The sequence below is a fragment of the Rutidosis leptorrhynchoides genome, chromosome 10 (genome assembly GCF_046630445.1).
Source record: "Rutidosis leptorrhynchoides isolate AG116_Rl617_1_P2 chromosome 10, CSIRO_AGI_Rlap_v1, whole genome shotgun sequence".
Classification (NCBI taxonomy): Eukaryota; Viridiplantae; Streptophyta; class Magnoliopsida; order Asterales; family Asteraceae; genus Rutidosis; species Rutidosis leptorrhynchoides.
The window spans coordinates 319,944,039-320,088,217 of record NC_092342.1 but is presented as its reverse complement, the minus strand read 5'-3'; the positions used below and the strand labels follow the sequence as shown (position 1 = coordinate 320,088,217).

The 144,179-nt window shown below is 34.1% G+C and overlaps 1 non-coding gene across 1 annotated transcript; it reads left to right on the top strand.

Annotated features, from left to right (window-relative positions):
* Positions 1-59,246: 59,246 nt before the first annotated feature.
* LOC139873884 (small nucleolar RNA R71) lies at positions 59,247-59,353 on the top strand. Its single transcript, XR_011767596.1, has one exon. It is a non-coding gene; the product is annotated as a small nucleolar RNA R71 (small nucleolar RNA).
* Positions 59,354-144,179: the final 84,826 nt, after the last annotated feature.

Here is a 144,179-nt window from a genome sequence, read left to right as displayed (position 1 = left end):
GTGCGAAATTCTAAAAGATCACCCTAAAATGGCCGCACGAGGAAGACTCTCTGAAATAGTCTTGCCATTCGAGGTCGTCTAGAAGCTGAAAATGATAATTTTACTAATTTTAATGTTCTTTTCAAAAGTTTTGAATTTGTATCATATTATTATTTTTCTGTACGCATGATTTAGCATGGTATATATAGTTTTAAGGCATATTAATTCACTCACGTTGTAATTATTTATAACACTTTTTTTTTGCCGGAGGTCCTCATGGAAGCAATCTCTCTATCCGTCGAACATAGAGAGGGAAGACTTTCTCTATCCTTGGAGTGTTTCACTCGGGAGGAGAAATGACTTCTCTTTATTCTAGGGTAGAGGAAGGATTGTTTACGTCTCACCTCCTCCATACCCTACACATGTGGGATTGAGTTTTGTTGTTGTTGTTGTTGTTGTTGTATATTTGCCGCCAAATGAAGTTGCATTTAGCGGCGAGTAATTTTTGGTTTCCGATTACGCTAAAAATTCTCAAGGTCACCCTAAAATGGCCCAACGAGCAAGACTTTCTTAAAGTCTCTTGCAATTCAAGGTCGTCTAGATGTCGAAAATGATATTTTACTCATTTTATTGTTCTTTTCGAAAGTTTTGAATTAGTATCATATTATTAGTTTTGTGTACACATGACTTAGCATGGTATATAGAGTTTTAAGGCCTATTATTTTGTTCACATTGTAATTATGTATAACGCTTATAATCGTGAATCTAATGTCATTTCACTAAACACACAATATAACTCAAAGATATGCGCCGCTAAATGGAGTAGCATTTGGTGGCGAGTAACTTTCGATTTCACATAAGGGTGAATTATCAAGATCACCCTAAAATGGCGCAACGAACAAGACTCTCTAAAAGTGTCTTGCCATTCAAGGTCGTCTAGATGCCAATAATGATATATTTTGCTCAATTTAATGTACTTTTCGAAAGTTTTGAAATTGTATCATATTATTAGTTCTATGTACGCATGACTTAGCATGGTATATATAGTTTTAAGGCCTATTATTTCACTCACATTGTGATTATTTATAACACATATAATTTTGAATCTAAAGTTACTTAACTAAACACACAATTTAACTCATAGATATGCGCCACCAAATGGAGTAGCATTTGGCGGCGAGTCATTTTCGGTTTCAGATGTGGCTGAAGTTCTTACGATCACCCTAAAAGGCGCAACGAGGAAGACTCTCTGAAAGCGTCTTTCCATTCAAGGTCGTCTAGATGCTAAAAATGATATTTTATTCATTTTAATGTTCTTTTCGAAAGTTTTGAATTTATATCATATTATTATTATTTTGTGCGCAAGACTTAGCATGGTATATAGAGTTTTAAGTCCTATTATTTCGCACACGTTGTAATTATGTATAACACATATAATTTTGAATCTAATGTCAATTCACTAAACACACAATTTAACTCATAGATATGCGACGCCACATGGAGTAGCATTTTCCGGCGAGTAATTTTTCGTTTTCGATTGGTCTGAAAATCTCGATATCACCTTAAAATGGCCTAACGAGCAACACTCTCTGAATATGTCTTTTCATTCGAGGTCGTATAGATGCCGAAAATGATATTTTAACTCATTTTAATGTTCTTTTCGAAAGTTTTGAATTTATATCATATTATTATTTTTTTGTACGCATGAGTTAACATGGTATATATAGTTTTAAGGCCTATTATTTCACTCAAGTTGTAATTATTTATGACAAATATAATTTTGAATCTAATGTCACTTCACTAAACACACAATTTAACGCATAGATATGCGCTGCCAAATGAAGTAACATTTGGCGACGAGTAATTTTCAATTTCAGATTTGACTGAAATTCTCAAGATCGCCCTAAAATGGCCCAACGATCAAGAGTTTCTGAAAGTGTCTTGCCATTCAAGGTCGTCTAGATGTTGTAAATAATATTTTACTCATTTTAATGTTCTTTTCGAAAGTTTTGAATTTGTATCGTATTATTATTTTTGCGTACGCATGACTTTGCATATTGTATAGAGTTTTAAAGCCGATTATTTCGTTTACATTGTAATTATGTATAACGCATGTGATTTGAACCTAATGTCATTTCACTAACACACAATATAACTCATAGATATGTGCCGCGAAATTGAGTAGCATTTGGTGGCGAGTAATTTTCGATTTCAGATGGGGCTGCAATTCTCAAGATTACCATAAAACGACCCGACGAGCAAGACTCTCTAATGATGTCTTGCTATTCGAGGTCGTCTAGATGCCGAAAATGATATATTTTAAATTAAGTAAAACACCATTTTCGCAATCTAGACGACCTCGAATGGCACGATACCTTTAGGGAATCTTACTTGTTGGTCTCTTTTAGGTTGATACTAGGAATTTCAGTACAATCTGAAACCGAAATTTTTGCTCCGCCAAATGTTACTCCATTTGGCGGCGCATATTAATGAGTTAAAATTCGTATTTAGTGAAGTGATATTAGCTTCAAAATTATACGCGTTATACATAATTACAATGTGAGTGTAATAATAGGTTTTACTATTTATACAATGCTAAGTCATGCTTAAATAAAAATAATAATATGATAGAAATTCAAAATGTTTAAAAAGTACATTAAAATGAGTAAAATACCATTTTCGACATCTATACGACCTTGACTGGAAAGACACTTTCAGGAAGTCGTCTCCTTATTCTATTTTAGGGTGATCTTAGGAATTTCAGCACAACTTGAAAATGAAAATTATGCAGCGCATATTAATGAGTTAAAATTTGTATTTAATGAAATGTTATTAGTGTTAAAATTATATGTATTATGCATAATTACAATGTGAGTGAAATAATAGGCATTAAATCTATTTATACCATGTTAAGTCAAGCTTAAACAAAAATAATAATATAATAGAAATTCAAAACGTTTAAAAAACCATTAAAATGAGTAAAATACCATTTTCGTCATCTAGACGACCACGAATGGCAAGACAACTTCACGAAGTCTTGCTCCTTGGTTTCTTTTAGGGTGATCCTATGAATATTAGCATAATCTGAAATCAAAAACTATGCGCCACGAAATGTTACTCCAATTGGTGATGCATATTAATTGGTTAAAATTTGTATTTAGTGAAGTGATATTAGGTTCAAAATTTTATGTGTTATACATAATTACAATGTGAGTAAAATAATAGGCCATAAAACTATTTATACCATGCTAGTTCATGCGTAATCAATATAATAATATGATAGAAATTCAAAACGTTTAAAAAGAACACTAAAAAGACTAAAATACCATATTCGTCATCTTGACGACCTTGAATGGTAAGACGCATTCTGGGAGTGTTGCTCCTTGTTCGCTTTTAGGATGATTTAAGGAATTTTACCAAAATTTGAAACTAAAAATTATGCTCTGCCAAATGATATTCCATTTGGCGGTGCATATTAATGAGTTAAAATTTGTATTTAGTGAAGTGATATGAGTTTTAAAACTATATGCGTTATACGTAGTTACAATTTAAGTGAAATAATAGGCCTTCAAACTATTTATACCATGATTAGTCATATTTAAACAAAAATAATAATATGATAGAATACAAAACGTCTAAAAATAACATTAAAATGAGTAAAATACAATTTCGTCATCTAGACGACCTTGAATGGCAAGACACCTTCAAGGAGTCTTGCTCCTTAGTCTCTTTTAGGGTGATCCAAGGAATTTCAGCACAATCTGAAACATAACATTTCGCACCACGAAATGTTACTCCATTTGGCAGCGCATATTAATGAGTTAAAATTTGTATTTATTGATATGATATTAGTTTCAAAACTATATGCATTAAATATAATTACAATATGAGTGAACTAATATGCCTTAAAACTATTTATTCCATGTTTAGTCATGCTTAAACAAAAATAATAATATGATAGAAATTCAAAACGTTAAAAAAGAACATTAAAATTAGTAAAATATCATTTCGTCATCTAGACGACATCGAATGGCAAGACACCTTCATGAAGTCTTGCTCCTTGGTTTCTTTTAGGGTGAACCTAGGAATATTAGCAGAATCTGAAACCAAAAACTATGGCCGCGAAATGTTACTCCATTTAGCGACACATATTTAGTGAGTTAAAATTTGTTAGTGAAATGATATTAGTTTCAAAACTATATGCGTTAAACATAATTATAATGTGAGTGTAATAATAGGCCTTTTAAACTATTTATACGATGCTAAGTCATGCTTAAGCAAAAATAATAATATAATAGAAATTTAAAACGTTTAAAAAGAACATTAAAATGAGTAAAATATCATTTTCGTCGTCTAGACGACCTCGACTGGCAAGACATCTTAAGGGAGTTTTGCTCCTTGTTCTCTTTTAGGGTGATCTTCGGAATTTCAGCACAATTTGAAATCAAAAAATATGCGCAGCCAAATATTACTCAATTTGGCGGCGCATATTAATGAATTAAAATTTGTATCTAGTGAAGTGATATTAGTTTCAAAATTATACGCGTTATACATAATTAAAATATGAGTGAAATAATAGGCTTTAAAACTATTTATTCCAATGCTAAGTCATGCTTAAACAAAAATAATAATATTAAAGAAATTCAAATCGTTTAAAAAGAACATCAAAATGAGTAAAATACCATTTTCGTCATCGAGACGACCTCGAATGGCAAGACAACTTCACTGAGTCTTGCTTCTTGGTATCTTTTAGGGTGAACTTAGGAATTTTAGCACAATCTGAAACCGAAAATTATGCACCGCCAAATGTTATCTACTTGGCGTCGCCTATTAATGAGTTAAAATATGTATATAGCGAAGTAATATTAGTTTCAAAACTATATGCTATATACATAATTAAACTGTGAGTTAAATAATAGGACTAAAAACTATTTATACCATGCTAAGTAATGTTTAAAGAAAAATAATAATATGATACAAATTCAAAACGTTTAAAAAGAACATTAAAAAGATTAAAATACCATTTTCGTCGTCTAGACGACCTTGACTGGCAAAAGACCTTCAGGGAATCTTGCTCCTTGTTCTCTTTTAGGGTGATCTAGGAATTTCAGCACAATCTTAAACCGAAAATTATGCGCCGCCAAATGTTACTCCATTTGACGGCTCATATTAATGAGTTAAAATTTGTATTTAGTGAAGTAATATAGTGTCAAAATTATATGCGTTATACATAATTACAATGTGAGTGAAATAATAGGCTATAAAACTATATATACCATGCTAAGTTATGTTTAAACAAAAATAATAATATGAAAGAAATTCAAAACGTGTAAAAGGAACATTAAAATGAGTAAAATATCATTTTTGTCGTCTGGACGACATCGAATGGCAAAGAACCTTAAGGGCGTCTTGCTCCTTGTTCTCTTTAGGGTGATTTTTGGAATTTCAGCACAATCTGAAATCGAAAATTTTGCGCCGCTAAATGTTGCTTCATTTGGCGGCGCATCTTAATGAGTTTTAATTTGTATTTTGTGAAGTGATATTAGAGTCACAATTATATGCGTTATACATAATTACAATGCGAGTCATGCTTAAACAAAAAAAAAATGAAAGAAATTCAAATATTTAAAAAGAACATTAGAAATGAGTAAAATACCATTTCCATCATCTATACGACCTCGAATGACAAGAGACTTTCAGGGAGTGTTACTCCATGTTCTCTTTTAGGGTGATCTTTGAAATTTCAGCACAATCTGAAACCGAAAATTATGCTCCGCCAAATATTACTCCATTTGGCGGCGCATATTAATGACTTAAAATTTGTATTTAATGAAGTGATATTATTTTTAAAATTATACGTGTTATACTTAATTACAATGTGAGTGAAATAATAGGCCCTAAAACTATTTATACCATGCTAAGTCATGTTTAAACAAAATAATAATATGATAGAAATTCAAAACGTTTAAAAAGAATATTAAAATGAGTAAAAAACCATTTTCGTCATCTAGACGACCTTGAATGGCAAGACACCTTCAGGGAATCTTGCTCCTTGGTCTCATTTAAGGTGATCTTAGAAAATTCAGCACAATCTGAAACCTAAAACTATGCGTCGCAAAATGTTACTCCATTTAGTGGCGCATATTAATGAGTCCAAATTTGTGTTTAGTGAAGTGATATTAGTTTCAAAAGTATATGCGCTACACATAATTACAATGTGAGTGAAATAATAGGCCTTTAGATTATTTATACCATGCTAAGTGATGCTTAAACAAAATAATAATATGATAGAAATTCAAAACATTTAAAAAGAAAATTAAAAGGAGTAAAATACTATTTTCGTCATTTTGACGACCTCAACTGGAAAGACACCTTTAGGGAGTCTTGCTTCTTCTTCTCTTTTAGGATGATCTTAGGAATTTCAGCACAATCTAAAACAAAAAATTATGCACGGTCAAATGTTACTCCATTTGGTGAAGCATATTAATGAGTTAAAATTTGTATTTAGCGAAGTGATATGAGTTTGAAAATTATATGCATTATATATAATTACAATATGAGTGAAATAATTGGTCTTAAAATTATTTGTACCATGCTAAATCAAGCTTAAAAAAATAATAATACGAAAGAAATTCAAATCGTTTAAAAAGAACATTAAAATGAGTAAAATACCATTTTCGTCATCCAGGCGACCTCGAATGGCAAGACACCTTCAGGAAGTCTTGCTCCTTGGTCTCTTTTAGGGTGATCTTAGGAATTTCAGCACATTCTGAAAATTATGCTCCGCCAAATGTTACTCCATTTGGCGGCGCATTAAAATTATACGTGTTATACTTAATTACAATGTGAGTGAAATAATAGGCCCTAAAACTATTTATACCATGCTAAGTCATGTTTAAACAAAATAATAATATGATAGAAATTCAAAACGTTTAAAAAGAATATTAAAATGAGTAAAAAACCATTTTCGTCATCTAGACGACCTTGAATGGCAAGACACCTTCAGGGAATCTTGCTCCTTGGTCTCATTTAAGGTGATCTTAGAAAATTCAGCACAATCTGAAACCTAAAACTATGCGTCGCAAAATGTTACTCCATTTAGTGGCGCATATTAATGAGTCCAAATTTGTGTTTAGTGAAGTGATATTAGTTTCAAAAGTATATGCGCTACACATAATTACAATGTGAGTGAAATAATAGGCCTTTAGATTATTTATACCATGCTAAGTGATGCTTAAACAAAATAATAATATGATAGAAATTCAAAACATTTAAAAAGAAAATTAAAAGGAGTAAAATACTATTTTCGTCATTTTGACGACCTCAACTGGAAAGACACCTTTAGGGAGTCTTGCTTCTTCTTCTCTTTTAGGATGATCTTAGGAATTTCAGCACAATCTAAAACAAAAAATTATGCACGGTCAAATGTTACTCCATTTGGTGAAGCATATTAATGAGTTAAAATTTGTATTTAGCGAAGTGATATGAGTTTGAAAATTATATGCATTATATATAATTACAATATGAGTGAAATAATTGGTCTTAAAATTATTTGTACCATGCTAAATCAAGCTTAAAAAAATAATAATACGAAAGAAATTCAAATCGTTTAAAAAGAACATTAAAATGAGTAAAATACCATTTTCGTCATCCAGGCGACCTCGAATGGCAAGACACCTTCAGGAAGTCTTGCTCCTTGGTCTCTTTTAGGGTGATCTTAGGAATTTCAGCACATTCTGAATACGAAAACTATGCGCCGCAAAATGTTACTCCATTTGGCGGCGCATATTAATGAGTTCAAATTTGTATTTAGTGAAGTGATATTAGTTTCAAAAGTATATGTGTTATAGATAATTACAATGTGAGTGAAATAGTAGTCTTAAAGCTATTTATACCGTGATAAGTCATGCTTAAACAAAAAAGTAATATGGTTGAAATCCAAAATGTTTAAAATAACATTAAAAAGAGTAAAATACCATTTTCGTCGTCTGGACGACCTCGACTGGCAAAGCACCTTCTTGGAGTCTTCCTCCTTCTTCTCTTTTAGGTTGATCTTAGAAATTTCAGCATAATCTGAAACCGAAAATTATGCGCCGCCAAATGATACTACATTTTGCGGCGCATATTTTTTACTTAATGAAGTGATATTATTTTCAAAATTATATGCGTTATACATAATTACAATGTGAGAGAAATATTTGGCGTTAAAACTATTTATACCATTCTAAGTCATGCTTAAACAAAAATAATAATATGATAGAAATTTAAAACGTTTAAATAGAACATTAAAATGAATAAAATATCATTTCTGTCATCTAGAAGAACTCTAATGGTGAGACACCTTCATGGAGTCTTGCTCATTGTTTTCTTTTAGGGTGATCTTGAGAATTTCAGCACAATCTAAAGCCGAAAATTATGCGCCGCCAAATGTTAATCAATTTGGTGGCGCATATTAGTGAGTTAAAATTTTTATTTAGTGAAGTGATATTAGTTTCCAAATTATATGCGTTATACATAATTACAATGTGAGAGGAATAATAGGCCTTAAAACTATTTATACCATGCTGAGTAATGCTTTAAGAAAAGTAATAATATGATAAAAATTCAAATCGTTTAAAAAGAACATTAAAATGAATAAAATATCATTTTCGTTATCTACACAAACTCTAATGGCAAGACACCTTCATGGAGTCTAGTTCCTTGTTTTCTTTTAGGGTGATCTTAAGAATTTCAGCACAATCAGAAACAAAAATTAATGCGCTGCCAAATAATACTAAATTTGGCGGCGCATATAAATGAAATAAAATTTGTACTTATTGAAGTGATATTAGTTTCAAAATTATTTGCGTTATACATAATTACAATGTGAGAGAAATTATAGGTCTTAAAACTATTTATACGATGTTAAGTCATGATTTAACGATAATAATAATATGATAGAAATTCAAAACGTTTAAATAGAATATTAAAATAAATAAAATATTTTTTTCATCATCTAGACGAACTCCAATTGAAAGACACCTTCAGGGAATAATGCTCCTTGTTCTCTTTTAGGGTGATCTTAGAAATTTAGGCTCAATATGAAACCGAAAATTATGCGCCAGCAAATGTTATAACATTTGGCGGTGCATATTAATGAGTTAAAGTTTGTACTTAGAGAAGTAATATTAGTTTTAAAATTATATGTGTCATACATAATTACAATGTGAGAAATAATAAGCCTTAAAACTATTTATACCATGCTAAGTCATGGTTTAACAAAAATAAGAATATGATAGAAATTCAAAGCGTTTAAAAAGAACATTAAAATGAATAAAATATTATTTTCGTCATCAAGATGAACTCTAATGGCAATACACCTTCAAGGAGTCTTTATCCTTGTTCTCTTTTAGGGTGATCTTAGAAATTTCAGCACAATCTGAAATCAAAAATTATGCGCCTCCAAATGATACTACATTTGGCGGCGCATATTAATGAGTTAAAATTTGTACTTAGTGAAGTGATATTAGTTTCAAAATTATATACGTTATACATAATTTTAATGTGAGAGAAATAATAGGCATTAAAACTATTTGTACCATACTAAGTCATGCTTTAACAAAAATAATAATATATTAAAAATTTAAAACATTTTAAAATAACATTAACATGAATAAAAAACATTTTCGTCATCTAGACGAACTCAAATGGCAAGACACCATCAGGAAGTCTTGCTCCTCTTTCTCTTTTAGGGTTATCTTAGGAATTTCAGCATAATCTGAAACCGAAAATTAGGCGTCGCCAAATGACTATACATTTGGCGGCGCATATTAATGAGTTAAAATTTATACTTAGTGAAGTGATATTAATTTCAAAATTATATGCATGATACCTATTTACAACGTGAGAGAAATAATAGGCCTTAAAACTATTTGTACCATACTAAGTCATGCTCGAACAAAAATAATAATAAATTAAAAATTTAAAACGTTTTAAAATAACATTAAAATGAATAAAAATCATTTTCGTCATCTAGACGAACTCAAATGGCAGGGCACCATCAGGGAGTCTTGCTCCTTGTTCTCTTTTAGGGTTATCTTAGGAATTTCTGCATAATCTGAAATCAAAAATTAGGCGTCGCCAAATAACAATAAATTTGGCGGCGCATATTAATTAGTTAAAATTTGTACTTAGTGAAGTGATATTAGTTACAAAATTATATGTGTTATACATAATTACAATGTGAGAGAAATAATAGGCCTTAAAACTATTTATACCATGCTAAGTCATGCTTAACAAAAATAATAATATGATAGAAATTCAAAACGTTTTTAAAAATATTAAAATGAATAAAATATCATTTTCGTCATCTAGACAAACTCTAATGGCAAGACACCTTCAAGGAGTCTTTCTCCATGTTCTCTTTTAGGGTGATCTTAGGAATTTTAACACAATCTGAAACAAAAAAATTATGTGCCGCCAAATGATATTACATTTGGCGGCGCATATTAATAATTTAAAATTTGTAATTAGTGAAAAAATATTTGTTCAAAATTATACGTGTTATACATAATTACAATGTGAGAGAAATAATAGGCTTTGAAACTATTTGTACCATTTTAAGTCATGCTTTAACAAAAATAATAATATTTTAAAAATTCAAAACGTTTAAAAAAGAACATTAAAATAAATTAAATATCATTTTCGTTATATAGATGAATTCTAATGGCAAGATACCTTCAGTGAGTCTCGCTCCTTGTTCCTTTTTAGGGTGATCTTAGGAATTTCAGTACAATCAAAAATCGAAAATTAGGCGCCGCGAAATAATACTACATTTAGCCGCGCATATTAATGGGTTAAAATTTGTACTTAGTGAAATGATATTTGTTTCGAAATTATATGTGTTATACATAATTACAATGTGAGAGAAATAATAAGCCTAAAAACTATTTGTACCATTCTAAGTCATGCTTTATAAAAAATAATAATATATTAAAAATTTAAAACGTTTAAAAAGAACATTAAAATAAATAAAATATCATTTTCGTCGTCTAGACGAACTCTAATGGCAAGACATCATCAGGGATTCTCGCTCCTTGTTCTCTTTTAGGGTGATCTTAGGAATTTCAGCACAATCTGAAACAGAAACTTATGCGCCGACAAATGACAATACATTTGGCGGCGCATATTAATGAGTTAAAATTTGTACTTACTGAAGTGATATTAGTTTCAAAATTATATGCGTTATAGATAACTACAATGTGAAAGAAATAATAAGCCTTAAAATTATTTGTACCATACTAAGTCCTGCTTTAACAAAAATAATAATATGATAGAAATTCAAAACTTTTAAAAAGGATATTAAAATAAATAAAATATCATTTTCGTCATCTAGACGAACTCTAATGGCAAGACACCTTCAATGAGTCTCGCTCCTTGTTCTCTTTTAGGGTGATTTTAGGAATTTGATCACAATCTAAAAACCGAAAATATTGCGCCGCCAAATGATACTACATTTGGCGGCGCATATTAATGACTTAAAAATTTGTACTTAGTGAAGTGATATTAGTTTGAAAATTAAATCCGTTATACATAATTACAATGTGAGAGAAATAAAAGGCCTTAAAATTATTTATACCATGCTAAGTCATGCTTTAACAAAAATAATAATATGATAGAAATTCAAAACATTTAAAAGAACATTAAAATGAATAAAATATAATTTTTGTCATCTATACGAACTCTAATGGCAAGACAGCTTCGGTGAGTCTCGCTCCTTGTTCTTTTTAGGGCGATCTTTGGAATTTCAGCACAATCTGAAACCGAAAATAATGCGCCGCCAAATGATACTAGATTTGGCGGCGCGTATTAATGAGTTAAAATTTGTACTTAGTGAAGTGATATTAGTTTCAAAATTATATACATTATACATTATTACAATGTGAGAGAAATAATATGCCTTAAAACTATTTATACCATGCTAAGCCATGCTTTAACAAAAATAATAATATGAAAGAAATTCAAAACGTTTAAAAATAAAAAGCATAAAATATCATTTTCGTTATCTAGATGAACTCTAATGGCAAGACACCATCAGGAAGTTTCACTCGTTGTTCTATTTTAGGGTGATCTTAGGAATTTCAGTACAATCTGAAACCGAAAATTTTGCGCCACCAAATGATACTACATTTGGCGGCGCATATTAATGAGTTAAGATTTGTACTTAGTGAAGTGGTATTAGTTTCAAATTTTTATGCGTTATACATAATTACAATCTGAGAGAAATAATAGGCCTTAAAACTATTTATACCAAGCTAAATCGTGCTTTAACAAAAATAATAATATGATAAAAATTCAAAACGTTTAAAAAGAACATTAAAATGAATAAAATATCATTTTCGTCATATAAATGAACTCTAATGGCAAGACACCTTCAGTGAGTCTCGCTCCTTGTTCTCTTTTAGGATGATTTTTGGAAGTTCAGCACAATCTGAAACCGAAAATTATGCTCCGCCAAATGATACAACATTTGGCGCCGTATATTAATGAGTTAAAATTAGTACTTAGTAAAGTGATATTAGTTTCAAAATTGTAGGTGTTATAAATAATTACAATGTGAGAGAAATATTAAGCCTTAAAACTATTTATTGCATGCTCAGTCATGTTTAAACAAAAATAATTAATATGAAACAAATTCAAAATGTTTAAAAAGAATTTCAAAATGAATAAAATATCATTTTCGTCATCTAGATGAGTTCTAATGGCAAGACACCTTCAGTGAGTCTCGCTCCTTGTTCTCTTTTATGGCAAGACACCTTCAGTGAGTCTCGCTCCTTGTTCTCTTTTAGGGTGATCTTAGAAATTTCAGCACAATATGATACCAAAAATTATGCGCCGCCAAATAATACTACATTAGGCGCCGCATATTATTAAGTTAAAATTAGTACTTAGTGAAGTGATATTAGTTTCAAAATTATATGCGTTATACATAATTACAATGTGAGAGAAATAATAGGTCTTAAAACTATTTATACCATGTTCAGTCATGCTTTAACAAAAATAATAATATGAAACAAATTCAAAACGTTTAAAAAGAACATTAAAATAAATAAAATATCATTTTCGTCATCTAGATGAACTCCAATGGGAAGACACCTTCAGTGAGTCTCGCTCCTTGTTCTCTATTAGAATGATTGATGTGTGCGAGGTGTAGTACGAAATAAATTATATTTTACTACGAAATACTATTAAATACGATATAATTTTACACAAGTTATTTATTTATTTACTGAATGCATATACCTAAACCTTGCTACAACACTTATAGGCAGTGTACCTATACCACCCCGCCAAATTTCCATCTGACGGCGCGTTAATCCAGGTCCCACAGTTAACAGTTACGCCCTCTATATGAGACGTTTAAAGCAATCACATTTAATTTTATTAAAAATTAACTTTCAAAAGCATAAGTCAATAATCCCAAAATAGAAACACTGTTGTGATCGTAACCACAAGCCAACAGTATTTAAACAGTATAAAAGTTTTAAATGCGAACGTAAATAATGTTCTTTAAAATCAAATGCTGACTCCACGGTCAGTCATGCAGCAAACACAGCGGAAGCCTACCTCTTAAGGACATGAGAATAAAAACACGCAAAAACAGGTCAACAAATAATGTTGGTGAATCTACAGGTATAAAAGTATAACAGTATCTGAAATGCAGTTATCAGAAAAATAGTTTAATTTCCTTGGCCACGAGATTTTACAAGTACAACCAAAGTTGTAAAACGTTTGCATAATATGAGCACCTGAATACCAGCAATGACCCGAGTATAGAAGCCACTATACCCTCCTTACCTCGTAAAATGTTATACACTTGTTCAAATGTATTTAATGTTCAAAGTAAATGCACCACAGTTTTTATAGTGGGTGAGGTTGTCAACCTAACGGATCCGTCCATCTAAATTGTGCTTACACCGATGGTATTAAAAGTATTCAAGCTAGAGGCTTTTTGAACAAACTCAATATGCATATATAGTACTCATTTCAATACAAAAGCATTTGAAAAAGTAAGTATAACAGCGTGTATTCTCATCCCTGAAAACATGTAAAAAGCGGGACTGTAGACTCACCTTTGAATAAAGCTCGGATTGAAAAGTGGACAATTAACTTGTACGGTTTATAGCCGAGTAATGCAACCTAAGTATACGTATTTAGGTTGGTAAATATATGTATCTTAAATAAGTGTGGTTTCATAGTGTACGTTGTCTTATTGCTCGACTCGATGCGTTTCAAAGTAAAAGTCAACTATATCATGCAAGTCAAACAAAGTCAACCGAAGTCAAACCAAAAGTCAAACTTGGTCAATGTGGTCAAATAAAGGCAACATCAGTAGGTTCATGTCAAATATTGGTCAACATGTCAAACCTAAGTCAAACAATACGTTTTAGGTCATGAATGATCATTTTCACAATTTCAGTTTATCGTTATGCACAAAGTTCATGAACACGTAGCATACTTAGCACATTATCTCATAGTACAAAATTCAAGTAAACATGACAAACTCCAGATCATAAATATACTTGAAATTGATTCCAAAAAGTCTAGCCAGGGACTCATACGACAATTAAAAGTCAGGAATCAGAAGGGATACATTTGGGGTTTGCCAAGTCAGTTTCTGACCACGCACTGATTTCATTTTGGCTATAACCAGAGTTAGGAACATGAAATTGATACAAGACCAGTGGCCATAGTTCAAGGACAAGTCAAAGTAACAGATATAAAAAATCTAGAAACTTTTGTTTAGCCAATTTGTACAGTTTATTCGTGCAAATTGATCACTCAGTTTCCAGCTCAAATCAGAATTTACATAAAGTATGGCTCTATTGTGCCAAATGCATAAGGTTTCAGAGATTGACATAAACTAAAAATAAGTCACATATCATGTTAAGTTTCATTTTCCAGAAGCATACATGCTCATGCAATACACACAATCCACAGAGTACAAAACCGTGAGCAAGTTACAGATTCGATTCTCATTTAGTTAGTCACATTCGCACGCGATTATCCGAAGATCTAGATACAATTAGCCTATGATATCCACATGAAAAGTGAAGTACATTTTGTTTACATTTTAAATATGCAAAGCTTTAATCACAGAAGTTAACACATAATATTATACAAGGTTATTTTCATGCAAGTGCTGTATAAAACTACGTTTACACTAATTCAAGCATATCTCGGGCTATACATAAGCAAACGACATGATATCCTAGTCTAAATTGAGTGTTTTTAAATTAACTTTCCAGTGGTATAAGTTTCACATGCCAATTAGTTGTATATCAATACCAGATTTCTGATCAAGCAACAAAAACACAACGATAATTCAAATTGACATAACTTAATCATACGGAAACGAAATCGAGTGAATCCAAAGCCTAAACTCAATAGTTTTTCGGAAGGAATCTGATTATAACATAATAATTAACATTTGAAAAACTTAATTTTTCTGATCATGCAAAAACAAATTCGTTTTTAAACCCTAGCGCATCAAACAATCAAAATAACGATAACAATTAACACGTACGCGTATAGACTTGAGCAATTGGCAACATAACTATGAAACTCTCATAAAAATCAGATTTTTAAGAATTAGGGTTCATGTAAATATACCTTAGATCACAAAATTGTTTATACCAATGGATAGAGAACGAGGAGATGAACGCGATTCGTGTAGAACACTTTTGCTAATTTTGAAAGATGAAGGTGTGGTGGTGATGGTGATGGTCGACGATCAAGAGGGAGGGAGAAGAGATCGAATGCAGTTTTTTTCTTGTGAGGGTTATGCCAAATTTAGGTTTACCTTCTAATTTATATCAAGCCCTAAATTCACAATTAACACATAAGTCCCTAAAGTTACAAAAATTAAAATAAAAGGGGTGAGGGGAGTGGGGTCGGCCGAACATGGCCCATGGGGTATTCCCGGGCTCGTGTTTTGCAATTCCGTGTAATCGTGGTCCGTTTTAAGTGTCGTTTAGTCGTACCGAAGGCCCGGAACGCTAACCCGATCGTTAAACGCAATCAATCGCTTAATTTATTAAAAACCCAATAAATTAAATATTTTAAAAAGTTAATAATTAATAAAATTAATTATTAAAATAAAACCGAGCGTTTCGTTGCTCTAAAAGCTATTATCAAAATCGTATCATTTTTATCGTATTTCATTATCCGAAATATTTATTTGAATTAATATCAACCCATATTAATTATTGTAACCTTACGAAGATCAAGTATGCATTTATTACACATAAACACATAAAAGTTAAATAATCGCCGTTAAATAAACTAACGGAAGGTTAAATGAAGTAACGGAAAAATCAGGGTTGTTACATTACCCACATGTTATTGAAAATTTTGTTCCAAAATTTTAGTGATCGTCCGCTGAAGTTGTTTCCTCGGGAAACAATTGCGGATATTTCAGCCTCATCTGGTCTTCACGCTCCCATGTGAACTCTGGTCCTCTTCTCGCATTCCACTAAACTTTAACGATAGGAATTCTGCTTTGTTTCAACTGTTTGACCTCACGGCCCAAGATTTCAATAGGTTCCTCAATGAAATGAAGTTTGTCATCGATACGTAGTTCCTCTAAAGGAATAATCAAATTATCATCGGCTAGGCACTTCTTTAGATTGGATACATGGAAAACGTCATGAATACCGCTGAGTGCTTGTGGCAATTCCAATCTGTATGCTACTGGTCCAACTTTTTCAGTTATATCAAATGGTCCAACATATCTAGGACTCAGTTTACCTCGTTTCCCAAATCGTACAACACCCTTCCAAGGTGATACCTTAAGCATAACCGTGTCACCAACTTGGAACTCTATGTCCTTCCGTCTAACATCGACGTAACTCTTTTGACGACTTCGAGCCATTCTCAGTCATTCCTGAATCTGTAGGACTTTCTCAGTTGTCTCTGAAATAATCTCAGGACCTGTCAATTGACTATATCCCAATTCGCTCCAACAAACGGGAGATCTACACTTCCTTCCATACAACGCTTCGAAAGGTGCAGCTTTAATGCTCGCATGGTAGCTGTTATTGTATGAGAACTCAGCCAGTGGTAAATACTTATCCCATCCGTTTCCAAAATCAATGACACACTCCCTCAACATGTCCTCAAAAGTCTGAATAGTTCCTTCGCTCTGGCCATCCGTCTGGGGGTGATATGCTGTACTCATATCTAGACGGGTCCCCATTGCTTTCTGTAATGATTGCCAAAACCTGGAAGTAAATCTGCTGTCGTGGTCGGATATAATAGATATAGGCGCTCCATGCCTAGAGACGACTTCCTTAATGTAGATCTGAGCCAACTTCTCCATTTTACTAGTTTCCCTTATCAGTAAGAAGTGTGCGGAATTAGTGAGACGATCCATGATAACCCAAATAGTATCGTGACCTCCCGCCGTTCTTGGTAGTTTCGTAATGAAGTCCATGGAAATACCTTCCCACTTCCACTGAGGAATCTCTGGTTGAGTTAATAATCCTGATGGCTTCTGATGTTCAGCCTTGATTTTAGCGCAAGTCAAGCACTTCCCGACATAGGTAGCAATGTCAGCTTTTAAATTTGGCCACCAATAAAACGCCTTCAAATCTTGGTACATTTTATCTGATCCCGGATGAATTGAGTATCTCAACTTGTGTGCTTCCTCCAACACTAGTTCTCTCAATCCACCAAACTTTGGTACCCAAATTCGGTTAGAAAAGTACCGTGTTCTGTCCTCCTTGATGTCAAACTTCTTATCCATTCCTCTGAGAAATTCAACATCGACATTTTCGTGTTTCATGGCTTCTTGTTGTGCTTCGCGGATTTGTTATGTGAGATTCGTACGGACAACTATGTTAAGCTCTTTAACCCTAAGAGGTTTCTCTCGATCCTTAATGCTTAAGGCATCCGCCACAACATTCGCCTTGCCCGGATGGTATTGAAGTTTGCAGTTATAATCGTTAAGTAGTTCCATCCAACGTCCTTGTCTCATGTTGAGCTGTTTCTGATCGAATATGTGCTGTAAACTCTTATAGTCAGTGAAGATAGTGAACTTGGTTCTAAACAGGTAGTGTCTCCACATTTTAAGTGCAAAGACAACAGCTCATAACTCAAGGTCGTGCGTAGTGTAGTTCTGCTCGTGAATCTTTAACTGACGCGATCCATAAGCAATAACCTTGTTTCATTGCATAAGCACGCAACCCATTCCTTAACGTGAGGCATCACAATAAACAAAAAAATCTTCACTTCCCTCGGGTAGAGACAATACTGGTGCAGTTGTTAACTTCTCCTTCAACAACTGAAATGCAGTCTCTTGCGGTTCTGACCACTCAAACTTCTTGCCCTTATGAGTCAACGCGGTTAATAGTCGGGCGATCTTAGAGAATCCTTCAATGAATCTCCTGTAGTAACCAGCTAGACCCAAAAATTGCCTAATCTGCATTGGCGTCTTTGGAGTTTCCCAATTCTTAACCGACTCAATCTTTGCTGGGTCGACCTGTATTCCATTGGCCCCTACAACATGGCCAAAAAATTGTACTTCTGGTAACAAAAAGTTACACTTAGAGAACTTTGCATATAACTGCTCTTCTCTAAGCATAGTCAATATCGAACGTAGATGCTGCTCGTGCTCTTCTCTGTTCTTAGAGTACACCAATATATCATCAATAAACACAATGACGAATTTATCTAGGTATGGCTTACACACATGGTTCATGAGGTCCATGAACACTGCCGATACGTTCGTCAAACCAAACGACATCACTGTAAACTCATAATGTTCATAACGTGTTCTAAACGTTGTCTTCGGGACATCAGCTTCTTTGACTCTCAATTGGTGATACCCGGATCTCAAATCAATCTTCGAATAACAACTGGATCCCTGTAGCTGATCAAATAAGTCATCAATCCTCGGTAGCGGATACCGATTCTTGATTGTCAACTTGTTCAATTCTCTGTAGTCGATACACAATCTCATCGACCCATCCTTCTTCTTAACCAACAGGACCAGAGCTCCCCAAGGCAAAGAACTTGGTCGAATAAATCCCTTGTCTAATAACTCTTGCAATTGACTAGATAACTCTTGAAGCTCTGGAGGTGCGAGTCTGTACGGTGCGCGAGCCACTGGTACCGCTCCTGGCACTAAGTCTATCTGAAACTCAATTTCTCCATGCGGTGGGAGACCAGGTAATTCCTCCGGAAAAACTTCAAGAAATTCCTTAACTATAGGAACGTCTTCGGGTCTCTTTTCTTCTGGTAAAATTTGGCTTACATGAGCCAAGAACGCGATACATCCCTTTCTCACATACTTCTGGACTTTCAAGCAGTTAATGAGATGTAATTGTGAACCATTCTTTTCACCATAAATCATCATAGGTTCACCGTCAGCAATAGGAATACGAATAGCCTTTTAGTCACAGACCACCTCGGCTTTGTTATCAGCTAACCAGTCCATTCCAACCACGAGGTCAAAACTTCCCAGTTTAATAGGTATCACATCAATGCTAAAAGGCTTACCCTCTAACATCAAGGTACAATCACGATAAATCTTATCAGCTCTCATCAAGTTACCATTTCCTAGTTCTATGGAATACACGTTATCTAAGGAAGAAACATGATTCTTAACATTGTGACAAATATCCTTAGATATAAAACTTCTATCGGCGCCAGTATCAAACAAAAATGTAAATATTAAGATAGCTGGGCGAAAAACATACCTTTAACTGAGTTAATGCCATTGCATGTCCCACCGGGGTGATGGGTGGTTGCAGTTCCTTGAGTGGATCCATCTTTCCTCTTTCTCGGGCAGTCCTTCGCGTAATGGCCTGCTTCGCCACACATAAAACACCTATTTTTATTAGTGTTGACCTTACAATCTAGGGGCAGGTGACCCTTCTTTTGACACTTGATGCAAACCAGCATTTTGCATCCCCTACGGTGGTGCTTTCCACATTTTTCGCACAATGGTAGTTTTCCCTTGTAATTCGTGTTGGATGAAGATCCTTTCTCGAAGTTACGGGGCATCTCTTGCTTCTCACCTCGGTTCTGTGCGAGACTTCCAGCATAATTCTCACATCGTTTCCTTTTCCCATTAACTTCATTTCCTGTAACAGGCATCTCTTTTCCTTCCAACCGGCTAACTTGCTTCATCCTATTAATCACCATGTTGATGACTCCGAGTATTGTCTTTGGTTGATGGGAAAGGACAAAACCAAACACTTCCATCGGCAATCCCGACATGTACCTCTCGATTGCTGTTTCTGCTGATGGGACCAAATGTGGGCAAAGCAACGATAGCTCCCGAAACTGGTTCGTGTAACTAGCAACATCAGTTCCAATGACCCTTAAGTTTAGAAGTTCATTTTCCCACCTTATCCTCTCTCATCCGGGACAGTATTTCTCAATCGTGCAATCAAAACCTGCAGCTATAAGAGCTTCCGTCACACGTTGGTTAACGAGTTCTTCAACTTGAGCCTCGAGCATTTTTGAAGTAAACATGGTCTCCTTCTACACAAACGATACATCGAAGTAAGATCAATGAAAAACAGAGTTATTAAAAATATACTAGAAACGAGTGTTGAAGACTAGTAAATAATAGTACGAAAAGATTCGCTAGTAGTGAGAAGTAGTGTAAGTAGTGATAGTAGTGATAGTAGTGTTAGTAGTAACACTAGTGGTAGTAGTAGTGGTATTAGTGTTATGTAGTGATAGTATTGGTAGTAGCACTAAGTAGTAACATTAATGGCAATAGTAGTAGTGTAACGTAACACAAGTATTATGGTCATACAAATTTACTAAATATAGAATATTACCGCATGCAATAAAAGATAATAGTTACTAATAGCATAAACCACCATTATTATAAATAAAATCCAAGAGTGATAAACCAACATCCAAAAGTAGTAACCCAAACAATAAACATAATGTGCTAGTAGCCCGGTATATAACACCCGGTAAGTCTTATATAATCAATTAAAGAAAGTATGGCGGATGAAAAAGGAAAAGAAGCTCATGGTCAACGACCCTTCACTTCCTCTTCTGTTGGGTACGGGAGGCAGGTCCATCATTCGTCGGCCTATTACGTTCCGCCTCCAACGCAGCAACCCTGGCAGTCAAGGCTGCTATCAATCCCGTCATCTCAACGAACCTCGCTTCAGCCTCGTACGTATAAGTATTTATACCTATGACCCTTTCGTCCAACCTATCAAGATCATCGGGGTGCGGATATGTCCTAGCAATATCGCTCAATGCGTTAACACGATCAACAATATCCCTGTTACGGTTAGTATGAACCAAATCCAATGCATAAAGGTGCACGGGATGGTTAGGTATCTGATGCGAAGCAGGTGCTGGTGCTGGGGCAGGAACATTCACCTCAGCCACACTGGAGTTGCTGTCACTGTTTCCTGAATCCTGTAACATCTAACTCAAAGTACAAGAACACATACGAAACAAATTAGTCAAGTAAATAACGTTAGTCACAAAGTACTCATGTAATGACTAAGTTCCGGTCATAGTCTAGACTCATCAAGGTGTCCTAATGACCAAATCAGACACACTAATGCAAGTCCTAGTTTCCCTACGAACCGTTAGCTCTGATACCAACTATAACACCCCGTCAAATTTCCATCTGACGGCGCGTTAATCCAGGTCCCACAGTTAACAGTTACGCCCTCTATATGAGACGTTTAAAGCAATCGCATTTAATTTTATTAAAAATTAACTTTCAAAAGCATAAGTCAATAATCCCAAAATAGAAACACTGTTATGATCGTATCCACAAGCCAACAGTATTTAAATAGTATAAAAGTTTTAAATGCGAAAGTAAATAATGTTCTTTAAAATCAAATGCTGACTCCACGGCCAGTCATGCAGCAAACACAGCGGAAGCCTACCTCTTAAGGACCTGAGAATAAAAACACGCAAAAACAGGTCAACAAATAATGTTGGTGAATCTACAGGTTTAAAAGTATAACAGTATCTGAAAAGCAGTTATCAGAAAAATAGTTTAATTTCCTTGACCACGAGATTTTACAAGTACAACACAAAGTCGTAAAACATTTGCATAATATGAGCACCTGAATACTAGCAATGACCCGAGTATAGAAGCCACTATACCCGCCTTACCTAGTAAAATGTTATACACTTGTTCAAATGTATTTAATGTTCAAAGTAAATGCACCACAGTTTTTATAGTGGGTGAGGTTGGCAACCTAACGGATCCGTCCATCTAAATTGTGCTTACACCGATGGTATTAAAAGTATTCAAGCTAGAGGCTTTTTGAACAAACTCAATATGCATATATAGTACTCATGTCAATACAAAAGCATTTGAAAATGTAAGTATAACAGCGTGTATTCTCATCCCTGAAAACATTTAAAAAGCGGGACTGTAGACTCACATTTGAATAAAGCTCGGATTGAAAAGTGGACAATTAACTTGTACGGTTTATAGCCGAGTAATGCAACCTAAGTATACGTATTTAGGTTGGTCAATATACGTATCTTAAATAAGTGTGGTTTCATAGTGTACGTTGTCTTATTGCTCGACTCGACGCGTTTCAAAGTAAAAGTCAACTATATCATGCAAGTCAAACAAAGTCAACCGAAGTCAAACCGAAAGTCAAACTTGGTCAATGTGGTCAACTAAAGGCAACATCAGTAGGTTAATGTCAAATATTGGTCAACATGTCAAATCTAAGTCAAACAATATGTTTTAGGTCATGAATGATCATTTTCACAATTTCAGTTTATCGTTATGCACAAAGTTCATGAACACGTAGCATACTTAGCACATTATCTCATAGTACAAAATTCAAGTAAACATGAAAAACTCCAGATCATAAATATACTTAAAATCGATTCCAAAAAGTCCAACCAGGGACTCATACGACAATTAAAAGTTAGGAATCAGAAGGGATACATTTGGGGTTTGCCAAGTCAGTTTCTGACCATGCACTGATTTCATTTTGGCTATAACTGGAGTTAGGAACATGCAATTGATACAAGACTAGTGGCCATAGTTCAAGGACAAGTCAAGGTAACACTTATCAAAAATCTAGCAACTTTTGTTTAGCCAATTTGTACAGTTTATTCGTGCAATTTGATCATTCAGTTTCCAGCTCAAATCAGAATTTATATAAAGTATGGCTCTATTGTGCCCAATGCATAAGGTTTCAGAGATTGACATAAACTAAAAATAAGTCACATATCATGTTAAGTTTCATTTTCCAGAAGAATACATGCTCATACAATACACACAATCCACAGAGTACAAAACCGTGAGCAAGTTACAGATTAAATTCTCATTTAGTTAGTCACATTCGCACGCGATTATCCGAAGATCTAGATACAATTAGCCTATGATATCCATATGAAAAGTGAATTAATTTTTGTGTAAATTTCAAATATGCAAATCTTTAATCACAGAAGTTAACACATTTTATCATACAAGGTTATTTTCATGCAAGTGCTGTATAAAACTACTTTTACACTAATTCAAGCATATCTCGGGCTATACATAAGCAAACGACATGATATCCTAGTCTAAATTGAATGTTTTTAAATTATATTTCCAGTGGTATAATTTTCACATGCCAATTAGGTGTCTATAAATACCAGATTTCTGATCAAGCAACAAAAACACAACGATAATTCAAATTGACATAACTTAATCATATGGAAACGAAATCGAGCGAATCCAAAGCCTAAACTCAATAGTTTTTTGGAAGGAATCTGATTATAAAATAATAATTAACATTTGAAAAACTTAATTTTTCTGATAATGCAAAAACAAATTCGTTTTTAAACCCTAGCGCATCAAACAATCAAAATAACGATAACGATTAACACGTACGCGTATAGACTTGAGCAATTGACAACATAACTATGAAACTCTCATAAAAATCAGATTTTTAAGAATTAGGGTTCATGTAAACATACCTTAGATCACAAAATTGTTTATACCAATGGATAGAGAACGAGGAGATGAACGCGATTCGTGTAGAACACTTTTACTAATTTTGAAAGATGAAGTTGTGGTGGTGATGGTGATGGTCAACGATCAAGAGGGAGGGAGAAGAGATCGACTGCAGTTTTTTTCTTGTGAGGATTATGCCAAAATTAGGTTTACCTTCTAATTTATATCAAGCCCTAAATCCACAATCAACACATAAGTCCCTAAAGTTACAAAAATTAAAATAAAAGGGGTGAGGGGAGTGGGGTCAGCCGAACATGACCCATGGGGTATTCCCGGGCTCGTGTTTTGCAATTCCGTGTAATCGTGGTCCGTTTTAAGTGTCGTTTAGTCGTACCGAAGGCCCGGAACGCTAACCCGATCGTTAAACGCAACCAATTGCTTAATTTATTAAAAACCCAATAAATTAAATATTTTAAAAAGTTAATAATTAATAAAATTAATTATTAAAATAAACTCGAGCGTTTCGTTGCTCAAAAAGCTGTTATTAAAATCGTATCATTTTTATCGTATTTCATTATCCGAAATATTTATTTGAATTAATATCAACACATATTAATTATTGTTGTAGTGACCCGAACTTTTCCATGTTTATATATATTAATTGAGATTGATATTTACATGATTAAATGTTTCCAACATGTTAAGCAATCAAACTTGTTAAGACTTGATTAATTGAAATATGTTTCATATAGACAATTGACCACCCAAGTTGACCGGCGATTCACGAACGTTAAAACTTGTAAAAACGACATGATGATATATATATAGATATACATATGGTTAACATGAGATTATGATAAGTAAGTATCTCCATAAGTATATTAACAATTTGTTATATACATATAAACAAGACTACTAACTTAAGGATTTCGAAACGAGACATATATGTAACGATTATCGTTGTAACGACATTTAAATGTATATATATCATATTAAGATATATTAATATATCATAATATCATGATAATATAATAATTTAACATCTCATTAGATATAATAAACAATGGGTTAACAACATTAATTGAGATCGTTAACTTAAAGGTTTCAAAACAACACTTACATGTAACGACTAACGATGACTTAACGACTCAGTTAAAATGTATATACAAGTAGTGTATTTAGATGTATTAAAATACTTTTGGAAGACTTCAAGACATATATCAAAACACTCATACTTAACGAAAATGGTTACAGTTACTTTTCCATTCTTTTCTTTCATCAAGAATTCTAGTCGTATTCTTACCCGTATTATACACAGCTTCAAAACGTACTTACTATGAGTATATACCAATAGGAACTAGTATGGGATTCCACTCTTGATTATGTCATGTATGACTAATCAATTTTAACTTCTACCATGAGCTAGTCAACTAACTAGAACTCCTTTTAACCCCAGTCACCACTCACCAATTACCACTCATCATTCACTCCATTTCACATCCAATTCTCTTTCTAATTCTCTCTCAACACACACACACACACACTATTATGAATGTATTTTTCCAGTAGTTAATCATCATCTTCATCAAAAATCACTTCAAGAATCAAGCTATAATCATCATAGGAAGAACACTTCAAGAACACTTCAAAAATCCCTTCAAGTTTACTAATTTACTTCCAAGCTTTCTAATCCATTCCAAGTAATCATCTAAGATCAAGAAACCTTTGTTATATACAGAGGTTATCTTTCTTATTCAAGGTAATATTCATATTCAAACTTTGATTCAATTTCTATAACTATAAACTATCTTAATTCGAGTAAAAATCTTACTTGAACTTGTTTTTGTGTCATGATCCTACTTCAAGAACTTTCAAGCCATCCAAGATCCTTTGAAGCTAGATCATTTCTTGTCACTTCCAGTAGGTTTACCTACTAAACTTGAGGTAGTAATGATGTTCATAACATCATTCGATTCATATATATAAAACTATCTTATTCGAAGGTTTAAACTCGTAATCACTAGAACATAGTTTAGTTAATTCTAAACTTGTTCGCAAACAAAAGTTAATCCTTCTAACTTGACTTTTAAAATTAACTAAACACATGTTCTATATCTATATGATATGCTAACTTAATGATTTAAAACCTGGAAACATGAAAAACACCGTGAAACCGGATTTACGCCGTCGTAGTAACACCGCGGGCTGTTTTGGGTTAGTTAATTAAAAACTATGATAAAATTTGATTTAAAAGTTGTTATTCTGAGAAAATGATTTTTATTATGAACATGAAACTATATCCAAAAATTATGGTTAAACTCAAAGTGGAAGTATGTTTTCTAAAATGGTCATCTAGACGTCGTTCTTTCGACTGAAATGACTACCTTTACAAAAATGACTTGTAACTTATTTTTCCGACTATAAACCTATATTTTTTCTGTTTAGATTCATAAAATAGAATCAATATGAAACCATAGCAATTTGATTCACTCAAAACGGATTTAAAATGAAGAAGTTATGGGTAAAACAAGATTGGATAATTTTTCTCATTTTAGCTACGTGAAAATTGGTAACAAATCTATTCCAACCATAACTTAATCAACTTGTATTGTATATTATGTAATCTTGAGATACCATAGACACGTATACAATGTTTCGACCTATCATGTCGACACATCTATATATATTTCGGAACAACCATAGACACTCTATATGTGAATGTTGGAGTTAGCTATACAGGGTTGAGGTTGATTCCAAAATATGTATAGTTTGAGTTGTGATCAATACTGAGATACGTATACACTGGGTCGTGGATTGATTCAAGATAATATTTATCGATTTATTTCTGTATATCTAACTGTGGACAACTAGTTGTAGGTTACTAACGAGGACAGCTGACTTAATAAACTTAAAACATCAAAATATATTAAAAGTGTTGTAAATATATTTTGAACATACTTTGATATATATGTATATATTGTTATAGGTTCGTGAATCAACCAGTGGCCAAGTCTTACTTCCCGACGAAGTAAAAATCTGTGAAAGTGAGTTATAGTCCCACTTTTAAAATCTAATATTTTTGGGATGAGAATACATGCAGGTTTTATAAATGATTTACAAAATAGACACAAGTACGTGAAACTACATTCTATGGTTGAATTATCGAAATCGAATATGCCCCTTTTTATTAAGTCTGGTAATCTAAGAATTAGGGAACAGACACCCTAATTGACGCGAATCCTAAAGATAGATCTATTGGGCCTAAAAAACCCCATCCAAAGTACCGGATGCTTTAGTACTTCGAAATTTATATCATATCCGAAGGGTGTCCCGGAATGATGGGGATATTCTTATATATGCATCTTGTTAATGTCGGTTACCAGGTGTTCACCATATGAATGATTTTTATCTCTATGTATGGGATGTGTATTGAAATATGAAATCTTGTGGTCTATTGTTACGATTTGATATATATAGGTTAAACCTATAACTCACCAACATTTTTGTTGACGTTTAAAGCATGTTTATTCTCAGGTGAATATTAAGAGCTTCCGCTGTTGCATACTAAAATAAGGACAAGATTTGGAGTCCATGTTTGTATGATATTGTGTAAAAACTGCATTCAAGAAACTGATTTCGATGTAACATATTTGTATTGTAAACCATTATGTAATGGTCGTGTGTAAACAGGATATTTTAGATTATCATTATTTGATAATCTACGTAAAGCTTTTTAAACCTTTATTTATGAAATAAAGGTTATGGTTTGTTTTAAAAATGAATGCAGTCTTTGAAAAACGTCTCATATAGAGGTCAAAACCTCGCAACGAAATCAATTAATATGGAACGTTTTTAATTAATAAGAACGGGACATTTCAGTTGGTATCAGAGCGTTGGTCTTAGAGAACCAGAATTTTGCATTAGTGTGTCTTATCGAGTTTGTTAGGATGCATTAGTGAGTCTGGACTTCGACCGTGTTTACTTGAAAAATGATTGCTTAACAAATTTTGTTGGAAACTATATATTTTTAACATGTGAATATTATGTGATATATTAATCTCTTAATGCGTTTGATATTATGTGATAGATGTCTACCTCTAGAACAAGTCCCATTGACTCACCTAATAATAATGAAGAGTCAAATGTAAATTGGAATGATTCGTGGACTGATTCACAAGTTCCCGAAGAGGAACCTGAAGAAGAGTCGGGACCAGAAGAAGAATCGGAACCGGAAGAAGAATCGGAACCGGATGAAGAAATAGAACCGGTGGGGGAAATAATAAAACGGTTAAGTAAAAGAAAATACTCAACCAACCGACCAAGGTTAATTATGGTCAATGGTGTTTCCGCTAAGGAAGCAAAATATTGGGAGGATTACCAATTCTCCGATGAATCGGATTCTGACGAGAATTTCGATGATGTTATAGAAATTACCCCAACTGAATTTAAAAAGGCAAAAGAAAATAATAAGGGAAAGGGCATAAAAATAGAGAAATCTAATTCCAACCCCGATGAACTTTATATGTATCGTCAACCCCCGAAGTCCTTAAGTTGTAACAATGACCCGGGAACCTCTAAACCACCAGGTTTTTCTAAACCAATGTGGATAACGACGGCTCGTATTAGGGGAACATCATATATCCCTAGAAACTTGGCAAAACGAACCAAAACCGAAGAAGAAGAAACAAGCGAGTTGGAATAAGATAGTTGTATTCGTGTGGTGTAATATAAGTAATATAGTGTGCTTATGCTTTATGATATATGTAAAAATTGCTTGTATTAATAAGTATTTTTTTTATGAATCTAACTCTCGTCTATTTTACAGTATAAAAACACAAAATGGATAGACAACCCAATATTTTAAGAGACCTACCCGGAGACATGATTGATGAAATCTTGTCTAGAGTCGGTCAGAATTCTTCGGCACAACTATTTAAGGCGAGATCAGTTTGTAAGACATTCGAAGAACGTTCCAAGAATGCCTTGGTTTATAAAAGGCTTTCATTCGAAAGATGGGGGATATCACATTGGAAAATCCATAAGTTACGATGTGTTTACTTTGACGCATATATTGCGGGGAACCCAAATGCTATTTTACGCAATGGGTTAAGAAATTATTTTGACTCAATATATCCGAATATTGGACTTCGTGATTTAGAAAAAGCGGCTAACATGCAACATAAAGAAGCATGTTATGCTTACGGATTATTAATGTTCGCTTCTCACCAAAGTGAGAACAAGAACATCGGGCTACAACTATTAAACAAAACGTTCCCACAAGTGACGGAGTCGGTAATTGGGGTAAGAAATGAGGTTTTTAGATTGTTACGGGACTGTTGGACATTACGTAACCCTCATCCCTTTGACGACGTTACAACATGCTGTCTTATCAATGGCCATAACGGTTATGTTCCACAAGACCAAGGATGGGAAGTAGTCCTAGTAAAACCAGAATGCATGACTTGTTTCTGGACGTATGAATTACGTGTCTTTATTGCCTTTGCTGAACGACTTGTGTACTAGCTAGAATTATCTTCACAACTATCTTGTATCAAAGTTATTGTGTGCTACATTTCATGCTTTATGTAAAATAAGTGGTATTGTAAGTTTGTAAAATATTGTATAAAAGTTTGAACGCGAAATATTATTATAATCAGTTTTTCATATAGAATTGTAGTAGTTGAATTGTATATTAGCTACTAGGTATGAACTTAACGGGTAGGTACTACCCGAATTTAAACTTATAAAACGCTAATATGAAGTAAAAGCTTTTATAAATGAGTTCATATTATGCTACGAAATACTATTAACTACTCTTGATATTCTGTATGATTAACTTGTTCCATTTGACTATTTTGAAGGAAATGGCACCGACTACTCGACACACCGTGAATATGAATGAAGAGGAATTCCGTACTTTTCTAGCTTCAAACATAGCCGCAGTACAGGCTGCGCTACATACCAACAATAACCTTGGATCTAGCAGTACAGGAAATCGTGTAGGATGCACCTACAAAGAATTCACTGCCTGCAAACCTTTGGAATTTGATGGAACCGAAGGACCGATCGGATTGAAACGGTGGACCGAGAAGGTCGAATCGGTGTTTGCCATAAATAAGTGTACTGAAGAGGACAAAGTAAAGTACGCTACACATACCTTCACAGGTTCTGCATTAACATGGTGGAATACCTATCTAGAGCAAGTGGGACAAGACGATGCGTACGCACTACCGTGGTCAGCATTCAAGCACTTGATGAACGAGAAGTACCGTCCCAGAACCGAGGTCAATAAGCTCAAGACAGAACTTAGAGGGTTACGAACCCAAGGATTTGATATTACCACGTACGAAAGACGATTCACAGAATTGTGCCTATTGTGTCCGGGAGCATTCGAAGATGAGGAAGAGAAGATCGACGCATTTGTGAAAGGATTACCGGAAAGAATCCAAGAAGATATAAGTTCACACGAGCCCGCCTCCATACAACAAGCATGTAGAATGGCTCATAAACTAGTGAACCAGATTGAAGAAAGAATTAAAGAACAGACTGCTGAAGAGGCCAATGTGAAGCAAGTCAAAAGAAAGTGGGAGGAAAACGGTGATAAGAATCACCAATACAACAACAACAGCAATTACAACAATAATCGCAACAATTATCCCAACAATCGCAACATCAATCGCAACTACAACAAACGGCCCAACAACAACAACAACAACAACAACAACAGCAACTACAACAATCATCCCAACAACAATAATAACCGCAACAACAACAACAATCAGAAGCAGCTATGCCAAAGGTGTGAAAAGTATCACTCGGGGTTCTGCACCAAATTTTGCAATAAGTGTAAAAGAAATGGTCATAGCGCGGCGAAGTGTGAGGTCTACGGACTAGGGGTTAATAGAACGAAAGGAACAAATGGTGTCGGAACGAGTAATGGCGGAGCAAGTAGTGTCGGAGCAAGTTATGCCAATGTAGTTTGTTATAAATATGGAAAACCGGGCCACATTATTAGAAATTACCCGAACCAGGAGAACACGAATGGACAAGGCCGCGGAAGAGTTTTCAATATTAATGCGGCAGAGGCACAGGAAGACCCGGAGCTTGTTACGGGTACGTTTCTTATTGACAATAAATCTGCTTACGTTTTATTTGATTCGGGTGCGGATAGAAGCTATATGAGTAGAGATTTTTGTGCTAAATTAAGTTGTCCATTGACGCCTTTGGATAGTAAATTTTTACTCGAATTAGCAAATGGTAAATTAATTTCAGCAGATAATATATGTCGGAATCGAGAAATTAAACTGGTTAGCAAAACATTTAAGATTGATTTGATACCAGTAGAGTTAGGGAGTTTTGATGTGATAATCGGTATGGACTGGTTGAAAGAAGTGAAAGCAGAGATCGTTTGTTACAAAAATGCAATTCGCATTATACGAGAAAAAGGAAAACCCTTAATGGTGTACGGAGAAAAGGGCAACACGAAGCTACATCTTATTAGTAATTTGAAGGCACAAAAACTAATAAGAAAAGGTTGCTATGCTGTTCTAGCACACGTCGAGAAAGTACAAACTGAAGAAAAGAGCTTCAATGATGTTCCCGTCGCAAAAGAATTTCCCGATGTATTTCCGAAAGAATTACCGGGATTACCCCCACATCGATCCGTTGAATTTCAAATAGATCTTGTACCAGGAGCTGCACCAATAGCTCGTTCTCCTTACAGACTCGCACCCAGCGAGATGAAAGAACTGCAAAGCCAATTACAAGAACTTTTAGAGTGTGGTTTCATTCGACCAAGCACATCACCGTGGGGAGCTCCTGTTTTGTTTGTCAAGAAGAAAGATGGTACATTCAGTTGTGTATCGACTACCGAGAGTTGAACAAACTTACCATCAAGAACCGCTACCCACTACCGAGAATCGATGACTTATTTGATCAACTACAAGGCTCGTCTGTTTATTCAAAGATTGACTTACGTTCCGGGTATCATCAAATGCGGGTGAAAGAAGATGATATTCCAAAGACTGCTTTCAGAACACGTTACGGTCATTACGAGTTTATGGTCATGCCATTTGGTTTAACTAATGCACCAACTGTGTTTATAGACCTTATGAACCGAGTGTGTGGACCATACCTTTACAAGTTTGTCATTGTTTTCATTGATGACATACTTATTTACTCAAAGAATGACCAAGAACACGGTGAACATTTGAGAAAGGTGTTAGAAGTATTGAGGAAGGAAGAATTGTACGCTAAGTTTTCAAAGTGTGCATTTTGGTTGGAAGAAGTTCAATTCCTCGGTCACATAGTGAACAAAGAAGGTATTAAGGTGGATCTGGCAAAGATAGAAACTGTTGAAAAGTGGGAAACCCCGAAAACTCCGAAACACATACGCCAGTTTTTAGGACTAGCTGGTTACTACAGAAGGTTCATCCAAGACTTTTCCAGAATAGCAAAACCCTTGACTGCATTAACGCATAAAGGGAAGAAATTTGAATGGAAGGATGAACAAGAGAAAGCGTTCCAGGTATTGAAGAAAAAGCTAACTACGGCACCTATATTGTCATTGCCTGAAGGGAATGATGATTTTGTGATTTATTGTGACGCATCAAAGCAAGGTCTCGGTTGTGTATTAATGCAACGAACGAAGGTGATTGCTTATGCGTCTAGACAATTGAAGATTCACGAACAAAATTATACGACGCATGATTTGGAATTAGGCGCGGTTGTTTTTGCATTAAAGACTTGGAGGCACTACTTATATGGGGTCAAAAGTATTATATATACCGACCACAAAAGTCTTCAACACATATTTAATCAGAAACAACTGAATATGAGGCAGCGTAGGTGGATTGAATTATTGAATGATTACGACTTTGAGATTCGTTACCACCCGGGGAAGGCAAATGTGGTAGCCGATGCCTTGAGCAGGAAGGACAGAGAACCCATTCGAGTAAAATCTATGAATATAATGATTCATAATAACCTTACTACTCAAATAAAGGAGGCGCAACAAGGAGTTTTAAAAGAGGGAAATTTAAAGGATGAAATACCCAAAGGATCGGAGAAACATCTTAATATTCGGGAAGACGGAACCCGGTATAGGGCTGAAAGGATTTGGGTACCAAAATTTGGAGATATGAGAGAAATGGTACTTAGAGAAGCTCATAAAACCAGATACTCAATACATCCTGGAACGGGGAAGATGTACAAGGATCTCAGGAAATTATTTTGGTGACCGGGTATGAAAGCCGATGTTGCTAAATACGTAGGAGAATGTTTGACGTGTTTTAAGGTCAAAGCTGAGCATCAAAAACCATCAGGTCTACTTCAACAACCCAAAATCCCGGAATGGAAATGGGAAAACATTACCATGGATTTCATCACTAAATTGCCAAGGACTGCAAGTGGTTTTGATACTATTTGGGTAATAGTTGATCGTCTCACCAAATCAGCACACTTCCTGCCAATAAGAGAAGATGACAAGATGGAAAAGTTAGCACGACTGTATTTGAAGGAAGTCGTCTCCAGACATGGAATACCAATCTCTATTATCTCTGATAGGGATGGCAGATTTATTTCAAGATTCTGGCAGACATTACAGCAAGCATTAGGAACTCGTCTAGGCATGAGTACTGCCTATCATCCACAAACTGATGGGCAGAGTAAAAGGACGATACAAACGCTTGAAGACATGCTACGAGCATGTGTTATTGATTTCGGAAACAGTTGGGATCGACATCTACCGTTAGCAGAATTTTCCTACAACAACAGCTACCATTCAAGCATTGAGATGGCGCCGTTTGAAGCACTTTATGGTAGAAAGTGCAGGTCTCCGATTTGTTGGAGTGAAGTGGGGGATAGACAGATTACGGGTCCGGAGATTATACAAGAAACTACCGAGAAGATCATCCAAATTCAACAACGGTTGAAAACCGCCCAAAGTCGACAAAAGAGCTACGCTGACATTAAAAGAAAAGATATAGAATTTGAAATTGGAGAGATGGTCATGCTTAAAGTTGCACCTTGGAAAGGCGTTGTTCGATTTGGTAAACGAGGGAAATTAAATCCAAGGTATATTGGACCATTCAAGATTATTGATCGTGTTGGACCAGTAGCTTACCGACTTGAGTTACCTCAACAACTCGCGGCTTTACATAACACTTTCCACGTCTCGAATTTGAAGAAATGTTTTGCTAAAGAAGATCTCACTATTCTGTTAGATGAAATCCAAATCAACGAAAAACTCCAATTCATCGAAGAACCCGTCGAAATAATGGATCGTGAGGTTAAAAGACTTAAGCAAAACAAGATACCAATTGTTAAGGTTCGATGGAATGCTCGTAGAGGACCCGAGTTCACCTGGGAGCGTGAAGATCAGATGAAGAAGAAATACCCTCATCTATTTCCAGAAGATTCGTCAACACCTTCAATAGCTTAAAATTTCGGGACGAAATTTATTTAACGGGTAGGTACTGTAGTGACCCGAACTTTTCCATGTTTATATATATTAATTGAGATTAATATTTACATGATTAAATGTTTCCAACATGTTAAGCAATCAAACTTGTTAAGACTTGATTAATTGAAATATGTTTCATATAGACAATTGACCACCCAAGTTGACCGGCGATTCACGAACGTTAAAACTTGTAAAAACGACATGATGATATATATATATGGATATACATATGGTTAACATGAGATTATGATAAGTAAGTATCTCCATAAGTATATTAACAATGAGTTATATACATATAAACAAGACTACTAACTTAAGGATTTCGAAACGAGACATATATGTAACGATTATCGTTGTAACGACATTTAAATGTATATATATCATATTAAGATATATTAATATATAATAATATCATGAAAATATAATAATTTAACATCTCATTAGATATAATAAACAATGGGTTAACAACATTAATTGAGATCGTTAACTTAAAGGTTTCAAAACAACACTTACATGTAACGACTAACGATGACTTAACGACTCAGTTAAAATGTATATACAAGTAGTGTATTTAGATGTATTAAAATACTTTTGGAAGACTTCAACACATATATCAAAACACTCATACTTAATGAAAATGGTTACAGTTACTTTTCCATTCTTTTCTTTCATCAAGAATTCTAGTCGTATTCTTACCCGTATTATACACAGCTTCAAAACGTACTTACTATGAGTATATACCAATAGGAACTAGCATGGGATTCCACTCTTGATTATGTCATGTATGACTAATCAATTTTAACTTCTACCATGAGCTAGTCAACTAACTAGAACTCCTTTTAACCCCACTCACCACTCACCAATTACCACTCATCATTCACTCCATTTCACTTCCAATTCTCTTTCTAATTCTCTCACAACACACACACACACACACACTATTATGAATGTATTTTTCCAGTAGTTAATCATCATCTTCATCAAAAATCACTTCAAGAATCAAGCTATAATCATCATAGGAAGAACACTTCAAAAATCCCTTCAAGTTTACTAATTTACTTCCATGCTTTCTAATCCATTCCAAGTAATCATCTAAGATCAAGAAACCTTTGTTATATACAGTAGGTTATATTTCTTATTCAAGGTAATATTCATATTCAAACTTTGATTCAATTTCTATAACTATAAACTATCTTAATTCGAGTAAAAATCTTACTTGAACTTGTTTTTGTGTCATGATCCTACTTCAAGAACTTTCAAGCCATCCAAGATCCTTTGAAGCTAGATCATTTCTTGTCACTTCCAGTAGGTTTACCTACTAAACTTGAGGTAGTAATGATGTTCATAACATCATTCGATTCATATATATAAAACTATCTTATTCGAAGGTTTAAACTCGTAATCACTAGAACATAGTTTAGTTAATTCTAAACTTGTTCGCAAACAAAAGTTAATCCTTCTAACTTGACTTTTAAAATTAACTAAACACATGTTCTATATCTATATGATATGCTAACTTAATGATTTAAAACCTGGAAACACGAAAAACACCGTAAAATCGGATTTACGCCGTCGTAGTAACACCGCGGGCTGTTTTGGGTTAGTTAATTAAAAACTATGATAAACTTTGATTTAAAAGTTGTTATTCTGAGAAAATGATTTTTATTATGAACATGAAACTATATCCAAAAATTATGGTTAAACTCAAAGTGGAAGTATGTTTTCTAAAATGGTCATCTAGACGTCGTTCTTTCGACTGAAATGACTACCTTTACAAAAATGACTTGTAACTTATTTTTCCGACTATAAACCTATACTTTTTCTGTTTAGATTCATAAAATAGAATTCAATATGAAACCATAGCAATTTGATTCACTCAAAACGGATTTAAAATGAAGAAGTTATGGGTAAAACAAGATTGGATAATTTTTCTCATTTTAGCTACGTGAAAATTGGTAACAAATCTATTCCAACCATAACTTAATCAACTTGTATTGTATATTATGTAATCTTGAGATACCATAGACACGTATACAATGTTTCGACCTATCATGTCGACACATCTATATATATTTCGGAACAACCATAGACACTCTATATGTGAATGTTGGAGTTAGCTATACAGGGTTGAGGTTGATTCCAAAATATGTATAGTTTGAGTTGTGATCAATACTGAGATACGTATACACTGGGTCGTGGATTGATTCAAGATAATATTTATCGATTTATTTCTGTATATCTAACTGTGGACAACTAGTTGTAGGTTACTAACGAGGACAGCTGACTTAATAAACTTAAAACATCAAAATATATTAAAAGTGTTGTAAATATATTTTGAACATACTTTGATATATATGTATATATTGTTATAGGTTCGTGAATCAACCAGTGGCCAAGTCTTACTTCCCGACGAAGTAAAAATCTGTGAAAGTGAGTTATAGTCCCACTTTTAAAATCTAATATTTTTGGGATGAGAATACATGCAGGTTTTATAAATGATTTACAAAATAGACACAAGTACGTGAAACTACATTCTATGGTTGAATTATCGAAATCGAATATGCCCCTTTTTATTAAGTCTGGTAATCTAAGAATTAGGGAACAGACACCCTAATTGACGCGAATCCTAAAGATAGATCTATTGGGCCTAACAAACCCCATCCAAAGTACCGGATGCTTTAGTACTTCGAAATTTATATCGTATCCGAAGGGTGTCCCGGAATGATGGGGATATTCTTATATATGCATCTTGTTAATGTCGGTTACCAGGTGTTCACCATATGAATGATTTTTATCTCTATGTATGGGATGTGTATTGAAATATGAAATCTTGTGGTCTATTGTTACGATTTGATATATATAGGTTAAACCTATAACTCACCAACATTTTTGTTGACATTTAAAGCATGTTTATTCTCAGGTGAATATTAAGAGCTTCCGCTGTTGCATACTAAAATAAGGACAAGATTTGGAGTCCATGTTTGTATGATATTGTGTAAAAACTGCATTCAAGAAACTGATTTCGATGTAACATATTTGTATTGTAAACCATTATGTAATGGTCGTGTGTAAACAGGATATTTTAGATTATCATTATTTGATAATCTACGTAAAGCTTTTTAAACCTTTATTTATGAAATAATGGTTATGGTTTGTTTTAAAAATGAATGCAGTCTTTGAAAAACGTCTCATATAGAGGTCAAAACCTCGCAACGAAATCAATTAATATGGAACGTTTTTAATCAATAAGAACGGGACATTTCAATTGTAACCCTCCGAAGATCAAGTATGCATTTATTACACATAAACACATAAAAGTTAAATAATCGCCGTTAAATAAACTAACGGAAGTAACGGAAAAATCAGGGTTGTTACAGTACCTAATCGTTGAGTAGTGTAGTTTTTAGTAAGTCCGGTTCGTTCTACAGGGAGCTAGCTGAGTTTAACGCTATATATGTTTTAAACTATATTTGTATCAATATATATATATATATATATATATATATATATATATATATATATATATATATATATATATATATATATATATATATATATATATAATATTATTATTATTATAAAAGGGGGGTTTTACCGTTTAGTGACAGGTTTGTCGATTTTATGTCTTAAGTCACAATTAAAACCTAATGTAAAATATTAAATATAAATACAATTTAATTTAAAGCGTAAAGTAAATAACGATAAATAAAATTGAGATAAAATAAAAGTACGATAATTAAAAGTGCAATAATTTAAAATACGATAAATAAAATGACAGTAAATAAAAGTACGATGAGATATAAAATAAAAGAATTATGCTTATTTAAACTTCTGTAATCATGATGTTTGACATGTTGATTTTAATTTATTACCATGGGTTAATTATCCTTTGTCCTGGATTATTCGATATGTCCATCTGGTCTTGTCCATAATAGTCCATCGGTCATAATTATAAAGTGCGAGAGTCTTCGCCAAATTAACCTTATACCCGAAGTCAAATATTCCAACTAATTGGGGACTTAAACTGTAACAAGGTCTTAATACTTTGTTTAGTGAATACACCAGGTTATCGACTGCGTGTAATCCAAGGTTTTAATACTTTGTTAACAATTACACCATTTACCCTTGAATGTAATCCACCCCTGTTTTAATAAGTCCAGTGACTATTAATCCATCCTCGTGTCCGGTCAAATGAATAATTATTAGTATTTATAGATATCCCGCCCACCGTACCCAGTCAAGCGTATGTGGTTAAATATAAATACGTCAAATGATAAATCTCTATATTAAATCAACGAGATATCATTTAATTAATATAAAGCCTATTAATAACCCATAGTCCAATTTCCACAAGTGTCAGTCTGTTTTCCAAACCTCAATTATGGTCTAAAGCCCAATAACCCCTTCTTAATATTTAGTCCAACATCACGATTACTTCGGCTTAAATAAGCATAATAATAATTTAGCTACGAGACATTAATTTAAAAATGTTGAACATAACTTACAATGAGTATTAATCGCGTAGTATTACACGAACAGAATTTTGACTTACAAACTTAAAAGATTTGCCACTATAACCTTATTATTATTAACTTAATATTAAAATTATAATTATAAAATATAAATATATATATTTGAGAGAGAGTGAGATGTATGATATATGTGTAAAACTCGTCGAAATTCGTTGCAATTTATAGACCTGGCCAGATTTCTGGGCTCATACGATCGCATGAGAATTACTCATGCTAGCCATGCGATCGCATGACCGCCTTCTCCTGGTCACATTTCATTTAAAACGTGGGCTGCTGAGTTTTAATAATATATAATATAATATATATAATTTTATATAATTATATATATATATATATATATATATATATATATATATATATATATATATATATATATATATATATATATATATATATATATATATATATATATATATATTATATTATATTATTGTGCTCCGTTGACTTATAATTTTAGCTTCGTTGAATCGCGCATTGATGCTCGGTTTATGTCCTGATTTTGGATTTTCGAACGTCCTTTCATACGATTTAATATCTTGTACTTTGCGTTTTGCGACTTGTACTCTTGTAATTTTTAGACGTTTCTCAGCAATAATTTGAACCACTTGGATTGTACTTTGTACTTTTTAGTATTTTGGTCATTTGCGTCTTCAAATCGTCGAATCTGTCTTTTGTCTTCACCCTTTTATTATTTAAACGAATATCACTTGTAAATAGAACAATTGCAACTAAAATCTTGTCTTTCTTGAAGGATAATGCTATGAAATATATGTTCATTTTTAGCATTATCAAATATTCTCACACTTGAGCGTTGCTTGTCCTCAAGCAATATAGAATTTGAATATAACTTTACTAGAATCACTTCTTTATTCTTCACACTTTGTACATCAGTGATTTTAATACAGCGGTATGAACAATGATAGTGATGTTGTGGTTTACAGTCTCACATGACTATAAAAATTTAGATCCGTTAGGAAATTGGATCTTTATGAAAACATTTGATCTTTTGAAAATTTCAATCTAGCTTTTACCCTAGATAAGTTTTCCAGAATAACCCTTCATCGGTGTTTGCAAAATGTTTTTGTGGGTTTCAGATTTGAAAATTTTAGCTCAAAACTTGCGGTTTTGTGTCACCCACTTGCTAACCTTGTATTGGGAAAGCAACACGTCCAGTATACTTGCTCCGTATATTACCTTTCGGTAAACTACCGTCCGATTGTAAAGGAAAGCGTTGAACAAGCAACTGTTAAGGCATTGTCTAATGAGATGTGTGACGACCCGGAAATTTCCGACCAAATTTAAACTTTAATCTTTATATTATTCCGACACGATAAGCAAAGTTTGTTAAGTTAAATCTCAAGAATTTTAAACTGTGTTCATACATTCATTATAACCTCGACCAAATTCCGACGATTCACGAACCGTTATATATAAATAGATATGTATATTTATATATATATTATAACTTGAGAATATTAATAAAGTATTAAACGTATAATACTTTATACGAACGTATTTGTTTTAATATGATTTTCAGCGAAATTAAAAAAATATATATTAAATGATTGAATTATCAGAAACATTGAATTATGATTACAAGTCTCTGTTGAGAGGTCCACTATGATTTGAGAAAATCTATTCCTCTTAACGATATTCAGAATAATTTGTAAAGCTATTTATAAATAAAAACAAAAAGTGTCATTTACGAAAGTTAGACAAAAGTTAGTGGAGAATTGGTTTCTATAATATTCTATTAATCTATTTTCAAACGTACAAAGACGTTTTCAGTTTAAAAAGAACTTTATTATTAAAACGTATATAACTTTTATAAATATCTAGAATCACTTTTGATAACTCATTACTTAACCAGTATAATAAATATAACGATATTTATATTTTATTTCATTAAATATATATAACGATTTAAATTAATATTATATATTTATACGCGTATTATACATATATAGTTTTTATACTTTTACTGTACTTTAACTTTACCTTTACTTTACTTTAACTTTACTTTAACTTTAATAATTCACTTTAATAATTCATACTTTAATAAATCACTTTAATAATTCACTTTAATAATTCATACTTTAATAATTCACTTTAATAATTCATACTTTAATAATTCACTTTAATAATTCATACTTTAATAATTCACTTTAATAATTCACACTTTAATAATTCACTTTAATAATTCATACTTTAATAATTCACTTTAATAATTCATACTTTAATAATTCACTTTAATAATTCATACTTTAATAATTCACTTTAATAATTCATACTTTAATAATTCACTTTAATAATTCATACTTTAATAATTCACTTTAATAATTCAAAAATCTATTATAAATAGAATTCAATAGGTTTCATTATTTCATAGAAACTTGAAAATATATTTCTCTAAACTCTCTCAATCGATTTATATATATATATATATATATATATATATATATATATATATATATATATATATATATATATATATATATATATATATATATATATATATATATATATATTTGCTCTGTATTATTTCAAGATATTATTAGTATACATAAAATATTACGACGGAGTGGTGTCCGAGTGATTTCAAAATAGTTTTTTTGAATGAGTCGAAGCTAAGGAAATTATGGGTTATAACTATGGAGGTGATGAGTATGGTTCATGGGTATGCTCGTGAGGTCAATCTAGTGTTTATCATCTCCGTTGCGTCTACGTACTTTCCTGCAATATTGAATCTAAATATTGATATGTTCGTGAATCCGAGACCAACCTTGCACTTGTTAAATGACGTTATATGTATTTTTACTACGAAATACAGTATTGTGAGTTTCATTTGCTCCCTTTTTATATATATTTTTGGCCTGAGAATACATGCGCTGATTTATAAATGTTTTACGAAATAGACACAAGTACTAAAACTAATTCTATGTGGGTTTAAACCAGAAATATACCCTTAGCTTGGTAACATTAAACTACTTGTCTATGTACGGTAGGCGCGAATCCTAAAGATAGATCTATTGGGTCTGACAAACCCCATCCTGACTATGGGATGCTTTAGTACTTCGAGGTTATTTTAAACACACCTGATCTGGTGTACTTCAGAGGGTAAAACATGAACGTTAAGGCTTGTTACCGGGTGGCTACAACTTATAGAATACTTTTATACACTTGCGAGTGTACATATATTTATAAACGGAAATCTTGTGGTCTATTAATTTATTGAAATGATTGTTATGATAAACCTATGAACTCACCAACCTTTTGGTTGACACTTTAAAGCATGTTTATTCTCAGGTATTAAAGAAATCTTCCGCTGTGCATTAGCTCATTTTAAGGATATTACTTGGATTCATTCATGGCATATTTTGAAAGACGTTGCATTCGAGTCATTGAGTTCATTAAGATTATTATTAAGCCAATTGTAGTTGGATGTATTATGAAATGGTGTGCATGCCGTCAACTTTCGTTGTAAAGAAAGTTTATCTTTTAAAAACGAATGCAATGTTTGTAAAATGTATCATATAGAGGTCAAATACCTCGCGATGTAATCAACTATTGTGAATCGTTTATAATGTATATGAACGGGTCCTTTCAGTTGGTATCAAAGCGGTGGTCTTAGTTAACCAGGTCTGCATTAGTGTGTCTAACTGATAGTCGTTAGGATGCATTAGTGATCCTGGACTTCGACCGTGTCTGCATGTCAAAAGTTTTGCTTATCATTTTTGTCGAAAATTGCCTGCTTATCATTCTTAGTCTAGACACGTCTTACTGCATTGATTGCATGAATAGTGTATAGACAAAATTCATATCTTAGCGTATCTGCTAATCCATATCTTAGCGTATCTGTTACTGTAAACTTTGCCTGACATATCCCGTAAATTCCTCCGTAATCTACGAAATCTTTTGCGCTATATATATAGATATTCTATGTAATTAGAATACCACCCGATAGCCGAAAAATCATTTCATATCGAAAAATCCTTTATTCAATCGAACGAAATGGAATTCGTCATTAGTTCAAGTCCCTCGAATTCCGATATGGAATCCCACTCAAGCTCCGAAAGCAGTGTGACCAGAATGGATCAACCAATTAGCCATCATCTATTCTGGATGAATTGGGGATAGGTTCGTAGCCTCCTCAATAATTGGAGATAAGAAGAAGGTGATCCCTTCCATCCACCACATTGCCCTCTTGGCGATGAACCTGAAGCACTTACCGGTGAACCGGTCCGAAACACCATTTTCTCTCTCATTTCCAGAGTTTCTCGTCATGATTATATACTACATCAAATTCTAGATTTTATTTATCCGCTCGTCCGAACCGACAATCACCCCGGTGTAATAGAAGAAGTCAACGCGCTTCGCGCTCGAGTAGTGGCTTTAGAGAATATGGTGCAAGGGTTACAAACACCAATAAATAACGAAGTATTAATTCATAATTTCAATTTTATTGAATAAATACTCCGTAAAAGTTATGTAATTTCTAAAGTCTTTAGGGATTATTCAGTTCTAGTTTCAACCGTAAATCAAATGAGTTTAATTTAATATTAAATCATTAAATCTATGTTACATCTGAAGAAAATATGCACATATATATTTTCATAAAGACTGTAATAAAATTCTGTTGTACAAAATATTAATTGTGAAATTTTTTTAAACGGGTAGGTAATACCCGAGAGATATATAAATTCACAATTAATATATTACATTTTTCGAAACTGATTCAGTAATCATCAACTATACTCCCTACTTTCACAACAATATCCATTCTTTCATATAAATCAAAACAATCATACTCATTCAAATTCAATTACATATTCTGATTTTGAAATCGCATAATTCAATTCGAAATATAACCAGTATCATCACTCTTAGATTCCTATATCTTTCAAAGCTATACTTTGACTTCAAAACTGTGTTAGAACATCATATGTATTAACGATTACAATATGTGCTCAAACCCTTCGAAATTCCTGAAGACACTTCAACTAATGAACAATCGAGATGATGATCCAACCACATGTTACCCACAGTTATACACCTGAAAAACTCTCAAAACCCAAGTCATAGTTCGACACGTATCCGTGTTAGACCCTTTGGCATTTACTAGCTAACATAACTTTTCATTTCCGTTTAAAAATACACAGTTTTGTCACAGCTCCAGCAAGTCAACTTTGACTTCTCAATCAAAAAAGTCTTATTATAACCTCGATAGATACGTTGCCCTTTCGCCAACGTTACCGGGGAATTGTTTACATTCACCACATTAGCAATAAACTTACCAACAACTTCACTGATCTTTGACTTTCCAAAAAAAAAAATCATTATAATTATCAAAACCCTATCATATACTCATTCGTACCTTATAACAAGAATTGCCATACCAATTATTGAGAATCAGCAATCAGTATTTTAAAACCTCGCAGCATGTCTACATCAACAATTACATATACACACAACGTCTACCTCCAAGACTTACATTCTTTGAATGAGAAATTTCTGAAAAACACCCTAAACTGCGAACCAGTTTTCGAAATTTTGAAAAATGCTGATGAAGCAGCAAAAACTGTAAACGACCTTAACAGTAAAAAGTTGGATGATAAAGGATAGTATATTGGCAAAGCTCAGAAAAAGAGAAGATTTGGAACTGGAAAACGGATTGAGCAAAGTATGAAGGAGGCTGTGGACAAATCACAAAGGCTGAACCGGCCTTCAAAGAATCCAAATGATTCAGTACTTGCTAAAGTCATTAACGAATACCTTGCTCCTGACTCTAAACCACTGCGGACAATATCCTTCATCATCCTCTGATATTAGACATTCTAAGATATCATCGTATCTTTCATTATAAATATCATCCATACTTCTGAAGATATTTTTATAATTATTCTTATCTGAAATCATTTACCTCTTCGCGCTATCTGTATTATATCATAAAAGAAACTATTTTAGTTTCTAAATTCTGAAACATTCGAGTTTAAAATAGGAATATTCTTGAAGAAGTGTTGGGAGCTGAAGCATGAGTTAGTATAATATAATGACACTTGATCAACGTGATTATATTACAGTAATTCATGCTGAGTTTCTAAATGGAACATGATGATTCATAGATCATAACGTCATCATGTGCTATGTTACACAACTCTTGTATTCTCTTTGATCTCTAAATATCAAGAAAATATTTCTTGATGATTCGGCCTTTTCCGAGGTGTTCTGGTAATTTGACAAGTCAAGATCGTGTCATTACAATTTCCTTCCTAGAACATTAACAATGTTCATTCCAAAATTTATATCTGCGAATTCTGGACCATTACAAGCGGTGCTTAATCGCAAGAAGAAGAAACGAAAGGACAAAGCTCCGAACTAGAAATGGGAGTATAAATCATAGCAAATAGAAGAGAGCATTAACTGTGGATGATAATGATTATAGAAGAAGCAAGGACTTTGAAATATAAGGGAAGATATAAAACTCAACAACAACCCAGAAATCACAAACCGTATATATCAATGCATATAGCAAAATAAAGACACCGGAGAACTAAAAACACTATAAAACCAAGAGTATAGTAGAAGTAAATAGATTCTTCTGGAGGCAGATGAAAAAGAAGAGCTATAGATATGAAAGTGAGGAGTATATCAAGAATCAGCACTGGATGAAGCATATTGACAAATACTTTAAAATATGAGTTGAGAAGGTGTGAGTTGTAAGAAAACAAATGAGGTGGATTTATAGTGAAATATCCGACAGAGAAATCAAAATGGATTATCGCATTAATTCGAAGAGGATCATAATTTCCTTAATCGCCGAATAATCAAATCCAATATAGATTACAAAGATTTTCTTTTCGGAGATCAATCGTGATGACGTCAAAAGATACGACGAATCACTATTATCTTATTTCATTCATTTACGATAACTTCACTCACACGCTTCAAGTAATCGAATTATTGTATCCATTCTTCTTGAACATGATAAAACTCTATAATCGTTATAATAACATTCTCATTGTTAGTCATGACGACCTCTATCAAATTTCGGGGACGAAATTTCTTTAACGGGTAGGTACTGTGACGACCCGGAAATTTCCGACCAAATTTAAACTTTAATCTTTATATTATTCCGACACGATAAGCAAAGTTTGTTAAGTTAAATCTCAAGAATTTTAAACTGTGTTCATACATTCATTATAACCTCGACCAAATTCCGACGATTCACGAACCGTTATATATAAATAGATATGTATATTTATATATATATATATATATATTATAACTTGAGAATATTAATAAAGTATTAAACGTATAATACTTTATACGAACGTATTTGTTTTAATATGATTTTCGGCGAAATTAAAAAAATATATATTAAATGATTGAATTATCAGAAACATTGAATTATGATTACAAGTCTCTGTTGAGAGGTCCACTATGATTTGAGAAAATCTATTCCTCTTAACGATATTCAGAATAATTTGTAAAGCTATTTATAAATAAAAACAAAAAGTGTCATTTACGAAAGTTAGACAAAAGTTAGTGGAGAATTGGTTTCTATAATATTCTATTAATCTATTTTCAAACGTACAAAGACGTTTTCAGTTTAAAAAGAACTTTATTATTAAAACGTATATAACTTTTATAAATATCTAGAATCACTTTTGATAACTCATTACTTAACCAGTATAATAAATATAACGATATTTATATTTTATTTCATTAAATATATATAACGATTTAAATTAATATTATATATTTATACGCGTATTATACATACATAGTTTTTATACTTTTACTATACTTTAACTTTACCTTTACTTTACTTTAACTTTACTTTAACTTTAATAATTCACTTTAATAATTCATACTTTAATAATTCACTTTAATAATTCACTTTAATAATTCATACTTTAATAATTCACTTTAATAATTCATACTTTAATAATTCACTTTAATCATTCATACTTTAATAATTCACTTTAATAATTCATACTTTAATAATTCATACTTTAATAATTCACTTTAATATATATATATATTTGCTCTGTATTATTTCAAGATATTATTAGTATACATAAAATATTACGACGGAGTGGTGTCCGAGTGATTTCAAAATAGTTTTTTTGAATGAGTCGAAGCTAAGGAAATTATGGGTTATAACTATGGAGGTGATGAGTATGGTTCATGGGTATGCTCGTGAGGTCAATCTAGTGTTTATCATCTCCGTTGCGTCTACGTACTTTCCTGCAATATTGAATCTAAATATTGATACGTTCGTGAATCCGAGACCAACCTTGCACTTGTTAAATGACGTTATATGTATTTTTACTAAGAAATACAGTATTGTGAGTTTCATTTGCTCCCTTTTTATATATATTTTTGGCCTGAGAATACATGCGCTGATTTATAAATGTTTTACGAAATAGACACAAGTACTAAAACTAATTCTATGTGGGTTTAAACCAGAAATATACCCTTAGCTTGGTAACATTAAACTACTTGTCTATGTACGGTAGGCGCGAATCCTAAAGATAGATCTATTGGGTCTGACAAACCCCATCCTGACTATGGGATGCTTTAGTACTTCGAGGTTATTTTAAACACACCTGATCTGGTGTACTTCAGAGGGTAAAACATGAACGTTAAGGCTTGTTACCGGGTGGCTACAACTTATAGAATACTTTTATACACTTGCGAGTGTACATATATTTATAAACGGAAATCTTGTGGTCTATTAATATATTGAAATGATTGTTATGATAAACCTATGAACTCACCAACCTTTTGGTTGACACTTTAAAGCATGTTTATTCTCAGGTATTAAAGAAATCTTCCACTGTGCATTAGCTCATTTTAAGGATATTACTTGGATTCATTCATGGCATATTTTGAAAGACGTTGCATTCGAGTCATTGAGTTCATTAAGATTATTATTAAGCCAATTATAGTTGGATGTATTATGAAATGGTGTGCATGCCGTCAACTTTCGTTGTAAAGAAAGTTTATCTTTTAAAAACGAATGCAATGTTTGTAAAATGTATCATATAGAGGTCAAATACCTCGCGATGTAATCAACTATTGTGAATCGTTTATAATGTATATGAACGGGTCCTTTCAAGATGCTTTTGATTATGGTCTATAACGTGTCGGATGCAATTACTATCCTTTGTAGGAGCAATAGTAAAGATCACCCTATAGTTTTTTCGGTCTAGCACAAGGTCCTGTCTTCGACCATGCTATGAAACCACCGTTCTTATGGTTGACACCTGATTTGGTTCAGGCAACCTAAAGAATTCCAGGTGAATTCCTAGAATTTTACATTCAATGGTAATGAACGCATTGAAAATGGGTTTTCAGAAAACAAATCGGTTTGTAATTTGATCAAAATATTTTCTCGTTCAAGCTCGAGTTTAGATATCATTGAATTCCATGAGTTTGAATTCTCAATCTTTAAGGTCAATCTCAAGGATTGAGTAATATTAGGCTTAAAAGTTGATTTTTAATCTTTAAGGAGATTATCCTTTCCGGGGATCTGATTTATTAGTCTTATAAGATAATTTGCACGGTGCCCCCCATTGTACGAGACAGATCCTCTCATGGTTAGGATAAGTCTGACCACTTGACGACCCTGTTTGATGCCGAGGTCCGTAGATTTCCAGCTGATTTTCGAGAAAACTTTTCAAGAGTTTTCGTAGACTCTACAACTGGTCTGGATGACAACTTCCTGACCGAAATCAAGAAGCGCGTGTCTTTTTCTCGGAAGACTTTACTTCCATTTAAATTCTATTTATATTACAATAAACTAGGTAAAACTGATTAATATCATCCAAAACAAAAGTATCTTCAATTATTTGTACAAAAATATGTGATATATGTTCTAAATAACTTGGTAAATTTTTTCCACACTTGGTTTTTATTTTTCTTTCTCTGCCTTTTTATTCTCTTCTATTCCATTTTAAATGAATTCAAGCATTTTGGGTTGTTTCTCAATTTATGTCCTTTCCGAGGTAACAATAATTTCGGTGTTAACACCTAGTTTTATCATTCATAAATATGTATAAACATGATTTTGAGTTCATTTAGTTGAAAATTTTTAAAATTTTTACTAGAAGTGGGTAGTCAGTATATAAGACTATGGCTGTTCTTTATTATCAGAGAGCACTAGATTCTAATACAACTACTGCGTTACTAGTAAAGTTTAACGGTGGCTATTAAACCAAGTGTATAAGTCAAAATTTTAAAACCGAAAGAATTTAATCCCTTCCCACACTTAAGATCTTGCAATGCCCTCATTTGCAAGAAATCAGTAACAATTTAAATTATTGAGGGTGATTAGAGTAGAAAAATGATTAAATTTTACCAAAGTTTCCAAACATATTGTTGTTTGTTTGAATGATAAATGGTGCACATCATTTGTTCATTCCTGTAGTTGTTATTTCACATATATTTTGCATTTTGTCGTCAAAATTAGTTGCTTTTGCTGAACTTAATGACAGTCTTTGAAAATGCGCTGTTTTACCCTGTTGCGTACATGAGATAAAATACATACAATACAAATACAAACATGCATGGTATTTTGAAATGGGACTTAATATCCCACTTTCAAATTACAAAAATGAAATATTAGTACAAAATAATAAAAATGTTAAACATTACATAAAAGTATCAAAATGTTAAATGTTTAACATAAATAGATAAAAATAATAAAAGGTAAGAAATCACCAATGGAACACTATTGATTTGGATAGGGATTCCAGTTCATATTATCGCTCGGGTTCCATGGTTGGTGATAGGTGTCCTGGTAGGCTTGATTGGGGTCGTACAGGTCAAAGGGTGGTCGTATGTCGGGCTGATGTGGTGGATAAAAAGCAGGCCGAGTCGGGATATAGTTATGTGGTACCTGATATGATAGCTGGCTCATGATTTAGTGCTGATGAACTTGCCAGCTATCGTGTTGGTGTCGCCTAGATTGTTCATACTCATCCGCGGGTCTCCACTGCTCATACTGATGATGCCTAGCCTGGTTATTCATTTCCACCTTATCTACATGCTGAAAGACATCAGTATAACTATCCCTAATGACATCTCTAATGTCATCTGCTTCCTCCATCTCCTCATCCGAACCCCTCTCTACCTGTGGATGGTTGCCCTGATATGGTATTGGCATATTGTGCCTCCGTTTTAGTACCTTTGCACCTTGATAAACCTGCAAACCTATAGTATTGGTTTGTTCCTCAACCACCATCATTGGACCCCCGTGTTCCCTATCTACACCTAAATACTCTCCAATTAGAGTAACAAAAATGCCTCCTCCTATTATTCCCCCGTCCTGTATCCCTTCCACAACTTTGGACAATTAAAACCCAACACAGTAGGGGATATTAACAAAGCCTCTTGTGTCTCGAATGTACTTAAGGTAGAATAAATCGTTTAGGGTCACTTTCTCCTTGTTTCGACCTCTTTGTGTAATCGAGTTTGCTAAAAATCTATGAATTATGCGAAGCTCTGCTTTATTAATATCTAAATAGGAGTGTCTTCCTCCCCGTGTAAAAACATTAAAATTTTACATACGCCTCCATATGGCGTTAGCGTCAAAATCTCTATCTACCCTCTCACCTTGATAAATTAAAGCTGTACAATCAGGTGATAATAATTCAGTGGGGGTGTAAATCTGTAAAGCTCTAGCCATGTCTATCATAGACATCCTGTACATCCTACCTCCAAGTAAAAATCTAAGAAAAGTCTTATCGTCTAACCTATCTACATCATTATTTAAGGCTATAGCACTCATTAGCTCAACACACCACTCCTTATATACAGGCCTACGAGTGGTAAATAAACGTTCCTAATCAGGAAAAGAAGAGTTGACATACCTTTGGATTAGTAATAGCCTAACTGAGTTAGCCAGGTTGACCCTTTCCAAAGGCACCCAATCTATTACCCTTGGTATTTCCACATTTTTGGTGCAAAACTTAAATTTGTTACGTTGGTACGTTGGGTAATCTCTCCAGCTTCTATCAAATCTTAGATTGGGATGTAACTCCTATTCATGAATTCTTGAGTGTTCTATTACATGGTGAATGGGAAATACTATGTAGGCAATAAAAAATTGTGGTTCTGGTTCATAGTATGGCACGTGTTGATCATAATGTTGTTGTTGTTCAGGTTGTGGTTCCGGTTGCGGTTCTTGATCAGGTTCTTGTTCAGGTTGTCTAGACGATGATGCACCGTCCGTATATGTATTTCTCTGTAAAACACATTAAACACAAAATTTGTGCATCCAAATATGCATTAGTGTTAGCAAAATAACAATTTAAAACAATTACAATAACATGTTTAATCCATATTAAACTTATACTCATTTTCATATTTTTATCAATTCTACAATTTTTCAAATAAGCATATATGAAAATGCATACAAAGTTCATAAGCATTCAACTCAAATAACATGTTTAAATAACCATCACTAGCAATTAAACAAGTTTCAAATGGCATTCATATCAAAATAATCAAGTTCATGAATTTTAGACTTAAAAAGTCCACTTTAATGCTCTAAAATCATGTTTAGGATTAAAGTTTTGATCATTTAGCTACCTAAACATGTTACATTACTTAATTTAGCAATAATTCATAACAAAAATTGGCCATAACCTGTTTATATCAAAAAGCCCCAAATTGCTCAAGAACACAAACCCTAGATTTCTAAATTTTTTGAAGTTTAAGGCTTCAAATCATGACAATTAGCATAAATCTAGGTTATACGAGCATAATATACGAATAATTTAACTCTAATTGCACTAGAAATCATCAAAATTTAATTAGGTAAAAAAATTGCTCAAGAACACTATAATTCGAATTTAAAGAGTTTTAGGGGTGGAACTGTTACCTTCTTTGAAAAACTTCTGAACAAACGCATGATTAGAGCGAATTATAGCAAGAAATTTGGTGAATTTTGATGAAAAAATGGTGAAATATGAGAGGGTTTTGGAGTGTGTTCGTGTATTTGTGTTTGTATTGTGAGGAGACAGAAGCAGATCGATGGATTTTCATAAATCTGACCAATCCAGGGTTCCCATGCGATCGCATGGGTTCCCAGTGCAAACCCCATGCGATTGCATGGGGTGTAATTTTTTTTTTTATATAAAAATCTTTATCTTGTAAAACAATTAATTAATTTATTTTTAAAATTTTGTTTCTTTTTTTAGATTGAGGTCGTTTCGGTACGTTGACCTAGTTCGTCCCTCGACTAAATTTTAAACTTTGTCATTTTGAAGCATTGTTTTAAAAGCAAAGATTTTTGGGTTTTTTTAAATGTTTTTGGCATACTTTAGATCAATAAAATTAAAAATAATGATAATAAAATTTCTCGTCCCGCCCTCGGGTAAAGCAATTTCGGTTCAACGACCTAGTCTTCAACTCACGACGAATTTTAAATATCAAATTTTTAACTTAATGAAATAAAGTAAATTTTTGTTTTTAAATTCACACCAAACTTAAATTTAAAATTCATAAAATAAAATTTCATATAAATATTAATATTTTTACAATCTTAGATTTGAAAATAATATAGTTGTATATTAATTTTTTAAAAATAAGGTAAAAATAAAAATAATTTTTTTTTTGGTCTTTTATCCCACTTTAATCAATCAAATATTAACAAAAATATACGTCCCTCTTTTGGGTAAAGTAATTTCGGCTATATTACCTAGTTTTACTCCTGACGAATTTCTGAAATATTTTGGATTGATTGATTAAAGATATTTATACCTTATGAATAAACGGTAAATTTCGCAGTGATGAATTAAATTTTTGTATGATATCAATAATTTCGGTTTCGCATACCTAATTTTATTGAATATCAATTTAATACTTTATAGTGAACGATTCAGCGTTTATTATCAAAAGGTTAAAAGCAATAAATAAAAATAAAAACTGTACATACTTACCTGTGAGATAGAATTCTCAGAGACCTGCTTTAGCCGACTCATAGGAGAGTCGTTCAATTTGGTTTTCCATAGCTACATAAGCGTAACCTCGATTTTTCAATAACTTTTCTTCTAAACATATGAATGGTCCTTCTCTGCATAGAGTAACGAACTCGGTATTGGAATATGTTTGATTGTTCGAACATTTCCCTTCGTGTGACCATTTTCCGCATTTATGTCATCTTTCAAGGTGTCGTGCTCTTTTTTTTTATTGCGGATTTTGACTTTCCTTTACCAAAATGTGTCTTATGATGATCTTTCCTGAGTTCTTTCCTCACTTCGTCCATTTTGCCTCTTATGAATGATACCAGTTCACTCGGGAAAATGTTATTATTATGTTTAGTAATCATAGCGTGTAGTAGTAGACCATGGTTCAAATCAAAGGAATTCTTCATCTCGTAAAACCTAAAAACACAAAAATTCAGAATGGAGGGAGAAGACTAGTTCTTTAGGGTCTGCTAGGGAAAGACCATTCAGATTCCATTCTCGAGAACTACACGAAAACAGAAAATCTAACCCTAGACAGCATTATATTATCCTTTAAAACATTTGAATCTCCCCACACTTAGCTAGCTGTGGTGTCGAACTTGTGATTAACTTCATTATTAATTTCAATTGGAACATCAACAACTTTCATATCTCTGACTTTTGCTTCAAGCCATTTGTTGATTTCCTCTGTAACATTCACAAATTCAATTAACATCGCCTTTTCTTTAGGTGACAAATTGGATACTAATCGGTTACATAACTTAAAGTTCCCCTTAATCCTAGCATCTTGAATCCGTTTATAAAGTTTCTTCGTTGAACTGTTAAAAACGGGTTCATCTAATTGCGTATCAATAACGGGGTTCTTTGTTATCAGGTCATCATTGGGTGTTTCTTCATCTTCCCCAAACTTAGGCGTTTTTATTGGTTCAACAGTTTTGGTTGGTGAAGATTGAAACTTTCGATTCATAAAGGTGACTGATTTATCACCATCCATAAGTGTCATTCTACCTTCTCTTACATCAAAGAATGCTTCAGTGGTTGCTAAAAATGGGCGACCAAAAATTAGAGGAATATCAAGGTCTTCCTCCATATTAATAACTATGAAGTTTGCAACAAAGGTCAAACTTCCCACTTTAACAAGTAAATTATTGGCTATTTCAACTGGGTGTTTAATGGTTTGATCAAATAATTGAACACCTATTCTGGTTGGTCTTAATTTACCTACACCTAATCTTTTGTATAAGGAAAGAGGCATAATATTAGCACTCGCTCCTAAATCTGCAAGCCCATTATACATAGCACCATCATTAAGCAAGCAAGAAATGATAAATTCACATGGGTCTCCTACTTTAGTAAGTAGAGTTGGTTTGTTAACCTTTTCTGGGTGATCTTATCTTGGTTCTTTCACTTCTACTTGAACTTCTTGTTCACATTTTTCTTTGTTTCTTGGAATGGGAGGTTTATATAGAAATTCTTCTTCATCACTCCAATTTGAAGCCTCCCCGTCTTCCAATTTTGGTTTTTCATATGTCGTTGACAACATATTTATGTTTTCATTCTGAGGTTTTTCTTGGGTGGTGAAATTATGATTAACTTCATTGTCAATTTTCATCGGATCATGTATGTAATGTTTAACTCTGTGACCATTAACTTTAAGTTCAATCCCATTTGAATTTATCAATTCTATTGTTCCATATGGGAAAACTCTTTTGACTATAAATGGTCCAGACCATCTTGATTTCAATTTTCCAGGAAATAGCTTGAATCTTGAATTAAAAATAAGGACTCTGTCTTCTTCCTTAAATTCTTTTGAACTTCTGATTCTTTTATCATGCCATTTATTCGTTATTTCCTTATAGATTAAGGAATTTTCATATGCATCATGTCTTAATTCTTCTAATTCATTTAGTTGACTTAACCGTAAACGTCCGGCTTCATGCAAATCAAGATTACATGTCTTTAAAGCCCAAAATGCTTTGTGCTCAATTTCTACTGGAAGGTGACATACTTTTTCGTAAACGAGTTTAAAAGGTGTGGTTCCAATTGGAGTTTTGTAGGCTGTTCTAAAAGCCCAGAGTGCATCCTCCAATTTCATGGACCATTCCTTCGGATTTGATCCTACGGTTTTCTCTAGAATACGTTTTAAAGCTCGATTGGTATTTTCAACTTGTCCACTTGTTTGTGGATGATAAGCGGTGGAGATTTTATGAGTTACTCCATATCTTTTGAGAACTTTCTCAAGTTGATTATTACAAAAATGAGTACCCCGATCACTTATTAAAGCTTTCGGTGTTCTGAACCTTGCAAAAAGACGTTTTAAGAAGTTGACTATAACTCGTGCATCATTAGTTAGGAGAGCTTGTGCTTCCGCCCATTTAGATACATAATCAATGGCAACGAGAATGTAGAGATTATTATGAGATTTTAGAAATGGACCCATAAAGTTAATACCCCAAACGTCAAAAACTTCACATACTTGAATGACATTTTGTGGCATTTCATCACGTTGACTTATTTTTCCGGTCCTTTGACAAGCATCACAGGATTTACAAAGAAGATGTGCGTCTTTGAAAATTGTAGGCCAATAAAATCCAGCATCGTAGACTTTTCTTGCTGTAAGTTGAGGCCCATAATGCCCTCCTGTTGGTCCTGTGTGACAATGGTTTAAGATTTGACTAGCTTCATCTCTAAATACGTATCGGCGTATTATTCCATCGGGACAACTTTTGAATAAATGTGGATCTTCTCAAAAATAGTGTTTTATATCACTAAAGAATTTCTTTCGTTTTTGGTACGACAACCCTTTTTCAAGGAATCCACATACTAAGTAGTTTGCATAGTCTGCAAACCATGGAATTTCATTATAATCGATCTTCAATAGATATTCATCAGGAAAGTTGTCTTGTATGGCTGATTCATTTAGAACTTCCAATTCGGGATTTTCAAGACGAGAAAGATGGTCAGCGGCGAGATTTTCTGCTCCCTTTTGGTCTCGAATTTCAATATCGAACTCTTGTAAGAGTAAGATCCAACGGATTAATCGTGGTTTGGCATCTTGTTTTGAAAATAGGTATCTAAGAGCAGAATGATCAGTATAGACCACCGTTTTAGCTAGAACGAGATATGAATGAAATTTGTCAAAAGCAAAGACAATAGCAAGGTGTTCTTTTTCAGTAGTTGTGTAATTCGTTTGTGCTCCTTGTAACATCTTACTAGCGTAATAAATAGGTTGAAATTATTTTTCAATCCTTTGTCCTAAAACGGCTCCCATTGCAAAATCACTTGCATCGCACATGAGTTCAAATGGTAGATTCCAATTTGGAGTTATCATGATCGGCGCATTAGTGAGTTTTTCTTTAAGAATATTAAAATATTTGATGCATTCATCTAAAAAGATGAATGGAGCATCTTTTTCTAGGAGTTTATTCATCGGAGTGGTAATTTTAGAAAAATCTTTTATAAAACGTCGGTAAAAACCGGCATGCCCTAGAAAACTCCTAACTCCTCTAACATTGAAGGGATGTGGAAGTTTAGCAATTACATCTACTTTAGCTCTATCCACTTCAATTCCTTCCTTTGAAATTTTATGACCAAGAACGATGTCTTCTTTAACCATGAAATGACATTTCTCCTAATTAAGTACTAGATTTGATTGCTCGTATCTAATAAGCATTAGTTCAAGATTAACTAGACATATTTCAAAAGTATCACCGAAGAATGAAAAGTCATCTATGAAAAACTTCCCTGCATTCTTCTATCATGTCGTGAAAAATCGCCATCATGCACCTTTGAAAGGTTGCAGGGGGCGTTGCAAAGTCCAAATGGAATGCATTTGTAAGCAAAAGTACCATAAGGGCACGTGAATGTGGTTTTCTCTTGGTCCTCGGGTGCGATTGGAATTTGAAAGTATCCAGAGAAACCGTCAAGTAAACAATAGTAACTATTCCCAGCTAACCTTTCCAACATTTGATCAATGAAAGGTAAGGGAAAGTGATATTTTCTGGTGGCGTCATTTAATTTTCTATAATCAATACAGACACGCCATCCAGTTACAGTCCGTAGGAATAAGCTCATCTTTTTCATTTATGATGACAGTCATGTCACCCTTTTTAGGTACACATTAAACTGGGCTTACCCATGGACTATCAGAGATTGGATAAATTAAACCTGCATCGAGCAGTTTAATTATTTCTTTCTTAACAACATCTTGCATATTAGGATTTAGTCTTCGTTGGCGTTGCACATATGTTTTATGACCTTCTTCCATAAGGATTTTATGTGTGCAATACGAAGGACTTATGCCTTTAATGTCATGAATCTTCCATGCAATAGCTGGTTTATGAGCTTTTAGCATAGAAATGAGTTGAGATTTTTCATTTTTCATAAGAGAAGACAATATTATTACAGGTAATTCAGATTCACCATGTAAATAAGCGTATTCCAAATGGTTTTGAAGTGGCTTTAACTCTAATATCGGTGGTTCTTCTATCGATGATTTGTATCGATACTTGTCTTCTTCTTTTAACATTTGAAGTTCTTCTATTGTTGGTTCGTATTCATTAGCCATAAGTACAGCTAACATTTCAGCTTCATCAATTGGTTCAGTTCCTTCTCCTAAAGAACATTTTTCTGTTCCTTGTAATTCTGAAAATTCTTCTAACAATTCTGCATGTGAATCTATAGTTTGAATATAATAACATGTATCATCTGCAGATTGCGGTTGTTGCATGGCTCTATCAACAGAAAAGGTAACACTCTCATCCTCTATACTTAGGGTCAGTTTCTTACCGAACACGTCTATTATTGCTTTAGCCATGTTTAAGAATGGTCTTCCTAATATGAGAGGAACTCGAGAATCTTCTTCCATGTCTAGAATAACAAAGTCTACTGGAAATACTAAGGTACCAACTTTAACTAGCATGTTCTCCATTATCCCTCTAGGATATTTTACTAATCGATCTGCTAGTTGTATACTTATTCGTGTTGGTTTCAATTCTCCGAGGTCTAGTTTAGCGTATAGTGAATACGTCATTAAATTTATACTAGCACCTAAGTCTGCCAATGCTTCTATTGAACTAAGACTACCCAGAAAACATGGAATTGTGAAACTTCCTGGATCTGAGAGTTTTTCTGGTAGTTTATTCAACAACACTGCAGAACAATTAGCATTCATTGTAACAGTCGAGAGTTCTTCCATTTTCTTTCTATTTGTGATTAGATCTTTTAGGAATTTAGCATACCTTGGCATTTCTGAAATCACATCAATGAAAGAAAGATTGACATTTATTTGTTTAAACATATCCAAGAATTTGGATTGCTCGGCTTCAAGTCTTTATTTTCTCATTTTACTCGGGTAAGGAAGTGGTGGTTGGTATGGTTTAACATAAGGTTTTGCCTTAACTGTGTTATCTTCATTAACCTTTTCAACTACCGGTTCTTTTTCCTTATCTTGCTGAGATTGTGGTGCATGTGTAGCAGGAATAGAGTCATCAAAAATTACAGGTATTTCGGGTGGTTTAAGTGTAATACCACTTTTTGTGGTAATGGCTTTAGCTGTTTCATTTCGGAGGTTAGCATTTGTATCGCTAGGTAGACTCCTTGGTTTTCTTTCACCTATCAACCTTGATAGGTTGCTCACTTCTTGTTCCAGATTTTGGATTGAAGCTTGTTGATTTCTAAATACTTGAGCATTTTGTTCATTAGTTTGTTTCTAAGATGTGAAAAACTGCGTTTGAGATTCAACTAGCTTCGACATTATATCTTTTAAATTTGGCTTTTTATCATCGGTTTGTGGTGGTTTATTTGGAAAAATAGGTCTTTGTTGGTTGTAAGTATTATTAGATACTTGTTGATAGCTAGGACCTTGTTGGTTGTTGTATGGAACATTTCAGTTATAATTCTGATTTTGATTGTAGTTTGGTCTTGGCGGTTGATAATTATTTTGATAATTATTTCCAGGCCTTTGGTTCATGTATGAAATATTCTCTCTTTGTTCCATTGTTTGTTCAATACTCAGACAATCTTTTATCAAATGTGGTCCTCCACACTGTTCACAACTAATTTGTATTGCGTGAATATCTTTAGTCATCTTTTCCATTCGTCTCTCGAAAGCATCTAACTTTGCGGAAATGGAATCAAAGTCATGGCTTGAATCGGCTCTAGTCGCTTTAGATGATCTAATGATGTCTTTTTCTTGATGCCACTCATGTGAGTGGGAGGCTGTGTTATCAATAATTTTGTAAGTTTCAGTTGCGGTTTTCTTCATAATGGAACCACCAGCTGCTATGTCGATGTCTTTTCGTGTAGTAATGTCGTATCCTTGGTAGAATATTTGTACTATTTGATAAGTGTCTAAACTATGTTGAGGACATCCTCTCAACAACTTTCTAAATCTTGTCCACGCTTCATATAAAGTTTTATTTGGCTTCTGTGTAAACGTAACAATTTCTCCTTGAAGTCTCACTACTTTAGATGCCGGAAAGAATCTTTTAAGAAATTTCGCAACTAAAACATCCCATGTATCAATCGCCCCTTCAGGTAACGATTCTAACCAATCTTTGGCTTCTCCCTTTAAAGTCCAGGGAAATAACATGAGATAGATCTGTTCATCCTCAACTTCTCTGATTTTAAATTGACTACAAATCCTATTAAAGGTTCGAAGATGTTCGTTTGGATCTTCCTACGGCGTACCACTAAATTGGCATTGATTTGTTACCATGTGTAGGATTTGTCCTTTGATTTCATAATCTGGCGCATTAATGTCTGGTTGAGTAATGGCATGACCTTGGCCAGTGCGTGTGGCTCTTATTCGATCTTCCATACTTAGAGGTTCTTGATTTTCCATGATTGAAATTGTTGAATCTGAATCACTAGGGGATTCTGATTTAATGGTTTCTTCCTCGACAATCTCTGGTTGTATAATTTGTGGTTCAGGAGGAATGATTAGTGGTTCAGGATCTCTGAATTGTCCTTGAATATCCTCCGGGTTCTCAATTGTGAGGTCGGGTTCAAAAAATGTATTATCGGAAATTTGAATCGGAGTACTCGTTCGACTTGATGATGTTTCTAAAGATAAATCAACGGCAACAATATTGGCAAGATGTCTTGATCGAGTTACAGGTGGTGAATGTATGAAAGGTGGTGAACGTTTTGCTCGGTGCATTCATTGAATATCCTATTAGTTATAAAAAAATAAAAAATTATATAAGTTATCAAATTAATAGACTTTTTTGATTTTGCTCACGTTTCGAATAGCCAATAGATGCAGCAGGTAGCCAGGACCCTTTAAATCGGAAGCCCACAACTCGCCACTAACAAATCCAACTATTACTACGAACCAGAAAATTTTGGATATCTATCAATTTAACCGCTTAAAATAATTTTTCGTTGAAATTTTGAAGATAAAATCTATGTCCTAAAAACTAGAGCGTCGAGAAATAAGAGGAAGAAAAAGAGTGCGTCGAAAAACGTCAAAAAAAATAAAAGGTCGAAAAATAATAATAAGAAAGTAAAGAGTCGAAACTTAAAAGTCTAAAAACTAAATATTAAAAATTACGTCTAAAGGAATTAAAGCTTAAAAGGAATTCTATATCCAAAACGGCAATAACTTAATTAGGCACTAAAATCTATTTAAAACTAAAGCGATAAGTGACGTCGTAAAATTCTAAAGCGCCTAAATCTTAATCTAGAAATATAAAATAACTACGGCAAAAACTAATCTTAAAACTAATTACGAACGATAAAAATAGAAATTACGAATTATATGATAAAAAATATACAATTTATAACTAGAATGATAAAAATACAAATTTTATAAAAATATTATTTTTATATTATTATTTTATAAAAGTATTAATTTATATATTAATAAAACTAATAAAAACTTAAAAATACAAAATTAATTAAAACTAAAACTAATTATTATTAAATTAAAACCCTAACTATATTTAATTATAATTAATTATAAACCATAAAGTCTGTAATTATGGCGTACAAGGTTGTCAGTCACAGCAGATCGTGCGATTGCATGAGATTATGCCTTCGGGTTCATGCGGTCGTATGGATCAGTAATCCAGACCTGGTGTTGGGCTTCGACAGGCTTCGGCCCAATTTCAATTATTATTATTATTTTATTTTATTTTTTTCTGATTTTTAATTTATAAAAAAAATAATTTAAATAAAACTTATAAATTAAAAAAATAATTTACTTATTAATTTTTATAACTTTTAACAATAAAAAAATATAAACTTTTTTTTTAATTTAACTAAACTTTAAAAATATAGATATATATATATATTTTTTCTTTTTCTTGTTTTTATATTTTTGTATTTAATATTTAAAACTTATGTAAATATATTTTTACAAAAATAGCTTAAAAACTAAATTTTTTTTATAGCGTTCTGTAGCGTCCCCGGCAGTGGCGCCAAAAACACTTGATGTGTGTGAGGTGTAGTACGAAATAGATTATATTTTACTACGAAATACTATTAAATACGATATAATTTTACAAAAGTTATTTATTTATTTATTGAATGGATATACCTAAACCTTGCTACAACACTTATAGGCAGTATACCTAATCGTAGAGTAGTGTAGTTTTTAGTAAGTCCGGTTCGTTTCACAGGGAGCTAGCTGAGTTTAACGCTATATATGTTTTAAACTATATTTGTATCAATATATATATATAAGTAATATTATTATTATTATTATTATTATTATTATAAAAGGGGGTTTTACCGTTTAGTGACCGGTTTGTCGATTTTATGTCTTAGGTCACAATTAAAACCTAAGGTAAAATATTAAATATAAATAAAATTTAATTTAAAGCATAAAGTAAATAACGATAAATAAAATTGCGATAAAATAAAAGTACGATAGTTAAAAGTGCAATAATTTAAAATACGATAAATAAAATGACAGTAAATAAAAGTGCGATGAGATATAAAATAAAAGAATTATGCTTATTTAAACTTCCGTAATCATGATGTTTGACGTGTTGATTTTAATTTATTACCATGGGTTAATTGTCCTTTGTCCTGAATTATTCGATATGTCCATCTGGTTTTGTCCATAATAGTCCATCGGTCATAATTATAAAGTGCGAGAGTCTTCCCCAAATTAACCTTATACCCGAAGTCAAATATTCCAACTAATTGGGGACTTAAACTGTAACAAGGTCTTAATACTTTGTTTAGTGAATACACCAGGTTATCGACTGCGTGTAATCCAAGGTTTTAATACTTTGTTAACAATTACACCAATTACCCTTGAATGTAATCCACCCCTGTTTTAATGAGTCCAGTGACTATTAATCCATCCCCGTGTCCGGTCAAATGAATAATTATTAGTATTTATAGATATCCCGCCCACCGTACCCAGTCAAGCGTATGTGGTTAATTATAAATACGTCAAATTATAAATCTCTATATTAAATCAACGAGATATCATTTAATTAATATAAAGCCCATTAATAACCCATAGTCCAATTTCCACAAGTGTCGGTCTGTTGTCCAAACCCCAATTATGGTCCAAAGCCCAATAACCCCGTCTTAATATTTAGTCCAACATCACAATTACTTCGGCTTAAATAAGCATAATAATAATTTAGCTACGAGACATTAATTTAAAATGGTTGAACATAACTTACAATGAGTATTAATCGCGTAGTATTACACGGACATAATTTTGACTTACAAACTTAAAACATTCGCCACTATAACCTTATTATTATTAACTTAATATTAAAATTATAATTATAAAATATAAATATATATATTTGAGAGAGAGTGAGATGTATGATATATGTGTAAAACTCGTCGAAATTCGTTGCAATTTATAGACCTGACCAGACTTCTGGGCTCATGCGATCGCATGAGAATTACTCATGCTGGCCATGCGATCGCATGACCGCCTTCTCCTGGTCACATTTCATTTAAAACATGGGCTGCTGAGTTTTAATAATATATAATATATATAATTTTATATAATTATATATATATTATATTATATTCTTGTGCTCCGTTGACTTATAATTTTAGCTCCTTTGACTCGCGCGTTGATGCTCGGTTTATGTCCCGGTTTCGGATTTTCGAACGTCCTTTCGTACGATTTAATATCTTGTACTTTGCATTTTGCGGCTTGTACTCTTGTAATTTTTGGACGTTTCTCAGCAATAATTTGAACCACTTGGATTGTACTTTGTACTTTTTAGCATTTTGGTCGTTTGCGTCTTCAAATCGTCGAATCTGTCTTTTGTCTTCACCCTTTTATTATTTAAACGAATATCTTTTATAAATAGAACAATTGCATTATCAATGATCTTAGGAATTTCAGCACTATCTGAAACCGAAAATTATGCGCCGTCAAATGATACTACATTTGGCGGCGCATATTAATGAGTTAAAATTTGTACTTATTGAAGTGATATTAGTTTAAAATTTATATGTGTTATACATAATTACAATGTGAGAGAAATAATAGGCCTTAAAACTATCTATACCATGCTAAGTCATGCTTTGACAAAAATAATAATATGATAGAAATTCAAAACGTTCAAAAAGAACATTAAAATGAATAAATATCATTTTCGTCATTTAGATGAACTCTAATGGCAAGACACCTTCAGTGAGTCTCGCTTCTTGTTCTATTTTAGGAAGATCTTAGGAATTTCAGCACAATCTGAAACCGAAAATTATGCGCCGCCAAATGATACTACATTTGGCGCCGCATATTAATGCGTTAAAATTAGTACTTAGTGAAGTGATATTAATTTCAAAAATATATGTGTTATACAAAATCACAATGCGAGAGAAACAATTGGCCATAAAACTATTTATACCATGCTCAGTCATGCTTTAACAAAAATAATAATATGAAACAAATTCAAAACGTTTAAAAAGAACATTGAAATGAATAATATATCATTTTGGTCATCTTGATGAACTCTAATGGCAAGACACCTTCAGTGAGTCTCGCTCCCTATTCTCTTTTAGGGTGATCTTTGAAATTTCAGCACTATCTGAAACTAAAAATTATGCGCCGCCAAATGATACTACATTTGGCGTCGCATATTAATGAGTTAAAATTAGTACTTAATGCAGAGATATTAGTTTCCAAATTATATGCGTTATACATATTTACAATGTGAGAGAAATAATATGTCTTAAAACTATTCATACCATGCTAAGTCATGCTTTAACAAACATAATAATATGATAGAATTTTAAAACGTTTAAAAAGAAGATTAAAATGAATAAAGTACCATTTTCGTCATCTAGATGAACTCTAATGGCAAGACACCTTCAGTGAGTCTCGCTCCTTGTTCTCCTTTAGGATGATCTTTGGAATTTCAGCACAATCTGAAACCGAAAATTATGCGCCGCTAAATGATACTACATTTGGCGCCGTATATTAATGAGTTCAAATTTGTACTTAGTGAAGTTATATTCGTTTCTAAGTTATATGTGTTATACATAATTATAATGTGAGAGAAATAATAGGCCTTAAAACTATTTATACCATGCTAAGTCATGCTTTAACAAAAATAATAATATGATAAAAATTCAAAACGTTTAAAAAAACATTAAAATGAATAAAATATCATTTTTGTCATCTAGAGGAACTCTAGTGGCAAGACACCTTCAGTGAGTCTCGCTTCTTGTTCTCTATTAGGGTGATATTAGGAATTTTAGCACAATTTGAAACCGAAAACTATGAGCAGCCAAATGATACTACATTTAGCGACACATATTAATGAGTTAAAATTTGTACTTATTGAAGTGATATTACTATATTAGTTTCAAATTTATATAAGTTATACATAATTACAATGTGAGAGAAATAATAGGCCTTAAAACTATTTATACCATGCTAAGTCAAGCTTTAACAAAAATAATAATATGATAGAAATTCGAAACGTTTAAAAAGAACAGTAAAATGAATAAAATATTATTTTTGTCATATAGAAGAACTCTAATGGCAAGACACCTTCAGCGAGTCTCGCTCATTATTCTCTTTTAAAATGATCTTAGGAATTTCAGCATAATCTGAAATCGAAAATTATGCGCCGCCAAATGATTCTACATATGGCGCCGCATATTAATGAGTTAAAATTAGTTCTTAGTGAAGTGATATTAGTTTTAAAATTATATGCGTTATACATAATTACAATGTGAGAGAAATAATAGGCCTTAAAACTATTTACACCATGCTAAGTCATGCTTTAATAAAAATAATAATATGATAGAAATTCAAAACATTTAAAAATAACATTAAAATGAATAAAATATTATATTCGTCATATATATGAACTCTAATGGCAAGACACCTTCAGTGAGTCTCACTCCTTGTTCTCTTTTATGATGATCTTAGGAATTTCAGTACAATATGAAACCGAAAATTATGCACCGCCAAATGATACTACATTTGGCGCCGCATATTAATGAGTTAAAATGAGTACTTAGTGAAGTGATATTAGTTTCAAAATTATATGCATTGTACATAATTACAATATTAGAGAAATAATAGACCTTAAAACTATTTATACCATGCTAAGTCATGCTTTAACAAAAATAATAATATGATAGAGATTACGTTTAAAAAGAATATTAAAAAGAATAAAATATCATTTTCGTCATCTAGATGAACTCTAATGGCATGACACCTTCAATGAGTCTCGCTTCTTGTTCTCTATTAGGGTGATCTTAGGAATTTTAGCACAATTAGAAACCAAAAACTATGAGCAGCCAAATGATACTACATTTGGCAGCACATATTAATGAGTTAAAATTTGTACTTATTGAGGTGATAATACTATATTAGTTTCAAATTTATATAATTTATACATAATTAAAATGTGAGAGAAATAATAGGTCTTAGAACTATTTATACCATGCTAAGTCATGATTTAACAAAAATAATAATATGATAGAAATTCAAAACGTTTAAAAAGAACAGTAAAATGAATAAAATATCATTTTCTTCATATAGATGAACTCTAATGGCAAGACACCTTCAGTGAGTCTTGCTCATTGTTCTCATTTAGAATGATCTTAGGAATTTCAGCACAATCTGAAACCGAAAATTATGTGCCGCCAAATGATACTACATTTGGCGCCGCATATTAATGAGTTAAAATTAGTACTTAGTGAAGTGATATTAGTTTCAAAATTATATGCGTTATACATAATTACAATGTGAGAGAAAAATAGGCCTTAAAACTATTTATATCATGCTAAGTCATGCTTTAACAAAAATAATAATATGATATAAATTCAAAACGTTTAAAAAGAAAATTAAAATGAATAAAATATCATTTTAGTCATATAGAGGAACTCTAATGGCAAGACACCTTCAGTGAGTCTCGCTCCATGTTCTCTTTTAGGGTGATCTTTGAAATTTCAGCACTATCTAAAACTAAAAATTATGCGCCGCCAAATGATACTACATTTGGCGTCGCATATTAATGAGTTAAAATTAGTACTTAATGCAGAGATATTAGTTTCCAAATTATATGCGTTATACATATTTACAATGTGAGAGAAATAATATGTCTTAAAACTATTTATACCATGCTAAGTCATGCTTTAACAAAAATAATAATATGATAGATATTCAAAACGTTTAAAAAGAACATTAAAATGAATAAAATATCATTTTCGTCATCTAGATGAACTCTAATGGCAAGACACCTTCAGTGAGTCTCGATCATTGTTCTCTTTTAGGATGATCTTAGGAATTTCAGCATAATCTGAAACAAAAAATTATGCGCCAGCAAATGAAACTACATTTGGAGGCGCATATTAATGAGTTAAAATTTGTACTTAGTAAAGTGATATTATTTTCAAATTTATATGCGTTATACATATTACAATGTGAGCGAAATAATAGGCCTTAAAACTATTTATACCATGCTTAGTCATGCTTTAACAAAAATAATAATATGAAACAAATTCAAAATGTTTAAAAAGAACATTAAAATGAATAAAATATCATTTTTGTCATTTAGATGAACTATAATGGCAAGACACATTCAGTGAGTCTCGCTCCTTGTTCTCTATTAGTGTGATTTTAGGAATTTCAGCACAATCTGAAATCAAAAATTATGCGCCGCCAAGAGATACTATATTTGGGCAGCGCATATTAATGAGTTAAAATTTTTACTTAGTGAAGTGATATTATTACAATCTGAGAAAAATTTTAGGCCTTAAAACTATTTATACCATGCTAAGTCATGCTTTAACAATAGTATTAATATGATAGAAAATCAAAACGTTTAAAAAGAACATTAAAATGAATAAAATATCATTTTCGTCATATAGATGAACTCTAATGGCAAGACACCTTTAGTGAGTCTCGCTCCTTGTTCTCTTTTAGGATGATTTTAGGAATTTCAGCACAATCTGAAACCGAAAATTATGCGCCGTCAAATCATACTACATTTGGCGCCGCATATTAACGAGTTAAAATTAGTACTTAGTGAAGTGATATTAGTTTCAAAATTATATGCATTTTACATAATTACAATGTGAGAGAAATAATAGGCCTTAAAACTATTTATACCATGCTAAGTCATGCTTTAACAAATATAATAATATGATAGAAATTCAAAACGTATACATAGAAGATTAAAATGAATAAAATATCATTTTCGTCATCTAGATGAACTCTAATGGCCAGAAACCTTCAGTGAGTCTCGCTCCTTATTCTCCTTTAGGATGATCTTAGGAATTTTAGCACAATCGGAAACCAAAAACTATGCGCCGCCAAATGATACTACATTTGGCGGCGCATATTAATGAGTTTAAATTTGTACTTAGTGAAGTGATATTATTTTCAAATTTATATGCGTTATACATAATTGCAATGTGAGAGAAATAATAGGCCTTAAAATTATTTATACCATGCTCATTCATTCTTTAACAAAAATTATAATATGAAACAAATTCAAAATGTTTAAAAATAATATTAAAATGAATAGAATATCATTTCCGTCATCAAGATGAACTCTAATGGTAAGACACCTTCAGTGAGTCTCGCTCCTTGTTCTCCTTTAGGATGATCTTAGGAATTTCAGCACAATCTTAAACTGAAAATTATGCGCCGCTAAATGATATTACATATGGCGGCGCATATTAATGAGTTCAAATTTTTACTTAGTGAAGTTATATTCGTTTCAAATTTATATGCGTTATACATAATTATAACGTAAGAGAAATAATAGGCCTTAAAACTATTTATACCATGCTTAATCATGCTTTAACCAAAATAATAATATGATAGAAATTCAAAACGTTTAGAAAGAACTTTAAAATGAATAAAATATCATGTTCATAATCAAGATGAACTCTAATGGCAAGACACCTTCAGTGAGTCTCGCTTCTTTATTCTCTATTAAGGTGATCTTAGGAATTTCAGCACAATCTAAAATCGAAAGTTATGAGCCGCCAAATGATACTACATTTGACGGCGCATATTAATGAGTTAAAATTTGTACTTAGTGAAGTGATATTAGTTTCAAATTTATATGCGTTATACATAATTACAATGTGAGAGAAATAATAGGCCTTAAAACTATTTATACCATGCTACGTCATGCTTTAACAAAAATAATAATATGATAATATGATAGAAATTCAAAATGTTTAAAAAGAACATTAAAATGAATAAAATACCATTTTCGTCATATAGATGAACTCTCATGGCAAGACATCTTCAGTGAGTCTCACTCCTTGTTCTCTTTTAAGACGATCTTAGGAATTTCAGCACAATCTGAAACTGAAAATTATGCGCCACTAAATGATACTACATTTGGCGCCGCATATTAATGAGTTAAAATTAGTACTTAGTGAAGTGATATTAGTTTCAAAATTATATGCGTTATACATTATTACAATGTGAGAGAAATAATAGGCCTTAAAACTATTTATACCATGCTAAGTCAGCTTTAACAAAAATAATAATATGATAGAAATTCAAAACGTTTAAAAATAACATTAAAATGAATAAAATATAATTTTCGTCATCTAGATAAACTCTAATGGCAAGATACCTTCCGTGAGTCTCGCTACATGTTCTCTTTTAGGATGATCTTCGGAATTTCAGCACAATCTGAAATCGAAAATTATGCGCCGCCAAATGATACTATATTTGGAGGCGCATATTAAGGAGTTAAAATTTGTACTTAGTGAAGTGATATTATTTTCAAATTTATATGCGTTATACATATTACAATTTGAGAGAAATAATAGGCCTTAAAACTATTTATACCAAGCTCATTCATGCTTTAACAAAAATAATAATATGAAACAAATTCAAAATGTCTAAAAAGAACATTAAAATGAATAAAATATCATTTCCGTCATCTAGATGATGTCATACCCCGTCCAAATTCTCTTGAACGAATACAATAACATCTGGTACCATTGCGATGAACGGACCTCTATATGCCATGAACGACTCCATGTAATACGAGCAAATGCACAGCGGAATGTTTCTTTCATACCTGAGAATAAACATGCTTAAAAGTGTCAACCAAAAGGTTGGTGAGTTCATAGGTTTATCTTAAAACAATAAAATTCATCATTTTGATAGACCACAAGATTTAAATACAGTACACCTATCTCGTGTACAAAACCATTTTCATAATGCTTAGCAGAGTAGGTTCGTATCCTTTTCTCCCCCGTAGGTTGCCTCACGATTTTTAAATAACCGTACACATATCTCGTGCACAAAAATAACATACACATAACCTGTGTATAAAATCATTCTCTCGATACATAACATTCACTTTGCTTTCATAGCTTGGCTTGGTAACCGACCTTAACATATAAAGCGCATCAATAATATCCCCAAAACAGAACATCTCGTCTGTATAATAATCATATAAACTTCGAAGTACTAAACACCACGCCCACTAGCTCTTCCGTCTAGTAAACATCCTAGGTGTGGGTGTTAAACCTGGTAGCTACATTTAGGATTCGCGTGAATTAGGGCCATACCCGATTCTAATTCTTAGGTTACCAAGCAATAATAATCAGGGGAAATATTCACAACAATTAGTGGCAATTATCACGTCCAACTAATTCAATAATAATCCACAGAACTTCTGTCTGCATAATAATTCATTCGAGAAATGTTTTGCTTGTGTCTATCTCGTCAAACATTTATAAAAACATTTCATGTATTCGTAGTTCCAAATATATTTCAAAAGCATTTAATAAAGCAGTTATAAAAATAGCGCATGTATTCTCAGTCCCAAAAATATAAAGAGTAAAAGGGAGCAAATGAACTCACAATACGATATTTTGTAGTAAAAATATTCATACGACGCTACTAAACAATGCATGGTCGACCTCGGATTCACGAACCTATATAATTTATATATATATTAACACATATAATTGTAATCGAACAAATTTAGATATTATTATTAATTGTTATTTTAGTAACTTGTACGTTTTATTAATAACTAAATTAACTTATCTATTTTATATACTTTAAATAGATAATTAATATTTATTACAAAAATAATAATATAGTTATGCTTTATGTTCATAATATATTTTTATTTAGAAAATGTTTATTTGATTTATTAATAATACTAATAATAATAATGATAGAAATAATAATATTAGTATTAGAAATAATAAAAATGATAATAAAAATAATAATGATAAAAATAATGATAATTTTAATAATAATAATAATGATAGTTCTAATAATAAATATGATAATTTTTATAAAAAAATTAGTTTCAATAATAATACTACTTACATTAAAAATGATGATAATAATAATAATAATAATAATAATAATAATAATAATAATAATAATAATAATAATAATAATAATAATAAAAATGAGTAATAAGTAAACTACCTCAAAGGAGTAGTCCTAAAAAATGCCCAGGTCCGGGTTTGAACCCGCGACATTCCGCTAACCCAATAATATTCTTAACCATTCCTCTATTTATTTATTTCCTGACATAAATCGCCCATTAAACCTTTTAAGCCATAAAACCCCGTTTCCTTCTTCTTCTCCTTGTTTTTCTAAAAAGAAATCCCCATCCCGGGCTCGAACCCGTAACCTCTTGTTTAGCAATTCCCTTCTAAACCAATGAGCTGTTCTATTCTTCCTGATTAGTTTGCTCATTAAATTCTTTTAACTTGTATCTACTGCCTTCCCTTTAAACCCATTAAATTATCTAGTATCATCATTATTCAATATCATGTATCATTATCAGATTTCTCATATTACTATCATCATCAAATATCACTACCATCTATATCATCATAATCTAAAATCCTAATATCATCTCCATCAATATTCATCATCATCAATTATCATGATCATGAATATCGATCCTCTTCATATCATCATTATCATAACTAATCAGATCATCATCATTCTAGCACCATCCTAATTGTCGTATCTGCTCTATCCATTTTATAACTCTACCCTACGGTTGAGTTAGTAAAACAATTGAAACAGTAATCGACTCATGAAGCTGGAAACACAAAAAAAAAAAAATACATAAATCTATAGCAGCGGTTCATCGTTTATTATGGGCTTGCCAATACCTCTATATCCTAGCCCAAAAGTAAATTAAAAGCCTAAAACTATTTAGTCCAACATGGGAATAGATTAGTAGTAGTAGCCCGTATATCATCTCCATTAACCTCATGATTTCATGTATCATCTCGTCTATCGTACTATCAATAATACATCATACTTGCCGTCATCATCAACTACTAATTATCATCACCTACTTTTCGCTATAGTTCTTACTCCTCATCAATCGTTACACTTCAAGCCCAATTAGTCTATTAAAATACTAGTTTATATGTATCTGTTAGTGGACTGCCATCAAACACGTTTTAAATCATAAAGCTTGACAATTAACTTTACAGCTCAACCTCTTTATTACCTTTCTATTTCATTATCAATCATGCTCACATGAAAATATCAATACCGAACCAATTTGGCAAGTGGAAAAGGAATGTCTGCCATGAATTCTTCAACCTTGCCCCACTTGCAAGTACTTTACATCATGCATTTGATTTTTAAATTCCCTTTATAATCATGGTGCCAACTCCTTAGCATTTGATTTATTACGTACCAAATACACGAAAAGCGAAGCAGTTTCATATCAGATGGTCTTCGTGGCTTTTACAGAAGAGAGAGAGAAGAGAGAGAGGTGTTTGTGATCAAGGTGGTTCGAGTTGATATTGGTTGAGGTTGTGCTGTGATTCGGAAGTGATCGAGAGTGATGGCGGGTGAGGGTTTTCTAGTCTCCTGTTTCTTGGAGTGTTTGTTCGAAGAAAAAAATAATAAAGGTGTTCCAAAACAGAAAACCATAGCAACATTTATGGTGATTTTTCAAATGGAATAGGGAAAGAGATATACAGAAAAATGATGGTTTGCGAGTAGCTAAATTTGGTTCACTGTTTAGGAAGTGGTCGATGATTTTTGATCCGAACAACATCAAGAAATTGGTGATCGGGCTCGTTAGCAGAGAAAGAACTCAAAGGTGATGGTGACGGGTTGATGGTTATCCAGAGATGGTGGTGGTTTAATGGTTGTATCATGGTGGCATAATTGGTGTTTGTCAGTGTTCATAACAGAAATAGCAATAGACAGTAAACAACAGTAACATGTTTAAGGTGATGATGGTTTGTGGTTTAATGGTGGTGTTTGATGGATTTTGGTGGTAATTTAATTGTGGTGTATTGGTTGTTCGACTGAAAACAAAAAGAAACAGAAAAAAATGCAGCTAGTAACAGTAGTTGTTTAAGTAATAATGGTTGTGGTTGTCGAGTTAAAAGAAAAACAAGAAAGCGTAGAAGTTGACTATTTTTACCTTGGTATGCATATCTCTATGCATGTGTATGCTGTAATATAGATAGATGCATGTTGTAGGTGTTTATAGATGATGGTGTTCATGGTGGTGTATGGTGCTTTTGGTTGCAAGGATTAAGAGAGGGAGAGAGAAACAAGTGAGAGAGAAAGGAAGTGGTGCTCTCGGTGAAAGGTGGCCGATGGTTGTGGTAAAACCAAGGTGGTTAATTGATGCTGGCGTGCAACAGTGACCAGGGGCTGCAGTGGTATCAACAACTAGGTGGTTGATGGGTTTTCTAACTTCAAATACAGCAAAAGGTGGAGGAGGGTAGATGAATGTGTGTTGCCCAAGGATGAAGGTTGATCCTTCAACTAAATGTAAACGTGTGTATATATATTTAATATCATCACTCAATTAAAAAGTAAACAATAATATGATTTGATTGTCAATTGTTTGCTAGTTAAATTTAGAGAAATGATTGATAACAGAATTTGTAATCGAATCATAATAATCTCTCTTATACTTAAAGTAAACACACAAATAAGTGACAATTCCCATCAACTTTCAATCCTAGCCATCTAATCTTTTAACCACCTCTAATCACAACCATTCATTTCAAAATCAACCCTTAATCACGTGACAATTCTTGGATTAAGAGGTAATCAGACAAAATTAGCCTTCAAAACTAAAAAAACGTAAGGGGTTTAGCCCTAAAATTAAGGATCGATCCATCTCAAATTCATTTGCAAGCTACGCAGTGTTCTTCAACCCTTCAAAACTCTCTCATCTCAATCAAATCCCTAATTTGTAACCTAAATCACTCAATCAAATCCTTTCAACCATGAACATCGCACAAGATATCTTCAACTTTTTTCAATTAATCCACAAATCTCGATCCCATATAACTACAAATCGATTTGATGAAGTCAACCTTTTGATTTGAGCAATCACTTCAACGCGTTTTAGGATTAACCCTAAAGCGTAAGCTTCTAAAAAAATCAATATAAAAAAACTTGCAAGTTCTAAGAATCAATTTCGTCTTCAGTAATTAGCCTCTTATTTTCTTCGAATACTTCTTTTTCTTCGATTTGGTGATTTTTCGATTTCTCGCCCAATATCACGATTGTGTTTATCAGAATTATAAGTTATATATTTGCTATTGCGTCGATTAGGATCAAACTGATGATTTTATCTCAACCATGATTGTAGGTGGACCCGATGGTGTGTCGTGAATTGGTTCATCATTGTCGTTGAAACAACTGACGAAACTCAAAAAGGATTAAAGGTATGCATACTCTTCTTGAATCGTTTTTTATTGTCAAGTTATATTTTTATGAGTTTATCATCAGATCTGATTGGATTTTGTTGTCATACTAAATTAGTTCTCATCGTACATTCATTCTGGTTTATAGGCACTTTTATGTTCTATTGTTGAATTTATACACTACGTTTATTTCCCTCTTTTATCTTCCATAATGGAAAAAAACATGTCTCTAAGACTACAGGGTTCAAGCAAAAGCAAAAAAAAAAAAAAAAAAAAAAAACACTCAGAAAGCACACTTTGTCAGACTCTTCTATTTGATGTAGACAGATTCTCACCTATAGTCTAACATTGATTAGCAAAGCATTTTGATTTTTTTATATTTGTTTAACTATTTGTATACTTTCCTTTTTTGCAAGTAGCATCCAGAGCCTGCTTTATAGTGTAAAGATAATCGAATAAATCCATGGGAGAATGGAAGGTACGCTTAAGTTACATTACAAACATCATCATTGCAAAATTCGATATACTAAATGCTTTTTTAACCAAGATTTATCACAATTTGTGCTTCTCAAACCAAGCTTTTTAATCTTATTTCATTGACAGATTTGTGGGAGATGGGTACAATCATGGTTTAGTTATGGTCTCTACATCCACTTTTCACTGGCTCAAGGTTTGTATGACTGTACCATTAAATAACCTAACCATTTGAATACGAACCATTGATCTACCTTTGACTGAATTATTAACTAACATGTAATGTATGTCATAAGTCATTCAAGAACTACATTTGATTGAATGATTTAGTGATTATGTTTTCGAAACTGTCACCAAATTATTATTAGATAAAAAAACAACTGTGGTCTTGATAGTTTCTTTGCAATCATCAAACGGGCAACAAAGGTGGTCTGATGAAGTGTTGTAAGAATGACGGTCTTCATATCAGGTTGGGAAAGGAATCACTTCAACGTCACCGCCACGATTATGGTATGTTAACCTTTTTAACTGAGATTACATAGAAATGGCATATGTAAATGTCAAATTTGTTAATTTTATTAATAATTGGTTGTTCTCTTGGTGGTTTGTTTGGAGTTCGGGTCGGTGATGTCTTGTCAAATAAGTTTTACAAGTCAGGGGATTATTTATACCGAAATCAGTTCTACATCCGTAGTTCCTATATGGTCTTTTTTTTGCTGAAATTGTAGGATGATCCATTAAATTTGTTTGTGAATGCTATTGTGTTGATCGTCTTGGATGTTTTCATTTCATGGAACTGTCCAGCCACAGAAAGTAAATTTCTTAACTCATTCTTTTTTAATTGTGTTTCCTTATAAGTATCAATTTGGACTCATCAATTTAAAGTACTCTCATTTTTTTTTATCTCTAGCTGAATAAATGAGTAACATCATGGGAGAGATGTAGGAATTGAGAATTTAGTAAAACAAACAAAAGTTACCTAAAACTTTATAGTGTACTGATTGGATTATGATTACATTTGATCGATATGACCTTGCATATTTTAGGTATTATACTCATTGGATCTTTGTTATGTGCCAATCTATGTGTTTGTGATTTGTTACGTTAATCTTAGATTGTTAGGCTATTTTATGTGAGTCTAAAAATAAGTTTAAATTGGTGTGTCAGTCGGTACAAAGATTGGTTTAGTTTGATAAGTTTAATGTATGTTGAAGGTTGATTAATAACTTTTGATTATTTTTTTTTTTTGTGTTAAAATAAATAAAACTTGAAAAAGTTGTACACTGTCAACTCTTTTTCGGATATGTGCTTGATTGATATGTGCTTCAAAACTCTCTCATCTCAAATCAGTAACACTCAGCTAATCAACCAAAAAACCCGAAATCGATTCTTCATCCAATCCTCCATCCATCGCCAAACAAATCAATTCTTCAGTCATCTATATCGAATTCGCACAAGGTAATAAGATTTTGATGAATCTGTTTAATTTGAATTTAGATTAGTTTTGATTAATTTCTGTTTATTGATTTGATTTTAATCCAATCTATATAGATGATTTGATTATTCGGATCATATGCATCGACGATTTGATTATTCAGATCATATTCATCGGCATTAAGCGTCGAAGGTAAAATCCATCAGTTTGATAGCGAAAAGATCTAAAGATTTCATCTGTTTATTGCTTTATATATCGATTAGTTGTTTTTGAACTTACTTTGATTTTGTGTTTCCCTCGAAATATTGATTTTCTTTATCAATCAACTATTACTTGCAGATAATTTATTCAACCTGAAAACTGTTATTGTGAACACGATGTTATGAAGATTAAAGACTGATCAGGTAATCAAGTATTATTTTATATGCTATTTTATCGAATACCATTTGTAATCAAGTCTTATTTTTGTGAATCACAAGCCCAAACATTGATGTAAATCACGAGTCCAAAGATTTTTTTATATATTGAATGTCACATAATGCACACTACCTATTTGATGAGATGTCTATATAAAAAAGAGCTTAAACGTTTATTTGACTATTTGAGTTTTTTTAAGACATAAATAACTGAACTTCCCCCAAAATGAATGTGTAACTATTTTGTGCAGGTTATGGATTTTTTATTACAGTATAATGTATGAATTTGTGCAGTTTTTGGTAAATTGTGCAGTTTTGGTAATTGGTTCTAGGCACCAACTTTTAAGACATTGATGTAGTGAGTCATTTGTTGATGCTTTCATATTTTAGACTAACAATATTTGCTTTTAGTTGTAGATCAATCAAACTCCTGAATAGATGATGTTCTTGGTCAAAATAAATCTCTTTTAATACAAATGAAGCAATAAGTTAGTTTATATGGTAAGAAAATGTAGAAAATAGAACTTGTGATAACGTTTTATTATATATTATGGAGGTACAAACAAGTTCGGCGAGTTTGCAACTGTAAGAAAGATTTCAAAGTATGCATGAAGTCTAATTTTTTGTCATCTGATGTTCATGTAATACACTCGACAAGTTAATATAGTTATGTGGACTTCTATATTTGTAAACTTTTTTGTGAGGTTGTATGTTTTCAGATTTTGTAGTTGTGTCTTTTGTCGATGATGGAGTGTCTAATGTGTTTTTTTCCAGGTTTTTGTTGACATTTTTGGTGGGATTGCTTCACAGTATTTTGTGTGTTACCACAATGAAGGTAACATTTTTTATTTTTTAATATGTTTCTTTTTTTTTTAGTTTATGTCGTTACCCTATAAATTTGAAATGCATTTCTGTTATGTAATGTGAGTTTTTAATTTGAAAAGTGTTAGACAAGATTCTTTGTTTGTTAAATTCTTGGTTTTATGGATTGAATATCATGGGTTCAGAGAAATTGTTGATTTAAAAGTCCATTTAATTGGGCTTTGAGAAGGGATCGTGGTAGTTGGTTGGTTGATCTTAGGTCTCTTTTTTGTTAAGTTCGTAAGATCTTTATATGTTTAGTTTACAGTTGGTTGAGACCGAAAGTTTACTCATGCCCATTCTTTCTGCTGAAGAATATCCTGGTAAAAACATTCAACCTGGCACTCATTTAACAATCTACTTTCGACTGTTTGTTGATCATGTTTCTGTTGCGATGCCCAGTTTGTTTACATGATATGTATAGAAAGAATCTAAATTCTATATTGGAGGGTGGTCTTAAACGCATGCAGAGGTTACATGTCCATTTATCTTGAGGGTTACCAACCGACAGCGAAGTAATCAGTGGTAATTTTTTCAATTTTTGTACAATTATATAAGCAATAAGCAATTCCCACTTTTAACAGCTACTGGTGAAGTTGAAAATGCTATAAATTAGGAATGATTTGATATATTTTGGTGATTAATTATGCAAATTTATTATTACATGTATGAGAAGGGATGTTAACATCTTGATATTAGAAAAGCTCTTGAATGTAATTTTCTAACATTTAGAATTAGGCTAATTATTACTATTCATACATAAAGCTATGAGAATTGCAATTAGTTTCATTTGGATTATCCCTATTTCAGTTTCTTTTTTTTCGTTCCATTATTTCGATGATTAATTTACCTATATACTCCTTTCATGTTTTGAAAGTTTTTCATAATTTTAAAGTAACTGGATATCAGTTTTAGGTAACAAAGATCATTTTTGCCAGGTTTTTGCACTGGGAATGAAGCTTTATATTTCATAAAACAAGGTGATCCTAATGAAAAGCAAAATGTATTATTGTCGTTACAATTAGCTGCTCTTTTTCATGAAAAGCAAAACGTTTCATATTTTGTAGGTTCATGGGTTTGTGTATTTGTTTCAGCTTGCAGCTAATGGTTATTGCTACTATGCTTTATGGGTTTGTGTATTTGTTTCAGCTTACAGCTAATGGTTGTTGCTACTATGCTTTCGGATAGTAAAAGACCTCCAGAATCTGCCATGATAAGTAAGAGCTTAGCTTTCTATGATCAGAATTGTATATGAGCAATTGAATAATAATTCCACATCTGCATCTCAGGATTATGGCAGGTACAGGTTAAATCCTTTCAGAATTAATGGGTCAGTGTAATGGGTAAGGTTGTTATAAAGTTTTTTATTTTTATTTTTAAAAGGCATTGGTAATGAGTCAGAATTAATGGGTCAGTGTAATGTGTTAAGTTACAAAGTTTTTTATTTTATTTTTAAAAGGCATTGGTAATGGGTCAGTGTAATGGCTAAAGTTGTTATAAAGTTTTTTTTAAAGGCATTGGTAATGGGACAGAACTAATGGGTCAGTGTAATGGGTAAAGTTGTTATAAATTTTTTTTTAATTTTTTTTAATTCTTAAAAGGCATTGGTAATGGGTCAGATTAATGGGTCGTGTACTTCATAGTTCATACTAATGTTCATACATACTGGCCATCATTTACTCAAAATTTAAGTTAATCTATGTAGGAAATTTTGTCGGATGTGCCAATTGCGGACAGAGAAATTGTGTACAAAATGTCTACTCAACGCAAGTTGAAAAACGTCCAATTCATCCCCAAGGTACAAACTTGCACTAGATCTCTTTTTAAATTTCAGATACAACGGAATGGGTGGGTTTTCTCACGGGTCAATATGGGTGATCTATGAAGTACACGACCCTTTTGTTTCAAATTTCATTCGATTACTCATATTAAATCATTTTGCATTTTGTTACATTACAATAACAACACCATTATGTGTTTTTTTAACAGATTTTATCGAAGAAAGGTGTTGTTATCATGCCTGACAAAGTTGCAAATTAAGGGGGGGTAACAGTTAGTTACTTTGAATGGGGGTTCATGTAAATTAAAAAAAATAAAATAAAGAAAAACTAATGTTGTTTCTCTCATGTAAAAGATTTATCATTAGCATCTCAGTCTTTGATTTGTCAAGTTTGACTTATGTATTAAAGGGGAACCATCCTACAGATTCACAAGCTGACGAGGTTACCCTTTTGTTTCAAATTTCGTTCGATTACTCATATTAAATCATTTTACATTTTGTTACATTTCAATCCAATTAATGTCAAAACTCTTGACGCTTTCATCCTGGGTTCGCCACTGTCTACCAGGAGTTTTCCCTTGCTCAAGTGTTACTGTTCTCAATCTTGATGCAAGTACGGGGCTTTATAGTGCAGAAAGAACCGAGGTAGTATCCAGAGGATGGAGGCAATTTATTAGCATAATGAGTTGGCTGATGGAGATCTGTGTTCGGTGACCTACGATGTTTGCCAACTAACGTTCCAACTAATTGAAGTAATGAGGATTCTTTAAAATTAACTATTTGACAACAACAAAAAAAGTTTTGGTTAGTTTTTCACTGTTTTGTTCATGTGTGACGTGTTATAATGTTGCTATGTACTTGGAACACTCATTATCATACTTTTAATTTGCATTGCAAACATATATATATATATATATATATATATATATATATATATATATATATATATATATATATATATATATATATATATATAGATGTTTGCATTTTTAATTTGCATTGCTACATTGGATATAGTAAAAATAAAGATATAGCTAAAATATACATTATTGAAATTCTTAATATTATTTTTACACTCACAAAGTCCTGCGAATTCGCGGGTCCTCAACTAGTAATATAATAATAATATAATATAATATAAAATTAAAACGTGTGATTAAGTTAGCCGTCGTTTACTATTTCATTTATGGACTGAAATTCGTGTTTCGTTCATAATCAGTGGCGGATAAAAGTCTTTAGAAAAATCCCAAACTTTCACAGTAATTATCTTTATTTATTTCGGTCATTATGGTATAAAATTCGATCATTAATTTATTAAATAAAAATTACATCAACTGCCCCGCTCGATTCTGGGTAAAATATAAAAAGTGTTCAAATTTATTATTTAGCTTCTAAATATATTTTTAGTAAGCCTATAATTTATAAAACTAATTTTCGGATCACCGTTTATTTTAAAATTTCATAAGTTTGATTTTAACTTGCTTAATATCAATCGAATGACAATTGAGCGTTATCGTCGTTTACTTAATAGATTCGAAATCACAATATATTTATTTAATATAACTTATTTATATATATAAATACGTTTTAAATAATAATTTTCATAATATCATATTTTTTATTTTATTTTACATAATTACATTTTATAACAACAACATATAATATTTCAAATTATATTTCCAGTTATTATATATATATATATATATATATACACACACACACACACACACATATCTATTTACAAATAGTTGTTCGTGAATCGTCAAGAATGGTCGAAAGTCAATTGAATATATGAAACAGTTCAAAATTTTTGAGACTCAACCTTACAGACTTTGCTTATTGTGTCAAAAATATTAAATCATATCGAGAGTTTGGTTTAAAATTAGTCGAAGTTTTTCAGGTCGTCACAGTACCTACCCGTTAAAGAAATTTCGTCCCCAAAATTTGATAGAGATCATCATGGTTGACAATAAGTATGTTTTCATGACGAATATGAGTTGATAAATAGAGTTTTATCATCCTTGAGTAATATGAATGAAACAATTCGATTACTCGAAACGTACGAGTGAAGCTACCACAAAAGAGTGAAGTGAATGAAATAAAGGTTCGTCTTAACTCTTGACGTAGTCACATTTGATTTCTGGAATTCAAGAGATTTAAAGAAAATCTTATAAAGATTTGATCCTTCGGAAATTAAGAAAGTTATGATCCTCATTAATGTTCTAAGAAGGAAATTGTAATAGCACGATCTGATTGGTTAAATTACCAGAATTCAGGAGAAAAGATAGAACTATCAAGAAAATATGTTCTTGATATGTTTGTAGATCAGATAGAATGTAAGAGTCGTGTAACATGGCACATGATAACGTTATGATCTGTGAATCATCATGTTCCATTAGAAACTCCGCATGACTTACTGTAATATAATCACGTTGATCAAGTGTCATTATATCATACTAACTCATGCATCAATTTCCAACACTACTTCAAAAACATTCATAGTTTAAACTCGAAAGTTTACAGAATATAGAAACTAACAGTTTCTTATATGATGTAATACTGATAGCGCGAAGAGATTAATGATTTTAGATAAGAATAGTTATGAAAATATCTTCAGTAATATGGAGGATATTTATAATGAAGGATACGATAATATCTTATAATTTTACAATCAAAATGTGATGAAGAAGTTCATTCACAATGATTTAGAACAATTACGGAACAAGGTAGTTGCTAAAGATTTCATCAGAAACAGAATCATCAGGATTATTTATGTACAAGTTTAGTCCTTGTGATCTGTCGGAGAGATATAAGCCAAGGAGCAACGAGGTTGCTGGTACGTCTGCTGGTAATGTGGTGGAATATAAAAGGTTCTCCGGTAACGATGATGAAGGGGTAATCTTTATAATAAGTTTTATTCGAATGAAAAATTTAAGCTGATTTACTGGAGCTGTGACAAATTGGCTAATTTGAAAAAGAATTGCAGGTTATTTTCGGTAATAACAATGCCAAAGAAGCTAGAACAGATACGTGTTAAATGTTTACTCAGGTTCCGAGTGTTTTAAGGTGCATAACTATATGCATCAATTTTTCCTTCCGTAGATGAAGTGCGGTTGGTTCATTCTCTCACTTGAGGTGTTTTCAAGAATCATGAAAGGTTTGAACGCAGATTGTAATCGTCAAGATACAAATGAGGTTTAAGATGAAATCAAGTGGCAAACTTGAAGAAAGGTTTAGTTTCATATGTTAAAATCAATATTTTAATTCATTTTAATTGTCCAATGTCATTAGTCCATAGTTAGGAGTCCACAATTAGTAGTTCAACAATTCATATATAGTTTAATATATAATATTCGAATTAATTAATACATGCCGTGACCCGTTATATACATGTCTCAGACTCGATCACAACTCAAAGTATATATATTATTGTAGAATCAACCTCAACCCTGTATAGCTAACTCGAACATTACTGCATATAGAGTGTCTATGTTTATTCCAAATAATATATATAGATGCGTCGATATAATATGTCAAAACCTTGTATACGTGTCCCGATATTTAAAGTGTGTAAAATAAATAACAGAAATTAAATGACTATAAATAAAATTGAGAGAATTAAATTGCGATAAAATAAATTGCGATAATTAAAATGTAATAAGGAATTAGCAGTTAGCTAGGAACAATTAGCTAGGATTTTGTTAGCGTGGATTCTTAACAAAATTTCTCATAGTTAATTTGTTTTTTTCTAACAAATTTTATTTTGTCCAATGTTTTCTTCATTATGCCACTTATTGGATTCTGATAAGTCAAAATCCAAATATGAAATTGAATGAAAATGGTTGTTCTGTGGTGAACGAATACGTATATCGGTGGATGTAAGTAGGATAGTAAATGACTGTTGAATCAGATTCAAAGAATGTACAGTGTAACTTATTAATGTGAAATCTAAATATTCCTCGGGTATTACCTACCCGTTAAAATATTTTCACCATTAACAGTTTGTACAAAAGAATTTTTAATTACAATCCTTATGAAAACATATATACATGTATATTTTCTTCAGATGTAGTCATGGATTTATGAGTTAATATGATATTAAACTCATTTGGTTTATCGTCAAAACTAGAATACATAATCTCTAAAACATTAGAGATTACATAATCGCCATGAAGATCGAAGATCATTGATGTAGAACGATACGTAGAACGATGATTATACTCGAGGTACAGAATGAGATGTTGAGGCATGGATTATTGATGGTACTGGTGCTGTTACTGATGGTACTGTTGGTGCCGGTGATGTTGTTGAAGCTGATAAATTTTGCACCATATTCTCCAAATTGATTACTCGAGCGCGAAGTTCGTTGACTTATTCTATTATTTCGGGATGATTGTCGGTTGAAATGAGCGGATGAATAAGGTTTAGAATTTTAGATAGAATATAATTGTGGCGAGATATTCTGGAAATGAGGGTGAAAATGGTGTTTCGGACTGGTTCACCGGTAAGTGCTTCAGGTTCTTCGTCAAGAGGGCAATTTGGTTGGTGGAAAGGATCGCCTTCTTCGCGTCTCCATTGATTAAGTCGACTACGAATCCATCCCCAATTCATCCAGAATTAGTGATGACTGATTGGTTGATCCATTCCGGTCACACTGCTTTCGGAGTTCGAGTGAAACTCCATGTCAGAATAGCTGTCGGAATAACTATCGGAATAGCTATCGGAATCTGAGGGACTCGAACTAATGACGAGTTCCATTTCGTACGATTGAATAAAGGATTTTTCGATATGAAATGATTTTCGGATGTCAAATGATATTCTAATTACACAGAATACTTATTTATAGCATAGAGATTCCGCAGATTACGAAGAAAATTTTGAAAGTTGTCAGGCAAAGGTAACAGTAATAGATACGCCAAGATATGAATTTTGTCTATACACTATTCATGCAATCAAAGCAGTAAGATGTGTCTAGACTAAGAATGATAAGCAAGTGATTCCCTAAGAATGATAAGCAGGTAATTTTTGACACGAAATGATAAGCAAAACGTTTGACATGCAAACACGGTCCAAGTCCAGACCTACTAATGCATCTAAGCAACTATCAGTTAGACACACTAATGCAAGAACTGGTTCGCTAAGACCACCGCTCTGATACCAACTGTCATACCCCGTCCAAATTCTCTTGAATGAATACAATAACATCTGGTACCATTGCGATGAATGGACCTCTATATGCCATGAACAACTCCATGTAATATGAGCAAATGCACAGCGGAAGGTTTCTTTCATACCTGAGAATAAACATGCTTAAAAGTGTTAACCAAAAGGTTGGTGAGTTCATAGGTTTATCATAAAACAATAAAATTCATCATTTTGATAGACCACAAGATTTAAATACAGTAAACCTATCTCGTGTACAAAACCATTTTCATAATGCTTAGCAGAGTAGGTTCGTATCCTTTTCTCCCCGTAGGTTGCCTCGCGATTTTTAAATAACCGTACACATATCTCGGGCACACAAATAACATACACATAACCTATGTATAAAATCATTCTCTCGATACATAATATTCACTTTGCTTTCATAGCTTGACTTGGTAACCGACCTTAACATATAATGCACATCAATAATATCCCCAAAACAGAACATCTCGTCTGTATAATAATCATATAAACTTCGAAGTACTAAACACCACGCCCACTAGCTCTTCCGTCTAGTGAATATTGTGGGTGTGGGTGTTAAACCCGGTAGCTACCTTTAGGATTCACGTGAATTAGGGCCATACCCGATTCTAATTCTTAGGTTACCAAGCAATAATAATTAGGGGAAATATTCACAACAATTAGTGGCAATTATCACGTCCAACTAATTCAATAATAATCCACAGAACTTCTGTCTGCATAATAATTCATTCGAGGAATGTTTTGCTTGTGTCTATCTCGTCAAACATTTATAAAAACATTTCATGTATTTGCAGTTCCAAATATATTTCAAAAGCATTTAATAAAGTAGTTATAAAAACAGCGCATGTATTCTCAGTCCCAAAAATATAAAGAGTAAAAGGGAGCAAATGAACTCACAATACGATATTTTGTAGTAAAAATATTCATACGACGCTACTGAACAATGCAGGGTCGACCTCGGATTCACGAACCTATATCATTTATATATATATTAACACATATAGTTGTAATTGAACAAATTTAGATATTATTATTAATTGTTATTTTAGTAACTTGTACGTTTCATTAATAATTAAATTAACTTATCTATTTTATATACTTTAAATAGATAATTAATATTTATTACAAAAATAATAATATTGTTATGCTTTATGTTCATAATATATTTTTATATAGAAAATATTTATTTGATTTATTAATAATACTAATAATAATAATGATAGAAATAATAATATTAGTATTAGAAATAATAAAAATGATAATAAAAATAATAATGAAAATAATAATGATAATTCTAATAATAATAATAATAATGATTGTTCTAATAATAAATATGATAATTTTTATAAAAAAATTAGTTTCAATAATAATACTACTTACATTAAAAATGATAATAATAATAATAATAATAATAATAATAATAATAATAATAATAATAATAATAATAATAATAATAATAATAATAATAATAAAAATGAGTAATAAGTAAACTACCTCAAAGGAGTAGTCCTAAAAAAATGCCCAAGTCCGGGTTTGAACTCGCGACGTCCCGCTAACCCAATAATATTCTTAACCATTCCTCTATTTATTTATTTCCTGACATAAATCGCCCATTAAACCTTTTAAGCCATAAAACCCTGTTTCTTTCTTCTTCTCCTTCTTTTTCTAAAAAGAAATCCCCAGCCCGGGCTCGAACCCGTAACCTCTTGTTCAGCAATTCCCTTTTAAACCAATGAGCTGTTCTATTTTTCCTGATTGGTTTGCTCATTAAATTCTTTTAACTTGTATCTACTGCCTTCCCTTTAAACCCATTAAATTATCTAGTATCATCATTATTCAATATCATGTATCATTATCAGATTTCTTATATTACTATCATCATCAAATATCACTACTGTTAACACCTATTTCCTTATGAGGTAAGGGTTAGTGTGTCAACACAATACTAGAAGTTATCTAGCTTTAGGAGGGCAGAGTGTTGCCGATTGATGTTTACCCTTGGGAAATAATCCCTGCAGACCCGGTTCACAAGTGTAGAAACTTGTGGGGTGGCTTAATCAATCTGTCGTCCATAGAGTGTAAAAGTGCTAGCCGGATGACTTCTAGTGAGAGAAAGTAGAGAGAGAGAGAAGAGTGAAGTCTCTGCTCTCAAAGTTGTCAGAATATCTGAACTGTGTAAAATGACGACCCAAGGGGTCTATTTATAGTGTCAGATCCACCAGATTGTTCGGGGACACGTGTCAGATGATGATACGTTCTGTTACTTGTGATCCGAAATTTACGCTGAAGGTGAGGTTCTCCGACCAGGGCTTACGCGCTAGGCGGCCTTCAGGGCTTACGCATGACGGAGCAGCCTGCTCAGCGGAGAAAGCTGGACGGATAATTCTACAAAACTGTTGTTTCCAGCCTTCCTAATGCTACTTTTATGCAACCATTATGCCTTTTATGTGTGTATACGATAGGATACACCATTAAGTCCCCCCAGTTTAATGACTTAAGCATTTGAAAAATGTTTAAGTTATTAAGCTTTTGATAACGCATGCAAACCTAGCCTGCTCATTGCCCATTTGCATCGGGGGAAACATTACAGGCATTAAATACAGACAAATTTTACTGACGCTGTTATGATTAATTTTGCACGGTTGAGATCCTTCTCGCACCTCCAGCTGTAAAAGTGTTATTTCGTACCTCACGTTTAAACTCACCCATACACGTGTCTCAATCGTGGCCATAAAAATTGCATCGATGAACTCCTAAACAAACCGTCATAACCCTTTTACCTTCACTTTTTTACGTTTGCCAAGATCTGAAAAGCATATTTCTCCCCAAATCTTCATTGTATTCTTCAATTTTCAACTTTTTAAGGTTTAGCATCTTCCAAGGTTAGTTATACTTCATCCTTCTGCAATTTTCTTCTTGTTGATATCTTTTTACTGTTTTATCATGGCTTCTACTCTGAGTACTGGCTAAGAACACGCAAAGCCTTCTTCGTCAAATACCGCTGACATTCCAGAAGTTAGCACGATGGCTTCATCACTGACAAGTGAATATTTAGATGGTTTAAAGATTCCCTTCCGCCATCTTAATCAATACAACCCTGTTCTTCCTACCAACAAACAAACTGCTGACAACCCTCCTGATGGAAAAATTACTTTATACGCCTTACAAATTACCCACGGTAACCTCCGTGTTCCCCTTACGAACTTTCTCCTTCGCCTTCTTAGATATTATAAGGCCTGTCTTAGTCAAATGCATCCCCATGGCCTTCAAAAAATCATCCTTTTTGAAATGTACTGCGATGCTACTAATATAAAGCCTCGCATTAAAGTTTTTATCTCTTTTTTTATAATTCGCACAATTAGTGACTGCTGGCTTACTATTGATAGTAAACGAAATACTCATTTTGTTGGTACAAATAGAGTATCAAACTTGAAGGACTGGAAAAGTCCATTTTTCTTTGTTGATGAAACTGTTATTCCGGAGGAGTACTCCGTTGTCTGGGAATGGGGTGCTATTGATGCTGGTGTAGGAAAGGGTGTTAAGATTTCTGCCGCAGAGCAGCGGATAGTAAATAACTTGAAAGAGCTCCGTCTTCCGCCCAGATCATACGAGAGGTATGAGGGAATTCTTGTGCTGTGCAAAGTGAGTCAAGAATGGCCAAGCACTTCTGTGCCAGTACTCCGTGAGAAAAACCAGGGTAGGATGTGATATGATCATCCTATTATATATAAATGTGTGTCTATTGTTTGTCATGTTTGCTTATATTGCTGTTTATGTTTAATTTTTGCAGCCAACTCCGTGATGCAGGTTCGTTCTGCACTTTTATCCGTCGATCTTGATGATGAAGTGGAGGTCACTGCTCGTGACAAAACTGCTGAAGAGCTAGAGGCAGAGAGAGCTGCAGCTGAAGCTAAGGCTGCTGCTGATGCTGCTGCTACAGAAAAGGGTGAAGAAATCGTTGTTAGCAGTTCTGATACTGAGTCTGGATCTGAACAGACAGATACTGAACGAACAGTGGATGACACCACCACCGCCGAGCAGCAGAAATCAGGCTCAGTTGATATCACGGGTGAAACAAACCCCACCCCCCCTCCAACCCAAAAGACAAGGAAGAAGAGCATACGCTCTAAAAGGGTGAAAAGTACAGAGGGGGCCAAAAGCAGAAACGCAGAAGAAGTATGTCCATTCTGCTCTTTCTTGATAATGCACATGTCTATGCTCATAACTGTTATACTTGTTCATAATGCTAATTTGTTTCTGTTAGTGATTTTAGCAGAATCTGACGACAGCCAAGGAAAGGCTACTGAAGGCGGTGAGCGGAGGCCGGAGGAGAACCTTGAAGGTGAAGGTGATAAGGGTCTGAAAACTCCTGACCCAAACTTTACTCCTTTTAATGAATTCGAATTCCATGATTCAAGGACGGAGGACGACGCCTCCTATCATTCTCCACATCCTAGCTCTACTATCCCTCCGATCACCTCATCCAATGAACAAGAGCCATACCTTCCAGCTCATGTAAGGACATTGCAGGTGATCATTGAGAATCCTGCTACTAAGGACAAAGAATTTTCAACTCTTCTTCAGGTATGAATGATAAAACTTCCTTCATGTATATGCTTGCAATTTATTTATGTGAGTTGCTTAAAATTTTTTCTTCTACAGGGTTATGCCATCCCTGAGCTAAAACCATATTTCACCGCTCTCTGCTCTGACCAACTTAGGGAGTCAACTGCTGCAGCTCATGTACTATTGACTAACCATCTAGAATCCGTTCTGAAACTGCAGAGGCATCAGGAGTCTATTCTTGTTATAGCCCGTAAAGATATAGCTGAAGGTGCAAATGCTCGTAAGAGAGCTGCTGATGCTGAGTGTGCCCTGAGTGACGCTCAGAAAACAATAAAGGCTAGAGAAGTTGAGCTAAAAAGTGCTCAAGATGCCGCTGTTGCTCTGCAAGGGGAAAAGGATGCTGAGAAGAAAAGACTTGAGGAGGAGCAGGTGAAAGTAAGCGAGCTGGAGAAGGAGTTGAGGGAGAAATCTGCTGAGCTTCTCCGGAGGGCGGAGGAAGGCGAGGGTAATTTTGCTGAGCTTAAGAAGGGTATACTGGGTTTGATAGCGAAGTTTCTTGGATCCAGTCTTGTGGGGAATCCCTACAACGATTATGTTGATGCTATACACACCCATGCTATTGCTGATGTGACAGACAAATTGACTAGACGCCTTGCTCCAAACAAGTCTCTCCCTGCTGCTATTACGAATCTGATGCCTCCTGGAACCCTGGAGAAGGTTGATGAAGCTAGAGACAGATTGATCAATCTGAAGATAGATGTTTATGATGAAGTATGCAGCTGAGAGGAGTCCTCTGCTCAGGATGTGCTCAATGTTGAATTTTCATAAACTTGTAACCATTTGATGAGCAACCGTTTGTAATAAACATTGATAACTTGAATACCATAAATATGTATTGCTTTAATGATTGTATCTTATTACATATTTGTTCCAATTATTTTGTTGTTTCCTGCTTAGAACAAATCTGTGATGCACTGAAGCATATAATAAATTTGTTACGTACAACTGTACACTGTATAACAGAGCGAAGCACTTAGACAAGTATTTAAGATAATTCGTTTTTGGAAGTTTTGCACTGTTAACTTCAGCTGAATGAGCAACATTTAAAAAATTCGCTTTGCAAACATTATGTCTTTAAACATGCTGTAGGACATTTGTAATTTGTTATATACATTCCGTCATCAAATTAATGAGGAATAGTTACGAAGTGTGTTTGAAGAGTGATTATAAAATAATATTTCCGCCGTACGCCCTCCGTCATAATGTATACGAGGAAGAATTTTTGTAACATTGCATAAATATTAGTTATGAGTTAGTGACCTGTCCGTCATACGCCTTCCGTCATAAAACATATGAGGAAGAATTGTTAATATAGTTTGGCCTTCATAAGATATAAACTTCTTTCGTTCTGTGAAGTAAGTTTTTATAATGTTTGTCATGACAAGTATCTGAGTTTTGTATTTTGCCTCGGTGCGTTCTAGTAAAACTTTAACGTTTTCTAGCCGATCCCTTGTGCCTCTGCTAGTCGGCACAAAAGCTTCTGCCATCGGAGGTATAAAAATACTCTCCTTCTGAGGGCAGGATATAAATGTAATGTTTTACATTTGTCACAGGCAGCACTTTGCATAAGAAAAAATATAAAATTTTATTGATCAGTACTGTGCAATACATAAACAATTGATGATGAATTTAGGTGGATCAAGCCTAATTAGTACATCATGAACGTTTAGTGTATGCAATTGAAAACATATGCTCTGTAAAGATGACCACAATGGTCAACAGTAAATTGATAAATTCTGTTCTTCAGAAATGCTAACAAACTGCTCTTATTGAAATGATAAACTTTTCTCTTGATAAAATGTTGGAAATTGTTTCTTCAAATGCCAAGCGCCTAGCGCTGTCTGGCCTGAACACATGATCATGCTATAAAGAACTCCTGAACCTCATCCTTACTGAATAACCGATTACGCCTCCTCGGATTCATATTGCCTTCTGGTGAGCTTGCAAATGTGGACCGTTCCGTTGTTGGTGCCACATACTGTGAGTGTATGGCGGCTACTCTATTCGGAGTTGGGAATCTAATCTCTGCATGAGCCGTTGATGTTATTGTTCCAAATTTAGCTAACGCTGCCCGTCCAAAAAGGACATTAAATCGAGAGTTGCCATCCAGAATAGTGAAATCGATTGTTTTGGTTCTTAATAGTGGAAATGTTCCCAAAATGACCTCCAAATGAACTCTTCCCATTAGGGGTGTTCATTTTCGGATATCCGAAATTCGGATATCCGAAATTTCGGATATCCGAAAATTCGGATAGTGAAAAACCCCATCCGAAATCCGAATCCGAAATTTCGGATATCCGAAAACCGGATATCCGAAATTTCGGATTCGGATATCGGATTATCCGAATATCCGATATTTTTGAAGAACTTCGAATATTTTCGGATAATTTTCCGGATATTCGGATAATTTTTCGGATATTCGGATAATTTTCGGATATTTATCGGATATTTCGGATATTTTTCGGATTTTTTCGGATTTTTTAAAATTTTTCGGATATTCGGATATCCGAATATCCGAAAATTTTAAAAACTCCATCCGATATCCGAATCCGAAAAATCGGATATCCGATTTTCGGATATCCGAATTTTCGGATATCCGATTTTTCGGATATTTTCGGATTCGGGTTTCGGATAATTCGGATTCGGATTTCGGATTCGGATATTTTGAACACCCCTACTTCCCATTGCATTCACTGACGCTCCTGTTAGCCTTGAAACCTTCAAACTCGTCCGCCTAGCTCTTACCTGCACATGCCTTGGAAAAGCCTTGAAACAATACCAATAAATGATGTCAGCCTCACTGCCTGTATCTGTGTAAATATGGCTGATGACCTTGTTTGCAATTTCTGCTGAAATGACCACTGGCAGAACGGACAAAGCCCAATTTTAAATTGGTTGAAAAACAATTGGAGCATATCTCCAGCTATCAACATTGTTATCCGACTGCTCACCGTCCTCATAGTGACTTCCATTCAACCACACCATTTTGATTACAACGTCTGGAGTTGACTCACGCTCCGTGATCCGGTTTCCATACTAGTTTCTGTTATCTCCTCCGCCATGCTCTTCCCTTCTTCTGTTATCTCCTCGACGACCTCTTCCACCATCATTCTTTTGCCATCCAAATTTCCTGCGAGGATCATTCCTCCTGTATTGTTTGCCTGACAACAAGTGGTTTAACTCTCCTGCTTTGATCTTTGCGATGATCTCTCTCATCAAGGATTTGCAATTATCTGTATCATGACCCCATGCTTCATGAATGTCACACCATAGTTCACTTTTTGGACCCTCTCTTTCCTCCATGGGTGCCGGCGGATTGAAAGTGGTCCGGATTGGTTCAGTGAAAAGAATCTCTTTTGGAGTTTTAGTCAGCGCCATTATCAACGGATGCCTCTCTATTGGCCTTCTATTGTGATGAAAATCATTGGGATGATTGTTGCCTCTCCATCCGCCATTGAAATTGTCATTCCTCCTCTGATTTCTGTCAAAGTACCGCCCTCCGTTGTGCGGTTTTCTACTGCTGCTGCCGTCAAACTTATTCATCCCCCGCTCACCGGCTCGAACATGCTTCTGTACAACTTCCAATGCCTGATGTAGAGTTTTTGGCAAGTCATACCTTAACGCATGAACAAGTGCACTAAACCGTCGCTGATCCAGACAAAAAATAAAACCAGATACTAGCTGAGATTCTGGACAATCAGGTATCTTCTGTGCTTCAAGTGTGTATCGCTTCATGAAATTACTCAAGGATTCATTGTGATGCATTGTGATCTCATGTGCATCAAGATGTGTCAAAGTACAGCTTCAAAGGTTTTGATACTGCATAACAAACTTTGCACGGAGATCCAAATAACTGGTGATGCTTCTTGGCGGCAAGCTAGCAAACCATTCCCTTGCCATTTTCTACAGCAGGGTGCAGAAACATATGACAAGCTACCTCGTCATCCCAATGCTGTAACCTCATAGCGCCTTCAAACATGGTGAGGAAATCCTCAGGATCTGTTGTACCATCATAAACTCCAATTGCCGGTATGCCAAGATTTCTGGGCAACGAATAGTTGGCAATTCGATCAATGAAACACTGAGTGGATTCTACCATAGCTGGTGGTTTTGTAGCTTGCTCTCCAGTAATGAGGGCGAAGAAATTATCTACAGCCACAGCACGGACGGCGGACTGCGCTAAATGTTGCTTATACTTTGCCGGAGCTGTCTGCTTAAGGATGTCATTTAAAAGCAACACTGCCTGCTTCTCAGACATGAACTCATCTCTGCCATCAACCTCATCATCAGAATCATTATTAACATAGCTCAAATCATTATCATCTTCAGAGTCATCAATAAGATTTCCCAACTTGTCAAGTAGTCTAGACAACCTGTACTTTGATATAGATTGCCTTTTCATGATTTTCTTATCTTTGCCATCCGCCATCCGCCATCCGCCGAAAAGGTATAAATGATGGACATCGCCGTGGTTGCATCAATGGTCATCGCTCTGGATTAGTAACAAAATTTGGAAGTCTTTCTGCACTTTTGGTTGTCGTTTCTTCGATTAATGGCCTTTTCTCCGAATTAGTTGCCAAATGCTTAAGCCTTTCTGCAGTTTCAGCAACTGTTTCTTCAATCGTACCATCTAGTTGCAGAACAGGTACATCTTCAACAGTTATCATGTCGTCAGTTGATGGATTATTGACTGCTTCAAGTACAAATGGAGCTTCAGTTGTTTTTGTTCCTTTTCTGTTTCGTGTGTTCTTTGCATTAGTGGATGGCGCCATTGTTAACACCTATTTCCTTATAAAGTAAGGCTTAGTGTGTCAACACAATACTAGAAGTTATCTAGCTTTAGGAGGGCGGAGTGTTACCGATTGATGTTTACCCTTGGAAAATAATCCCTGCAGACCCGGTTCACAAGTGTAGAAACTTGTGGGGTGGCTTAATCAATCTGTCATCCGTAGAGCTTAAAAGTGCTAGCTGGATGACTTCTAGTGAGAGAAAGTAGAGAGAGAGGGAGAAGAGTGAAGTCTCAGCTCTCAAAGTTGTCAGAATATCTGAACTGTGTAAAATGACGACCCAAGGGGTCTATTTATAGTGTCAGATCCACCAGATTGTTCGGGGACACGTGTCAGATGATGATACGTTCTGTTACTTGTGATCCGAAATTTACGCTGAAGGTGACGTTATCCGGCCAGGGCTTACACGCTAGGCGGCCTTCAGGGCTTACGCATGACGGAGCAGCCTGTTCAGCGGAGAACGTTGGACGGATAATTCCACAAAACTGTTTTTTTCAGCCTTCCTGATGCTACTTTTATGCAACCATTATGCCTTTTATGTGTGTATACGATAGGATACACCATTAACTACCATCTATATCATCATAATCCAAAATCCTAATATCACCTCCATCAATATTCATCATCATTGATGTGTGCAGGGTAGTATACGAAATAGATTATATTTTGCTACGAAAAACTATTAAATACGATACAATTTTACACAAGTTATTTATTTATTTATTGAATGGATATACCTAAACCTTGCTACAACATTTATAGACAGTGTCCCTAATCGTAGAGTAGTGTAGTTTTTAGTAAGTCCGGTTCGTTCCACAGGGATACAACTAAGTTTAACACTATATTTATTTTAAACTATATTTGTATAAATATATATATAAGTAGTATTATTATTATTATAAAGGGGGGGTTTTTACCGTTTAGTGACCGGTTTGTCGATTTTATGTCTTAAGTCACAATTAAAACCTAATGTAAAATATTAAATATAAATATAACTTAATTTAAAGCGTAAAGTAAATGACGATAAATAAAAGTGCGATAATTAAAATAACGATAAATAAAATGACCGTAAATAAAAGTGCGATGAGATATAAAATAAAGAGAATTATGCTTATTTAAACTTCCGTAATCATGATGTTCGATGTGTTGATTTTAATTTATTACTATGGGTTAATTGTCCTTTGTCCTGGATTATTCGATACGTCCATCTGGTTTTTGTCCATAACAGTCCATCGATCATAAATATAAAGTGCGAGTGTCCTCGTCAAATTATCCTTATACCCGAAGTCAAATATTCCAACTAATTGGGGACTTAAACTGTAACAAGGTCTTAATACTTTGTTTAATAATCACACCAGGATATCGACTGCATGTAACCCAAGGTTTTAATACTTTGTTAACAATTACGCCAAGTGTCCTTGTACGTAATCCACCCATATTTTAATGAGTCCATTGACTATTAATCCATCCCCGTGTCCGGTCAAATGAACGATTATTGGTATTTATAAATATCCCGCCCATCGTGTCCGATCGAGTGTATGTGGTTATTTATAATTACCTCAAATTGTAAATCTCTATATTAAATTAACGAACTATCATTCAGTTAAACAAATATAAAGCCCATTAATAGCCCATAGTCCAATTTCCACAAGTGTCGGTCTTTTGTCCAAACCCCAATTATGGTACAAAACCCAATAACCCAGTCTTAATATTTAGTCCAACATCACGATTACTTTGGCTTAAATAAACATAATAATAACTTAGCTACGAGACATTAATTTAAAAAGGTTGAACATAACTTACAATGAGTATTAATCGCGTAGTGTTACACGGACAAAATTTTGACTTACAAAACATTAAAACATTCGCCACTATAACCTTATTATTATTAACTTAATATTAAAATTATTAAAATATAAATATAAATATATATCAGAGAGTGAGAGAGATAGTTGATAAAAGGTGTACATAAATTCGGCTGAATTCGTTACAATTTATAGACCTGGCCTGACTTTAGCTGCCATGCGATCGCATGGAATTTGTGCTTCCAGGCCATGCGATCACATGGCCCCCTGGGACAGCTCACACACTTTTTGTTTTTTTATTTGCTGATAGTTTTTAATATAAATATAATATATAAATAATTTATAGAATTATTTACATATTATATTATATTTGTGTGCATAGTTGACTTGTAATTTTAGCTCCGTTGCGTCGCGCGTTGATAGTTGGTTCATGTCCCGGTTCCGGATTTTCGAACGTCCTTGCGTACGATTAAATTTCTTGTACTTTGCGTTTTGCGGCTCGTACTCTTGTAACTTTTAAGACGTTTCTCATCAATAAATTGAATCACTTGGATTGTACTTTGTACTCTTTAGCGTTTTGGTCGTTTACGTCTTCAAATCGTCGAATCTGTCTTTTGTCTTCACCTTTTATTATTTAAACGAATATCACTTTTAAATAGAACAATTGCAACTAAAAGTTTGTCTTTCTTGAAGGATAATGCTATGAAATATATGTTCGTTTTTAGCATTATCAAATATTCCCACACTTGAGCGTTACTTTTCCTCAAGCAATATAAAACTTGAATATAACTTTACTAGAATCACTTCTTTATTCTTCACACTTTGTACATCAGTGATTTTAATATGGCGGTATGAACAATGATAGTAACGATGTGGTTTACAGTCCCACATGACTATAAAAATTTAGATCCTTTAGGAAATTGGATCTTTATGAAAACATTTGATCTTTTGAAAATTCAATCTAGCTTTTACCCTAGATAAGTTTTCCGGAATAACCCTTCACCGGTGTTTGCAAAATATTTTTGTGGGTTTTGTGGGTTTCAGATTTGAAAATTTTAGCTCAAAACTTGCGGTTTTGTGTCACTCACTTGCTAACCTTGTATTAGGAAAGCAACACGTCCAGTATACTTGCTCCGTATATTACCTTTTGGTAAACTACCGTCCGGTTGTAAAGGAAAGCGTTGAACAAGCAACTGTTAAGGCAATGTCTAATGACATGCTTTTGATTATGGTCTATATCATGTCGGATGCAATTACTATCCTTTGTAGGAGCAATAGTAAAGATCATCCTATAGTTTTTCGGTCTGGCACAAGGTCCTGTCTTCGACCATGCTATGCAACCACAGTTCTTACGGTTGACACCCGATTTGGTTCAGGTGACCTAATGAGTTTCAGGTGAATTCCTAGGATTTTACGTTCAATGGTAATGAACGTATTGAAAATGGGTTTTCAGAAAACAAATCGGTTTGTAATTTTGATCAAAATATTTTCTCGTTCAAGCTCGAGTTTAGATATCATCGAATTCCATGAATTTGAATTCTCAATCTTTAAGGTCAATCTCAAGGATTGAGTAATATCAGGCTTAAAAGCTGATTTTTGATCTTTAAGGAGATTATCCTTTCTGGGGATCTGATTCATTAGTCTTATAAGCTAATTTGCATTGTGCCCCCCCAGTGTACGAGACAGATCCTCTCATGGTTAGGATAAGTCTGACCACTTGGCGACCCTGTTTGATGCTGAGGTCCGTGGATTTCCAGCTGATTTTCAAGAAAACTTTTCAAGGTTTTTCGTAGTCTCTACAACTGGTCTAGACGACAACTTCCTGACCTAAATCAAGAAGCGCGTGTCTTTTTCTCGAAAGACTTTACTTCCTTTTAAATTCCATTTATATTACAACAATCTGGGTAAAACTGATTAATATTTTCCAAAACAAAAGTATCTTCAATTATTTGTACAAAAATATGTGATATATGTTCTAAATAACTTGGTAATTTTTCCCACACTTGGCTTTTATTTTTCTTTCTTTTCCTTTTTATTCTCTTCTATTCCAATTTAAATGAATTCAAGCATTTTGGGTTGTTTCTCAATTTATGTCCTTTCCGAGGTAACAATAATTTCGGTGTTAACACCTAGTTTTATCGTTCATAAATATGTATAAACATGATTTTGAGTTCATTTAGTTGAAATTTTTTAATTTTTTTTACTAGAAGTGGGTAGTCAGTATATAAGACTAGGGCTGTTCTTTATTATCAGAGAGCACTAGATTCTAATACAACTACTGCATTACTAGTAAAGTTTAATTGTGGGTTTTAAACCAAGTGTATAAGTCAAAAAATTTTAAAACCGAAAGAATTTAATCTCTTCCCACACTTAAGATCTTGCAATGCCCTCATTTGCAAGAAATCAATAGCAATTTAAATTATTGAGGGTGATTAGCGTAGAAAAATGATTAAATTTTACCAAAGTTTCCAAACATATTATTGTTTGTATTGAATGATAAATGGTGCACATCATTTGTTCATTCCTGCAGTTGTTATTTCACATATATTTTGCATCTTATCGTCAAAATTAGTTGCTTTTGCTGAACTTAATGTCAGTCTTTGAAAATGCGCTGTTTTACCCTGTTGTGTACATGAGATAAAATACATACAATACAAATATAAACATGCATAGCAATTTGAAATGGGACTTAATATCCCACTTTCAATTTACAAAAATGTAATATTAGTATACAATAATAAAACTGTTAAATATTACATAAAAGTATCAAAATGTTAAATGTTTAACATAAATAGATAAAAATAATAAAAGACAAGACATCACCAATGGAACACTATTGATTTGGATAGGGGTTCCAGTTCATATCATCGCTCGGGTTCCATGGTTGGTGATAGGTGTTCTGGTAGGCTTGGTTGGGGTCATACAGGTCAAAGGGTGGTCGCATGTCGGGCTGATGTGGTGGATAGTAAGCATGTCGAGTCGGGATGTAGTTATTTGGTACCTGATATGATAGCTGGCTCATGATTTGGTGCTGATGAACTTTCCATCTATCGTGTTGGCATCGCCTGGAAGTCTCATACACATTCGCGGCTTGCCACTGCTCATACTGACGATGCCTATCCTCACTACTCATTTCCATTTCATCTATACGCTGGAAAACGTCAGTAAAACTATCCCTAATGACATCCCTGATATCATCTGCTTCCTCCATCTCCTCATCTGAACCCCTCTCTACCTGTGGATGGGTGTCATGATATGGTATTGGCATATTATGCCTCCATTTTAGTACCTTTGCACCCTGATATACCTGCAAACCTATAGTATCGGTTTGTTCCTCAACTACCATCATTGGACCCCCGTGTTCCCTATCTACACCTAAGTACTCTCCAATGAGAGTAACAAAAATACCTCCTCCTATTATTCCCCCGTCCTGTATACCTTCCACAACTTTGGACAAATAATACCCAACACAGTAGGGAATATTAACAAAGCCTCTAGTGTCTCGAATGCACTTAAGGTAAAATAAATCGTTTAGAGTCATTTTCTCCTTGTTTTTACCTCTTTGTGTAATCGAGCTAGCTAAAAATCTATGTATTATACGGAGCTCGGCTCTATTAATATCTAAATAGGAGTGTCTTCCTCCCCGTGTAAAAACATTAAAATTTGACATACACCTCCATACGGCGTTAGCGTCAAAATCTCTATCTACCCTCTCACCGTGATAAATTAAAGCTGTACAATCAGGTGATAATAATTCAGTGGGGGTGTAAATCTGTAAAGCTCTAGTCATGTCTATCATAGACATCATGTACATCCTACCTCCAAGTAAAAACCTAAGAAAACCCTTATAGTCTAACCTATCTACATCCTTATTTAAGGTTATAGTACTCATTAGCTCAACACACCACTCCTTATATAAAGGCCTACGAGTGATAAATGAACGTTTCTAATCAGTAAAAGAAGAGCTGCCATACCTTTGGATTAGATGTTGTCTAACTGAGTTAGCTAGGCTGACCCTTACCAAAGGCTCTCAATCTAGTACCCTTGGTACTTCTACATTTTTGGTCCAAAGCTTAAATTTGTTACTTTAGTACGTCGGGTAATCTCTCCAACTTCTATAAAACCTTAGATTGGGGTGTAACTCCTCTTCATGAATTCTCGAGTGTTCTATTACATGGTGAAAGGGAAATACTACGTAAGCAATAAAAAATTGTGGTTCTGGTTCATAGTATGGCACGTGTTGATTATAATGTTGTTGTTGTTCAGGTTGTGATTCCGGTTGTGGTTCTTGATCAGGTTCTTGTTCAGGTAGTCTAGACGATAATGCACCGTCCGTATCTGTATTTCTCTGCAAAACACATTAAACACAAAATTTGTGCATCCAAATATGCATTAGTGTTAGCAAAATAACAAATTAAAACAATTACAATAACATGTTTAATCCACATTAAACTTATACTCATTTTCATATTTTTATCAATTCTACAATTTTTCAAATAAGCATATATGAAAATGTATACAAAGTTCATAAGCATTCAACTCAAATAACAGGTTAAAATAACCTATTACTAGCAATTAAACAACTTTCAAATGGCATTTATATCAAAATAATCAAGTTTATGAATTTTAGACTTAAAAAGTCCACTTTGATGCTCAAAAATCATGTTTAGGATCAAAGTTTGGATCATTTTGCCACCTAAACAAGTTACACTACTTAATTTAGCAATAATCCATAACAAAAATCGGCCATAACCTTTTTATATCAAAAAGCCCCAAATTGCTCAAGAACACTAACCCTAAATTTCTAAAAATTTTGAAGTTTAAGGCTTCAAATCATGTTAAATAGCATCAATCTAGGTTATACATGCATAATATACTAACAATTTAACTCTAATTGCACTAGAAATTATCAAACTAAGATTATTGCAATTAATTGAAATTATCACAAAAATTAGGAAATTTAGGAGTTTAGGGGTGAAATTTTTACCTTTCTGCTTCCCCATCTGAGAAAAGACATGATTATAGAGCGAAATTTGGAGAGATTTGGTGAAAAATTGGAGATTTTAGAGTGATTTGTGTGTGTGTGTGTGTTCGTGTTTGTGTATGTGGGTGTAATGAGACAGGAGACCAGTTCGTGGCCTTTTTGATTCTGCCCAGCATTTCTAGCCCATGCGATCGCATGGGTTGGCTGTGTAAACCCCATGCGATCGCATGGGGTCCAGGCTCTTTTTTTTATTTTATATAAAAACCTTTATCTTGTAAAATACTTAATTAATTTAATTTTAAAAATTTGTTTCTTTTTAGAATGAGGGCATTTTGGTACGTTGACCTAGTTCGTCCCTCGACTAAATTTTGAAATTTGTCATTTTGAAGCGTTTGTTTTAAAAACAAAGATTTTTGGGTTTTTTAAATGTTTTTGGCATACTTTAATTCAATAAGATTAAAAATAATAATAATAAAATTTCTCGTCCCGCCTTCGGGTAAAGCAATTGCGGTTCAACGACCTAGTCTTCAACTCACGTTGAATTTTTAGATATCAAATTTTTAACTTAATGAAATAAATTAAATTTTTGTTTTTTAATTCACACCAAACTTAAATTTAAAAAGCATAAAACAAAATTTCATTAAAATGCTAATATTTTTACAATCTTAGATTTTGAAAATATAGTTATATATTAAATTTTTTTAAACAAGATAAAAATAAAAATAAAAATCTTTTTGGTCTTTTATCCCACTTTAATCAATCAAATATTAACAAAAATATACGTCCCTCTTTTTGGGTAAAGTAATTTCGGCTATATTACCTAGTTTTACTCCTGACGAATTTCTGAAATATTTTGAGTTGATTGATTAAAGATATTTATACCTTATGAATAAACGGTAAATTTCACAGTGATGTAAACTTTTTTTGTATGATATCAATAATTTCGGTTTCGTATACCTAATTTTATTGAATATCAATTTAATACTTTATAGCGAACGATTCAGCGTTTATTATCAAAAGATTAAAAGCAATAAAAATAAAATAAAAACTGTACATACTTACCTGTGAGATAGAATTCTCAGAGACCTGCTTTAGTTGACTAATAGGAGAGTCGTGTGATTTGGTTTTCCATAGCTACATAAGCGTAACCTCGATTTTTCAATAACTTTTCTTCTAAACATATGAACGGTCCTTCTCTGCATAGAGTAACAAACTCGGTATTTGAATATGTTTGATTGTTCGAACATTTACCTTCGTGTGACCATTTTACGCATTTATGACATCTTTCAAGGTGTCGTGCTCTTCTTTTTGTTGCGGATTTTGATTTTCCTTTACCAAAATGTATCTTATGATGATTCTTCATGAGTTCTTTCCTCACTTCGTCCATTTTGCCTCTTATGAATGATACCAGGTCACTCGGGAAGATGTTATTATTACGTTTAGTAATCATAGCGTGTAGTAGTAGACCATGGTTCAGATCAAAAGAATTCTTCATCTCGTAAAACTAAAAAGAAATAAAAATTCAGAATGGAGGGAGAAAACTAGTTCTTTACGGTCTGCTAGGGAAAGACCATTCGGATTCCATTTTCGAGAACTACACGAAAACAGAATATGTAACTCTAACAGAAATACATATTACCCTTAAAAGATTCGAATCTTCCCACACTTAGTTAGTTGTGGTGTCGAAATTGTGATTAACTTCATCTTCAACTTCCATTGGATGATCTATGTAATGTTTAACTCTGTGACCATTAACCTTAAATTCAATCCCATTCGAATTTATTAACTCTACTGTTCCGTATAGGAAAACTCTTTTGACTATGAATGGTCCAGACCATCTTGATTTCAATTTTCCAGGAAATAGCTTGAATCTTGAATTGAAAAGAAGAACTCGGTCTCCTTCCTTGAATTCTTTTAAACTTCTGATTCTTTTATCACGCCATTTCTTTGTTCTTTCCTTATAGATTAACGAATTTTCGTATGCTTCATGTCTTAATTCTTCTAATTCGTTTAGTTGTCTTACCCGTAGACGTCCAGCTTCATGTAAATCAAGATTACATGTCTTCAAAGCCCAAAATGCTTTATGCTCAATTTCTACTGGAAGGTGACATGCTTTTCTGTAAACGAGTTTAAAAGGTGTGGTTCCAATTGGAGTTTTGTAGGCTGTTCTAAAAGCCCAGAGTGCATCCTCCAATTTCATGGACCATTCCTTCGGATTTGATCCTACGGTTTTCTCTATAATACATTTTAATGCTCGGTTGGTATTTTCAACTTTTCCACTTGTTTGTGGATGATAAGCGGTTGAGATTTTATGAGTCACTCCATATCTTTTGAGAACTTTCTCAAGTTGATTGTTACAGAAATGAGTACCCTGATCACTTATTAAAGCTTTCGGTGTTCTGAACCTAGCAAAAAGACATTTTAAAAAGTTGACTACAACTCGTGCATCGTTAGTTGGGAGAGCTTGTGCTTCCGCCCATTTAGATACATAATCAATGGCAACGAGAATGTAGAGATTATTATGAGGTTTTGGAAATGGACCCATAAAGTCAATACCCCAAATGTCAAATGCTTCACATACTTGAATGACATTTTGTGGCATTTCATCACGTTGACTTATTTTTCAGGCCCTTTTGCGTCTTTGAAAATTGTAGACCAATAGAATCCAGTGTCGTAGACTTTTCTTGCTGTAAGTTGAGGCTCATAATGCCCTCATGTTGGTCCTGTGTGACAATGGTTTAAGATTTTACTAGCTTCATCCCCGAATACGCATCGGCGTATTATTCCATCGGAACAACTTTTAAACAAATGTGGATCTTCCCAAAAATAGTGTTTTATATCACTAAAGAATTTCTTTCGTTTTTGGTACGACAACCCTTTTTTCAAGGAATCCACAGACTAAGTAGTTTGCATAGTCTGCAAACCATGGAATTTCATTATAATCGATCTTCAAAAGATATTTATCAGGAAAGTTATCTTGTATGGCCGATTCATTTAGAACTTCTAATTCAGGATTTTCAAGACGAGAAAGATGATCAGCTGCGAGATTTTCTGCTCCCTTTTTGTCTCGGATCTCAATATCGAACTCTTGTAAGAGTAAGATCCAACGGATTAATCGTGGTTTGGCATCTTGTTTCAAAAATAGGTATTTAAGAGCAGAATGGTCGGTATAGACCACCGTTTTAGCTAGAACGAGATATGAACAAAATTTGTCAAAAGCAAAGACAATAGCAAGGAGTTCTTTTTCAGTAGTTTTGTAATAAATAGGTTGAAATCGTTTTTCAATCCTTTGTCCTAAAACGGCTCCCATTGCAAAATCACTTGCATCGCACATGAGTTCAAATGGTAGATTCCAATTTGGAGTTATCATGATCGGCGCATTAGTGAGTTTTTCTTTAAGAATATTAAAAGATTTGAAGTATTCATCGGAAAAGATGAATGGAGCATCCTTTTCAAGGAGTTTATTCATAGGAGTGGCAATTTTAGAAAAGTCTTTTATGAAACGTCGGTAAAAACCGGCATGCCCTAGAAAAATCCTAACTCCTCTAACATTGGTGGGATGTGGAAGTTTAGCAATTACATCTACTTTAGCTCTATCCACTTCAATTCCTTCCTTTGAAATTTTATGACCAAGAACGATGCCTTCTTTAACCATGAAATGGCATTTCTCTCAATTAAGAACTAGATTTGATTGCTCGCATCTAATAAGCGTTCGTTCAAGATTAACTAGACATGTTTCAAAAGTATCTCCGAAAACTAAAAAGTCATCCATGAAAACTTCCATGCATTCTTCTATCATGTCGTGAAAAATCGCCATCATGCACCTTTGAAAGGTTGCAGGGGCGTTGCAAAGTCCAAATGGCATGCGTTTGTAAGCAAAAGTACCATAAAGGTACGTGAATGTGGTTTTCTCTTGGTCCTCGGGTGCGATTGGAATTTGAAAGTATCCGAAGAAACCGTCAAGAAAACAATAGTAACTATTTCCAGCTAACCTTTCCAACATTTGATCAATGAAAGGTAAGGGAAAGTGATCTTTTCTGGTGGTGTCATTTAATTTTCTATAATCAATACAAACACGCCATCCTATTACAGTCCTAGTAGGAATAAACCCATTTTTTTCATTTGTGATGACAGTCATGCCACCCTTTTTAGGTACGCATTGAACTGGGCTTACCCATGGACTATCAGAGATTGGATAAATTAAACCTGCATCGAGCAGTTTAATAATTTCTTTCTTAACAACATCTTGCATATTTGGATTTAGTCTTCGTTGGCGTTGCACATATGTTTTATGACCTTCTTCCATAGGAATTTTATGTGTGCAATACGAAGGACTTATGCCTTTAATGTCATGAATCTTCCATGCAATAGCTGGTTTATGAGCTTTTAGCACAGAAATGAGTTGAGATTTTTCTTTTTCTGTAAGAGAAGACGATATTATTACAGGTAATTCAGATTCACCATGTAAATAAGCGTATTCCAAATGGTTTGGAAGTGGCTTTAACTCTAATGTCGGTGGTTCTTCTATCGATGATTTGTATCGATATATGTCTTCCACTTTTAACATTTGAAGTTCTTCTGTTGTTGGTTCATATTCATTCGCCATAAGTGTAGCTAACATTTCAGCTTCATCAATTGGTTCAGTTCCTTCTCCTAAAGAACATTCTCCTGTTCCTTGTAATTTCGAAAATTCTTGTAACAATTCTGCATGTGAATCTATAGTTTGAATATAATAACATGTATCATCTGCAGATTGCGGTTATTGCATGGATCTATCAACAGAAAAGGTAACAATCTCGTCCTCTATACTTAGGGTCAGTTTCTTATCGAACACGTCTATTATTGCTTTAGCCGTGTTTAAGAATGGTCTTCCTAATATGAGAGGAACTCGAGAATCTTCTTCCATGTCTAGAATAACAAAGTCTACTGGAAATACTAAGGTACCAACTTTAACTAGCATGTTCTCCATTATCCCTCTAGGATATTTTACTGATCGATCTGCTAGTTGTATACTTATTCGTGTTGGTTTCAATTCTCCGAGGTCTAGTTTAGCGTATAGTGAATACGGCATTAAATTTATACTAGCACCTAAGTCTGCCAATGGTTCTATTGAACTAAGACTACCCAGAAAATATGGAATTGTGAAACTTCCTGGATCTGAGAGTTTTCTGGTAGTTTATTCAACAGCACTGCAGAACAATTAGCATTCATAGTAACAGCCGAGAGTTCTTTCATTATCTTTCTATTTGTGATTAGATCTTTCAAGAATTTAGTATATCTTGGCATTCCTCAAATCACATCAATGAAAGGAAGATTGATATTTATTTGTTTAAACATATCCAAGAATTTGGATTGCTCGGCTTCAAGTCTTTCTTTTCTCATTTTACTTGGGTAAGGAAGTGGTGGTTGGTATGGTTTAACATAAGGTTTAGCCTTAACTGTGTTATCTTCATTAACGTTTTCAACTATTTTTTCTGTTTCCTTATCTTGCTCAGGATGTGGTGCCTGTGGAGTACGAATATCGTCATCATAAATTACAGGCATTTCAGGTGGTTTAAGTGTAATACCACTTCTCGTGTAATGGCTTTATCTATTTCATTCCGGGGGTTAGCATTTGTATCGCTGGGTAGACTTCCCGGTTTTCTTTCACATATCAACCTTGCTAGGTTACTTACTTCTTGTTCCAGATTTTGAATAGAAGCTTATTGATTTCTAAATGCTTGAGCATTTTGTTCATTGGTTTGTTTCTGAGATGTGAAAAACTGCGTTTGAGATTCAACTAGCTTCGACATCATATCTTCTAAATTTGTCTTTTTATCATCGGTTTGTGGTGGTTTATTTTGAAAAATAGGTCTTTGCTGATTGTAAGTATTGTTAGATACTTGTTGATTGCTAGGACCTTGTTGGTTGTTGTATGGAACATTTTGGTTATAATTCTGATTTTGATTGTAGTTTGGTCTTGGCGGTTGATAATTACTTTGATAATTATTTCCAGGCCTTTGGTTCATGTATGAAATATTCTCTCGTTGTTCCATTGTTTGTTCAATACTGAGACAATCTTTTGTCAAATGTGGTCCTCCACGCTGTTCACAACTAATTCGTATTGCGTGAATATCTTTAGTCATCTTTTCCATTCGTCTCTCGAAAGCATCTAACTTTGCGGAAATGGAATCAAAGTGATGGCTAGAATCGGCTCTAGCCGCTTTAGATGATCTAATGATGTCTTTTTCTTGGTGCCACTCATGTGAGTGGGAAGCAGTCTTATCAATAATTTTGTAAGCTTCAGTTGCGGTTTTCTTCATAATGGAACCACCAGCTGCTATATCGATGTATTTTCGTGTAGTAATATCGCATCCTTGGTAGAATATTTGTACTATTTGATAAGTGTCTAAACCATGTTGAGGACATCCTCTCAACAACTTTCCGAATCTTGTCCACGCCTCATATAGAGTTTCATTTGGCTTTTGCGTGAACGTAACAATTTCTCCATGAATTCTCACGGCTTTAGATACCGGAAAGAATTGTTTAAGAAATTTTTCAACTAAGACATCCCATGTATCAATCGCCCTTTCAGATAATGATTCTAACCAATCTTTGGCTTCTCCCTTTAAAGTCTAGGGAAATAACATAAGATAGATCTGTTCATCCTCAACTTCTCTGATTTTGAATAGTATACAGATCCTATTAAAGGTACGAAGATGTTCGTTTGGATCTTCCTTCGGCGCACCACTAAATTCGCATTGATTAGTTACCATGTGTAGGATTTGTCCTTTGATTTCATAATCTGGTGCATTAATGTCTGGTTGACTAATGGCATGACCTTGGCCAGTGCGTTTAGCCCTCATTCGATCTTCCATACTTAGAGGTTCCAGATTTTCCATGATTGAATTTGTTGAATCTGAATCACTAGAGGATTCTGACTTAATGGTTTCTTCTCGACAATCTCTGGATGAGTGATTTGTGGTTCAGGAGGAATGATTAGTGGTTCAGGATCTCTGAATTGTCCCTGAATATCCTCCGGGTTCTCAATTGTGAGGTCGGGTTTAAAAAATGGATTATCGGAAATTTGAATTGGAGTACTTGGTTGACTAGATGACGATTCTAAATAAAAATCAACGGCGAAAATGTTGGCTAGATTTCTTGATCGAGTTACAGGTGGTGAACGTATGAAAGGTGGTGAACGTTTTGCTCGGTGCATTCACTGAATATCCTATTAGTTATAAAGATAAAAATTATATAAGTTATCAAATTAATATACTTTTCTGCTTTTGCCCACGTTTCGAATAGCCAAAAGATGCAGCAGGGAGCCAGGATCCTTTAAGTCGGAAAATCCACAACTCAGCCACTAACAAATCCAACTATTACTACGAAGCAGAAAATTTTGGATGTCTATCAATTTAACCACTTAAAATAATTTTTCGTCGAAATTTAAAGAAGATAAAGAAAATTCTATGTTCTAAAAACTAGAGCGTAGAAATGAGAAAAAAGAAGAGTGCGTCGAAAAATAAGAGGTTGAAAAACAAGCGTCGAAAAATAAAAGATCGGAAAATAATAATAAGAAAGTAAAGCGTCGGAACTTAAAATTCTAAAAACTTAAGACTAAAAGTTGCGCCTAAAGGTATTAAAGCTTAAAAGAAATTCTATATCCAAAACGGCAATTACTTAATTAGGCACTAAAATCTATTTAAAACTAAAGCGATAAGCGACGTCATAAAATTCTAAAGTGTCTAAATCTTATTCTAAAGAAAAAGTACTTAACGAATTTTACGGCAAAGCCTAAAAATCTAGAAATATAAAATACTATGGTAAAAGCTAATTTTAAAACTAATTATGAACGAAATATGTACAAATAAATGATAAAAATACAAATTATAACTAAAATGATAAAAATATAAATTTTTATATTATTATTTTATAAAAGTATTAATTTATATAATTAGTAATAATATTAAAACTTAATATTACTAATTATAAACTAATATTAATAACTAATTAAATATTTAAACTCTAATTAGGTTATTAATTAATAATAATAATTAATAATACGTGTAACATCCTCAATCGGGCCTAGCTGTAAGATTTCTAGATTGCCCTTAAGTTAGTATTGTGTTACCATGTGCTTTTATTTTTATTTAATATTTATTATTAAATAATAATGCGGTTAGGACCAGTTTGTGACAAGGGTCACAGAACAGATTTGTTTATTTAATTTGGACTTCGTTTGGGTTGCCAAATGATGTACGAAAGATATCAGATAACTGATAAATACCCATGTGTTGCACAGTGTGGGAAATTAACCTAAATTAAGTAACTAGTCTGTGTGTTCTTCTTCCCATTCCCAGACTCTTCCCAAACCACACCCGTTCTTCATCTCCCTCACCTACCAAACCCTAATCCTTGATTCTTGTTTTAGAGCTCAAATCAATTATATTTTCGTGTTCCTTGTGATTCACTGATTCTATCAAGGTAAGACTCACAAGTTTTCATGCTTTAATCTTTGAAAAAATTGAGTTTTTGTGTTAGTTTATACAAAGTGAGTAATTTGGGTCAAAGTGGTTAAATTTGATATTGTTTGAGTCCAAATCTTGTGGGTTTATGTTTCTTAATGTATAGTGTCTTCGATTTGGTCAGTTTTGAGGTCATAAACGAGCTCTAGAGCAAGAATTGGTCGATTTTGGCTGAAACCCGTCACTTAGTCATCAGCTTCTGCAGATGAACACGTTCGGCCCACCGACTGACTCGACCATCGACCGAGTGTGTATGACCCACGACCAAGTGTGCCTGCGAGAGACCATCGACCGAGTGACTAGACACTAGGCCGAGTGAGTGTAGACAGTCGGCCGACTGTCTCTGACAGTCGACCGAGTGTCTTGGGCAGTGAATATTTTACCTAAGTGTTGAGTTTTATCCGTTATGCTGCCCATTTGTATTTTGATGATTTTGATGATTTTGGCTTCTCCCATTAAAGTCTAGGGAAATAACATAAGATAGATCTGTTCATCCTCAACTTCTCTGATTTTGAATAGTGTACAGATCCTATTAAAGGTACGAAGATGTTCGTTTGGATCTTCCTTCGGCTCACCACTAAATTGGCATTGATTAGTTACCATGTGTAGGATTTGTCCTTTGATTTCATAATCTGGTGCATTAATGTCTGGTTGACTAATGGCATAACCTTGGCCAGTGCGTTTAGCCCTCATTCGATCTTCCATACTTAGAGGTTCCAGATTTTCCATGATTGAATTTGTTGAATCTGAATCACTAGAGGATTCTGACTTAATGGTTTCTTCCTCGACAATCTCTGGATGAGTGATTTGTGGTTCAGGAGGAGTGATTTGTGGTTCAGGAAGAATGATTAGTGGTTCAGGATCTCTGAATTGTCCCTGAATATCCTCCGGGTTCTCAATTGTGAGGTCGGGTTCAAAAAATGGATTATCGGAAATTTGAATTGGAGTACTTGGTTGACTAGATGACGATTCTAAAGAAAAATCAACGGCGACAATGTTGGCTAGATTTCTTGATCGAGTTACAGGTGGTGAACGTATGAAAGGTGGTGAACGTTTTGCTCGGTGCATTCACTGAATATCCTATTAGTTATAAAGATAAAAATTATATAAGTTATCAAATTAATATACTTTTCTGCTTTTGCCCACGTTTCGAATAGCCAAAAGATGCAGCAGGGAGCCAGGATCCTTTAAGTCGGAAAATCCACAACTCAGCCACTAACAAATCCAAATATTACTACGAAGCAGAAAATTTTGAATGTCTATCAATTTAACCACTTAAAATAATTTTTCGTCGAAATTTAAAGAAGATAAAGAAAATTCTATGTTCTAAAAACTAGAGCGTAGAAATGAGAAAGAAGAAGAGTGCGTCGAAAAATAAGAGGTTGAAAAACAAGCGTCGAAAAATAAAAGATCGGAAAATAATAATAAGAAAGTAAAGCGTCGGAACTTAAAATTCTAAAAACTTAAGACTAAAAGTTGCGTCTAAAGGTATTAAAGCTTAAAAGAAATTCTATATCTAAAACGGCAATTACTTAATTAGGCACTAAAATCTATTTAAAACTAAAGCGATAAGCGACGTCATAAAATTCTAAAGTGTCTAAATCTTATTCTAAAGAAAAAGTACTTAAGGAATTTTACGGCAAAGCCTAAAAATCTAGAAATATAAAATACTATGGTAAAAGCTAATTTTAAAACTAATTACGAACGAAATATGTACAAATAAATGATAAAAATACAAATTATAACTGAAATGATAAAAATATAAATTTTATAAAAATATAATTTTTATATTAGTATTTTATAAAAGTATTAATTTATATAATTAGTAATAATATTAAAACTTAATATTACTAATTATAAACTAATATTAATAACTAATTAAATATTTAAACCCTAATTAGGTTATTAATTAATAATAATAATTAATAATACGTGTAACATCCTCAATCGGGCCTAGCTGTAAGATTTCTAGATTGCCCTTAAGTTAGTATTGTGTTACTATGTGCTTTTATTTTTATTTAATATTTATTATTAAATAATAATGTGGTTAGGACCAGTTTGTGACAAGGGTCACAGAACAGGTTTGTTTATTTAATTTGGACTTCGTTTGGGTTGCCAAATGATGTACGAAAGATATCAGATAACTGATAAATACCCGTGTGTTGCACAGTGTGGGAAATTAACCTAAATTAAGTAACTAGTCTGTGTGTTCTTCTTCCCATTCCCAGACTCTTCCCAAACCACACCCGTTCTTCATCTCCCTCACCTACCAAACCCTAATCCTTGATTCTTGTTTTAGAGCTCAAATCAATTATATTTTCGTGTTCCTTGTGATTCACTGATTCTATCAAGGTAAGACTCATAAGTTTTCATGCTTTAATCTTTGAAAAAATTGAGTTTTTGTGTTAGTTTTTACAAAGTGAGTAATTTTAGTCAAAGTGGTTAAATTTGATGTTCTTTGAGTCCAAATCTTGTGGGTTTATGTTTCTTAATGTATAGTGTCTTCGTTTTGGTCAGTTTTGAGGTCATAAACGAGCCCTAGAGCAAGAATTGGTCGATTTTGGGTGAAACCCGTCACTTTGTCTTCAGCTTCTGCAGATGAACACGGTCGGCCGAGTGTCTCCTGACACTCGACTGACTGACTCGACCATCGACCGAGTGTGTATGACCCACGACCAAGTGTGTCTGCAAGAGACCATCAACCGAGTGACTAGACACTCGGTCGAGTGAGTGTAGACAGTCGGCCGACTGTCTCTGACAGTCGACCGAGTGTCTTGGGCAGTGAATATTTTACCTAAGTGTTGAGTTTTAGCCGTTATGCTGCCCGTTTGTATTTTGATGATTTTGATGATTTTGGCTTCTCCCTTTAAAGTCTAGGAAAATAACATAAGATAGATCTGTTCATCCTCAACTTCTCTGATTTTGAATAGTGTACAGATCCTATTAAAGGTACGAAGATGTTCGTTTGGATCTTCCTTCGGCGCACCACTAAATTGGCATTGATTAGTTACCATGTGTAGGATTTGTCCTTTGATTTCATAATCTGGTGCATTAATGTCTGGTTGACTAATGGCATGACCTTGGCCAGTGCGTTTAGCCCTCATTCGATCTTCCATACTTAGAGGTTCCAGATTTTCCATGATTGAATTTGTTGAATCTGAATCACTAGAGGATTCTGACTTAATGGTTTCTTCCTCGACAATCTCTGGATGAGTGATTTGTGGTTCAGGAGGAACGATTAGTGGTTCAGGATCTCTGAATTGTCCCTGAATATCCTCCGGGTTCTCAATTGTGAGGTCGGGTTCAAAAAATGGATTATCGAAAATTTGAATTGGAGTACTTGGTTGACTAGATGACGATTCTAAAGAAAAATCAACGGCGACAATGTTGGCTAGATTTCTTGATCGAGTTACAGGTGGTGAACGTATGAAAGGTGGTGAACGTTTTGCTCGGTGCATTCACTGAATATCCTATTAGTTATAAAGATAAAAATTATATAAGTTATCAAATTAATATACTTTTCTGCTTTTGCCCACGTTTCGAATAGCCAAAAGATGCAGCAGGGAGCCAGGATCCTTTAAGTCAAAAAATCCACAACTCAGCCACTAACAAATCCAACTATTACTACTAAGCAGAAAATTTTGGATGTCTATCAATTTAACCACTTAAAATAATTTTTCGTCGAAATTTAAAGAAGATAAAGAAAATTCTATGTTCTAAAAACTAGAGTGTAGAAATGAGAAAGAAGAAGAGTGCGTCGAAAAATAAGAGGTTGAAAAACAAGCGTCGAAAAATAAAAGATCGGAAAATAATAATAAGAAAGTAAAGCGTCGGAACTTAAAATTCTAAAAACTTAAGACTAAAAGTTGCGTCTAAAGGTATTAAAGCTTAAAAGAAATTCTATATCCAAAACGGCAATTACTTAATTAGGCACTAAAGTCTATTTAAAACTAAAGCGATAAGCGACGTCATAAAATTCTAAAGTGTCTAAATCTTATTCTAAAGAAAAAGTACTTAAGGAATTTTACGGCAAAGCCTAAAAATCTAGAAATATAAAATACTATGGTAAAAGCTAATTTTAAAACTAATTACGAACGAAATATGTACAAATAAATGATAAAAATACAAATTATAACTAAAATGATAAAAATATAATTTTTATATTATTATTTTATAAAAGTATTAATTTATATAATTAGTAATAATATTAAAACTTAATATTACTAATTATAAACTAATATTAATAACTAATTAAATATTTAAACCCTAATTAGGTTATTAATTAATAATAATAATTAATAATACGTGTAACATCCTCAATCGGGCCTAGCTGTAAGATTTCTAGATTGCCCTTAAGTTAGTATTGTGTTACTATGTGCTTTTATTTTTATTTAATATTTATTATTAAATAATAATGCGGTTAGGACCAGTTTGTGACAAGGGTCACAGAACAGATTTGTTTATTTAATTTGGACTTCGTTTGGGTTGCCAAATGATGTACGAATGATATCAGATAACTGATAAATACCCGTGTGTTGCACAGTGTGGAAAATTAACCTAAATTAAGTAACTAGTCTGTGTGTTCTTCTTCCCATTCCCAGACTCTTCCCAAACCACACCCGTTCTTCATCTCCCTCACCTACCAAACCCTAATCCTTGATTCTTGTTTTAGAGCTCAAATCAATTATATTTTCGTGTTCCTTGTGATTCACTGATTCTATCAAGGTAAGACTCACAAGTTTTCATGCTTTAATCTTTGAAAAAATTGAGTTTTTGTGTTAGTTTTTACAAAGTGAGTAATTTGGGTCAAAGTGGTTAAATTTGATATTGTTTGAGTCCAAATCTTGTGGGTTTATGTTTCTTAATGTATAGTGTCTTCGATTTGGTCAGTTTTGAGGTCATAAACGAGCTCTAGAGCAAGAATTGGTCGATTTTGGGTGAAACCCGTCACTTTGTCTTCAGCTTCTGCAGATGAACACGGTCGGCCGAGTGTCTCCTGACACTCGACCAACTGACTCGACCATCGACCGAGTGTGTATGACCCACGACCGAGTGTGCCTGCGAGAGACCATCGACCGAGTGACTAGACACTCGGCCGAGTGAGTGTAGACAGTCGACCGACTGTCTCTGACAGTCGACCGAGTGTCTTGGGCAGTGAATATTTTACCTAAGTGTTGAGTTTTAGCCGTTATGCTGCCCGTTTGTATTTTGATGATTTTGATGATTTTGGCTTCTCCCATTAAAGTCTAGGGAAATAACATAAGATAGATCTGTTCATCCTCAACTTCTCTGATTTTGAATAGTGTACAGATCCTATTAAAGGTACAAAGATGTTCGTTTGGATCTTCCTTCGGCGCACCACTAAATTGGCATTGATTTGTTACCATGTGTAGGATTTATCCTTTGATTTCATAATCTGGTGCATTAATGTCTGGTTGACTAATGGCATGACATTGGCCAGTGCGTTTAGCCCTCATTCGATCTTCCATACTTAGAGGTTCCAGATTTTCCATGATTGAATTTGTTGAATCTGAATCACTAGAGGATTCTGACTTAATGGTTTCTTCCTCGACAATCTCTGGATGATTGATTTGTGGTTCAGGAGGAATGATTAGTGGTTCAGGATCTCTGAATTGTCCCTGAATATCCTCCGGGTTCTCAATTGTGAGGTCGGGTTCAAAAAATGGATTATCGGAAATTTGAATTGGAGTACTTGGTTGACTAGATGACGATTCTAAAGAAAAATCAACGGCGACAATGTTGGCTAGATTTCTTGATCGAGTTACAGGTGGTGAACGTATGAAAGGTGGTGAACATTTTGCTCGGTGCATTCACTGAATATCCTATTAGTTATAAAGATAAAAATTATATAAGTTATCAAATTAATATACTTTTCTGCTTTTGCCCACGTTTCGAATAGCCAAAAGATGCAGCAGGGAGCCAGGATCCTTTAAGTCGGAAAATCCACAACTCAGCCACTAACAAATCCAACTATTACTACGAAGCAGAAAATTTTGGATATCTATCAATTTAACTACTTAAAATAATTTTTCTTCGAAATTTAAAGAAGATAAAGAAAATTCTATGTTCTAAAAACTAGAGCGTAGAAATGAGAAAGAAGAAGAGTGCGTCGAAAAATAAGAGGTTGAAAAACAAGCGTCGAAAAAAAAAAGATCGGAAAATAATAATAAGAAAGTAAAGCGTCGGAAATTAAAATTCTAAAAACTTAAGACTAAAAGTTGCGTCTAAAGGTATTAAAGCTTAAAAGAAATTCTATATCCAAAACGGCAATTACTTAATTAGGCACTAAAATCTATTTAAAACTAAAGCGATAAGCGACGTCATAAAATTCTAAAGTGTCTAAATCTTATTTAAAGAAAAAGTACTTAAGGAATTTTACGGCAAAGCCTAAAAATCTAGAAATATAAAATACTATGGTAAAAGCTAATTTTAAAACTAATTACGAACGAAATATGTACAAATAAATGATAAAAATACAAATTATAACTAAAATGATAAAAATATAAATTTTATAAAAATATAATTTTTATATTATTATTTTATAAAAGTATTAATTTATATAATTAGTAATAATATTAAAACTTAATATTACTAATTATAAACTAATATTAATAAATAATTAAATATTTAAACCCTAATTAGGTTATTAATTAATAATAATAATTAATAATACGTGTAACATCCTCAATCGGGCCTAGCTGTAAGATTTCTAGATTGCCCTTAAGTTAGTATTGTGTTACTATGTGCTTTTATTTTTATTTAATATTTATTATTAAATAATAATGTGGTTAGGACCAGTTTGTGACAAGGGTCACAGAACAGGTTTGTTTATTTAATTTGGACTTCGTTTGGGTTGCCAAATGATGTACGAAAGATATCAGATAACTGATAAATACCCGTGTGTTGCACAGTGTGGGAAATTAACCTAAATTAAGTAACTAGTCTATGTGTTCTTCTTCCCATTCCCAGACTCTTCCCAAACCACACCCGTTCTTCATCTCCCTCACCTACCAAACCCTAATCCTTGATTCTTGTTTTAGAGCTCAAATCAATTATATTTTCGCGTTCCTTGTGATTCACTGATTCTATCAAGGTAAGACTCACAAGTTTTCATGCTTTAACCTTTGAAAAAATTGAGTTTTTGTGTTAGTTTTTACAAAGTGAGTAATTTGGGTCAAAGTGGTTAAATTTGATGTTGTTTGAGTCCAAATCTTGTGGGTTTAAGTTTCTTAATGTATAGTGTCTTCGATTTGGTCAGTTTTGAGGTCATAAACGAGCTCTAGAGCAAGAATTGGTCAATTTTGGGTGAAACCCGTCACTTTGTCTTCAGCTTCTGCAGATGAACACGGTCGGCCGAGTGTCTCCTGACACTCGACTGACTGACTCGACCATCGATCGAGTGTGTATGACCCACGACCGAGTGTGTCTGCAAGAGACCATCGACCGAGTGACTAGACACTCGGCCGAGTGAGTGTAGACAGTCGGCCGACTGTCTCTGACAGTCGACCGAGTGTCTTGGGCAGTGAATATTTTACCTAAGTGTTGAGTTTTAGCCGTTATGATGCCCGTTTGTATTTTGATGATTTTGATGATTTTGGCTTCTCCCTTTAAAGTCTAGGGAAATAACATAAGATAGATCTGTTCATCCTCAACTTCTCTGATTTTAAATAGTATACAGATCCTATTAAAGGTACGAAGATGTTCGTTTGGATCTTCCTTCGGCGCACCACTAAATTGGCATTGATTAGTTACCATGTGTAGGATTTGTCCTTTGATTTCATAATCTGGTGCATTAATGTCTGGTTGACTAATGGCATGACCTTGGCCAGTGCGTTTAGCCCTCATTCGATCTTCCATACTTAGAGGTTCCAGATTTTCCATGATTGAATTTGTTGAATCTGAATCACTAGAGGATTCTGACTTAATGGTTTCTTCCTCGACAATCTCTGGATGAGTGATTTTTGGTTCAGGAGGAACGATTAGTGGTTCAGGATCTCTGAATTGTCCCTGAATATCCTCTGGGTTCTCAATTGTGAGGTCGGGTTCAAAAAATGGATTATCGAAAATTTGAATTGGAGTACTTGGTTGACTAGATGACGATTCTAAAGAAAAATCAATGGTGACAATGTTGGCTAGATTTCTTGATCGAGTTACAGGTGGTGAACGTATGAAAGGTGGTGAACGTTTTGCTCGGTGCATTCACTGAATATCCTATTAGTTATAAACATAAAAATTATATAAGTTATCAAATTAATATACTTTTCTGCTTTTGCCCACGTTTCGAATAGCCAAAAGATGCAGCAGGGAGCCAGGATCCTTTAAGTCGAAAAATCCACAACTCAGCCACTAACAAATCCAACTATTACTACGAAGCAGAAAATTTTGGATGTCTATCAATTTAACCACTTAAAATAATTTTTCGTCGAAATTTAAAGAAGATAAAGAAAATTCTATGTTCTAAAAACTAGAGCGTAGAAATGAGAAAGAAGAAGAGTGCGTCGAAAAATAAGAGGTTGAAAAACAAGCGTCGAAAAATAAAAGATCGGAAAATAATAATAAGAAAGTAAAGCGTCGGAACTTAAAATTCTAAAAACTTAAGACTAAAAGTTGCGTCTAAAGGTATTAAAGCTTAAAAGAAATTCTATATCCAAAACGGCAATTACATAATTAGGCACTAAAATCTATTTAAAACTAAAGCGATAAGCGACGTCATAAAATTCTAAAGTGTCTAAATCTTATTCTAAAGAAAAAGTACTTAACGAATTTTACGGCAAAGCCTAAAAATCTAGAAATATAAAATACTATGGTAAAAGCTAATTTTAAAACTAATTATGAACGAAATATGTACAAATAAATGATAAAAATACAAATTATAACTAAAATGATAAAAATATAAATTTTATAAAAATATAATTTTTATATTATTATTTTATAAAAGTATTAATTTATATAATTAGTAATAATATTAAAACTTAATATTACTAATTATAAACTAATATTAATAACTAATTAAATATTTAAACCCTAATTAGGTTATTAATTAATAATAATAATTAATAATACGTGTAACATCCTCAATCGGGCCTAGCTGTAAGATTTCTAGATTGCCCTTAAGTTAGTATTGTGTTACCATGTGCTTTTATTTTTATTTAATATTTATTATTAAATAATAATGCGGTTAGGACCAGTTTGTGACAAGGGTCACAGAACAGATTTGTTTATTTAATTTGGACTTCGTTTAGGTTGCCAAATGATGTACGAATGATATCAGATAACTGATAAATACCCGTGTGTTGCACAGTGTGGGAAATTAACCTAAATTAAGTAACTAGTCTGTGTGTTCTTCTTCCCATTCCCAGACTCTTCCCAAACCACACCCGTTCTTCATCTCCCTCACCTACCAAACCCTAATCCTTGATTCTTGTTTTAGAGCTCAAATCAATTATATTTTCGCGTTCCTTGTGATTCACTGATTCTATCAAGGTAAGACTCACAAGTTTTCATGCTTTAACCTTTGAAAAAATTGAGTTTTTGTGTTAGTTTTTACAAAGTGAGTAATTTGGGTCAAAGTGGTTAAATTTGATGTTGTTTGAGTCCAAATCTTGTGGGTTTATGTTTCTTAATGTATAGTGTCTTCGATTTGGTCAGTTTTGAGGTCATAAACGAGCTCTAGAGCAAGAATTGGTCGATTTTGGGTGAAACCCGTCACTTTGTCTTCAGCTTCTGCAGATGAACACGGTCGGCCGAGTGTCTCCTGACACTCGACCGACTGACTCGACCGACTGACTCGACCGACTGACTCGACCGACTGACTCGACCATCGACCGAGTGTGTATGACCCACGACCGAGTGTGCCTGCGAGAGACCATCGACCGAGTGACTAGACACTCGGCCGAGTGAGTGTAGACAGTCGGCCGACTGTCTCTGACAGTCGACCGAGTGTCTTGGGCAGTGAATATTTTACCTAAGTGTTGAGTTTTAGCCGTTATGCTGCTCGTTTGTATTTTGATGATTTTGATGTAAATTTTGAAATTTTGAAATTTTGAAATTTTGAAATTTTGAAATTTTGAAAGTGCATAAGTGTTAAGGAGAAAAATTTTAGCGGACAGTTTTTTTGACAAAAATTTTTATATTGTGTTATTTGGTGTTAACGGACAGAAACTAACTTGTGTATATGTTTTCTTAGGAGAAAAGGAGAAAGAGAAGGTTCAGTGATTAGATAGCTGAATACCTTCTCGTTTGCTGGTATTTGGTGAGTGGGACTAACTGGAGAATATAGTATATTGTAGCATGTTATATTATGATTGCCATGCTTGTTAGATATACTTATTGTTGTGATTAGTTAGTACCTTATGATGACTGCATGTTAGTTGATGCTTGTCTGCTGGAGCCAAGTGCGTCCCTATCTTGTTGTAGCCTAATTCGATAGGAGAGATCAACCTGATGGTTGGGTTCCTCATGTGGTAGCCTATTTGCATCCGTGTAGTATATGTTTGAATGACACGTACATCGCGTGTGGATGATTTATGCAGCACGGTATGTAGGAGGAACTTCCGGTAAACCCCCGCCCGATCAACTGGAGGTTAATGGTTTGGCCGAACCGCCGGAGTCTCTGTAGACTTGTAACACCCCGCCAAAATTGCCATTGACGCAGATGTTAACTCTGGTCCCAGTGCTCGGCTTGACTTCTAAGTAACAGCAGAGTTCTACAGCGGAAGCAAAGTATCTAAGTACCAGAGACAAAACATGCTTAAAAGTGTCAACCAAAATGGTTGAGTGAACAACATAGGTTTAATAATTATAACAAGTTTTAGACCACAAGATTTAAATAAGCGGTTTAATCAGTTCGGTATTAGTGCTGGTGTATATGATATCGATACTAACCATTAGTTACCCTAAACACATCACGTTCGTGTCGTTCATCGTTATTATGTATCCATTGACCAGTGGTCATCCGGATAGAGACGTCACCCTCAATAGCGTATCACAATAACTAAGCTTACCAAATTCCAGTAATTAACGATATCATGGTAGGGATTAAGCATGAATCAAAGCATGTTAGCAAACAGTTTGAACTGATCAAAATAAAGTTTGAGTACTTGTGTCTAAGCGTAAAACAGTTTAAAAAGCAAGCATGTGTCTCACCCTAAAGTTATAAAACAGTTAAGAAATAGTAAAAAGAGGGGCTATGAAGTTCACCTTAATAGCAGATAGATATTCCACGCAAGTTATATGATCGAAGTGTTGAACACGGAGATCTCAACCTAGAGATATAATGTTCGAGTAGTTAATGTCTAATAGACATAAAGTTTGTTTATTAATATAGTAAACTATATTTCGAGAAAGTTATATTCATATGAGTGATAATATAATTAGTGTTTATTAGGTGTTACTCTATAATTAAGTGTACATGTTATACTAATTATAGTATTATTAGTTAAATTAATTATTCAACTATTGAGTAAGTTATCATTATGTGTTACATATATAATTTTATCTTATGTGATACATACATATATATTCTTTATTATTATTATCTATGTATATGTTCAATACTATATGATACATATATTGTAGGTGTATGTGTTACATATACAATAGTGTAAGATGGTACATATACCTACACTTATTACTTCTTATTGTTATTAGGTTTACTATCTTATTAACACACATAATGAACATTCATACATACATTCACACGTACATATACATACTTATATACACATACATATACACGTATGCATATATTTACGTATACACACACACATATACACACAGTGTATACATGCACACACCATGATCATAAATACTTTACTAATCCATAATCATATTCATTATCAACTTTTAACACATAAAATCATAATCTTCATATTAACTATTACTTGATCATAGTCTTTATCATTATTCAATATAACTAGTTAAATAATCTTCTATCCTACTTACATAAGATCATGACCATACTCTTATAATTATCCTTTTAACCTTTTCACCTACATAAAATCATAAGTTTACTAATTGTTCATAACCTTAATCTTTTTATTAATCGTAATACTTCATCAATATCATACTTCATATTCATACTTAAATTCATTAACCCTAACCTTTTTAATCATACATACTCATATTCATAAGTTTTATTCATACTTACTAGTTACTTCATAAAATCACAAACTTTTATCATAATACTTACATCTATAACTTAATAGATTTAATGTAGGAATGAACTAGGGTTTATTAGTTATACCTTAAACAAGATTGATGACAAGAATTGATGATGAATGTGAAGCAGAAAAATAGAAAGCAGAAACCAAGCAGGCTGCAGCAACAATGCAAGTAATCACGACCCAAAGGGAGGCTGTTTAGGTCCTCTTTGACCACGACAGAAACCAGAAAGCAAGTAGCAGCAGTACGACCCAATAAGGGGTCTATTTGGGTCTGTTTGATCGACAGAAAAGCAGGCAGACAGCAGCAGCAAGGATGAACCAAACAGATGGTTTCTTGAACTATTTTAACTCGATAGAATACAGCAGCAACCCACAGCAACTTTGCAGGTTTCTTGGCTTGTTTGATCACGAGTTTGCAGCAGGCAAATAGGAGATTAAAAGGGTTATTTGGTTGTCAAAATATGGCTGTAACAGTGGCGACAACCTGCAGCAAAACAGGAGGATGAATGGAGCTGTTTAGGGGCTGTGTTGGATAGGTTTGATGTCGACTAAGATGGAGGCTTGGATGGGGTATTTTGGTCGACAGAGTTCTTGAGAGAACAAGGGAACTAGTCGACAGATTTCTTTTGCAGGTTTACGTGGTGATTACTCTTAGAAGTCACGATGGTTTTTTTTTTTTTTTTATAGATTGCAAGGTTTCCTAATTGCTCCCTATTTACTTGGTGACCAAGAACTCTAATTTGAATCAAACTTGGACTATTAACTTAGTGATTAAGTTTATTAATTCCTCTAAATTTCCTTGCAGCCGATTTAATTGTTATTTCATGTACTTTATATTTTTTTTCCGGCATTCTTAATTATTTATGTATTATATATATATTATTTATTATTATTATTATTAATATTGTTATTATTAGGGTTACATTTATTTAAATTACATTTTATTTATTTATTAGACCCTAATCTTTTATTAGTTGTTGATTTGGTTCATATTAGTTTATATATATAAGTTTTTAAAGTTTAAGAAATGTTACTTTTAAGTATTAAGATATAGTTTATATTATTTATTAAGTACTAGGGTTAGGGTTTATTATTTAATATTAAATGGTATTAGGGTTTTGTAGTTAATAGGTAAGGTTAGGTTTAGGGTTGTATATCATATTAGGGTTTTAATAATAATTACGATCATTTAATGAAAGTATTAATGTTTGTTTGTCGAAATGGATAACAACCCTAATGTTGATGCACAGAATTTGACGTTGAAACCCTAAGGGCAATTTGGTAAATTCAGAAGGGAAAAGTGAGGGTTGTTATAAGACTGCACTACTGGGTGATGTTTGTGTGTTAGACTATGTGACATGATTAGTATAACACTTATGTATGCTATGGCCTGTAGTTAGTCGTACTCATTTAGCTTCGTGCTAATTCCCTCCATCTCCTCCCTGCAGGTTATTAGCTTTTGTAGATTATGCTTTTGGGGAGAAGACGGGCATGAAGATGTTATGTTTGACAGGAGTCAACTCTGATGTTGTCTTGTTTTATGAAAATAATAATATTTTTGTAAATATGTCTTCTCTGTATAAACAAGTATTTTGTAATGACACGTGACACAGGTTGTATTAACAATAGTTAATGTGGATATCGTATTAAATTAACATTAAGCTTCCGCCACGTATTTAAAAAAAAAAAATCAGCGGTGTCACAAGTTGGTATCAGAGCTGGTTTAACCTGACTGGCAGGTTAATCGTAGAGGGGGTTCTCACAGTGACGACCTGTGATGAAGCATTGGCTCTTACCCCTTGCGATCCCTTTATGTGTAAAGGGTTGGCCGGCTGTGCGGAGACACGGGCTGTAAAACCAGGCTTTGAGGTACACTCAGTGGTCACCCTGTACGTAGGAACGGCACTGAGTGGGATGCGTCCCCAACTTGTTTTACAAGTTGGTATCAGAGCTGAGTTTGGCAGCATGTGCATTGTGATCTACATGTCATGTTCCCAAACTTAGAAGAGTCATATCAAACATAACATGCTGGGGATGGGTTAAGTGAGTACTAGGACAGGATATGTGTTAGTTGTTAGTACTAACAGAGTTTATACTAAGCTTTGGTGTGAGTATTGTGGTAGTGCAGTAATGGCAGATAACGAAGCTAACGCTACTGGCCCCACTGTCCCTGGAACTGGTACATTCAGAGCCCCTGACGAAGATGGACATGTGTCTTCAGAAGAGGAAACTTCTCAAGAAGTAATAGAACTTCAAAGTCGGTTACTAGAAGCTCAGGAGAAAATTAAGGAATTGGAACAAGAACGGGCGCAATGGAACCCAAATACCACTGCGTTAAACACAACTTTTCCTTCAAACCTTTATAATCAAGCCGGTGGCAGTTCCCAATCACAGTTTCCACAAAATACCTATCAAAACTATCAAATGCCATTTCCGTTTAACCAGACTTTTCCTAATTAAATGATGTACCCATTTCAAGTCCCTGAGACAAGAAGGAAGTGTACCTATAAACAGTTTATGGACTGCAAACCTCCTGAGTACAGTGGTCACACAAACCCTACAGCGACGCTCAATTGGTTAAGAGAAGTAGAACGAGCATTAGAAGCATGTTTTTGTGAGGCTGAATCCATGGTGTTATTTTCTAGTAGGCTTCTAAAAGGTGAAGCAATGGAATGGTGGGACTCTATCACTGCATATTTACCAAAAGAACAGATCAGTCAAATTACCTGGGAACAATTTGCTGCTAAGGTTCGTGAGCAGTATTGTTCTGAGTATGAGATGGAAAGATTGAAAACTGAGTTTCTGAGTATGAAGATGACAGAAAGTATGACGATTGATGAAGTTTTCAGAGATTTTACATCTAAGCTAAGGTTTGTCCAACAATGGGTACCGACTGAAAAGGATAAAATTCAGCATTTCATGCGGGTGATTAAGCCGGAGTACAGAACAGTTGCGAGATTTGCAACCACATTAGCACAGGCTCATGAGATGGCTAAAGTTACTGAAGGTGATATCATGGCAGCGAAAAGAGAAAGTTCGAAAGGTGGATCTTTTGGGGAAAAATCAGAAGGTCAAACAGGTGGTCAGTCTGGTCAGCAATCAAGTAAGCAATCAGGATTTCGTGGAAAGAAGTCAGGTGGGTTTAAACAGAAAAGTAAGTCTGGTATGAGTGGATTGGGTTCAAGTCAGCCTGATTGGTGTAATGTTTGTAAGTCGACTCATGCCGGACCGTGTTCTCCAATGACCAGAAGATGTTTGAAATGTGGAATGAAAGGTCATGAATCAACAGCTTGTCCATTTAAGTCTAATTTTTGTTGGAGTTGCCATCAAGAGGGGCATAGATCTGCTAATTGTCCATCTGCGTCAAGATCTGGTTCTGGGGCAGGGTCAGGGGCGAGGTCAGCAACTTCTGGGGGATCTTCTACTTCTACCGCCGGGCAGAAGAGAAAGAATCCTCCAGCAGCAGAGGCAAGGGCATTTCAGATGATGGTAGACGCTGCAACCGCTACCGATGACGTCATTACCGGTATGTTCTTGGTTAATTCCTTGCAAGCTCGTGTGTTATTTGATTCCGGAGCGAATCGATCTTTTATGTCCTTAGGCTTCTGTGATAAGTTGAAGTTGCCTGTTAGGATGTTAGATGAGCCTTTGGGAATAGAAGTAGCTGATGGTAAAATGTAAAATGGTTCCATGCACATCATCTGTGTCTGGACTTACCATCGAAATTGATGGCCATTCTTTTCTTTTAACCTGTTTGTTGATGCCTATACCTAGCTTTGATGTAGTCATAGGAATGAATTGGTTAAGAGCTAATAGGGCTAATATTAAGTGTGATAAGAAGATGATTTCTTTTCGTTTGGCCGACGGATCCCGAGTGATAGCTAGGGGAGAGCGCAGTGGATTTAACTTCCCTATGGTTTCCCTAATGAAAGCTCAGAAGGCAATAACGAAAGCGTGTGATTCATTCTTGGCCTACGTGATTGATGTTAAGAAAGAGAAGAAGCAGGTGACCGATATTTCCATTGTGTCAGAATTTCCAGAAGTATTTCCAGATGATTTACCAGGGTTACCTCCAGTATGTGAAGTAAAGTATAAAATTGATTTGGTTCCAGGTGCTATGCCAGTTGCAAAAGCTCCTTACAGATTAGTTCCATCAGAAATTCGAGAAATGATGTCTCAAATTCAGGAACTGTTAGATAAGGGGTTTATCCGACCAAGCTCTTCACCGTGGGGTGCTCCTGTGTTGTTTGTGAAAAAGAAAGATGGGTCGCTACGTATGTGTATAGATTACCGCGACTTAAATAAGAGAACAATCAAGAATTAGTATCCGTTACCAAGAATAGATGACTTATTTAATCAGTTACAGGGTGCTTCCTACTTTTCAAAGATTGATTTATGTTCAGGGTATCATCAGGTACGTGTTGCAGAGAACGATATACCAAAAACAGCGTTCAGAACTAGATATGGTCATTATGAATTTTTAGTTATGCCATTTGGGTTGACAAACGCGCCAGCAGTGTTTATGGATTTAATGAATGGGGTGTGTCGTCAGTATCTTGATAAGCTTGTGATTGTCTTCATAGATGATATCTTGATATATTCAAAAACCGAGAAAGATCATGCTACACATTTGAGATTGGTATTAGAACTTTTGAAACAGGAACAATTGTACGCTAAGTTCTCCAAATGTGAATTTTGGTTGCGGGAAGTACAGTTTCTGGGTCATGTAATTTGTGAACAGGGAATTAAAGTAGATCAGTCTAAGATAGAGGCCGTAATGAATTGGAACTCACCGAAAATGCCGACAGAAATTAAGAGTTTTCTGGGTTTAGCAGGTTATTACCGCTGATTTATCAAAGACTTCTCTAAAATAGCAGGTCCGTTGAATAAGTTAACTAGAAAAGATGTAGCCTTTCGATGGACTGATGAATAAGAAAAGGCTTTTCAAACTCTCAAACAGTTATTATGTCAAGCACCGGTTTTAGCTTTACCAGAGGGAACAGAAGATTTTGTGGTCTACTGCGATGCGTCATGTGCAGGTCTGGGTTGCGTTTTGATGCAGAGAAATAAAGTTATAGCGTATGCTTCACGACAGTTGAAGAATCATGAATGAAACTACCCTACTCATGATTTAGAGTTAACTGCAGTTGTGTTTGCTTTGAAGCTTTGGAGACATTATTTGTATGGTACACATTGTGAAATCTATACAGATCATAAGAGTCTTCAATATATCTTTTCGCAGAAAGAAATAAATATGCGTCAACGTCGATGTTTAGAATTGATTAAAGACTACGATTGTGAGATTAAGTACCATCCGGGTAAAACAAATGTGGTCGCAGATGCTCTGAGTCGCAAGAAAATAGTCGAAAATGTTAGATTTATGAGAATTGAAATAGTTTCAGACTTGATTGATCGATTGAAAACTGTTCAGTTAGTAGCTTTGAATGACGAAAACCTGAAGACTGAACAAATGACTAAAAGAAAGTTTGACCTATGCAATGATTCTAAAGGATTAAAGACCTATAATGACCGAATTTGGGTGCCTATGCTTGGAGATTTGAGGGATTTAATCCTTACTGAAGCGCATAAATCGAGATTATCAGTGCATCCAAGTAGTACAAAGATGTATAGAGACTTGAAAACATTGTATTGGTGGCCAACAATGAAGACAGATGTTGCAAATTTTGTCGAAAAATGTCATATTTGTGCGCAAGTTAAGGCAGAACATCAGAAAGCGTATGGATCTCTAAGATAGTTAGAAATTCCTCAGTGGAAATGGGATCATATAACGATGGATTTTGTAACCAAGTTACCCCGAACCCAGAAAGGACACGACATGATCTGGGTGATTGTGGATCATTTAACAAAGAGTGCTCACTTCTTAGCTACTCGTGAAATAGCTTCGTTAAGTGATTTGGCAGAATTGTACTTGAAAGAGATCGTTAGTCGACATGGTATACCATTGTCAATAGTTTCCGATAGAGATACTAGGTTTGTATCAAACTTCTGGAACAGTTTACAACAAAATTTGGGTACACGTGTGAATCTAAGTACAGCATATCATCTACAGACAGACGGTCAGAGTGAACGGACGATTCAGACATTAGAAGACATGTTGAGAGCGTGTGTCTTAGAATATGGTGGTTCTTGGGATACACATCTTCCATTAATAGAGTTTGCTTACAACAATTCATATCATTCGAGTATCGGAATGCCGCCGTATGAAATGTTGTATGGTCGCAAGTGCAGAACTCCTACGTATTGGTTAGAAGTAGGTGAGAAACAATTTGCAGGTCCTGAAATTGTTCAGATAACTGCAGAAAAGGTTGAAATTGCACGTGAGAAGTTAAAAGCAGCCAGAGACAGACAAAAGATGTATGCCGATCCGCGCAGACGTCCAGTGACATTTAATGTAGGCGATCGTGTTTATCTAAAAGTTTCGCCGTGGAAAGGGGTGATCAAATTTGGTAAACGTGGTAAACTAGCACCGAGGTTTATTGGGCCATTTCCGATCAGAGAAATTTTGAATGATCAGACTGTTGTTTTAGATCTTCCATCAGAGTTAGCAGGAATACACAACACGTTCAACGTGTGCTATCTGAGGAAGTGCAAAGTGGATGATGAAAGTCAGATTCTTCCATTGAAAGATTTGAAAGTCGACTTGACTAAGAAACTAGTAGAAGAGCCGGTTAGAATAGTGGACAAGAAAGTCACAAAGTTAAGAAAGAAACAGATTCCAATGGTGTTAGTGGAATGGCGGCACAGTTTAGGTTCTAACTTGACGTGGGAAACCGAGGAGTTAATGAGTGCGCGCTATCCCCAGTTGTTTGACATTGACCAGATTCTGAGGACGGAATCTTCTTAAGGGGGTAGATTTGTAACATCCTCAATCGGGCCTAGCTGTAAGATTTCTAGATTGCCCTTAAGTTAGTATTGTGTTAATATGTGCTTTTATTTTTATTTAATATTTATTATTAAATAATAATGTGGTTAGGACCAGTTTGTGACAAGGGTCACAGAACAGGTTTGTTTATTTAATTTGGACTTCGTTTGGGTTGCCAAATGATGTACGAAAGATATCAGATAACTGATAAATACCCGTGTGTTGCACAGTGTGGGAAATTAACCTAAATTAAGTGACTAGTCTGTGTATTCTTCTTCCCATTTCCAGACTCTTCCCAAACCACACCCGTTCTTCATCTCCCTCACCTACCAAACCCTAATCCTTGATTCTTGTTTTAGAGCTCAAATCAATTACATTTTCGTGTTCCTTGTGATTCACTAATTCTATCAAGGTAAGACTCACAAGTTTTCATGCTTTAATCTTTGAAAAAATTGAGTTTTTGTGTTAGTTTTTACAAAGTGAGTAATTTGGGTCAAAGTGGTTAAATTTGATGTTGTTTGAGTCCAAATCTTGTGGGTTTATGTTTCTTAATGTATAGTGTCTTCGATTTGGTCAGTTTTGAGGTCATAAACGAGCTCTAGAGCAAGAATTGGTCAATTTTGGGTGAAACCCATCACTTTGTCTTCAGCTTTTGTAGATGAACACGGTCGGCCGAGTGTCTCCTGACACTCGACCGACTGACTCGACCATCGACCGAGTGTGTATGACCCACGACCGAGTGTGCCTGCGAGAGACCATCGACCGAGTGACTAGACACTCAGCCGAGTGAGTGTAGACAGTCGGTCGACTGTCTCTGACAGTCGACCGAGTGTCTTGGGCAGTGAATATTTTACCTAAGTGTTGAATTTTAGCCGTTATGCTGCCCGTTTGTATTTTGATGATTTTGATGTAAATTTTGAAATTTTGAAATTTTGAAAGTGCATAAGTATTAAGGAGAAAAATTTTAGCGGACAGTTTTTCTGACAAAAATTTTTATATTGTGTTATTTGGTGTTAACGGACAGAAACTAACTTGTGTATATGTTTTCTCAGGAGAAAAGGAGAAAGAGAAGGTTCAGTGATTAGATAGCTGAATACCTTCTCGTTTACTGGTATTTGGTGAGTGGGACTAACTGGAGAATATAGTATATTGTAGCATGTTATATTATGATTACCATGCTTGTTAGATATACTTATTGTTGTGATTAGTTAGTACCTTGTGATGACTGCATGTTAGTTGATGCTTGTCTGCTGGAGCCCAGTGCGTCCCTATCTTGTGGTAGCCTAATTCGATAGGAGAGATCAACCTGCGGGTTGGGTTCCTCATGTGGTAGCCTATTTGCATCCGTGTAGTATATGTTTGAATGACGCGTACGTCGCGTGTGGATGATTTATGCAGCACGGTATGTAGGAGGAACTTCCGGTAAACCCCAGCCCGATCAACTGGAGGTTAATGGTTTGGCCGAACCGCCGGAGTCTCTCTAGACTGCACTACTGGGTGATGTTTGTGTGTTAGACTATGTGACATGATTAGTATAACACTTATGTAAGCTATGGCCTGTAGTTAGTCGTACTCACTTAGCTTCGTGCTAATTCCCCTCCATCTCATCCCTGCAGGTTATTAGCTTTTATAGATTATGCTTTTGGGGAGAAGACGGGCATGAAGATGTTATGTTTGACAGGAGTCAACTCTGATGTTGTCTTGTTTTATGAAAATAATATTCTTTTTGTAAATATGTCTTCTCTGTATAAACAAGTATTTTGTAATGACACGTGACACAGGTTGTATTAACAATAGTTAATGTGGATATCGTATTAAATTAACATTAAGCTTCCGCCACGTATTTAAAAAAAAAAAATCAGCGGTGTCACAATACGTAACCCTAATTCTGCTGTCTAAGGTTTCAGACCAGTCAAATCAATCCATGCGATCGCATGGATTGGGTGTATGATTTTCATGCGGTCGCATGGGGACGGATACCAGGCCAGATTGATTGGGCTGCTATAGTTGGTGGCCCGATTACTTTTAATTTATTTATTATATATTTTTTTTTCTTTTTTCTGATTTTAATAAAATAAAAATAAAATAACTTAAATAAAACTTATAAAAAAAATAATTTACTTATTAGTTTTTATAACTTTTAACAATAAAAATATAAACTTTTTAATTTAAATACTTAAAAATATAGAAATATATTTATTTTTTTTTATGTTTTTATATTTTTGTTTTTAATATTTAAAACTTATATAAATATATTTTTACAAAAATAACTTAAAAACTAAATTTTTTTTATAGCGTTTTGCTTCGGCGTTGTTGAAGTTCCCCGGAAACGGCGCCAAAAATACTTGATGTGTGCAGGGTAGTATACGAAATAGATTATATTTTGCTACGAAAAACTATTAAATACGATACAATTTTACACAAGTTATTTATTTATTTATTGAATGGATATACCTAAACCTTGCTACAACATTTATAGGCAGTGTACCTAATCGTAGAGTAGTGTAGTTTTTAGTAAGTCCGGTTCGTTCCACAGGGATACAACTAAGTTTAACACTATATTTATTTTAAACTATATTTGTATAAATTTATATATAAGTAGTATTATTATTTTTATAAAAGGGGTTTTTTACCTTTTAGTGACCGGTTTGTCGATTTTATGTCTTAAGTCACAATTAAAACCTAATGTAAAATATTAAATATAAATATAACTTAATTTAAAGCGTAAAGTAAATGACGATAAATAAAAGTGCGATAATTAAAATGACGATAAATAAAATGACGGTAAATAAAAGTGCGATGAGATATAAAATAAAGAGAATTATGCTTATTTAAACTTTCGTAATCATGATGTTCGACGTGTTAATTTTAATTTATTACTATGGGTTAATTGTCCTTTGTCCTAGATTATTCGATACGTCCATCTGGTTTTTGTCCATAACAGTCCATCGGTCATAAATATAAAGTGCGAGTGTCCTCGTCAAATTATCCTTATACCCGAAGTCAAATATTCCGACTAATTGGGGACTTAAACTGTAACAAGGTCTTAATAATTTGTTTAATAATCACACCAGGATATCGACTGCGTGTAACCCAAGGTTTTAATACTTTGTTAACAATTACGCCAAGTGTCCTTGTACGTAATCCACCCTTGTTTTAATGAGTCCATTGACTATTAATCCAATAATATTCTTAACCATTCCTCTATTTATTTATTTCCTGACATAAATCGCCCATTAAACCTTTTAAGCCATAAAACCCTGTTTCCTTCTTCTTCTCCTTCTTTTTCCAAAAAGAAATCCCCAGCCCGGGCTCGAACCCGTAACCTCTTGTTCAACAATTCCCTTCTAAACCAATGAGCTGTTCTATTTTTCCTGATTAGTTTACTCATTAAATTCTTTTAACTTGTATCTACTGCCTTCCCTTTAAACCCATTAAATTATCTAGTATGATCATTATTCAATATCATGTATCATTATCAGATTTCTCATATTACTATCATCAACAAATATCACTACTGTTAACACCTATTTCCTTATGAGGTAAGGTTTAGTGTGTCAACACAATACTAGAAGTTATCTAGCTTTAGGAGGGCGGAGTGTTGCCAATTGATGTTTACCCTTGAGAAATAATCCCTGTAGACCCGGTTCACAAGTGTAGAAACTTGTGGGGTGGATTAATCAATCTGTCGTCCGTAGAGCGTAAAAGTGCTAGCCGGATGACTTCTAGTGAGAGAAAGTAGAGAGAGAGAAGAGTGAAGTCTCAGCTCTCAAAGTTGTCAGAATATCTGAACTGTGTATAATGACGACCCAAGGGGTCTATTTATAGTGTCAGATCCACCAGATTGTTCGGGGACACGTGTCAGATGATGATACGTTCTGTTACTTGTGATCCGAAATTTACGCTGAAAGTGAGGTTCTTCGGCCAGGGCTTACGCGCTAGGCGGCCTTCAGGGCTTATGCATGACGGAGCAGCCTATTCAGCGAAGAACGCTGGACGGATAATTCCACAAAACTGTTGTTTTCAGCCTTCCTGATGCTACTTTTATGCAACCATTATGCATTTTATGTGTGTATATGATAGGATACACCATTAAGTCCCCCCCAGTTTAATGACTTAAGCATTTGAAAAATGTTTAAGTTATTAAACTTTTGATAATGCATGCCAATCTAGCCTGCTCATTGCCCATTTGCATCGGGGAAAACATTACAGGCATTAAATGCAGACAAATTTTACTGATGCTGTTATGATTAATTTTGCACGGTTGAGATCCTTCACGTGCCTCCAGCTTTAAAAGTGTTATTTCGTACCCCACGTTTAAACTCACCCATACACGTATCTCAATCGTGGCCATAAAATTGCATCGATGAACTCCTATATAAACCGTCATATCCCTTTTACCTTCACTTTTTTACCTTTGCCAAGATCTGAAAAGCATATTTCTCCCCAAATCTTCATCGCATTCTTTAATTTTCAACTTTTTAAGGTTTAGCATCTTCCAAGGTCAGTTATACTTCATCATTCTGCTATTTTCTTCTTGTTGATATCTTTTTACTGTTTTATCATGGCTTCTACTCCGAATACTGGCCAAGAACACGCAAAGCCTTCTTCGTCAAATACCGCTGACATTCCAGAAGTTAGCACGATGGCTTCATCACTGACAAGTGAATATTTAGATGGTTTAAAGATTGCCTTCCGCCATCTTAATCAATACAACACTGTTCTTCCTATCAACAAACAAACTGCTAACAACCCTCCTGATGGAAAAATTACTTTATACGCCTTACAAATTACCCACGGCAACCTCCGTGTTCCTCTTACGAACTTTCTCCTTCACCTTCTTAGATATTATAAGGCCTGTCTTAGTCAAATGCATCCCCATGGCCTTCAAAAAATCATCCTTTTTGAAATGTACTGCAATGCTACTAATATAAAGCCTTGCATTAAAGTTTTTATCTCTTTGTTTAGAATTCGCACAATTAGTGACTGCTGGCTTACTATTGATAGTAAACGAAATACTCATTTTTTTGGTACAAATAGAGTATCAAACTTGAAGGACTGGAAAAGTCCATTTTTATTTGTTGATGAAACTGTTATTCCGGAGGAGTACTCCGTTGTCTGGGAATGGGGTGCTATTGATGCTGGTGTAGGAAAGGGTGTTAAGATTTCTGACGCAGAGCAGCGGATATTAAATAACTTGAAAGAGCTCCGTCTTCCGCCCAGATCATACGAGAGGTATGAGGGAATTCTTGTGCTGTGCAAAGTGAGTCAAGAATGGCCAAGCACTTCTGTGCCAGTACTCCGTGAGAAAAACCAGGGTAGGATGTGATATGATCATCCTATTATATATAAATGCGTGTCTATTATTTGTCATGTTTGCTTATATTGCTGTTTATGTTTAATTTTTGCTGCCAACTCCGTGATGCAGGTTCGTTCTGCACTTTTATCTGTCGATCTTGATGATGAAGTGGAGGTCACTGCTCGTGACAAAACTGCTGAAGAGCTAGAGGCAGAGAGAGCTGCAGCTGAAGCTAAGGCTGCTGCTGATGCTGCTGCTATAGAAAAGGGTGAAGAAGTCGTTGTTAGCAGTTCTGATACTGAGTCTGGATCTGAACAGACAGATACTGAACGAATAGTAGATGACACCACCACCGCCGAGCAGCAGAAATCAGGCTCGATTGATATCACGGGTGAAACAAACCCCACCCCCCTCCAACCCAAAAGACAAGGAAGAAGAGCATAGGCTCTAAGAGGGTGAAAAGTACAGAGGGGGGGCCAAAAGCATAAACTCAGAAGAAGTATGTCCATTCTGCTCTCTTTCTTGATAATGCACATGTCTCTGCTCATAACTGTTATACTTGTTCATAATGCTAATTTGTTTCTGTTAGTGATTTTAGCAAAATCTGACGACAGCCAAGGAAAGGCTACTGAAGGCAGTAAGCGGAGGCCGGAGGAGAACCTTGAAGGAGAAAGTGATAAGGGTCTGAAAACTCCTGACCCAAACTTTGATCCTTTTAATGAATCCGAATTCCATGATTCAAGGACGGAGGACGACGCCTCCTATCATTCTCCACATCCTAGCTCTACTATCCCTCCGATCACCTCATCTAATGTACAAGAGCCATCCCTTCCAGCTCATGTAAGGACATTGTAGGTGAAAATTGAGAATCCTACTACTAAGGACAAAGAATTTTCAACTCTTCTTCAAGTATGAATGATAAAACTTCCTTCATGTATATGCTTGCAATTTATTTATGTGAGTTGCTTAAAATTTTTTCTTCTACAGGGTTATGCCATCCCTGAGCTAAAACCATATTTCACCGCTCTCCGCTCTGACCAACTTAGGGAGTCAACTGCTGCAGCTCATGTACTGTTGACTAACCATCTAGAATCCGTTCTGCAACTGCAGAGGCATCAAGAGTCTATTCTTGCTATAGCCCGTAAAGATATAGCTGAAGGTGCAAATGCTCGTAAGAGAGCTGCTGATGCTGAGTGTGCCCTAAGTGACGCTCAGAAAACAATAAAGGCTAGAGAAGTTGAGCTAAAAAGTGCTCAAGATGCCGCTGTTGCTCTGCAAGGGGAAAAGGATGCTGAGAAGAAAAGACTTGAGGAGGAGCAGGTGAAAGTAAGCGAGCTGGAGAAGGAGTTGAGGGAGAAATCTGCTGAGCTTCTCTGGAGGGTGGAGGAAGGCGAGGGTAATTTTGCGGAGCTTAAGAAGGGTATACCGGGTTTGATATCGAAGGTGCTTGGATCCAGTCTTGTGGGGAATTCCTACAATGATTATGTTGATGCTATACGCACCCATGCTATTACTGATGTGACATACAAATTGACTAGACGCCTTGCTCCAAACAAGTCTCTCCCTGCTGCTATTACGAATCTGATGCCTCCTGGAACCCTGGAGAAGGTTGATGAAGCTAGAGACAGATTGATCAATCTGAAGATAGATATTTATGATGAAGTATGCAGCAGAGAGGAGTCCTCTGCTCAGGATGTGTTCAATGTTGAATTTTCATAAACTTGTAACCATTTGATGAGCAACCGTTTGTAATAAACATTGATAACTTGAATACCATAAATATATATTGCTTTAATGATTGTATCTTCTTACATACTTGTTCCAATTATTTTGTTGTTTCCTGCTTAGAACAAATCTGTGATGCACTGAAGCATATAATAAATTTGTTACGTACAACTGTACACTGTATAACTGAGCGAAGCACTTAGACAAGTATTTAAGGTAATTCATTTTTGGATGTTTTGCACTGTTAACTTCAGCTGAATGAGCAACGTTTAAAAAATTCGCTTTGCAAACATTATGTCTTTAAACATGCTGTAGGACATTTGTAATTTGTTATATACATTCCGTCATCAAATTAATGAGGAATAGTTATGAAGTGTGTTTAAAGAGTGATTATAAAATAATCTTTCCGCCGTACGCCCTCCGTCATAATGTATATGAGGAAGAATTTTTGTAACATTGCATAAATATTAGTTATGAGTTAGTGACCTGTCCGTCATACGCCTTCCGTCATAAAACATATGAGGAAGAATTGTTAATATAGTTTGGCCTTCATAAGATATAAACTTCTTTCGTTCTGTGAAGTAAGTTTTTATAATGTTTGTCATGACAAGTATCTGAGTTTTGTATTTTGCCTCGGTGCGTTCTAGTAAAACTTTAACGTTTTCTAGCCGATCCCTTGTGCCTCTGCTGGCCGGCACAAAAGCTTCCGCCATCGGAGGTATAAAAATACTCTCCTTCTGAGGGCAGGATATAAATGTAATGTTTTACATTTGTCACAGGCAGCACTTTGCATAAGAAAAAATATAAAATTTTATTGATTAGTACTGTGCAATACATAAACAATTGATGACGAATTTAGGTGGATCAAGCCTAATTAGTACATCATGAACGTTTAGTGTATGCAATTGAAAACATATGCACTGCAATGATGACCACAATGGTCTACAGTAAATTGATAAATTCTGTTCTTCAGAAATGCTAACAAACTGCTCTTATTGAAATGATAAATTTTGCTCTTGATAAAATGCTGGAAATTGTTTCTTCAAACGCCAAGCGCCTAGCGCTGTCCGGCCTGAACACATGATCATGCTATAAAGAACTCCTGAACCTCATCCTTACTGAACAACCGATTACGCCTCCTCGGATTCATATTGCCTTCTGGTAAGCATGCAAATGTGGACCGTTCCCTTGTTGGTGCCACATACTGTGAGTGTATGGCGGCTACTCCATTCGGAGTTGGGAATCTAATCTCTGCATGAGCCGTTGATGTTATCGCTCCAAGTTTAGCTAACGCTGCCCGTCCAAAAAGGACATTAAATCGAGAGTTGCCATCCAGAATAGTGAAATCGATTGTTTTGGTTCTCAATAGTGGAAATATTCCCAAAACGACCTCCAAATGAACTCTTCCCATTGCATTTACTGGCGCTCCTGTTAGCCCTGAAACCTTCAAACTCGTCCGCCTTGCTCTTACCTGCACATGCCTTGGAAAAGCCTTGAAACAATGCTAATAAATGATGTCAGCTTCACTGCCTGTATCTGTGTAAATATGAATGATGAACTTGTTTGCAATTTCTGCTGAAATGACCACTGGCTGAACGGACAAAGCCCAATTTTGAATTGGTTGAAAAACAATTGGAGCATATCTCCAGCTATCAACAATGTTATCCGACTGCTCACCGTCCTCATAGTGACTTCCATTCAACCAAACCATTTTGATTACAACGTCTGGAGTTGACTCACGCTCCGTGATCTGGTTTCCGTACTAGTTTCTGTTATCTCCTCCGCCATGCTCTTCCCTTCTTTTGTTATCTCCTCGACGACCTCTTCCACCATCATTCTTTTGCCATCCAAATTTCCTGCGAGGATCATTCCTCCTGTATTGTTTGCCTGGCAACAAGTGGTTTAACTCTCCTACTTTGATCTTTGCGATGATCTCTCTCATCAAGGATTTGCAATTATCTGTATCATGACCCCATGCTTCATGAAAGTCACACCATAGTTCACTTTTTGGACCCTCTCTTTCCTCCATGGGTGCCGGCGGATTGAAAGTGGTCCGGATTGGTTCAGTGAAAAGAATCTCTTTTGGAGTTTTAGTCAGCGCCATTATCAACGGATGCCTCTCTATTGGCCTTCTATTGTGATGAAAATCATTGGGATGATTGTTGCCTCTCTATCCGCCATTGGAATTGTCATTCCTCCTCTGATTTCTGTCAAAGTACCGCCCTCCGTTGTGCGGTTTGCTACTGCTGCTGCCGTCAAACTTATTCATCCCCCGCTCACCGGCTCGAACATGCTTCTGTGCAACTTCCAATGCCTGATGTAGAGTTTTTGGCAAGTCATACCTTAACGCATGAACAAGTGCACTAAACCGTCGCTGATCCAGACAAAAAATAAAACCAGATACTAGCTGAGATTCTGGACAATCAGGTATCTTCTGTGCTTCAAGTGTGTATCGCTTCATGAAATTACTCAAGGATTCATTGTGATGCATTGTGATCTCATGTGCATCAAGATGTGTCAAAGTACAGCTTCGAAGGTTTTGATACTACATAACAAACTTTGCACGGAGATCCAAATAACTGGTGATGCTTCTTGGCGGCAAGCTAGCAAACCATTCCCTTGCCATTTTCTGCAGCACCATTGGAAACATATGACAAGCTACCTCATCATCCCAATGCTGCAACCTCATAGCGCCTTCAAACATGGTGAGGAAATCCTCAGGATCTGTTGTACCATCATAAACTCCAATTGCCGGTATGCCAAGATTTCTGGGCAACGAATAGTTGGCAATTCGATCAATGAAACACTGAGTGGATTCTGCCATAGCTGGTGGCTTTGTAGCTTGCTCTCTAGTAATGAGGGCGAAGAAATTATCTACAGCCACAGCATGGACGGCGGGCTACGCTAAACGTTGCTTATACTTTGCCGAAGCTGTCTGCTTAAGGATGTCATTTAAAAGCAACACTGCCTGCTTCTCAGACATGAACTCATCTCTGCCATCAACCTTATCATCAGAATCATTATTAACATAGCTCAAATCATTATCATCTTCAGAGTCGTCAATAAGATTGCCCAACTTATCAAGTAGTCTAGACAACCTGTACTTTGATATAGATTGCCTTTTCATGATTTGCTTATCTTTGCCATCCGCCAGCTGCCGAAAAGGTATAAATGATGGACATCGCCTTGGTTGCATCAATGGTCGTCGCTCTGGATTAGTAACAAAATTTGGAAGTCTTTCTGCACTTTTAGTTGTCGTTTCTTTGATTACTGGCCTTTTCTCCGAATTAGTTGCCAAATGCTTAAGCCTTTCTGCAGTTTCAGCAACTATTTCTTCAATCGTACCATCTAGTGGCGGAACAGGTACATCTTCAACAGTTATCATGTCGTCAGTTGATGGATTATTGACTGCTTCAAGTACAAATGGAGCTTCAGTTGTTTTTGTTCCTTTTCCGTTTCGTGTGTTCTTTGCATTAGTGGATGGAGCCATTGTTAACACCTATTTCCTTATGAGGTAAGGCTTAGTGTGTCAAAAAAATACTAGAAGTTATCTAGCTTTAGGAGGGCGGAGTGTTGCCGATTGATGTTTACCCTTGGGAAATAATCCCTGCAGACCCGGTTCACAAGTGTAGAAACTTGTGGGGTGGCTTAATCAATCTGTCATTCATAGAGCGTAAAAGTGCTAGCCGGATGACTTCTAGTGAGAGAAAGTAGAGAGAGAGAGAGAAGAGTGAAGTCTCAGCTCTCAAAGTTGTCAGAATATCTGAACTGTGTAAAATGACGACCCAAGGGGTTTATTTATAGTGTCAGATCCACCAGATTGTTCGGGGACACGTGTCAGATGATGATACGTTCTGTTACTTGTGATCCAAAATTTACACTGAAGGTGACGTTCTCCGGCTAGGGCTTACGCGCTAGGCGGCCTTCAGGGCTTACGCATGACGGAGCAGCCTATTCAACGGAGAACGCTGGATGGATAATTCCACAAAACTGTTGTTTCCAGCCTTCCTGATGCTACTTTTATGCAACCATTATGCCTTTTATGTGTGTATACTATAGGATACACCATTAACTACCATCTATATCATCATAATCCAAAATCCTAATATCATCTCCATCAACATTCATCATCATTGATGTGTGCAGGGTAGTATACGAAATAGATTATATTTTGCTACGAAAAACTATTAAATACGATACAATTTTACACAAGTTATTTATTTATTTATTGAATGGATATACCTAAACCTTGCTACAACATTTATAGGCAGTGTACCTAATCGTAGAGTAGTGTAGTTTTTAGTATGTCCGGTTTGTTCCACAGGGATACAACTAAGTTTAACACTATATTTATTTTAAACTATATTTGTATAAATATATATATAAGCAGTATTATTATTATTATAAAAGGGGGGGTTTTTACCGTTTAGTGACCGGTTTGTCGATTTTATGTCTTAAGTCACAATTAAAACCTAATGTAAAATATTAAATATAAATATAACTTAATTTAAAGCGTAAAGTAAATGACGATAAATAAAAGTGCGATAATTAAAATGACGATAAATAAAATGACGGTAAATAAAAGTGCGATGAGATATAAAATAAAGAGAATTATGCTTATTTAAACTTCCGTAATCATGATGTTCGATGTGTTGATTTTAATTTATTAATATGGGTTAACTGTCCTTTGTCCTGGATTATTCGATACGTCCATCTGGTTTTTGTCCATAACAGTCCATCGATCATAAATATAAAGTGCGAGTGTCCTCGTCAAATTATCCTTATACCCGAAGTCAAATATTCCAACTAATTGGGGACTTAAACTGTAACAAGGTCTTAATACTTTGTTTAATAATCACACCAGGATATCGACTGCATGTAACCCAAGGTTTTAATACTTTGTTAACAATTACGCCAAGTGTCCTTGTACGTAATCCACCCCTATTTCAATGAGTCCATTGACTATTAATCCATCCCCGTGTCCGGTCAAATGAACGATTATTAGTATTTATAAATATCCCACCCAGCGTGTCCGATCGAGTGTATGTGGTTATTTATAATTACCTCAAATTGTAAATCTATATATTAAATTAACGAACTATCATTCAGTTAAAAAAATATAAAGCCCATTAATAGCCCATAGTCCAATTTCCACAAGTGTCGGTCTTTTGTCCAAACCCCAATTATGGTACAAAACCCAATAACCCAGTCTTAATATTTAGTCCAACATCACGATTACTTCGGCTTAAATAAATATAATAATAACTTAGCTACGAGACATTAATTTAAAAAGGTTGAACATAACTTACAATGAGTATTAATCGCGTAGTGTTACACGGACAGAATTTCGACTTACAAAACCTTAAAACATTCACCACTATAACCTTATTATTATTAACTTAATATTAAAATTATTAAAATATAAATATAAATATATATTTCAGAGAGTGAGAGAGATAGTTGATAAAAGGTGTACATAAATTCGGCTGAATTCGTTACAATTTATAGACCTGGCCTGACTTTAGCTGCCATGCGATCGCATGAAATTTGTGCTTCCAGGCCATGCGATCACATGGCCCCCTGGGACAGGTCACACACTTTTGTTTTTTTATTTGATGATAGTTTTTAATATAAATATAATATATAAATAATTTATAGAATTATTTATATATTATATTATATTTGTGTGCATAGTTGACTTGTAATTTTAGCTCCGTTGCGTCGCGCGTTGATAGTTGGTTCATGTCCCGGTTCCGGATTTTCGAACGTCCTTGCGTACGATTAAATTTCTTGTACTTTGCATTTTGCGGCTCGTACTCTTGTAACTTTTAAGATGTTTCTCATCAATAAATTGAACCACTTAGATTGTACTTTGTACTCTTTAGCGTTTTGGTCGTTTGCGTCTTCAAATCGTCGAATCTGTCTTTTGTCTTCACCTTTTATTATTTAAACGAATATCACTTGTAAATAGAACAATTGCAACTAAAAGCTTGTGTTTCTTGAAGGATAATGCTATGAAATATATGTTTGTTTTTAGCATTATCAAATATTCCCACACTTGAGCGTTGCTTGTCCTCAAGCAATATAAAACTTGAATATAACTTTACTAGAATCACTTCTTTATTCTTCACACTTTATACATCAGTGATTTTAATATGGCGGTATGAACAATGATAGTAACGATGTGGTTTACAGTCCCACATGACTATAAAAATTTAGATCCTTTAGGAAATTGGATCTTTATGAAAACATTTGATCTTTTGAAAATTCAATCTAGCTTTTACCCTAGATAAGTTTTCCGGAATAACCCTTCACCGGTGTTTGCAAAATGTTTTTGTGGGTTTTGTGGGTTTCAGATTTGAAAATTTTAGCTCAAAACTTACGTTTTTGTGTCACCCACTTGCTAACCTTTTATTAGGAAAGCAACACGTCCAGTATACTTGCTCCGTATATTACCTTTTGGTAAACTACCGTCCGGTTGTAAAGGAAAGTGTTGAACAAGTAACTGTTAAGGCAATGTCTAATGACATGCTTTTGATTATGGTCTATATCGTGTCGGATGCAATTACTATCCTTTTTAGGAGCAATAGTAAAGATCATCCTATAGTTTTTCGGTCTGGCACAAGGTCCTATCTTCGACCAATGTAATATAATCACAGTTCTTACGGTTGACACCCGATTTGGTTCAGGTGACCTAATGAATTTCAGGTGAATTCCTAGGATTTTACGTTCAATGGTAATGAACGCATTGAAAATGGGTTTTCAGAAAACAAATCGGTTTGTAATTTTGATCAAAATATTTTCTCGTTCAAGCTCGAGTTTAGATATCATCGAATTCCATGAGTTTGAATTCTCAATCTTTAAGATCAATCTCAAGGATTGAGTAATATCAGGCTTAAAAGCTGATTTTTGATCTTTAAGGAGATTATCCTTTCTGGGGATCTGATTCATTAGTCTTATAAGCTAATTTGCATGGTGCCCCCCCATTGTACGAGACAAATTCTCTCATGGTTAGGATAAGTCTGACTACTTGGCGACCCTGTTTGATGCTGAGGTCCGTGGATTTCCAGCTGATTTTCAAGAAAACTTTTCAAGGTTTTTCGTAGTCTCTACAACTGGTCTAGATGACAACTTCCTGACCTAAATCAAGAAGCGCGTGTCTTTTTCTCGGAAGACTTTACTTCCTTTTAAATTCCATTTATATTACAATAATCTGGGTAAAACTGATTAATATTGTCCAAAACAAAAGTATCTTCAATTATTTGTACAAAAATATGTGATATATGTTCTAAATAACTTGGTAATTTTTCCCACACTTTACTTTTATTTTTCTTTCTTTGCCTTTTTATTCTTTTCTATTCCAATTTAAATGAATTCAAGCGTTTTGGGTCGTTTCTCAATTTATGTCCTTTCCAAGGTAACAATAATTTCGGTGTTAACACCTAGTTTTATCGTTCATAAATATGTATAAACATGATTTTGAGTTCATTTAGTTAAAAATTTTTAAATTTTTTTACTAGAAGTGGGTAGTCAGTATATAAGACTAGGGCTGTTCTTTATTATCAGAGAGCACTAGATTCTAATATAACTACTGCGTTACTACTAAAGTTTAACTGTGGCTATTAAACCAAGTGTATAAGTCAAAAAATTTTAAAACTGAAAGAATTTAATCCCTTCCCACACTTAAGATCTTGCAATGCCCTCATTTGCAAGAAATCGGTAGCAATTTAAATTATTGAGGGTGATTAGCATTGAAAAATGATTAAATTTTACCAAAGTTTCCAAACATATTGTTGTTTGTATTGAATGATAAATGGTGCACATCATTTTTTCATTCCTGCAGTTGTTATTTCACATATATTTTACATCTTGTCGTCAAAATTAGTTGCTTTTGCTGAACTTAATGTCAGTCTTTGAAAATGCGCTGTTTTACCCTGTTGTGTACATGAGATAAAATACATACAATACAAATATAAACATGCATAGCAATTTGAAATGGGACTTAATATCCCACTTTCAATTTACAAAAATGTAATATTAGTATACAATAATAAAAATGTTAAATATTACATAAAAGTATCAAAATGTTAAATGTTTAACATAAATAGATAAAAATAATAAAAGATAAGACATCACCAATGGAACACTATTGATTTGGATAGGGGTTCCAGTTCATATCATCGCTCGGGTTTCATGGTTGGTGATAGGTGTTCTGGTAGGCTTGGTTGGGGTCGTACAGGTCAAAGGGTGGTCGCATGTCGGGCTGATGTGGTGGATAGTAAGCAGGTCGAGTCGGGAGGTAGTTATTTGGTATCTGATATGATAGCTGGCTCATGATTTGGTGATGATGAACTTGCCATCTATCGTGTTGGCATCGCCTGGAAGTCTCATACACATTCGCGGCTTGCCACTGCTCATACTGACGATGCCTATCCTCACTACTCATTTCCACCTCATCTATACGCTGGAAAACGTCAGTAAAACAATCCTTAACGACATCCCTGATGTCATCTGCTTCTTCCATCTCCTCATCCGAACCCCTCTCTACCTGTGGATGGGTGCCATGATATGGTATTGGCATATTATTCCTCCGTTTTAGTACCTTTGCACCCTGAAATACCTGCAAACCTATAGTATCGGTTTGTTCCTCAACTACCATCATTGGACCCCCGTGTTCCCTATCTATACCTAAGTACTCTCCAATGAGAGTAACAAAAATACCTCCTCCTATTATTCCCCCGTCCTGTATACCTTCCACAACTTTGGACAAATAATACCCAACACAGTAGGGAATATTAACAAAGCCTCTAGTGTCTCGAATGCACTTAAGGTAAAATAAATCGTTTAGAGTCATTTTCTTCTTGTTTTTACCTCTTTGTGTAATCGAGTTAGCTAAAAATCTATGTATTATACGGAGCCCGGCTCTATTAATATCTAAATAGGAGTGTCTTCCTCCCCGTGTAAAAACATTAAAATTTGACATACGCCTCCATACGGCGTTAGAGTCAAAATCTCTATCTACCATCTCACCGTGATAAATTAAAGCTGTACAATCAGGTGATAATAATTCAGTGGGGGTGTAAATCTGTAAAGCTCTAGCCATATCTATCATAGACATCATGTACATCCTACCTTCAAGTAAAAACCTAAGAAAACTCTTATCGTCTAACCTATCTACATCCTTATTTAAGGCTATAGTACTCATTAGCTCAACACACCACTCCTTATAT